Genomic DNA, 123,202 nt, shown 5'->3' with positions numbered 1-123,202 from the left:
AGTAAAATGTGAGTGTTTGTGAGTTCTGAATGGCTCTCTTTATTATAAATTTATATTATATATATGTGAGAATGTGTGTGTGTTTGTTACATGCATATATTGTAATCATGTTATAATAATTTTTTTGTTATGAAACTAGTGATTCAAGAAAAAAATAGTAAAGCCAGATTGTTAAATGTATTATTTATGTATAGATGAGTGTAATTATGCAGGTCAATAATTTATAATAAAAAAAACAAATATATAATGACAATTGCATAATAATAAAAATGTTAGACAAACTTAACAAAATAAAATGGTCACATCTACATTAACAATAGATAATGACAATTGATAATAAACTATCATGTGACGATTTCAAAATATAAAAACTTGTAGAAAGAAATTGTAAAATTTTATGTATTTATGTTTTTTTTTTTTCAATAACACAATATATTCAAATTCTCTTTTTATTAAAATTTGTTTAATTTAAGTTTTTTAACGAACCCCCTTAAGAAAATTACTAGAGCCACCACTGTCCTACCTTATATGAGTCATTTTCAACATCAATGTTAGTGGCAATGCTATTGCTTAGTATTTACTTTCAGGCTTTCACCATCATTGCACACAAGGCTCACATGCAACTCCGAGTAGATTAAATAAGATATCCATATCACTATCCCCATCACTCTCCTCTCTCTCTCTCTGGTAGGAATTCTCAGTTTCTCACTCAAGGCATATACACAAAATGGCTTATGTTAAAAGACAAATTTATAAATTACACATAAAAGACAAACAATTCAAACTACTTTGCCCAAATCATACAAACCAACAATGGCTGGCGCATTGCGGCATAAATTGCGGTGACATTGTGACAACATTTGTTAGCATAATCTTAGGAGCTAAAAAAACACGGTTCGGCTGGTTTTGATTACACGTTATCTAAAGCCGCGTGATAATTGATAGCATTTTTTTAATTATTAAAGATTATGAGCTTTTTTATTCATGTTTTTAGAATCAAAGATTTGAAGATAATTGATAACATTAAACAAAGTAAACAAACATACTTTGCAAGCTCAACAAACCATAATTAGTGGGCTCGAGACTCAAGTTAAGTTTTTCACCTACACAATCAAAAGACGAGATCTAATGTACTCTATTACTACTGGTGCTATTTTTAGTTTTTTACTGTTAGTGAATCATTTTAGAAAGTTTTTATAAAAAAAAGAAAAAATAATTAATATTTTAAAGGTTTTTTCAATTTTCTATAAAAGTAGATAAATTTTTTTATAAAATAGTTTATTAACAATTGTTCTAAAGGAACAGATTAATATAATCATTTTTAAAAAATATCCCTTAGCTAAGCCCTAAGAAAAGGGATGTGTTTAGGTGCGGAAGCCATTTCAGATATTTCTTAATTGGTTTTAACATAATTTGCATTTGGAATTTATTACAAGATCAAACCTGGTCCTTTTGTTATATTATTATTATTATAAACTAGGATCTAAGGGTTTCTTGATTCAAGGAAGAATTTGGGTACAACCGTAGCAGAGAAGGAGAGTTCTAGGATTTTAAATTGTGAAATGTGTTTTTATTGTCACTTTTTGAACCATTCAAACAAAGAGTATTCGTAGTAATATTTTATCCTCACACCTTTTTTCTTTTTTTTAGGGCCTTCGGCTGGCCCTGGCAATTACAGTGAGCCTTCATTAATTATAGTTTGACTAATCATTTTAGGGTTAACTCAAATGTAGATATCAAATTTGGTGGGTTGGCTTTTCTTTTTCTTTTTCTTTTTTTGGGTGGGGCGTCGGTGGGGCGTTCTAAATTGACCAAATATGGCCATTTTGGGTTTCCTTTTTCAACCCTAAAAAACAATATTTGTAGGGCACACAATTTTTTTACAATTGTCAATATAATATATTGTGATTAATATATAATAAAAGCTATTTTTACAGTTTTATTTGATATTTGATCACACATGCCAAGTGTTGGAGAGAAAGAGAAAGATAACATTTTTTAATTAACTATCCTCCTTTTAAATAAATAAACTACGAAAATTGCCACGTTGAACAGGAGTGTTAAGAATTGTTTAGATACTTGAGTGTTAGAGAATTAAGTATAAGGTCTGATGAGTATCAAGATAAGATCATCTAGGTAAAAGACAATCTTAGCCACAATCAAGTCAAGGACGAGAGTAAGTGTAAAACCCAGTCATCGTACGTCGTCCTTTTAGGCGAGCTAGGCCAGCGTTCATTAAAGGCGTAAATAAATGCTATCAAGACAGCTGATAAGCAATGATTGAGCTAGAATGGTTACAAGAGCTATGATAGTCCAACGGTCATCCGTTACGCCTTAAATGGAGTCATCATTGTCAATTAATGCTGTGTTCCTCTTACGAGAAAAAATGCTTAGAACAGTATTAATAGACATGACTACACCAACTTGAAGCAAACTATAAAAAAGGGAAATGGAACTCAAGTAAAGGGACATGAAAAAACTGGAAAGACATTGATGGGAAACTTTTTTGAGAACTGATAAGCTGACTTTAGCATTGGAGCATTCTCAACTGGCATCATGCCAGTGAAAACCTTCTTTGCCTTTTCTTTTCTTGATAGCAAGTACCGAAGATCGTTCATCGATACTAACGAGGAGCATATTGACAAGGTCAAGTTTTGGCTTCATCAGTTTGGCGCCGTCTGTGGGGAACACAAATTGATCCTTACTCAAACCATCATGCTCCTACCGATAAAGCTGCTATCGCTTGATGGACTCCACATCCACACCACCCCCAGATCCTGTGGTAATGGCTCAACAAATCCAGGCTCTATTAGCAAATGTACAAGAGCTGATGAAACAAAATGAAGAGTTGAAGCGTCGGGCCCATCCAGAAGGCAGTAATGCATCACATCACCAACGTAGCCATAGCACACATGACAAGGAAGCTAGTAGCCTTGAAAATAGTAAAAGAAAAGATGCAACCAAATACACAGGGCAATCTATGCATGACAACGATTACATGATGAAGAGCTTACGAAGGGAACTGAATGAAGTAAAGAATGCTATGAAAGGGAAGATAGCAAGGAACCTTGATGGCATGCTCAAACGAACAGATTCACCTTTCACAGCCAGCGTTTTGGAGTGCCCCCTACCTCCGAAGTTTTGTTTTCCATAACTGGAGTTCTATGATGGCACGAAGGACCCTCTTGACTACATTGGGGCCTTCAAGACCATTTTGAAACTTCAGCAGATCCTAAACGAAGTCATCTACAGATCTTTCCTTGCCACCCTAAAAGGGGCTACTAGGGTGTGGTTTAGTAAGTTGCCAGTCTCCTCAATAACGAATTTTGAATAGCTCAGTGACTCATTTGTTTGCCATTTCATTCGGGGCCAACGTCATAAAAAGCCAATCTCTTACTTGCTCACAGTAAAGCAGCAGGAAGGGGAAAGCCTACGGGAGTATGTGAAACGTTTCAACAAGGTCGTGCTAGAAATTGATGAAGTTGATGACTAGGTAATAATGATGATCTTTCAGGCTGGGCTTAACAACCCCAACTTTATCTTTTTGCTGGAAAAGACGCCACCAACCTCCATGATAGATCTCTTAGAAGTATATGAACGTGGAGGATGCTCTTACATCAAAGGGGCTAGTAGGAAAGTGGAAGAAGGACGAGTCTAATGATTCCCAAGGAAAGAAGAAGGATGATCATAAATACCCATATTCAGAGAATAAGGCCAACAAAAGCAGTCCTGACACCTTGAAGAAGAAGATGAACTTCATCCCATTGGTGGTGCCAGTGGATAAAATCCTGATATAGATTAAGGATGAATTAGGCCTAAAATGGCCCAAGCCGCTGAACACCTTTTTTAAGAAAAGGGACCCGAAGAAATTTTGTCGTTTCCACAAAGATCATGACCATTACACTAACAAATATCATGATCTAAAAGAGCAAATAGAAGAATTTATTCAACGAGGAAAGCTCCAAAACTTCATCAAGAGGGACCACCATCCTCAGACAATAACTGGCAACAAGTCTCATGATGATGCCAAGGATAATGGTCGGGATCATCCAAAGCAGACCGTGGGGGAAATACGAATGATAACCGGAAGACCCATATCAGGAGGATCGTACAAGTCTTTGAGGAAGACTCACCATAGGCAAATCAACAATGTTCACATCAAACATCCATCTCCAAAGTATCGACAATCAGAGAGTGACGATATCACGTTCTCTGAGCGGGATGTAAATGGGATTAAGCAACCCCATGATGATCCATCCGTCATTGTACTGGAAATTGAAGGTTTCAACACTAGAAGTGTATTGGTTGATAACGGCAGCTCTGCGGATATAATGTACATAATGGCCTACCAATAGTTAAGGTTGGATCTGAAGAAGCTTAGACCTTTCAAATCCCCATTGGTTAGCTTTAGTGGAGATTGAATTTATCCAAAAGCGATCATCTCATTGTTAGTCACAACTAGAACACATCTAGCCCAGGTAACAAAACAGGTCAATTTTTTGATCATCGATTGCCCATCGTCCTATAATGTCATCCTGGGACAACCTACACTAAATTGGCTTAAGGCTATAACTTCGACTTATTGCCTTAAAGTGAAGTTTCCAACCCCAAACGGGATAAGGCAAATATGTGGGGATCAGCTTTTGGCTAAGAATATTACTAAGCGGTACTAGCTTCAAGAGAAAACCATGCATGGATGGTAGAAGAAGAATCAAAGAAGCCTGCACAAGAGTTGGAAGATGTGAACCTGGTAGAAGAAGACGCTAACAAAATTATAAAGGTAGGAGCAAGACTTGACTCAATCTTGAAGGAAAAGATAATGGAGTTCCTGAAGCAAAATTTGGATATCTTCACTTGGACTCACAAAGATATGCCAAGCATAGACAACAAAGTAATAGAACACAGGTTAAATGTTGATCCCACCAGAAAGCCTGTCCAGCAGAAAAGACGAGTTTTTGCCCCTAAGAGGAACAAAGCTATTGTGGAAAAGGTAGAGAAGCTTTTGACTACTGGGTTCATTAGAGAAATCTATTACCTCGAATGGTTAGCCAACGTCATCATGGTGAAGAAGTTCAACGAGAAATGGAGCATGTGCATTGACTTTACAGATCTCAACCACGCCTTCCCAAAAGACAGTTTTTCGCTTCCCAGGATCGATCAGTTGGTGGATTCAATAGCCGACCATGAGCTGTTAACCTTTATGGATGCATTTTCAGGTTATAACCAAATCCACATGAACGAAGAGGACCAGGAGAAAACAACTTTTGTCACTAGCCAGGGGTCATACTTATCAGAGGTTGGTAAATCAGATGTTTAGCGAGCAGATTGGACGGAATATAGAAGTCTATGAGGACGACATGCTTGTGAAGAGCAGGAAATCAGAATTACACTTAGACAACCTTAAAGAAACTTTCGATACATTGAGAAAGTATCAGATGAGGTTAAACCTAAAGAAGTGTGTATTTAGGGTCTCATTGGGCAAGTTTTAGGCTTCATGGTCTTACAACAAGGCATAGAGGATAATCTTGAGAAAATCAAAGCCATATTGGATATGACATCCCCAAGGAGTGTAAAGGAGGTTTAGAGACTGACGGGATGTATAGCAACTTTGAACAGGTTCATCTCTATAGCTACAAATAAATGCCTTCTGCTCTTTAAAACATTAAAGTAGGCTTTCCAATGGACAGATGAGTGCGAAGAAGCCTTTCAAGCACTCAAGGATTACCTATCCAAGCCCCCACTATTGAGTCCATCCATCAAAAGAGAAGATTTATTCCTATACTTAGTTGTCTCCTAAACGGCTGTAAGCTCGACATTGATCCGTAAAGAGCTCAAGATTCAAAAGCCAGTTTATTACACAAGCCAGGCCTTCCAGGGCGCGGAAGCAAGATACCCAAGGATAGAAAAATTAGCCCTCGCTTTAATCGTGGTGTCAAGAAAGCTCTGTCCCTACTTTCAAGCACTCACGATATTAGTGATGACGGCCCAGCCTCTGTGAAAGGCAATGGGTAGGCCGAACGCAACAAGAAGAATGGTCTAATGGGCAGTGGAATTAAGTCAATTCAATGTCGATTACAAGCCTAGAATAGAAATCAAAGCCCAGGCACTGGCAGATTTTGTGGCTGAATTCAATGTGGCAGATCAAGATCTAGAATAGGATTACTGGACAGTGTATACAGACAGCTCGTCAGCTTCAGGCATGGGTGGAGTAGGTGTGATTCTCTTGTCCCTTGGAAAATACATCTTTAAGTACAGAGTCTGGCTTCAGTTCCCAACAACGAATAATGAAGCAGTGTACAAAGCTAGCCTGACGGGCTTGAGGGTTACCAAGGCCCTGGGTGTGAGAAACTTGAAACTAAACTCTGATTCAAAGCTCATGACAGGGCAGATGAACAATGAATAAGAGGCCAAATAGGACAGGATGAAGAGGTACCTAGCATTAACTAGTCAGTTAATTTCTAACTTTGATGATGTCAAGATTACTCAGGTACCCTGGGAAGAAAATTCTGAAGCAGACGAGGTTGCTAGATTGGCATCATCGGAGACCAATGAATGACGACCTGGATTGTACATGGAGGTACAATACCTTCCGAGCATTAAGGGTTTTGACATGAACTACATCCAGTCAGGAGAAAGTTGGATGGATCCAATAATAACGTACATCAAGGATAGTAACCATCCTGCAGATCCCTCGGAAGCCAGAAAAGTTAAAGTTATGTTGTCCAAATTTACAATTCTGAACGACAAACTTTACAAGAAGGGATTCTCACAACCCTACTTGAAGTTCCTCAACCCAGAAGATGTTGAGTACGTACTAAGAGAAATCCACGATGGGGTGTGCGAAAATCACTCTAGACCACGGTCACTTGTTGGGCAAATTGTTCGTGCAAGATATTTTTGGCCAACTATGCAAAAAGATGTAGCTCAGGTTGTTTAGAGGTGCGACAAGTGCCAACAGTTTGGAAACGTGCAGCATGTCCCAACTAAGCACTTGACTAACATCACCTCACCATGGCCATTCTCCATATGGGGAATCGACATAATGGGCCTTCTACCCCCAGGTAAGAAATAAGTAAAATTCCTAGTCGTCGCTATTGATTATTTCACGAAATGGGTGGAAGCAGAGCCTTTGGCAATTATAACGGAGGCCAAGATACAACACTTTATATGGAAAAACCTCGTTTTTCGATTTGGAATTCCATGGGTCATCATCTCCAACAATGGATGATAATTTGACAACCACAAGTTTAGGGATTTTTGCAAGGAGCTGGAGATAAAGAATCACTATTCTTCACCCGAACATCCACAAGCAAATGGCTAGACAGAAGTCAAAAATCCAACTGTGCTCAAATTGATCAAAACTCAACTTTAGGGGGCAAAAAGGGCATAGCCTGACGATCTCCCAAGAGTGTTGTGGGCTTACCAAATGATGATGAGGACACCAACAGGCGAGACACCCTTCAAGATGGCATTTGGAACTGAGGCAGTAGTTTTTGTGGAAGTTGGAGTGTCAAGCCTCAGAAGGATATGTTATGATGAACAAAGTAATGATGAGCACCTCAAGCTAGCTCTAGATTGTTTACCCGATATTAGAGATGATGCAGCCCAAAGGATGGCCTTGTATCAGGAGAGGATGACGAGGTACTATAATCAGAAGGTAAAGTTGAAACATTTTAATCCTAGAGATATGGTTTTGCAGAAGGTTTCACAAGCTACCAAGGATCCAGACGAAGGGAAGCTAGGCCCCAACTGGGAAGGCCCATACAAGTTCATCTGTTATTCAAGGAGAGGAAGCTAATATTTAGAGGACACAATGGGAAACCTTTACTTCGTCCATGGAATGCAGAGCACCTTAAAAATTATTATCAATGAGGGAGCATATTCTCAACCCTAATAAGTTTTAGGGTTTGGAGCATTTCGTTTATTCATCCACAGATAAGCAGGACATCAATTTCATTGTTTTTATGCATTTATCTTTTTTCTTTCTGTACTTTATTTTCAGCACCTTTTGTGTTTCCATGAAGTAGTATCCTTGTAACCCCTCTTTATAAACAAGGATGAAATAAAACAGACAAAACGTCTGCAGAAGCTATTTCTTTTGATGACAAACACTCCAAGGAGAAGATACGCCTCATGCAAAAAGGAAAGTCCAAAGAACAACGGTCATGATGGAAACCCTGATGAGTTTAAATCACAAGGATAAAAACCTTGTCAATATAAATGATGAGGTCAAAATCCAAGTTAAGTGATAAAAACATTAAGTTTAAATCACAAGGATAAAAGCCTCGTCAATATAAATGACGTGGTCAAAATCCAAGTTAAGTGATAAAAACATTAAGTTTAAATCACAAGGATAAAAGCTTCATCAATATAACTGACAAAGTTAAAAGTCCAACTTACGTGATAAAAACAAAAAGTTTAAATCACAAGGATAAAAACTTTGTCAATGTAAATGACAAGGTCAAAATCCAGGTTAAGTGATAACAACATCGAGTTTAAATCACAAGGATAAAAGTTTCGTCAATACAAACGATGAAATTAAAAATCCAACTTATGAAAGACTCCGTCAATATGAAAGACGAAGTTAAAAAGCTGAATCATGAGAACAAAAGATTCAGCCAAGTCCAGCTTATAAGCTAAGCGATAAAAGTTAGATTCGTGAAGATAAGCAACAAAGTTATAGCATGAGCAAAGTAATAAGTTAAAAAAGAGTTGTCCAAGGTAAAAGCCTCAAAACAAGGAGGCAACCAATGTTTGTTAAAAAACCCCAAAACAAAAGAGGAACCCATTGTCCTCAAAACAAAATAAAAATTTTAAAAAAAAATGGGGAAAAGAAATCATGAAGGAGGACCGGTAGATTTGTTAACAGCTTTTCCATCGGTAGCCTTGTTCACAGCATGGTCTTTCTCCATGGAACTAGATTCAATCTCTTCTTGCTCTTTTGCTTCGTCTTCAAGAATCTCAGCGTCAATCGTCTCAAAATCCAAACTAGAAAAGTCCACGGCCAAGCTGTGGTGCTTCATTGTCCATCAGCGTAGAAGTTCGAACCTTTTAAAGTAATGCATGAACTAAAGATCTGAAAATTCCTCTGATTGCTTCAACTTCTAGATAATCTTGTCTCTTTCTTCGTTAGTCTTTAGGATAGCAGCTTGAATCTCTTCGTCCTTCTGAACGACAAAAGCCTTTTCTACACGTAGGGCCTCAATAAGCTCCTTTATTTTCTGGTTCCCATCATTCCTCTCATTCATGATAGTAATCAAATCTTTCTTCAACTTGGAGCATTCAACCTTGATGAATTTTGCCTTCGAAGTAGCCACTATGACCTTCTCCTCCACATCCAAGTAATCAGTTGTGATACGCAATAATTCCCCAAGGACCTAATGAAAACAAATAAATAAGGGAGGAAATCACACATACCCACTCGTACAGACAAATCCAAAAGAGATGCATAGAAGAATAGAACTACATACCTGCACCAACTTATGGATATATTGACTGACAAGCTCATGGGAGGGAATGGACAATAAGCCCTTCAGTTCATCGTTGGTAATCACGTTGTGTTCGTAGCCCAGAGCTGTAGTAGGGTTGTCCCATATGCTCATCCCAATTTTGACTTTACCTTTTGCATGGGTATTAGAGGCGTAATAGCACTCACTTCCAAAGACAGGGTTGGCGAGGAAAGGGCAACATGAATAGATGGAAGAGTAGCGATTTTAGCTTTCTTGTCGCTTAGCTTTCTTTTCTTCGAATCAGAAGTTAAGTTGGCTAGAGGTTTGTTTTTCAAGTTTTTAATGTGGGCATATTTATCTTTGCTATATCTGGTGGCCATTTCTGCTATTAAAAAAAAAAAAAAAAAAGAGAGAGAGAAAGAAAGAGAATGAAAAAGGCAATTCCCAATTAGATACTTAGACGGAATTGAGAAAGACAAAGTGAGAGGTAGACGATCTTACTTTTCTCTTCTTGGAGAACTTTCTCTAAAACATACTTTAAAGGTTCAGGGCCTAAGCAACAGTTAAACAAGTGACGAGGATCAACGAGGTTGTCGAAATCCTCTATTTCACGAGCGTAGGCAATGGCAACACGAACCCAGTGACGGTGTTTATCCTCCAGGTTAGGATGATCAAGAGCTATGAAGGATGAAAAGAAGAACTTTGTTAGACAAGTAATCAAGATATGAAAGAAAGACAAAAGAGGATAATGGAAATACGCACCAAGTGTTGGGACTTCCCATTTTTGTAGTAATCTTGGAACTTTCCCCCAAAAATCATCGGACAAGGTTTCCCAACCCGTTCCAGAAATGAAAAAATATCATGATTTCCAATCACGAAAAGATGAGGGAAAACCCCTAACAATCCTAGATTTCCTATCCCAGGGCAAAAGTTCAAAATCCCTGTAGTGGGTAGAAGCCTTCAAATGGTACAAAAACAAAAATTCGTTTAAAGTGATCATCTCTCCATCACAAGTAGACACCCAGATAGACATGCAACTTATTATCATCCTCCAAGTGTTAGGGACGAGCTGACCAGGGGCGATCTGAAATTCATTTAGGAGATGCAAGATAACCGAGTGAACAAGGAAGCAAAGGCTACACAGAAAGTTAGCCTCATAAAAACACCCCTCTCCAAGAGCAAAGTTGCAAGCTTTCTCACCCAGGCGAGGTAGTCTAACAGAGATCCTTTGGGAAATTGAAACCTTTTCCTAAAACCGGTTAGATGTTTTTCTTTCAAGGAGCAAGACTCTAAAAGAGCATGTAAGGGGGGTAAAGACGAAGATGAAGGCAATTTTGAATCAGTGGTGTCCACTACTTAACTCTAAGAGTCCGCGTTGGAAGACAACCCAGTCTCCAACACGCTAGATCGAACATCATCTACCCTATACTCGATGGTGGCCATCTTCGAATGGTGTTTTATCAGAGATTGGCGGATTAAAGGATAAAGAAAAAGTAAAACGGGCCTAAGGGCAAAGAAACGAGGAACAAAAAAGCCTACTTGGGGACGTTGCCCTGAGGAATATTCTAAGAAAACTCCCAACCGAGCAAAGAAAAAGGAGACCGAGGGGCACTCGTAGCTAAGGAATTCAAAACCAACCATCAAAGCATAGAGAAAAGAGGCCTTACCAGGAAGTTGTGAAGAATGAAGATTTCTTAGGTGCCCTGAAGTTCAGACCAAATAAGGCGGAGGAAGAGGAATAGTTTATTTTTATTTTATTTTTTTTCTAAAAGGAAAACAAGGAATTAAGGTGCGCCAAAATCAAGGAAACTTCACATGTGTCACGAATTGAAAACCAACACATGTTCACCTCCTGAAAAGTAGTCATTTTGCATTTAAAACAAGAGCCAAATTTCAGGAATTGAGAAGATATGAAGCATCACAACCAATCATATTCCTAAGATCATCCAACTTCTTGACGACCTAGGAATGGGGGGCAACCAACAAGTATCAAGATAAGATCGTCTAGGTAAAAGACAATCTTAGCCACACTCAAGTCAAGGATGAGAGTAAGTGTAAAACCACGTCATCGTATGTCATCCTTTTAGGCGGGCCAGGCCAGCATTCATTGAAGGCACAAATAAATGCCATCAGGATAGCTGACAAGCAATGATTACGCCGAAACGGTTACAAGAGCAATGATAGCCCAATGGTCATCCGTTACACCTTAAATGGAGTCATCATTGTCAATTAATGCCGCGTTCCTCTCAGGAGAAAAACACTTAAAACAACATTAATAGACATAATCGTACCAACTCGAAGCAAACTATAAAAAAGGAAATGAAACTCAGGTAAAGGGACATGAAAAATTGGCGAGACATTGGGCAGAAACTTTCTTGAGAACTGATAAGCTGGCTTTAGCATCGAAGCATTCTCAATTGGCATCACGCCGGTGAAAACCTCCTTTACCTTTTCCTTTCTTGATAGCAGGTATCGGAGATCCTCCATCGATACTGACGAGGAGTATACTGACGAGGTCAAGTTTTGGCTTCATCAAGGTCGCCATTCCAACTTCTCTCCTTATTATCCAAGCACTCAATAAGCCAAAATGCAAGAGGCCTTTAATTCAATCCATTTGTAAACAACAGGGAAACCCTTATCAAAACCACCAGAATGATTGGATCCAGACCTTTTTGGGCAAAGGACATTTCTCATAGGCATCAGAGACTAACTTGTTTGTGGCCAATCATGTGTAAAGGACATTTCTCATAGGCAAAGGACATTTCTCATATATCTAGCTAAATATGAATTTCCTTAATCAGAAATACGGCTCTGCGTACCTGAACATCAAAACCATCAAAGAGACATTCACTCCATTAAATGGCTTTTTGGCTCAAGCTAAAGCCCTATGCATGCTTGTACCAATCAAGCTCCTAGGGACATAGCCCCCCCCCCCCCCCCCAAAAAAAAAAACCTGAAAGATCAAATAAATCTTAAAAATAAAGTATGGGGGCAAAGAATTCTAAAAAGTATTAATTTTTTTTTTTTAACACCAAACTATAAATAAATAGTTAAAAAAAAAAAAAATTGTATGGAAAAGGGTGTGGGAAACCTACGAGTTTTATTTTATTCTAAACCTATCTGTCGGTTTTATCTTGGAAAATTATTATCAAAATAAGCATGTGTAAAATAAAAAAAATAATAATGAAAACTGTAGGGGCTCGATTCGTGACGATCTCAAGATAATATTGGGCTCGTACGAAAAGAGGGCCCAGAAAATATCATTTGTAGAGCGTGGGTTTGAAAGACTATGCCAGGCCTTGGTCACCGAACGGTGGCTTAGTTCGGTTCAGTCAATGGATCTCATCCAAGGAGTTTAGGGAGCTTCTGCTCTGATTATTCTCCTTCTCTTGAGAACACCATGGTTGGGAGGACTGACTGTCCTCCCCCCTAGATTGCTTATTTTTCCTTTTATACTAGCCTGTATCCCTCCTCTAGCGCCCACGTGTAGGTTCGACTTTCCAGGACTGATATTTGTCCCATCAGCCCATACCCAAAGTGGTTGGGAGTGGTTGTAAAAGTTGAGAGCATGGTTCTATCAGGTGCAGAGTACTGAATGATAGTAATGGCAGCTTTCCCTTTGTCCTTGGTCGTTATACTATCCAGCGTTTCCTTCTTTATCGACATAGATGTTTTAGATTTTTTCCCGAACTATTCCTATATCTTTTTTGCCCTTCCTTCCAGGGGGACATCGAAGATGCCGAGGACAGAATCATCCTCGGCGGTGTCTCCAGGCTATTTGGACTTTTATTACCTATCCTCGGCCATACCCTTCCTCGGCTAGAGCCTTGGACCTTAATGCAAAAATGGGCCGGGGTCACAAATTATTGGGCCCCACAATAGCCCCTCAAAATCCTGTTGTCCGACCTCTTGGTCGAAGATGAGGGTTTTGGTGACGCCAAGCCTTTATTACGGTTCGTTCAACTCTATCCCTCATTAATGCTGGCATCTCTTCATCTGCTTAGGAAATGTGCCAGGCTACGAAACTTTCCTCTAGATTTACGCACAAGGCGCTCCCGTCATTTCAGTGAACGAGGCGCGTCTTTAATGAATTTCCTTTACGAGGCCAATCAATACTGACAGTTACAAATGACGTTGGGAAGTTGAACAGACGCCACCTTGCTCGCAGAGCTTCTTGGATATATGTACAGGTTAAATGCCACTGAGTTCACCTTCCATATAAGAAGCCAAACGAGAAGGTATTCCCCCCACGTAAAGATTCTTAACCTCCCTAAAGCCTCAACCCTTAAGTTGTGCTCTGAGTTTTCCTTCTCAATATAACCACAGTTTGTAGTGCGACACTTTTGAAAATAGAAGTGGGGATGAAAAGATCATACTCTTTCCAGAAGCGTTTTCTTCCTCCAAAGCTTAAGATAGCTCGGTCAGGACAGGAATGGCGGAGACTCAAGATACCTCTTATCTTCCCTTCAGCCAAAATCCGAAGCAGGGGCTCGTCACGTTAAACTTTTGGCGTGACTGAGCTGGGGTCACCCACCATCAGTACCAGCCGTTCTCTCATGAGCATAGTTAATACGGCACCAGTGTGTTAGGGGTCAAGACTGACGCAGGGACAAAGTATCCTTACTTCTTCCTCTCTTCCTTTACTGGTGCCTTCTTTTGCCTCTCCTTCCTCTTCTCTTCCATCACCAGATCCATCCTGGTGCTTTTCCTTCTTCCTCTTCTTCTCCTCCTTCTTTTCTTCTTCTCCTCCTTCTTTCTCTTCTTCTCTTATTTTCTTCTCCCACCAAGGAAGGTCCTCCTCTCAATATGGGCGCTTCTGGGGTAGAGTTTGGAAGAACTTCGGAGACGAGTTTCAAAGGACCTCTGACTGTTTATTTGTCTTGTTGTTGTTTTTTTTTTTTTTTTTTTGTTTTTGTAATTCGCCTTCTGTATAGGCTTGTTTAAGCCCCTCTTTGTACGTTGTAATACCTCTTTATATTAATAAAAGTCGTTATTACTTTATTTCATATGTTCTATCTCTTTATTTTTGAAATGGTTATGCCGTGAATAGACATACTATCCTATGAATTCGTTTTATATTTTTATACTTTGAACGATGCCTAGGACCGAAACCCCAACTAATAAAAAGAGCTTGCTCTGTGCTTATTGAAACTAGTCGGCATAAGAATGCCGACTTAAACAAATGACACTTAAGGCAGAAATCCTTACTAGGAAAAAAGAAAAGTATATTATGATGGGTTTATTAGAGTTATCTGGCGTAATAATGCCGACCCAAGAAAACGATACTTAGGGCCGAAAATCCTTGCTAAAGGCAAAAGATACTATTATGAACGTATTGCAGGTATTGTGTACAAAAAGACCGACCTGAAAATGGGTTGTATGCCCCAAACTTAAACGAGGTGATGATGGGATGCTCGATGCCGTGTAGGAAATAATCATCGAGAATACCCAAAATGAACAGCACCTGCAGGTTGCTGAATAATAAGGCGTTTTGCCATCTTCCTAATGGCTTTCATAGCCTTAACCTTTTTCTGGTGTCTGGTCCGAGGACTGAGTAACTTAAAATTTTCCTTAAGTGGTTGGTTTTCCCATAGGTTTGAGTCCGAGGACCATGCAATACATTGGTTTTGTCCAAAACTTGATTTTTATAAGTAGTTGGTTTCTCCATAAATTTGAGTCCGAGGACCATGCAATACCTTGGTTCTGTCCAAAACTTGATTTGATAAGTAGTTGGTTTCTCCATAGGTTTGAGTCCGAGGACCATGCAATACCTTGGTTCTGTCCAAAACTTAATTTGATAAGTAGTTGGTTTCCCCATAGGCTTGAGTCTGAGGACCATGCAATACCTTGGTTCTGTCCAAAACTTGATTTGATAAGTAGTTGGTTTCCCCATAGGCTTGAGTCTGAGGACCATGCAATACCTAGGTTCTGTCCAAAACTTGATTTGATAAGTAGTTGGTTTCTCCATAGGTTTGAGTTCGAGGACTATGCAATACCTTAGTTCTGTCCAAAACTTGATTTGATAAGTAGTTGGTTTCCCCATAGGTTTGAGTCCGAGGACCATGCAATACCTTAGTTCTGTCCAAAATTTGATTTGATAAGTAGTTGGTTTCCCCATATGTTTGAGTTCGAGGACCATGCAATACCTTGGTTCTGTCCAAAACTTGATTTGATAAGTAGTTGGTTTCCCCATAGGCTTGAGTCCGAGGACTATGCAATACCTTGGTTCTGTCTAAACCTTTAATCTGATAAGTAGTTGGTTTCCCCATAGGTTCAAGTTCGAGGACCATGCAATACCTTGGTTCTGTCCAAAACTTGATTTGATAAGTAGTTGGTTTCCTCATAGGCTTGAGTCCGAGGACCATGCAATACCTTGGTTCTGTCCAAAACTTGATTTGATAAGTAGTTGGTTTCCCCATAGGCTTGAGTCCGAGGACCATGCAATACCTTGGTTCTGTCCAAAACTTGATTTGATAAGGAGTTGGTTTCCCCATAGGTTCGAGTCCGAGGACCATGCAATACCTTGGTTCAATCCAAAACTTGATTTGATAAGTAGTTGGTTTCCTCATAGGTTTGAGTCCGAGGACCATGCAATACCTTGGTTCTGTCCAAAACTTGATTTGATAAATAGTTGGTTTCCCCATAGGCTTGAGTCCAAGGACCATGCAATACCTTGGTTCTGTCCAAAACTTGATTTGATAAGTAGTTGGTTTCCCCATAGGCTTGAGTCCAAGGACCATGCAATACCTTGGTTATGTCCAAACCTTTAATCTGATAAGTAGTTGGTTTCCCTATAGGTTCGAGTCCGAGGACCATGCAATACCTTAGTTCTGTCCGAAACTTGATTTGATAAGTAGTTGGTTTCCCCATAGGTTTGAGTCCGAGGACCATGCAATAACTTGGTTCTGTCCAAAACTTGATTGATAAGTAGTTGGTTTCCCCATAGGCTTAAGTCCGAGGACCATGCAATACCTTGGTTCTGTCCAAAACTTGATTTGATAAGTAGTTGGTTTCCCCATAGGCATGAGTCCGAGGACCATGCAATACCTTGATTCTGTCCAAAACTTGATTTGATAAGTAGTTGGTTTCCCCATAAGTTTGAGTTCGAGGACCATGCAATACCTTGGTTCTGTCCAAAACTTGATTTGATAAGTAGTTGGGGGAATTATCCCCTCGGCTACGGCGTGGGCCCTTAGTTTAAGAGAATTAGCTCCTCGGCCAAGTCCCTAGAACCATCTGTGTTGCTGATGCTACAAAGCACAGCCCCGCGTGAAGAAACGTAGCCCCTAGTGGGACTTTACGCTAAAACACTACACCTGGCTATTGGAAATGATGTAAGTGACTTTCTCGACCCACCACCAGTGCCAAGACACAAGCCTTCCCACAGACGGCGCCAATTGTAGGGGCTCGATTCGTGACGATCCCAAGATAATATTGGGCTCGTACGAAAAGAGGGCCTAGACAACATCATTTGTAGAGCGTGAGTTTGAAAGGTTAGGCCTTGGTCACCGGATGGTGGCTTAGTTCGGTTCAGTCAATGGATCTCATCCGAGGAGTTTAGAAAGCTTTTTGCTCTGATTATTCTCCTTCTCTTGAGAACACCATGGTTGGGAGGACTGACTATCCTCCCCCCCTAGATTGCTTATTTTTCCTTTTATACTAGCCTGTATCCCTTCTCCAAAGCCCACGTGTAGGTTCGACTTTTCAGGACTAATATTTGTCCCATCAGCCCATACCCAAAGTGGTTGGGGGTGGTTGTAAAAGTTGAGAGCATGGTTCTGTCAGGTGCAGAGTACTGAATGGCAGTAATGACAGCTTCCCCTTTGTCCTTGGTCGTTATACTATCCAGCGTTTCCTTCTTTATCGACATAGATATTTTAGATTTTTTCTCGAATTGTTTCTATATCTTTTTTGCCCTTCTTTCCAAGGGGACATCGAAGATGCCGAGGACAGAATCATCCTCGGCTGTTTCTCCAGGCTATTTGGACTTTTATTACCTATCCTCGACCATACCCTTCCTCGGCTAGAGCCTTGGACCTTAATGCAAAAATGGGCCGGGGTCACAAATTATTGGGCCCCACAAAAACTTAGATAGAAACCTATCAGTTTTATTTTATTCTAAACTTTAATGATTTAAATGTAATAATTGAAACTTTGTGCAATTAAAAGTTGTAATCTATAGCTTTAGCTCTTGCTAACACTGCAAAAGAGAATGAGGAAGCTATTGTTTAGTTTAAAGAATGTTACATTTTTCCCTTTCTCATAGTACATAGCGTGAATGAATAAAGTTTATTATCGTTTCTTTTCAAAAAAAAAAAAATTGTAAAAGAGATTAGCACAATGGGTAAATTGTTAGAAATAGTGCTACACACGTAACATTTTCTTAATAAATTTCATAACTATTGAGTTGATATGTTATTATTGATTCTCAATTGAACTCATACTTAACATCTCTTTATTATCCATTATTTATAACTTGACATATCAATAAAAATTGTGAAATTTATTATACCTCAATACTTATTGAATTCAAAGAGTCCAACTTGGTGGCCTTTAATTTGACAGCCCTTAGTTTTTCCTCTCAAAATTTCTTTATTTATTCAAAGGCAAAAAAAAAAAAAATTCATAATTTTAACTTAATATTTAGTAGTATTGTTTAACAGAGGGCGTGTAATAACCATTATTCAAAACTAAATATTTTTACCGCAAATTTCCGAGCAAAATAAGTAATTAAAAAAAAAAAAAAACTCGCATGGATACAAGAGTACAACCACCAACTGAAAAGCCTGAGTTGGAATATTACCCGACCGAACGCGTACCCACTTTACTGCCCAAGTTGAAGTTTTCACACCAAAAAAACCAGGTTTGAAAATTGAAGTATAAGACTAACTCGTAACCAAAGTAGATAGAAACAAAGCCAAAGACTTGCACACACAGTAACACCCACACCAGAAAACCAGAAAATCTGTCTCTTTTTTTTCTTTCTTTTTCTTCTCCAATACTTATTTCAAGGAGACCTGTTTAAAGCAGAGTTCCATTTCTCTACTTTTCCACCGACCCTTTTATTTGATTACTTTTTTACTCTCTTGGGTAGTGCTGATTCTTGTTGGAATTCTTCAATTTTGGTCACTATTATTTTATCTTATTTTTTTGTAGACTTTTTCCTCAGTTTGTTTTATTGATGACTGGCTCTTTGATCCAATAATCTAAAGGGGTTTTTCTTCTTTCCACTATTATACTTTTTACTTGATTTTATACTTGATCAAAGAAGGCTTTGAATGCATTTGGGTATCCTTATTTGATTTTATTTTGTTCAACTAATCTCACTTTTGGACTATCTTTGGTGCAATTATTGTCATCTCTGTATTGACAGGAATCAGCAACTGATGGATTTGGTGAGCACTTCTTCTATCTGTTGATTTGTGTTTGTTTCTCTTTTGGTATCTATTCATAGTTCATATGATATGATATAGTTGAAGTTTTGATTTTGTTATTTCTGTCAAGGTTAGAGCAAAATAGGAAGATGAGGGGTTGACTTGAATTTATTACTCAGCTTGTGAGGATCAGATCTACTATGTTTTGTGCTAACATATTAGGAAAGATTGGATCTTGGTGTTGAAAGTAGAGGAAGTTTCAGAAAGAAATTGGTGCAGGGCACAATGGGAAATACTTGTGTTGGACCTAGCATTACTAAAAATAGTTTCTTCCAATCGGTTTCTGCTGCAATGTGGCGGACCCAAATGCCTGAAGACTCAGGTTCTACTCATACTAATGTAGAAAGTGGCAATGAGGGTACACCTAGTGAACCTGAATCACCTATGCCTGTCCAAAGCAAACCCCCGGAACAAGTTACAATACCAAAATCGGAAACTAAACCGGAAACTAAACCAGAAACTAAACCAGAACCAGCACAAGTCACAAAAGCCAAGAAACAGCCTCACTTGAAGAGGGTGTCTAGTGCAGGGCTCCGTACCCAAGTTTTACAAACAAGGACTGGTAATTTTAAGGAATTTTTCACTTTGGGGAAGAAATTAGGACAAGGCCAATTTGGGACCACATATCTATGTGTGGAGAAGGCTACAGGGAAAGAGTATGCGTGCAAAACTATTGCAAAGAGGAAGTTGATAACACATGAGGATGTGGAGGATGTGAGAAGGGAAATTCAGATCATGCACCATTTGAAGGGACATCCTAATGTTATATCTATCAAGGAAGCTTTTGAAGATCCGATGGCAGTTCATGTTGTGATGGAGATATGTGCAGGTGGTGAGCTTTTTGATAGGATCATTAAGCGTGGGCATTACACAGAAAGAAAGGCAGCTGAGCTTACTAGGACTATAGTTGGGGTTGTGGAAACTTGTCATTCACTTGGAGTGATGCATCGAGACCTTAAGCCTGAGAATTTTCTCTTTGTCAATAACCAAGAGGATTCACTTCTCAAAACTATCGACTTTGGCCTATCGATATTCTTCAAACCAGGTATTTTCTTATGGTTGCTTGTGCTTTTGGAAATTATTTGAATTGCTACGCTGATGTTGTTCTGAAATTGTTGTTTTGGTAAGATTTTACAAATTGATGATGTGATAATGCTGTATTATGTAACAAGGTGTACTACATGCTTTCTGTATAGGACGCTCTGCCTGAAGTTCTAATCTTCTATATAGAGCAGGCTGCATTTGATGTCTGCAAATTATTTTGAATCACCAATACTTGTTCAAACCTATCTTGGCAAATCCCTTCAATCTGATAATTGGTCCTCTTTATGCAATATATGGTTTTAGTTTGAATTTTGGTTAAGGACTTAGTCACAGTTTAAACTTTAGGTACAATCAGATGTTAATCTTCTTAAATAAAATTATGAACTTATTAGTGATGTAATCCATGGTCACAGAAAGTACTGATAAGAATAACGATCATACGTCCCTAAATAAAGGAAAAGGTTAAATAACTTATAAAGGAATCCTTCAGCTATTAATCTAGTTTTGTATCTCTACCGAGCCATCTAGCTAGCCCTGGGCCCAGGTCAGCATAGAATGAAAGCAATGGCCCTAATATTTTGTTGGGAGAGCCAGCTTCTTTGGTTGTGGAAGGAGAAGAGCAGACGTGGTGACTTGTTGCTAGTTCAAGAAACCTACCCTGGTCCATAGAAATATAACACCACTTGTCAGCCTGAAATAGCTGGCTACTGATCTCAGTCTCTCAGGATAATAATGAACATCTATACTTTGTTATTCTTGATGTTTAAAGCACATAAGGTCATTTTTACCTTCCATCTCAGTTCTTTGGTTTGCAACAATATTTATAAATTGTCAATTATTAGCTTCAAACTTCCAAATAAAATTGATACTCTAACACCATACATAGGTCTGATTTGAATCTTATTGAGCTTTAAGTAGACAATTTTCAAGTGGTTTATGTTGTAGTTGCATCTGAGTGCCATGAATTTTCCATTTCTCATTGATTGATTAGCAGACTGGGATGACTGTCAAACCATTGAAATTCCCATTCTCCTAGTTCTGTCTTCTGAGTATTGAGACTATCAACTGAGACTTACAACAAATAAAAAAGACTACCATTTCTGAGTCTGATGATACTTTGTTTAATCATTAATTTGCTGAACTATATATTTGAATGTCTGATATTTCAAGTAATTACATCCCAGCGCACTATAACCCCCCACCCCACCCTTCATTCTTTGTTTTTGTGTGTAGTTTGGTTAACTCAAGAACAATCCTTGTGAACTGTCCACTTGTACAGTTAGAGTAAATTTCTATGTTAAGAGAATAGAGCCTGCATCTATGCTTCTATCATTTACAATATTTCTATATTCTTCTCTCTTTTTTCCCTTACTATCAATTTTTTAAATATCAGCTTAAGGTTAAAGATTGGTCATTCTAGATGGAATTGAAGGAAACCTTTTTTTTTTCCTGAGAAACTAACTAATAAACACTCACTCACACACACAGAGAGGAGAGGGGAAGGGGTTCTAACTTCTAACACAATGCACACCACAAATTCCACTCAAAAGCCATTGTAACTAAGGGAGGATTTTACATTCTAGATTTAGTTTCCTTTTTGAGTTAAGCATTTATCACCCAAAAAGCAGATTCTAAGATGGAATTCAAAAATTGTCACAATACTTTTATTTACATGAAGATGCATTAAAATATGATGCAATGATACTGCTTTACTTTCAGGCATAAACATGTAATCAACCCATTTTTTATGTAAATTGTGGGCAGCTGCATTTTGACTTCATGGTTCCACCACTCTGCTTCTTTGACACTAAATAGAACTAGAAGCAGTAGGTTTGATTTTCTAATTTCTAAAAATCAATGGTTTCTCCGTCCAGGCGAAAGATTTTCTGATGTGGTTGGCAGCCCATATTATGTTGCACCAGAAGTTCTACGAAAGCTTTATGGTCCAGAAGCAGATGTTTGGAGTGCTGGAGTGATTCTATACATTCTATTAAGTGGAGTGCCTCCCTTTTGGGCTGGTAAGAAGTTTGGAATCTACTAGTTCTTGAAATTTCATTACTTCCTTGCCTGTATTTGTCTAAATATGTTCCAAATTTTGCTTATTGTTTTCCTTTTTCCCCATTTTTTCTTTTCATCCATGTTATGATTATGTAGAATCCGAGCAAGGGATATTTGAACAGGTCCTGCATGGTGATCTTGACTTCACTTCTGACCCTTGGCCTAGTATATCCGAAAGTGCAAAAGATTTAGTGAGGAAAATGCTTGTTCGAGATCCTAGGAGACGACTAACTGCACATGACGTTTTGTGTGAGTCCTCTATTGTTTTGTTTTGTTTTGTTTTTGATCAATTAATGCAGATGTGGGAATTATGTGATTAGGGAATGGGGTTGAGTAGAATCTATTTCTATTGTAATACATATAAGATTTTATAAAATTTTCCTTTAAGGTTTTTCTTGTGACTTTATGAGCCCTGATGCATTCTTACATAGATTAGATTGGAGGAAATATGAGAGTAGCTTCTATTTAATAGTAATGTTGGCTTTTGTATTCCAAATGATGAAAGAAGTAATGTTGGCTGTGTTTTGAATCATTAAATTGCCGAAACCTTGAAATGCCATTGAATTCATTCAGCCCAAGTTTGACATATTATCCACAGCGTCAATGGAAATTTCATATCCAACAAAGAATCTTGTCCTTATTTTTCTATTTTTCCCTTTTTGAATTTCAGACTTGTTCAGAATGACCAGGTCTTCTGCTTCTGCTGTTTGTCTTGAATCATCGTCATTATTAATGTGCATAAATCCTATAATATTTATATTAGGTTTCACACGGGATTTTCTTTTCCTAGCTAATAAAAAGTTTATATTCCTGTCAGGTCATCCCTGGGTGCAAATCGATGGAGTTGCTCCTGACAAGCCTCTTGATTCTGCAGTTTTAAGTCGCTTGAAGCAGTTTTCTGCTATGAACAAGCTCAAGAAAATGGCTCTTAAAGTAAGTGTCTGGATGTGAAGGCTGATTACATTTGAATATAAAATCACTGAAAAGCTCAATAGATAGAGTTGCTACATAATCTGTGTATTCAGATTCAGGTTGAAACTATTGTTTGGATTTCTATTAGATAGAATGACTAGTCCATTTCTCACTCTCTTTTGTTTTTTTGCAGGTCATTGCAGAGAGCTTATCTGAAGAAGAGATAGCTGGCCTAAAAGAAATGTTCAAAATGATAGACACGGACAATAGTGGTCAAATCACTTATGAAGAACTCAAGGCTGGTTTGAAAAGAGTAGGAGCTAATCTTAAGGAGTCTGAAATTTATGATCTGATGCATGCAGTAAGTATTAGTGTGAATTTTGGTCCAAGTCTTTTGCTAAACACTTCAATCAGTTTCTCGCAATTGATATACGCTATTAGTTGGGAAAAAAAAGGTTTCTGAATATCAAACCTTAGCAGAAGACTAATACATGTATTAAAAAAAAATGAGAAGGAGAGAGAAAAAGAAAGGCGGGAGGCAGAGACAGAGAGAGTCCCAACTTTAAACTTTAGTCTGTCGAAAATTTGAAAGCCAGTGGAACAAAAAAGAACAGACTATATAACTTTTCTCTTTCTTTCCTACAAAATAAAAGTTTAGCTATTACTCCATGGTAGTATGTATTATATAGGTGTAGAAGATAATAACAGCATGTCAATTTAACAGATCTTTAAAGCTACTTACTTTTAGTATGTGTTACTTTGAACTAAGGGACTCATTAGCTTGTTCAGTCATTCAATATTGACTCTCCTAGAACATTTGTAATATTGGTGAGATATTAATTGGGATAGAAGATTATAAAAGGATAGCAATCAATATTTTTGTAATTTAATTGTTTGTCAGATCAATTGCACACAGAACAATTTTATAATGTTTGGCTAGCCAACCACTCCATGATATAGATTTGGAATCTGGAGTCTTAATTAGAGGGCCCTTGCTGGTAGAGGTTTTGAGAGGAGGTTATGAATTTATAGCTTCAAGCCATAAAGAATCGTTAATGAGTATGGCATATGAGAAACCATGCCTATAAAATAATTGTAAACTTGTTCCAATTTTTATTTTTATTTTTAATGGATGTGAAATTTCATTAATTACAACAACAGAGATACAAAGAAGCAGCTGAGCTGCAGAACACCAGAAAACACGACCTACATCATCAAAACCTGAAAAACTCAGCTAACATAACACATATAACAGAAACCAACACCAACTAGAATCAAGGCTCAAAAACAGGAAAGGGATCCTCCACTGACAGCAAAAGGGATCTTGTTGTTATCATTGAGTTAATAAAAGTTAAATACAAGATACGGAAGTTCTCATTATTTCGTTTCTTTTCTTCTACTGTTTATTTTTTGTTTTTGGGGACTAAAGGAGTTTTCAACAAGGAAGGTGTTTTCTTCTTCATATCACTAACAACATGATGGACAGTGTTTTGAAAATGAAAGTAAAAAAATAATCCCTCCTTAATGTTATGTTATTTTTTATAACAGGGATTAGCCACATGGATGATTGGGATGCGTGCTATTACTTCGCGCAGTATAAATTTTCTATTTCTCCGAATTATTTTGATATATGAGAACATCAATGCATTCTATTATATCCTAAAAAATTGGAGTGACTAGAACTGCTTTCTGAGAGAGATCACTTGGGAAACTGAATGTGCTATAGGCAAGAATATTTAAAAGGGCTATAATGTTTCAGAGAATTTCGTTAGCTGCCATAAGACTATGAAATAATGTTGTATTACTGAATTATATTTTAAATCTGATGTTTTACTAAATTGCAGGCAGATATTGATAACAGTGGAACCATTGATTATGGAGAATTCATTGCTGCTACATTGCATCTGAACAAAATTGAGAGAGAGGATCATCTATTTGCAGCTTTTTCCTACTTCGATAAGGATGGAAGTGGTTATATTACTGCTGATGAGATTCAAAAAGCTTGTGAGGAGTTTGGCATAGAAGATGTTCGCCTGGAAGATTTGATCCAAGAAGTAGATCAGGACAACGTGAGTGTTTTCTTTTATCATATCTTCTCCATAGTACTATGGTAAAGGATTGAAGGAACAATCTTTTTGGCCTTCCCCCAGAACCCAACCCTTCTTCACTACTTGCTTCTGAGACCTTGACAACTCAGTAAAACCTGATTACGGTAGCACTTTGGTCAAGCTATATGTCCATCCAAGAGAACTTGAAATTCAATTTAAGTTGGATTTGACTAACGGTTTTTTCTGATGAAAATTAAGTACAATTTAAAAAGCAAAACTATCATACCATGGTGATTAGGCATTTGGAGCGGGGGAAGGGGGGGGGGGTTGAGATATGGATTTTTATTGTTGATCTTCCTAAATAATAAGATGATACAGTTTTTGCAACTATGTAGTTTTTTGCCTGAAGGCCATTTCTGTGCAATGGTTGATGGCTGCATTTGATGCAAAAGAGCCTAAACATTAGGTTCCAGACCACATTGACATGACTGGCACAGCATATCGTTCTTTCCATTCACATAGTGTAGAGAAGTAAGTTTCATTCAGCCAGCCCATGAGTCTTGACACCAAGTGGTAAAATGGTTGGTGGAATTAGGTCAGGTATTAGGTGCAAGTCCTGTCAAGGAGAAGAAATACACTATTCAGCAATTTGCTCATTCCTTTCATGTGTGATGCCTATAATCATTTATTTCTATCAATTTTGCAGGATGGAACAATAGATTACAATGAGTTTGTGGCGATGATGCGAAAAGGAGACCCTGTAGGTGTTGGTAAGAAGGGTCTAGAAAATAGTTTCAGCATTGGATTTAGAGAGGCTCTACGACTGTAATCACAAAGGCAGCAGGTAGATTCTTGATTCTTTCTTCTTTGTTCTAACCTTTCGAGAAATCAAAGATTGTATAGTAGGAGCCTTGGTGCTCATCTAAGAAGCAGAAAGGCTTTTTTAGAGTATAATTGTTGGATTTATTCAGATTTCAGTGAGTTTGGAAACAGCAATCAGCCCTTCAATTGTATTGCATCATACTATGCAAAGGAAAAACTTGTATGGTTTTAGTGTTGCCCTTTTCCTGTATTCAATTTGGTTATGGCAGAAACATTCGGACATTCTTGGAAGTGCAACAATGTGTTCTCTTTGTTGGTAAATTATACATGCATCTAGGGGGTTTTGGATCCACAATCTCACATTAATTGCAACCTATTTTTAAGGAATGGAGGCAAAAATATGTGTTTGTTATAGTTTTTTTTGGTTCATAATACAGGAACAACAACCAAGTTGCTACTACTAGTGGAGGATAAGAATGCATGCACCCAACCCGGATTACTTTGTTGAGAAATAGTCAATCCTATTAAATTTGGGACTAAGGCTTTGTTATTTTTATTGTTGTATTTATGTTTAAGTGATAAGATGTGTAAAAGTAAAACAATACTTAAAAAAGAAAAGGTAAGATTTTAAGAGGTTATAGCTTTGGTGTAGAAATTTGTGATTCATTACCATATTGGAATGGTTAAACTTAGATACAAGTCTCTAGGTTTTGTACATTAGGTTCCTAAGTTCAACAGTATGATTCTATGAACCAATGCAGTACAAACAGTGAATTTTTTTCCAAAAACAATTAAATTCACTTATATGTTTTTTTTAGAGAGAAAATTCGCCTACATGATTTATTGGCCAATACAACTATATGGTTGAATTTAATTTGGATTTTTTTTCCTTTAAAAAAAATTTTCAATAGTAGTTATAATAAGTGGGGAATGTGGCATTCGAATCTTTCTCTTAATGAAGAATACCAATTCACTTATCCCAAAAAAAAAAAGAACACCAATTAATGCGACAAACCTCTTGGACTTGACTTTTACCCATTATGAAAAGCAAGTAAACTATAAGTTAGAATATGCAACATACGAAGTTGAAGTGAAGACATGCTTGACCATGGTCGTAGTATAAAATGTTCATGCTTGGAGGGGGATTAGTGATTAGTCTCTTACAAAATTCAAATAGCAACTATCGCACCTTAACTCTTTTTAAGGATTTTTTGGATCTTAGAAAAGAAAATATACAATCCATTCATCCCAAAATAATTCTGACTTAAAAGAAAATGTCATGTCATGTCTTGGCGGACAAAAAGCCTTATGGTTAAGTGGGATTGTATAGTAATTACCAATAAAGAGTCTATGCTGGTGAGTATCGAAAAACTTGCGGTCGATCTGGATATGAATATATTGACTAGCAATACAAGAAATGCATTTTACAATGAAAGATAAGGGCCTCACCAATATCAGACTTTTTACATCGGTCACTGGATGATTATTAACATACCGCCAACACAAATAAATAAATCACTTGAATTGGATCATTTATTTCAAAAAATATAAATCCTAACAAGATCTTAACCCAGATACTGCTGTTAATCCTCTAAAGTTCAAGATGCAATTTTTCAATACCATGTAACGTCCTGGTCCGTGTCAATCCCAATCAGTCAAGATCACACACCGAGAATCTACATAAGAAAGCGAAGCCATTGCCAAAGGGTATTTCTCCTCAAAAGGCAAACAAGAAAGACTCACAAAACATTGTATACATCACGCACACACTTCAGCAATAACCACCCACCCAGCTTTATTAAAGATGAACTATACTAAAGCTCAAGCGGTAACCAGTAACCTTTTTTAAAATCAGATTACCCTCAATGAAGCTCAAATAATGGTTGATACACGTTGAAGAACAACTTAAACCTGCAAATATACTGCGAATGACACCTTGTGTCAAGAACTTAAACAAAAACAGAACACTCAACTCACACAAACCTGATATTCATTTGAAAGTAAGAGCAAAATCCATATCCATTATTATTACTCTTCATCTCACTACTGCACAAATTAAAAAGATATGAGGTACACATATCCTTCTTTTGAACTGTTGTCCTATTTATTTCGAGCCTTAGCGCATGAATTACATCTTTTTTGGGATCAGATTAATGTGTCTGTTATGCTCCCATTTTTAAAGGAATCAAAGAAACATTGTCTTCCCCCCTCCTTTTCTCTCTTCAAAGAGAATGAGAATTTTAGTAAACTTGAGGAACAACTAAACTACTTTTTTGTGATAAATAACTTAATTTATTGAAAGAAAAAAAAAATGTTTACAGGACATATACTAGAGACACCATCAATCATGGTGTAGAGTACAGTGATCACTGAAATCTAAAAGAGAGGAAAAACAATAAAAACCCCAAGAAGGAAGCCAAGCAAAAAGAGATGTAAGAAAAAACATCTTTAGTTCTAGAATAGTTCTTTCTTGATCCTCAAAGCTTCTGGAATTTCTTTCACGTCATAGGCAACACATAATGCAATGAGGGACCGCTTCCCATATACTTCTGTTTCGAAGACACAAGGAACAATTAAACTACGAAACAGATGATAATCTTAACATCAATTATATGCCTCGCCATTTCAGTAACAAAACAACAATTTGACTGATCAAATAACAAATGACCAACACACGCATAACAAACCCCTCTAATTATGTAAATGGGATGCTAAGTAAATTAGTCTCAACATCTTGTCCCACACAACCAGGCCATCATATTTAAGCAAAAGCACATACAAAATAACACAAGCTACCAATAACCTACTAGCCCTTTCAAATTCACAAACCATTCACCATATTAAAGATCCATAACCATTCAATATCACATTATACACAACATTATTCACTTCCACGGTGTACCAAAGTCCACCATTCATCCCAATTCTTATTCATTACCCAACAATTCAAAAGATTACATTCAACAAAAAAAAAATGATAACACAACACAAATAGCACCAGAGCATGTCTCTCTCCCATGTCTCAACCATTCATTAACCAATGGAATTCCAAAAATTGTCACAAAACATAAACTATCAAACATTTTAATCTTTAAAGTACAAAGAAGCACAACACCAGGTATGAATAACACACCACCCATGAAAAATTTACAAATCATTAGCCAAATTACCAACCTATAACCATTCCATTCACACAAAACAATCCAAATTATTTACTCTCCACATTATACCCAAGTCTTTTTCATAACCCTACAATTCAACAGATTACATTATGAAAAACTAAGATAAAAACATCAACAAAGTATACCATTAAATCATAGCCTTCTCAACTATTATTTTTTTAATTATTGGTAAGTTTACACTCACAGCCAATGAGTTTTAAACCCACACAACCTTAAACTCCACCCATTTTCTTCTTTTTTGGGGGGGGGGGGGGCAGGAGGAGGAGGAGGTATTGTTTGAGCTAGAACTCACTGGCCTCAAGTTTCAACTATTTATTAATCAAATCAGATTCTATACTTGTCGTATACCAAAAACCATCAAATTTCCCAATCAATGAAATACAAAAACATATATAAAAAGTTACCCACAAAAGGATCGCACATCATTAGCTAAATTACCAACCCATTCCATTCGCATAAATGATAAAACACACAATCATTCACTTTCCACATTATATTTAAGTCCATAATTCATCCTGATTCTTATTAATTACCCAACAATATAAAAATTAAATAAATATATAACAAAAAAAATTTCAACAAAGCCAGTCTCTCTCCCACGTCTCAAACTAATAAATGAATCATATCCAATTCTACAGTAATTTCCACATACCAGATACTATAAAAATTTCAATATTTGAGGTACAAAAACATAAAACAAAAGCTACCCACCAAATATTCACACATCATTAACCATATGACCAACGGTTAACAAATCCATTCACATAAAAGCACAAAAATTATTCACTTTCAGTCCATTCATAAATTATCAAAATTTCAAATCTTAGACACATAAAACGTATAAGAAAAGCTGCACCGCAACAAATTCCGACATCTTTATCTAAATTACCAACCCACAACCATTCCATCCATGTAAAACACACTACACAGGCTCTTTCCCACACCTCTCAACCATTCATTACTCCAATCAAACACCACAATACTGTGGCCAATCACAAACTATAACATCTAATACATAATAAATTCACAAAATCATTAGCCAAATTACTAATCCAATGACATAAAACACACACAAAAACTATTCATTAGTCTAATCATTCCCCACTTTATACCCAAGTCCATCATTCATCCCAATTTATTCATAACCCAACAATTTTCACAAAATTATATTAAAAATCATAACAATAACAAAACACTACCACCACCATGGCATGGTCACTCTCCCATGCCTCTAAACTATTCATTAATCCAATCAAATTCCACAATATTTTGCTTGTCAACTATCAAAATTTCAAATCTTTGATAACCCCCAAAGACATTATCACATTATATTAAAAATTTTGATCAAAATATAAGACTCACATAACCATCATCAAGTTCCCATCTTTTTTCATTCATTCAAATGGGCACATATCGCTTCAAAGCCTGCTTCGCGGTCACGGCAGCTCCAACCAAAACTCCACCGAAGGCACCCGCCACCGCAGCCGACCTCACTCCACGCGCCGCCCTATACACGGCGCCGGTACCAAGCCCGGCCGCCACGCTATTCCACACATCGTCCACGTCCCTCAGCGCCATGGCCCCGCTCTCCATGCCGGCGTAAATGAGACCGATGATCCCCAGCCGGTTCCCCCACGCCCGACCCGCGTGGCCGGAAGAGTTGAGCACCCGACTAACCCGGAGCTTTGAGGTGTCGCCGGGCTCGAACGATTTGACTCCGGAAACGAGGCCGGAAGCTCCACCGCCAATAGCCCCGACGACGTAGCCGCAGCCGGTGTAGAAGGTGAGGCTGTCGCTGATATTACGGCGGCTCCGGCGAGCTTCTTCGTCGAAGAGGAATTGAGGGGCGGTGGGGAGTTGGTAGACGTTTCGAACCGGGATCGGGACTTGGATCCCTTGGTATGGGTCGTAGAATCGGGTATTCGGGTCGGACTTTCGTTTGCTATCATCCATTCGTGGATTTTTTTTGATTTGTTCTGGTTTTAGGGTTAGGGTTCACAGAGACACAGAGAGAGAGAGAGAGAGAGGTTTCTGGAGCGAGGTGAAACGGTGTCGTTTTAAGGGTTTAAAGCGGGTTTTGATGTTTTTCCAGAAAATTATGGAAGAAATAGAGTTTTGTTTTCCTGAGACTAGGGCTGGGGATGGGAATTCCTCTTTTTATGCTTAGCTGGAAAGTGTAAGAATGTCAAATGTGTGCTTGGACTACATACGTGGCCCTGTATAATTTTTTTTTTTTTTCTTTGAAGATATTTTTTTTTCTTTGAAGATATTTTTGTTAGAAGAATACTTCAATTAAATCATAAATTTCAATTAAATTCTCGTCTATTTTATTTATATCCATATAATTAGATTTTTTTTTTTTATGTCTACTTTTCATTATTTCATTCACCAAGAGTCTTTTACAGTTCTAACTCAATTCCTTTGACACTTTCAAGCGTTTTTAAATCCCACTATCTGGTTATAGTTATTGAATTATTAAAAAAAATAAATTATCCATATTAATTTTGTTCAAATTATTTTACTAAACAGTTAAAAGATAAATATTTTTAGAGAAGGTTAAAAGATAAATTGGGATAAAAAAAAAAAAAGGGTAAAAATGTAAAATAGTTAAACTAAAAAAACTATTTTGGAGATAACTAACTTCATTTCCAATTTTTTATCCAAAGTTATAACTTATAATATAAGTGTAAAGACAAAATTTCTCAAGTTTGAAAACCAAACAATTAAAAGTGCTTCACAAATGTAAATTTGTAGTAACTGAATAATGAGTAGAATAATCTCCTGATTCTATCTTCTTTGTAATTGTAAGGACACGATTCGTGACGAACCACAACAGTATTGGGTTCGTTACGTAAAAAGGCCCAAACAATATCATTTGTAGAGCGTGGGTTTGAAAGGTTAGGCCTTAGTCATCAGGCGGTGGGTTTTTCGTGGTGTTCATACATGGTTAAGTTGTCTTCACCCCTAGAGTCTTTCTCCTGGAGGTGGGCTGGAAGACTCTGGTTTCTTGGCCAATTGTAAGGACACGATTCGTGACGAACCACAACAGTGTTGGGTTCGTTACGTAAAAAGGCCCAAACAATATCATTTGTAGAGCGTGGGTTTGAAAGGCTAGGCCTTGATCACCAGGCGGTGGGTTTTTCGTGGTGTTCATACGTGGTTAAGTTGTCTTCACCCCTGGAGTCTTTCTCCTGGAGGTGGGCTAGAAGGCTCTAGTTTCTTGGCCATTTTTCCCAGCCCTTTATTGTAGGAGCTTAAAAATTCTTGCCTTTGGCTTTGACATTTTTGGCTTGATTGCCTAGCCTTGCCTTTGGCTTGAATTCTCTTATCCCACATTGGAAGAAAAGCTTTCCTCTTCATGCCTTATAAGGCATGAACCAATGGATGAAGAATACCACTAGTTTGGTTCCAGCCCCCCTGCAAGAGAAAGACTCCAGGGGTGAAGACAACTTAACCATGTATGAACACCACGAAAAACCCACCACCTGGTGACCAAGGCCTAACCTTTCAAACCCACGCTCTACAAATGATATTGTTTAGGCCTTTTTACGTAACGAACCCAACACTGTTGTGGTTCGTCACGAATCGTGTCCTTACAGTAATCTTACTTCGAACACCAAATATTCTTCACTTTGATTGGAAAATTGATCGAACAATCTTCACAACGAGTCTCTCACTTTAAGCTTGTTAGAGATTTGTTGTTCTTCCAGTTCTTCAAATGTTTTTCAAGTCCTTTAAATGTTCTTCAAGTTCTTCAAAAATTCTTTGAATTTAAAGGATTTTGAGTTGAAATTCTTCGGGGTTTTAGAGGCTTGATCCGTTGAACTTCAATGATTTAGAACTTTTTGAAGGGCTTGATTCTAATAAAACTTCAAATATTGGAAAAATAATTTAAATGAATTTCTTTGAATGTTCTTCAAGCATTCTTGAGGCAAAATTTCTCCAAAGCTTTGGCCTCTTGAAAATTTCCTCCAAAATGTATCCTCTATTTATGGTGGTTTCAAAAGATAAGTCCCACTTTAGATTGATCTCCTTGAAGATAAGTAATAGACTTTGATTGGTCCAAATTTTGCTTATAAATAATTATCTCTATTTATCTATTGCGATAAATATTCTATTTTGGTAAAGATAATATTCTATTTTATTTATTTTAAGATAATTATCCATTAATTATGAATAGGAAATTTATCTTTATTTTGTGAGGCAAATGACACGTGACAGATTTAATTTGCCAAAGTCATATTATTTTGGATGACACGTGTCATCATTTGATTTAATTAATTAGTGACACATAAATTTGAAATTTATCACTAAATTTTTGACGTGACATTTTGTAATTGGCTTGACAAATTTTGCCTCCTACAGTAACTACTACACTTTTAGAACTTTCATATTTTGAATAGTTAGTATCTATTTTGAACAAAAATAATATCATAAAGCACATGAAACTAGTATTAATTAATGACTAGTTATAATTAAACTCATTGCAATTATTTATGCAATTCTAATCAACATAATATATGTCTAAAATGGGACTCAATATGTGTTCAAGCAGTATCTCAATCTAAAGTAACACCCCAATCCATACAATCTTAGAATTTTAGGGGTTCTAATTTCGCTCTTATTTATATATATATATATATTGGGTTCAAGATTACACATAGTATAACTCTAAGCAATATACCATCCAATAATTTGTTATAAAATTCTTATTTTGAAATCCTACTGTTGAATTACATGTTCTATTTATTCTTAACATTAGTGTCAATTTTCATGTCAATTAGATGTTTACCATTCGATTCGTTAACTTATCTTTTATGCATTATTTTAAACTACAAAAACTTGAATTTAAAAAATTGATTGATGATATGATTATTAATCTTTGATCACCTTGAAATTTTGCAAGCATAGGGAATATATGAAGATAATGTAATCTAACAGTAGATTTGTCAAAATTCACATCTAATTAAAAAATATTAAGTAGTGTAACATTACTTACGCTCTGTTTGTTTTAGCATTAACATTTTCTAAAAAATGGTTCATTTTCTAGAAAGTATTTTCTGGAAAACTATCTCATTTTCTGATGTTTGGTAACAACCTTAAAAATGGGCTTGAGAACGTTTTCTGGTGTTTGGTATCCACAATTTTTATAACATTTCTTGTATAATTTAAAACATGTATAATATGTGTATTGTGAAAACCCACCTAATGTAATCAATATAAATAAATAATAATAAAAACCAAGAATGAATTTGGTTTTCAAACTAAAATTTTGACAACGGATACAATCAAAATTAGCTGTCCAATTTTCATGATCTTAAATACTCATCTTGTTCATGTATATGAACAGTATTTTTAATAAGTAACATAAGAAATTTTATTAGAAAAAAACCAACCAAGTACACTGGAAGTGTACTATAGTGGCACAAATCAAGAGCAAAATATATATATATATATTAACCATACTTCTCATAATTCAAAATAACCATTATACTCATAAGGTTTATTTTAAATAGTTCAAAATGTCACATAGGCCAAATATTTTGATAAATACCAAAAATTGTTATAGAACTGTTGACGAATCTATGAGGAAAAAAAAACCTTTATTAAAGAACGGTGTTATAAAGGGGAGAAGAAATAGGGAGAGCAAAAAGAGAAGAGAGGTATAAGGTTTTCCAGTAAAACAAACAGAGCGTTAGAGTTACATCAGGTGTAACTCTCTCTCTCTATATATATATAATTCAATAGTTGGGGTTAGAGTGTTTTGAACTTAAATGTCTCAATTAGAAATGTTATGAGGTACCAACCAACTAAATTATAAGGCTCTTAAATTTTCATCTATCAATTGATAATATAAAGCAAAAAACATTGATCAATTTATGTGATAAGGTCATAATCATTTAAATAGACAGCATTTTTTTTTTTTTAAAGTTTTTGTAACTATTATCCTTTTGGACTTTGATACAAGTGTGAAGTGTCATTACAGTCATTCGACTTTGAATTTGAACAATTAAGCCTTTCATTTTAGGTTCATAAATTTTTTTTTTTTTTAAATTGCTAATATTTTCAAATTCATATTAAGCCTAATCTAAAATCATCAATAAATTGAAATACCACTATTACCCTTTATTATGAAAGATGGGGAAAGAAATTTTTTTTCAAACTTAATAAGCAAAATTACATTATTGGCTCCTCAAGTTTACCCTACGAGCGTAATTGATCCTTTAAATTTCAAGTGAGCACTATTGGTCCTCAAGTTTCAAAAATAAGTAAGGTTAGTCATGTTCCCATTCTTCCTTCTTTTTTCTTTCTCCAGACCAAATTAAGGATTTAGAATATACCCAAACCCAAAGGCTCAGCCATAGAAGTTCAAAGAGCAGATGGTGGCCATGGAAGTTCAAATCGAGCCACCATTGATGGTGGCGATGATTGTCAGAGCCTTCGCTGTAGTCTAAACGAAGGGATCTAGGTTCGTGGGGTTGCAGATTTGGGTTTGTTGGTTTTTTGGGTTGTTGTCTTTAGTTTTCTGGTTTGCTTCTTGCTTCGTTCTGGTTGGAATAGAGGGATCTAGGTTTGTGGGGTTGCAGATTTGGGTTTGTTGTTTTTCTGGGTTGTTGTCTTTAGTTTTTTGGTTTGCTTCTTGCTTCATTCTGGTGTTTTGGGTTGTTGTCTTCAAGGAAATCAAGTCTCTTTGGCTCGAGTTCTAAGAGCTAACTAACAAAATTGCTTGGAGATTGGTGTTAGTTTACAATTTTTCCCCAAAACAAAAAAAAAAAAAAAAAAACCACAATAAGTTTTTATTTTAGGGTTTGAACCTACCACTTAAGAATCTAATCAAAACCCATGAAAATACCAAAAAAAAAAAAAAGCAAAATCCATACCAAATCAACAAAACCCATACCAATATAAACCGATTGATATCCAAAAAATTATCCCAAACCCATCAAAATCACGAAATCCAAAGTTTGGGGAAATAGAAAATCATAAAAGAACAAACCTTAGGTCCAATGTGGCGTCAGCTCCATAGACGACATGTGAGGCGGCATCAACGGCGGGTTGGAGCTCTAGTGCTCAGAGGAGAGGAGGAAATGGAATGGGTTTAGGCATTGGAGGAGCTGTTCTTTAAGTCTGAATCATGTATATGTGTTTGAGGATTTTGAGTTTAATTGAGATATAATTGTATGCGCTAGAGTGTATTGGTTTTTCAATACAAATCTAACGTGACATTCATTTATTGGTGGCGTAAATTAGCCCATTTACACCAGCTCAGGACTAAAGGTTTACTCAAATACCCAATAACCCATTTGTTCCTTATGTTGTTGGGGGTACATGAAGAGTCTTACTCTAGCTCCTTGTTTAATCTAAAAATTTTAAATAAAAAAAAAAAATTAAACCCACACCCAAAATGCAAATAAAAATGAAACATATATAATTAACAATCAACACTGACCATGGGAAACCAAAAATTCTCTCACGAGTGTGAGCCCTTCAACCTTTGGTTGTCTTCTTCTCTTACCCTGATAAGCTTTCTTTTCTCAAGTAACCTTTCACCTTCTCTACTTCCTTTAGTCAACACCCCTTTTACTCCTTATCAGTCTACGTTGGTAAGCAGTCTTTTCTTATTAAGTCCATTTATTTTTCGCACGTTTTGGCTGCTCTTTCCTTTTTTCAAAATCCTTTGCATGGTTGAGGCGTGGCCTTTTCTACTTGGGGTCAACTATTTCCTTAAACACTGAAGTTCCTTTTCAACTTTATTCCTTATACCTTTTGTTCTCTCATCCTTTTATGACCTATTTCTTCCCTTTGTCTTTTCCCCTCTCATCACTTTGTGCCCTCTTATTCTTGACTTTTCCACTCTTTTTCTCTCTCTTTTCCTTTGTTGGCGGTGTACTGCATTGGTTTCAATGTGCATGTCATTGCTGTTATCTTCTCTTGTCTATTATGGATGGCCACATTATTCCTAGGGAAATTGGTTAGACTGATAGTAGCAGTTCAGAAGTAAGTTCTGATCTTTTCGCTGAGGAAATGGAAGTAGACATTCTACCTAGTGAAGAAGAAGAGGTCCCTTTTGCTAGACATGGACTTGTCATTAAGCCTGATCTTGAAGATGTAGGTGCCCAAAGAACATTTTGGAATTGCTGTGCGATTGGCTACTTGCTTGACTATAGGAAATTCTCTGTTTCATGCCTCCAACGCTTGATCAACTCTACATGGAGGATCAGAGGTGCTATTTCTGTAGTTGGGAGGGAACCGTATTTTTATATTCTACATTTTGAGAGTTTGGACGACCTTGCCCACATTTGCTTAGAAGGACCATGGGCTGTTGATAGAGCCCTTTTAGTTCTAGAAAGGTGGCAACCTAATTTGGTAATTGGGAATTTACAGACTAATTTCATTTCTATATGGGTCCAAATTCACGGTTTGCCATTGGAATATCAATATCCTGAACTAGCTGAAAGAATGGGTCAGTTAATGGGAATTGTGGAAAGGGTTGATAGGGAAGACAGGATCCCAAGGAATGTACGATTCATGAGAGTGAAGGTCCGAATAGATCCTTGGGTGCCAGTGATAGCTAGTTTTATGCTCAGACTTGATGATGGAGCAAGAGTTTGGCTTCAATGTCATTATGAAAGGGTTTATAAGCTCTGTACTAGATGTGGTCTCATTGGTCACACATGTGGACAATGTACATATAGCATGGACAAGGTGGAAGTCATGTTGTTCAGATAAAGGCATCACATTCAAGAACTTCATCAAGTATAGTATAGGTTTGATGCTTTGCAACCCCAATTCACTAATGACCTTAGGGCTTTTCATAATCAGAGAAGGAGATGGACCACACAGGCCCGTTTTGGTTTTGTGGATCATAATCAAAACCAGGTACCTTTAAACTTTTCCCCCTTTGAGAACCCTGACCCTAGTACACCTAGCACCCCACATCCACCTCATACAACCCCTTTCTCAAACCCTAATCCTTCTAACTTAAATTCAGCTTCATTGCATTCAACAATACACCTTCTGAATCTTAATGTAGACACCTTGCATGCTTAAGAATCTAGGCCCAATTTAAACCATCCCCCTGTTCCCCCCACCCTTGTTAATTCTATTAGCTCAGATGACCTTGGTTTGTATCTAAATTTAAAGGGGAATGTTCAACAAACTTTGCATGGTGACCTTACTATCCCACCCCAGAAACCTACAAACTCCAGCAATCAAATTACCTCATTTTCTTCTAAACTGACCTAGGATTTACCTTCACAGTCAAACCTTCAGTGGACTTGGATTGAAGGCAATGGACCCTATATCACTAATAGACAAAGTACTAGACCTTAGTTTGAAGCTTCTGATGCCTCTAATACTGAAAGTGATACTATTGTGATCTTATTCAATCTTGACAGCTTAAACGAAGATAGACCTGAAGTTAAATGCCAAGGATGGGACATGGGTGGCATACCAGAATCTCCTGACTCATACGTAGAGGCACTGGTTCAGAGGGTTAATAGAGGGAGATTCAAATTTGAATTGGGTGACTCCAATAATGGGCCGAGTCTAGTAAGGCCTCAAGCAGATCTAAATGGGCCTGCCCCAACTAACCTAGAGGAAAATCCATTAGACTCTACCCAACTAATCAAAAATGGTCCTAATGAAGGAAACCTTGACCTTTTTGAACTCCTGACACTTGGACCTGGTCCATCTCTATCAGACACAGACTTACCTCCCTCTATTTTAATTTCTAGTTTGTGGTATAATGAAAGTGGGGAAAATCTAGCTGGGGATACTTTAAGACCAAGCTCTAGGAAAAGACTTCGAAAGGAAATAGGGAAATACGGGAGGAATGTAAAACATAAACTGCTTTGTGGCTTTTTTGTTAAGGAGGGTATTCATTTTCAAGATGAATCTGGGAGTGAACTTAGGACTTCCTCTGATGCAGAGAGAGCTAAAGGGCTTCGGGAAGCTAGCCTTCAACAGCTTCCCCAAGAGCCATGAGAATCCTGAGTTAGAACTGTAGAGGGCTGGGCACCCCCTCTGCAATTCTACAATGTCAAAAAAAAGGTCCAGAAGCACAGGCTAGACATTTTGTTTTTGATGGAGACAAAGTTAGTTAAAGATAGAGGAGCTACAATTTTGAAAAAATGTGGTTTTTGACATAGCCAGGAGGTTCCTCGTGAAGGCATGAGTGGTGGACTTCTATTGGGTTGGATGAAGGATATGACCTTGAATATCCTGTACAGTTCAAAGCACATTTTACATGCAGATCTAGTTGACAAGAAAGGTACACCTCTATCCATCTCTTTTGTTTATGGACATCCTAATCTTGCTAAGAGAGAGAGAGAGGAAGTTTGGACTGAATTAAGAAATCTTAAAAATCTTGCTCAAAAACATTGGGTTTGCATTGGGGATTTTAACCAAATCCTATCTCAAGAGGATAAGTTTAGTTTTAGTCACAGGAAAATAGAGGGTGCAGAAGCTTTTAATCAAACCTTGTTTGAGTTGGGTCTGTGTCAGCTCAAAGCAACTGGACAAAACTTCACATGGATGAATGGCCATGGTGATGAAACTTTTGTTATGGAAAGGCTTGATAGAGCCTTGGCCACTGTGGATTGGATCAATTCTAACCCACTTTATGTGCTTAGAAATCTTCCCATTATTAGATCTGACCATAGTCCTATTATCTTAGACTCTGAATTTCAACATCCCTTTAGGAAAATACCCTTTAGGTTCGAAAAAATGTGGTTAGCCCATGAAGGATGTAAAGCTTTGATACAAAACTCTTGGAGTCTTAATTCACATGGATCTAAAGCCTTTCAATTCCAACAAAAACTTAAGCATGTAAAAAATGAACTTTCTTCTTGGAATAGAAATGTGTTTGGGAAAGTGGACATACAGATTAGAGAAAAACAAAAAAAATTTCAAGAGCTCCAAGGATCAATTAAGATTGTCTCTGATCTCAAGGTGGAGGGAAAGCTTAAGGAGGATATTGAGAACTTAATGGAGAAGGAGGAAATTATGTGGGCACAAAAGGCTAGGAGCTCTTGGATTATACAGGGTGATAGGAATACATCATATTTTCAGACTTTGGTTAGGCATAGGAGAGTTAGAAACATAATTCTACAAGTTAGAACTCTTGAAGGACAGTTGTTGGAAGAGCTAGGAGACATTGAGAATCATTTTGTGGAATTTTTTTTTAAATCATTTTTGTGAATCTGGCACAAGTTCTGTCCAAAATCTTTTGCAAGAATTAGGTAGTATCCAAGTTCCTAAACTTGATGCTAATCAGAGACTCTACCTGGATAGGCCAGTGACAAATGAGGAGATTGAAATGGTTGTTTTTCAACTAGGACCCCTAAAATCTCCCGGTCTAGATGGGAATCCAGCCTTTTTTTATTAGGAGCTGTGGACAATTGTAAGGCAAGACATTTTCAATTTTGTCCATGCCTTCTTCCACTCAGGTAATCTCCTTAAAGCTTTTAATCAGACTTTCATTACCCTTATTCCAAAAATTAGAACTCTAGAAGAGGTAGCTCACTTCAAACCTATCAGTCTTTGTAATGTCTCTTACAAAATAATTTCCAAAATTTTTGTTTCTAGACTTAAACCCTTTATGGATTCTCTGATTACTCCTTACCAAAATGCTTTCGTCCAGGGCAGGAACATTACTGATAATGTCCTCCTTGCTCATGAGATTTTTGACATGTTAGGGAAAAAGAAAAAACATAAATTTGGGTTTGGTGCTTTAAAAGTTGACATGTCCAAAGCATATGATAGGGTTAACTGGAACTTTCTTAAAGCTGTGCTTATATCTATGAACTTTAGTGAGAAATGGGTTGGCTAGATTATGGAGTGTGTGACTTCTGTTCAATATTCCTTGCTCATTAATGGTTGTCCTTCTAAGCCCTTCACTCCTTCTAGAGGTCTAAGACAAGGAGACCCTATTTCTCCTTATCTTTTCCTCCTTTGTGCTAATATTCTTTCAATTGCTCTTTCCAAGGAGGAGAGTCTTAATAAGATCAAGGGATTCACAGTAGGGAGAAGTGGGATTTCATTCACTAACCTCCTTTTTGCTGATGATTCCCTCTTCTTTTTCAAAATTGATAAGACAACCCCTTTAAACCTTAAGAATACTATTCTTTGGTACTGTAAGTTGTCTGGTCAATGCATTAACTTCAGTAAATCTTATCTTTACTGCTCTCCTAATACTCCTCAAGAGATTAAGAACAGCCTTGCCCAATCCCTTCAAGTTATCCTGTTGCTCAGTCCCAGTAAATATCTTGGTACAAACTTTAAACTTAGAGATAAGAGAGTTGCTGATTTCCAGGATATTATAGATAAAGTTCAAGGGAAATTCCAAGGGTGGAAGGCCAAGCTTCTATCACAGGCTGGTAGGACTACCTTGATAGCTTCTGTGCTTCAAGCAATGCCACTGTATGTTTTTTCCTGCTTCAAAGTTCCAGAAGCTACTGGTAAAAAACTTGATTCCATTGCTAGGTCTTTTTGGTGGGGTCCTCCTTGCTAAGACTTATAAGGCCAAATACTTCCCTAGGACTACACTACAGGATTATAAGCCTAAATCCCATCACTCATGGATTTGGAGGAATCTGGCTAATCCAAGCCATAATCTTTTGAGAGAGGGTCGGTGGAAGATTGGTGATAGTCATAATATTCCCTTGACTCTGTCGGGGGGATAAACACCTTGGGGAGCTTTCTTAAGTAATTAATATAACATATAGAGACACACTTTAACCCAAAAGGCCTAAGCCCAATGGGTATGTGCTCAATTATGTTATATTAACCACTTATTCTTCTCATCTTTATTCAATGTGGGACTTCACTCACACGTGTAACCCAACAATCTCCCCCTCACGTGTGAGTCTCTGCCTCTCTGTGGGCTTCAAGACCTCTCTATGGGCCATGAACAAGTCCTACTTACTCCTCCTTGCAATGTGGGACTTCACTCACACGTGTAACCCAACAATCTCCCCCTCACGTGTGAGTCTCTACCTTTCTGTGGGCTTCAAGACCTCTTTATGGGTCATGAACAAGTCCTACTTACTCCTTCTTGCCTAATGGGCTTTTCACTTCATCAATGCATCATCCATGAGTCTTTCGTACGCCATCCATGGGAACCACGTGTCAACCCCGCACGCACATCCATGGGAACCCCGCACGTCCATATCCATGGGAACCTTGCATCACAAGCATTATTTAGCACCATTAGCAATATTCATTTGTTGGGCTCTTTTTTTTCCTTCTTCTCCAGGATCTTTATGTGTGGGCTATTTAGGCTTTCTCTATCCCCGCTGGATAGGGACCATGAACACCTCACCACCTTCGCCACACACCACCATGGGCTCTGATACCACTTGTTGGGGAGATAAACACCTTGGGGAGCTTCCTTGAGTAATTAATATAGCATATAGAGACACACTTTAACCCAAAAGGCCTAAGCCCAATGGGTATGTGTTCAATTATGTTATATTAACCACTCATTCTTCTCATCTTTATTCAATGTGGGACTTCACTCACACGTGTAACCCAACAATCTCCCCCTCACGTGTGAGTCTCTGCTTCTCTGTGGGCTTCAAGACCTCTCTATGGGTCATGAACAAGTCATACTCACTCCCCCTTGCCTAATGGGCTTTTCACTTCATCAATGCATCATCCATGAGTCTCTCGTACGCCATCCATGGGAACCACGTGTCAACTCCGCACGCACATCCATGGGAACCCCGCACGTTCATGTCCATGGGAACCTTGCATCACACCATTATTTAGCACCATTAGCAATATTCATTTGTTGGGCTTTTTTTCTTCTCCAAGATCTTTATGTGTGGGTCGTTAAGGCTTTCTTTGTCCCCGCTGGGTAGGGACCATGAACACCTCACCACCTTCGCCGCACACTACCATGGGCTCTGATACCACTTGTTGGGGAGATAAACACCTTGGGAAGCTTCCTTGAGTAATTAATATAACATATAGAGACACACTTTAACCCAAAAGGCCTAAGCCCCATGGGTATGTGCTCAATTATGTTATATTAACCACTCATTCTTCTCATCTTTATTCAATGTGGGACTTCACTCACACGTGTAACCCAACAGACTCATCCTAATTGGTTTAGGTGTTCAAATCATAACCTCATCCGAAACAATCTCCCTTAAGAAGCTGTATCATCCTAACATCTGCAATGAAATAATGCATATCCCTATCCCTAAATCCTCTGGATTGGAAGATAAACTTTTGTGGAAACATTCTACATCTGGGGAGTACAGAGTTAACAAAGCTTATTCTTTGATCCAACAAGATGGCCTCTCTGCAATGGGACATCACAGAGATTTACCTCACTGGGTTTGGAAGCTCCTCTGGAAAATTGATCTTCCTTATAAAATTTTGTCTTTTATATGCAAAATCCTTCATAGGACTCTACCTATGTTTGAGATTCTAAATAAGAGAGGCGTTAGAAACACTAACCTGTGTACTTTGTGTAATGAAGAGGAAGAATCTATAGATCATCTGTTCTTGCATTCCCCTTTTGCAAGGGCTGTCTGGCATGGCTCTAATCTGGAAGTTAGAACTTCAGAGTTAGTCCATAGTTCAGTGGATTACTGGCTTTCTGCTTCCATCATGCACAACATTAACAGGGGGCAAGACAGAATGTTTTTCCTTCAATCTCTTTGCACCATCCTTTGGATGATATGGAACCATAGACACAAGGTTCTCCATCAAGGTAAGCTCCCAAATCCTATGGAGGTTATTCTAACAGCTCAGTCCCTTGTATGCAGGTATCAGGAAGCTTTCCAGAACAAGCAATCTCAGCACCCCAGGCCAAATCATTCCCCTCGGATGTTTATTAGCCCAGGATGGCAGGTCATAATCAAGGGAGCAGCTTGGAGGAATAGGAAAACTAAAAGAAGTGGATGGGCTTATGAAGTTAAAGCTACGGATGGTTCTGTTTTACTTAAAGCAGGGGAGAGCAATGGAAGGAAGTCTGCATATCAATCAACTCAGGAAGCTCTTATAGAAGCAATTTGCAAGACTAAGGAGCTAGGATTCTCAAAGATGTTGATTCTATGCAATTCCAAGATGCTGACTCAAGTTTGCAGTAAAAGACGAAGACCAGCTTGGCATGAGCAGACCTTTATCTCGGATTTGGATCAACTGAACCTTCAGGGCGTTTCTGTGTCTTTCCTTTTTGTTCCAAAGGAAATTATTGCAGATGTTTTGTATATGGCCCATATCACAACTGTATTCCCAGTCCACTTTTGTAGGTTTGGCCTGACTTAACTTTTTAGTTTGTCCTGTAGACTGCTTTTTTTTAATGAATGAATGTTGTTTATTTGGAATAAAAAAAAAAACACTTACCATGGATTTGGGAGGGAGGTTGGACTTGAACTTGGCACGATCATTGCCATGAGGCCTAGTCACCTTGCCCCAAATGCACCAATAGACAATAGTGGATACCTTAAAATGTTTATCAGTTCAAGAACAAGAAACATTTTTTTTTTTTTATGAACAAGAACATAGAAACATAAAAACCACCAGGCATGTCTTAAATATAGAGTAATTACTTGCAGAAAAGAATATGAAATCGGATGTTAAAGAACACATATTTTGTTCAAAATGTGAAACAATAAAGAAAATATCTCATTCTTTTCGACATTATTTTCGAAGTAACTTGGGCACTAACGATCTAGAATCCTATTTGAATTAGACTTGAGTTGAGATATACAGAAGGAGAAGAAACATGTGAAGAAAAAAAAAGGTACAATATAGAAGGAAAAGAAGCATTTTTACCACGAACATGAGAAGAACTGAAGAAGGAGAGGCAAAATATGGAATGAAAAGAAGCAGTTTTTTTTTTTTTTTTTTTTAATTTTTATAAAACTTAATTTACCTTTGTGGATAATAAATATTTATTTAATTTATTAAAAAAAAAAAAGAAACATAATGCATAAAAAGGACAAAAATATGAAAGAGAAGAAGTATTTTTACTCTTGTTTTAATATTTGATACCAGTATTAAAGCACGCGCAAAATCTCAAGCTCTCCATTTTCATTCTCTAGCTTCTTCTTTTTTTTCCCTTCATTCTCTAGCTTAAATTTTTTTTTTTTTTTTTTTTTATGAACAGCTTTTTAAATTTTTCTTAGTTTTTGACCGAAGAATGAAGAGATGGTGATGAGGACTTTAATTTTCAAGTCAAACTATCTAGAAGGTTTTATTTTAATTGATGAGTCAATTATCAACAATTTGGTCACAATCTAGTTTTGTTTTTGCTTGGTATTTCCCAGTTAATGCGCCAGGGAAACCATTATTTCCTTAATATGCAAGGGCAACAGTGAGGCATATTCACCAAACTGCGCAACCGCACCAAAAACTGCCCGTAAAATGAAGTAATCGCACTACATTGTGTGGTGCGGAGTGTAGTTTAATGATAAGAAAATTGAACAAAACCGTACCGCATTGCACCCACATATATATTTTTTATGTTAAATATATATTAATAATTTAATATTATATGAAGTAAATGACCAGCTTAGTTTTAGTGCATTCTAGTTTCATGTCAAAACGACTTTGTTTTGGTTAAATACAAAATTAAAAGTTCAAAACATTATTCACTTCTCCATCTCACACTCTCACAAGATCAAAAGTTCAAAAGTTTAATATTTTGTTTTGTTTTGTATACACTATATATTAGTGATACTTTTAGTTTACTGTCAATTGTCATGAATTTTTTTTTGTCTTGTATATATTTGTGTTACATTTTTTATTACACAAGTTATATATATATATATATATATATTTTTAAATACTATCATATTGTCATAATTATTAATAGTAAATTAGAAATTGGTCATGATATTTTGAAAAATATACCATCTAAAAACCAATCAAATCGCACCTTGTACACCGCACTAAAACTCACCACATTGCACATGTAACCACAAAATTGAGGTGCAATTTAGTGCTTAAGATGACCCAAAATCGTACCAAACTCCACCACGAATACCCCTAGCAACACCTAATCTGAAAGTTGGTCTGTCCAGCAAAAATTATGAAAGGAGGTCATGTTAATCGAATTTCTAATTTATTATTATTCTAATTTGGGTTTATGTTTGTATTTTGAATTGTACAAAAAATATTGTTATCTTAGAAGACTATTACTTTAATCGAGCCAAGAAAAAAAGAAAGTACATTATTCTATTTTCCAAAATTGAGTTTATTTTGTTTTGAGTAAATTTATCATCTCATTAAAATATGTGATCTCACTGCTTTTTCTTATATTTTAATGAGACGATAAATTCATTTGGTACACAATTGCTTTCATAAGGCTTCATTACAAATACTTTTTTATAACCACTCAAAAATGCGGGATTGAAACTTTGTGTAATTGACTTATTGAATTTTTTGTTTTCCAAATTGAAAAAGGTCATTTTTATCAACGAAAAATGCAATTGGCTTTTTATTTTTTTATTTTTTTATGTGTGAAAAGTTAATTAATTAATTTGTTAAAGATTGACAAAAGTATAATTATATTTAGTCTAAAATGTAAATTGCATTTTCTAAGTTTAATTGAAAATCATTTAGGTTTCTAATTTTACTTTCGTTCAATTAAATTATTTAAGTTTTAAATTTATTCAATTCATGCATTCCGTAAAATAAAAAATAAAAAAAAAAAAATCGATTAATAAAATTAAGTAATCAATTTTTTTTTTAAATTTTAAATTAGTTTTATAGTTTTATTTATCATGTGAGAAATTTTATTTTTGAATTACTATTATTATTTATTTGCTTTCTTAACAAAAATTTTTAACAAAATTATATGGAAAATCTAAATTGAATAAATTTGAATTTTATAGAATTCAATTGAACAAAAGTAAAGTTAGAAGTATTAAATGAATTTCAGACAAATTTAGTGGGTGCAATTTGTATTTTAGCCTTAAAAACCTCATAGACAATTTAATTGAAATACTAAATAAGAAAATTAATCTAAATTTACCTTAAAAGAAAACACAAGATTTTATTTATTTATTTAAAGTTTCGAATTGTTTAATTTCAGCTCTTTAGGTTTTAAAGTTTGCATTTTGGTCATTTATGCTTGATTTTATTTTCATATTGGTCATTTCCATTTCTATTAGTATTTTGGTGACACTTAACGTTATATGAGTAATGTGTTTTAATGGTTGTTTTGTATTTATCACTTAACATTGACAATAAATAAATATAAAACAATCAAACTCAAATATCCAAATTAAATATAAATAAAAATGAAGCATAATTAACAATCAACACTTACCATGGACTTATTAAAAAAAAAAACTTACCATGGATTTGGGAGGTAGGTTGGACTTGTAACTTGGGCACTAATGATCTAGAAAAAAAAATTGGACGTTTGATGATAAGAAACAATATTTAACTAAAAATTATTTCAAAAATCATGGAGTATGTCATTCTTCCAAATCTTAAATTTACCCTAACTTTTATAACCAATCCTAGTAATATTTCTCCTATTTCTATCCGAAATTTTGAGTTAGCAAAAGAAAGTAAGAATTTTTTTTTTAATAAATAAAACAAAGTAAGAAATCTACTCTACTATCAAGGAGTAGGATTTCTTATAAGTGTTTAACTTTTTGCCTTCTATCAGAATTCATAAATGTGGAACCTGAAGGCTTGTCCGTTATGGTGTGATGTCCTCGTTCAACTGATTGAGAATTTTGCCTTAATGGCGTATATTTCAGAGGCACCAAGTCACCAACCGTACGTGTAGGGGAAAAATAGAGGTTCTGGACCTCTGGTACCATGTGAATTGTGAAAATGGCATTAATATTATTACTAGGGTTATCAACACGAGAAATTATTAGGTACTTTTAGAGTATCATAAATGCGTACTCCTCTCTCTCACATGAATGATGGGTCCCACCATGAATTTAATTAGTGAGACCTACTATTCATATAAGAGAAGAAAATACGCATTTATGGTATTCCGGGAGTACACAATAATTTTCCTATCAACACTTATATACAATGAACAGCTACAATCTATCAACAATAGACCTAAAATTTAATGGCCTAATTAAGCCTATAATTATAAAGAAGTGTATTATTATAATTATAAACTATAATCTAAAACTTTAAACATTTATTAAACCTAACCTAACCCAACCCAGTTGAATTGTCGTGCTATTTTCTGAATTTGGAGGGTGATGAAAGCAAGAAATTTTATAATGAAGTTAGTGCTTGACTTTTCAATAAAGATTGAATTTCAAGTTTTGGCTTAGAAGCTGAGAAGCTCGATCAAATCATCAACGTCCATCCGTTCACGACTAGGGACGGACGGCCTAACCAAGATCGTCCTGGAAGAAATGGCCGTCGTTCAAGGACGAGTAAATCCACCTCCACTCCTCGAGGAACCGTTATAAAACATCAATTAACTTCCAGACCGTTGGGAGGGGCAGCTCACCATTAACACCCCGCAGGGGCGTTACCAGGAAAGAATAAAGTCTCCATCAAGTCTCCACCAATGGCTAAAAGAAACCACCTGTGAGTGCATGCATATAAATACATAACCCCAAAAGGGGAGGAGAAAAGGCAAAAACTCTAGCATATTATTTTCACAGTTCTCTTTGGTCAATCTTTCTGACTTTGGCATCGGAGACTTTTTGGCAGGCACCACGCCAGCGAATTACATCCATTCTTCCCTTCACTCGTTCTTGAGGATTGGGTTGGTTGAGGACAACATCAATCTGGACAATCATCCTTGGCTGACGATCTGAGCATCATCAGAAGGTAATCTAGGAGATTAAAGTAATTAGTGAAATATGCAATATGCATAAAATATACAATTTAATAATATTCTTTATTTTATATTAGGTGGCTTGTTTTAAAAACTTAAATTTAAAACATATACAAGTTTTGGCATCCCATTTTTAAAATTTTCATATTTATTTTACTACTCAAACTTATTTTTACATTTATTTAAATCCATTTAACAATGCGATTCAATTGGTGGTCGGTCCATACTGGCTCACGTCTGGTCTAAATTAATAACTATTCTTTCAAGTTTCAAGTGTCGTGGTTGGCGAATGGGAAATGCACTGGAAGGGACAAGAAATCGAGGCTGTATGGGCCACAGGATTCTCAAGCTGCATGTGTTTTTAATTATTAGAGCATCCACGGTAGTAGAGTTAAAAATTTAGCTATTTAGCTCCATCAAAAATTACTTTTATTTATTTTACTCACACACATACTGCAGCAGTAAATCTATTTTAACTTTTAACATAATAAAATAATATAAACATTACAATAAAATAATATATCTACTACAATAAAATAATATATCCCACTACCCCAAAAAACATCCACAATACCAACCACAACCACCTCTACCATCAGCCACAACCATAACCACAACCACCACCACCACCACCAATCCATAGCAAAAAAAAAAAAAAAAAAAAAAACTACCATCCCAAATCTCCAATCTTTTTCCTCAATCTAGACCAAACAAAATCACCAATCATAAATAAAATAAAAAATCACCAATCACAAAGCTGGGCTTTGGTGAGGAGGACAGTGTCGGCATGGGTCTGATCGGCGGAAGAGAAGTTGATCGGCGGTGTGGGTCTGACACGTGCGGCAGCGGAAGAGGCAGCGCTGCCGAGGAAGGAGAGGAATCCGGAATTCGCTGGCTCTTGATCGTCGAGGAAGAGATCCTTTTGAACTCTAAACGCACCATTCGCGTACATGATCGCGAAGCTGAGCATCAACACCAAGATGAGGAACGATCTGATGGTGGTGAGGAAAACGACAACGACAGTTAAGAGCGAGAGACCGATCACGCAATCGGAGAACCTGCGGCCGAGAATGATGAGAGGCTAATCGTAAAGTCTAGGCAGCGAGGAGAGAGAGAAATAGGCTGAGAGGGAAGAGAGAAAGTGAGAGACGATTTTGAGGGAATATTATTTTAATCGGGGCCGGGAGTAAAATAATATTTTTTTTTGTTTAGCTCTCATGAATAGTGCACATCTATCTATAGATGTGCAATGTAGCAATAAAGCTAAAAAAATAGATTTAGCTCCACTGTTGAAACATGCTTTTTGATTTTTTTTTTTTTTTTTTTTGGAGGAATGCTTTTGGATTTTTGAGAAGCTAAAAAATATCAATATACCAATATAGCACCACTGATATGAGTGCTCTAAATAAAGTTCCCATCTTTAATTAAAAATGAAAAAAAGTTTACATGGTTAGATCATGCATGATTGCATCAATATGTTGATCTTCGGTACGATTGAAAGATATATACTAGAGAAATAACATATAACATTTTTCCCCCAGAACATAAAACGAAACGATACAGGGAATAATGAAGTGCGTATATTTCTATAGGTGTTATGTTTTTAATCAAAAGCTAGATTGGGCAGAGAATATATATATATATATATATATATATAGTTTTAGAGAATTAGGGTCCGTTTGTTATTATTTTTTAAACAACCGTTTTCAGTGTTTAAACATTTTTATACGTATTTTCACACATCTTTTTACCAGCATGTATTTTAATTCAAAAACTAAAAATAACATTACTAAAAGTCTTGTCTTTTACCGAGTAGCCCGTTAAGCAACATTAATTACAGCAACAAGTTTTTTTGAACACCAACTCAGCTCATCAAGGGTTGCAAATAGCATTCATGGCCCATGTGTGATAGGATTGGCCTCAGAAGGTCGGACTGGACCTTTCTGATCAAGTGAGACATATTTACCACCATGATCCCTCTGTCCAGCAGTACTCATCTCATCTCCGATGTGGGAAGGAGGGGAATACATAGCTGGAATCTCTCCTTTATTGGCTACATCTTGCTCTTTGACCGGTTCCTCAAAAGTTGAACTGGATAAGGATTGCTTTTTCTTCCCCTCCACCTCCATGCTTGGATTCAGAGGCCGAGCATCAGATCTAAAAAAAAAAAGTTAAATAGAGAGAGATAGTTTGCTCTATATATATATATATATATAAGACCTTTAGAAAAAATTTTAACTAAATCTGTGATAAGTTCATTGTTAATGCTTTAACATGATCTGGACTCGTTGGGTATAGTGGAAAGATATAATACAAACGTCTTTTTTTTTTTTTTTTTTTTTTTTTTTTTTTTGAGGTAATTAACTTTTGTTGAATAGGTCAATTATGATAGATTAAAAAAGACATAATAACTATGAACTGTTGTTCCATCTTACCGTATTATAAAATATTCTTTTATTTAGATAAAAGTAATTCTAGAAGAGTTTAAATTCAGTCAAGACTTGACATAAACCCTAGTATTTATGCCCTCCAATGAGATAGTGCCATGTCAGCACTTTACCAAAATATAAATATTAAGCACCCGCATACAAGAACAACTTATAATATCAAATTCAAAACACAATCCTCCTCCTCACGTTCAAACCAAACCTCCACAGCTCCACCCCCACCCCAACACACATGCCACCACGAAAGCCAATGGAGTCACTTCCGAAGCAAATTAAAAAAAAAACAAAAAAAAACACACACACCAGAGCCACCAAACCACTTTTAAGGGGAAAATTCAAGAAAATGAAACATGGCTGAGAAATCCAAGCACCGTCACTCCAATGAGTCTAATTTACAAACAAAAATTAAGATCCATCTCATTTCTAGTGCTCTTCTCAAAGAAGTAATCAAACCCAAAATCTATAGAAACACCAATATCAATAACAAAACAAAAACCCATAAGCTTGTTTCAAAAACTAGACAAAACCCAAATGAGAAAATACATAAGTTAAAACAAAAATGATAAGGAAGATGGTCATGGTTGGTGCTGGGTCCTTTGTTGGACATCCGATGGATGCAGCGTTTTTTTTCAAGCCACCCTATAGACCCTCACTTGGCCTCTGATGAGTGAGAGTTTGAGGTTATGGGTTTGATCACATTGAATGAGAGGGATAAGATGATTTTGGGTTTGAGAGTCAACGTTTGTGGCTCAGGTGATGGCGGAGTAATAAAGCTCCACCATGAATTCCGATCCATGGTGATTCCAATAGTTTGTGATTTTCTTTGATTTTTTTTTTTTTCGTAAAATACAAATTATTAATGATTGTATTTGGTAGCTGAGTAAATCATTAGGAAAAAGCCACATAAATTTTCTCCACTTTGTATTTGGTAGCCTAGAAATTTCATCTTCATTCAATGTTTGGTAGCCAAGAAAACCAAAAGGAAAATCCTCATGTTCTTCACAAAGAAACCCAAAAAACGCCAAATGGCCTTGATTCAACCATATCGGCCAAGGACCTAATTGCCATCAACCATCACATCAAACTCCAAGTGAACACTTCAGCCACACCCAAAATCCAATCAACCCAATTGCCATTGTAAAAGGATAAAGAAAAATACTGAAAGAAGAGAGAGATTCAAACGTTATACTAGATCCAAGAAAAAGGAAAAAGAAAAAGAAAAGAGAGACATATTGTTAGCAGCTCATGTGTAACAGAGGTGTAACAAATTTGGGATTAAATAAGATATTATATTCACTTAACTGACGTGGAGATCTATTACTAGTGGGCGTAAAACCCATGTTTTACGCTCCATCCGGACAGAACATTCACTCATTCTAGAAATACACTCCCTGCGTGTGTTCACACAGCATTCAAGAGTTATCGGCTTTTGTATGTTGTGAGTTGTGTGATATTAAACCCAGGTTCCTACTCCCTGTGTGTGTGTGTGTGTGTGTGTGTCTTTTTCCAAAAAAAAAAAAAAAGTAATTCTAGAAATACATAAAATAGTACATCTTTAATAGGTCACTAATCATATTATAAAAGATTATTTTATCTAAATAAGAGTAATATTTTGAATTCATAAAATAAAACAATTTTGTGTCACAACTCACCTTAGTTATGAGTGATAGAGGTGTGATGGTGAATTCATGTGAAGACTTACTTTTATCACTCAAAAAACTCGCCACATAGTTGTAGCACAAATTTTACCATTTTATGTGTTCCAAACATTATTTTTTAGGTAAAGAAAAGCTAATATTTCTCATGTGCCGACATGTATCTCATATTGGATAGTGTATTCTTTTTCTCACAATGGATCCATGCAGCTGTGAAAACAGTTCATTATGAGAGAGAGAGAGAGAGAGAGAGAGAGAGAGAGAGAGAGGATTGCTTATATATTGAAATTATGATTGAATGAAGGATGTGAAGTTATGCTTGATTAAAAGACCTTTTGGATGCTAAAATATAAGGCTCTTTCAATGGGGGATAACACGTTGAAGATACAAAATTTTAAATCCACCAATTAGAACTTTGTTTGTAGCTGATGTAACTTGTAGTTCCTTCGCACTGATGAGCTTGTTTCTTTTGTTTTAGAACTTGGGTTTGGTCTGTTATAGTCGTACGTTGAGTTTGGAGTTGTGTACTGGTCCATGTTTTAACAAAAATCGTTCGTTCATATAAAAAATAAGTAAAGACAAAATAGAAGGGTATTGAATAAACTTACAGAAGATGAGGGACAAGTACAACCAAAAGGACGAGGGACATGCATTGAAGGCGTAGCTCAGACTGATACATTTTTCTCTGTAATTAAGAAGAACTTGGACATCAATAGCTTTCTTTGTGCCATAAAGATAAATAAGAATAATTGTTTCATAAAATTATCAAATATTCACGGTGCATATAAGCAAAGACATTCAAGAAAACAATGAAAATTCATAAAAAGCATTGATTCTAAGCTCCCCTAGCGAACTGTGATCTCGAAAATCCTAACAATTTATAAAAAAATGTGGCGGTAGAATAGTATTACTCAATTCCAATTGACCACGTTGCACGAGCTCATGAGGTGCAACCCCAAGAATAGGGTCAAAGAATATTATGGATTCACGTGACTTATCAATTTAGAGGAATGATATATCTACAACATTTTTACAACAAATCCTAAGTGACAGGTTGTTACTGGTTGTTATTGTTGGGGCAAAAAAGTAATCTTAATGTTAAGTTCAAATTTGAACCAATAACAACTAACCACCTATGATTTGTTGTAAAAATGTTGTAAGCGTAACACTTCTCATCAATTTAAATACAGTATATTATTATTGCCTCTTAGATACTATTATTATTATTATTTAATACAAATTCTTTGTATATCGATTATATATTTGTTACGTGTATATATATATATATATTAATGTTTTTTAAATAAAATAATTGAAGTTTGAAATTAAAAAAAAAGAAACTTAGCAAATTATAATCAATAGTGAATAAAATAGAACACAAAAATAATAACTTGTTTTACAACATTTATTGACTTCGAATATGCTTTTCATAAATTATTGATTTCAAATATGCTTATTGACTTTACGGCAACATTTATTTACTTAAAAAGGAATCTTATCCAATTTTTTCTAGAGTAATGTTTTATATTTTTTTCATTAATTTTATTTTATTTTTAAAAAAGTATGATAAGAGCTAGTGACTTATGGCTTGTTTGGATGTTTAAAAAAAGAGGGAGAGTAGAAGGAGGGAGAGTAATTTAATTACCTTGTTTGGAAGTTTTTTAAGGAATGAAGGGGAGGGGTTTCAACTACCTGTAACCCCTCATTTTTAATTTCCCCAAATTGGAGAGATTTTGAGGGAGATTAGAGTAGATAAATTATTAACCAAATGAATTCCCTAACTTACCCTTTCTAAATTAACAAAATTACAAACTCTCTCATACAACTTCTTCAAGCATCAAACAGCATCAAACATGATCATCCAAAATATAATCCTAATATTTTCCTCCCAATTTTCTCAACAACCAAACAGATTATAAACCTCATATTACACTCATTCTTCAAGCATTAACAGTCAAAAAATTCATCACAATAAAATAACGTAACAAAATTGAAGCCAATCATAACAACACAACATTATGTTGGTTATAGCCAACATTTCCACATGCAATCACAGAGCTTAGTGGAGATTGAGAAAACGTACGTAATGGAGAAAAGAGTTTGGATCGTATGGATTTTCCGAGTTTGACTTTTTTATTGTGCTCAGCCAATCGAGATCGTATCGGACCAAAAAAAAAAAAAGAATAAAAAAAAAGGGATCATATCGGACCAAGTTCTGAATGAATGGGTCTATGCATGTTTTCTTTCTCCTTTTTGATGTCTTTTGCTGTAATGGGGGCTGAGGAGTATTTTATATAAAAATAATAATAATAAATCAAAGAAATATTCAAAATTTAATATTTTGTTGATTTTTTCAGTAAACAAACAAACAAAACATTTTAAAAAAAATTATTATCAATTAAGGATGGTTTTTTTTAGTATAATAAAAAAGAAAAAAAATATTTAATCATAGACCAATGTTGATTATTTAATTCACATTAGAAAAAAATTATTAAAAAAAATATTGCATGCTATAGTCATAATTATTTAATCTAACAAATTAATCATAGACCAATGTTGCAAGTCAATTTTCAAATAGGGGTAAATTTGTCTATTTAAATCATTTCCTCTCCTCTCCCTCCTCATTTTTAAAACATCTAAACAAGAGGAAGGGCTAATTACTCCCTTCCTCCATATTAATTTTAAAAACATCCAAATAAGGTAGAGGATAATCATTCTTCTCTACTCTCCTCCCCACTACTCTCCTCCCCTCTACTCCCTTCTACTCTCCTTCCTCTCTAAACTTCCAAACAAGTCATTAGTCCATGGTAGACTTAAGCATAATCTCCTACATCTAACTCTTATCTTAACAAAAAATAAGAATCCACTTATATTGAGCTAAACTTAAGCTATTGGTCGCACATTAACAAGATCTAATTTAGTATTCATATTTTTTTAAATATTATAAATAATTTTGTTTATTTATTTTGCCTATCTGGATTTTGGTGTGTCATTACACAATGTAATTAACCATCTTCTTTCTCATAATATATTTTTTCTAATTATACTTTTATTTATTTTTTATTATTAATAATTGAGATTTAAAGTGATCTTTATTTACATGGATTGAAATCAACTACAATATCTAACCCTATTTTGATACATTTTTGCTCGAATTGCATGTCGTCGGTTTAAATAAGGAATTAAATTAACAACGGCCGATGTTGTCAATTTGAATAAGGAATTAAATTGATTCGTTTTCATAAGTGGGCCTCGAGCATGCTTACTTATAGGGTGTTCGCGGTGCGGTGCGGTTTTAGGTCATTTTTAGCACCACACTTTGCAGTGCGGTTTAACTAAAACCATAATTACACCGTCGTACCTTATTTTTGCGATCAAATGTGCGATGCAGTGCGGTGTGGTGCGGTTTAGAGTTTAGTCAAAATCATAACCGCACCGTACCGCACCTTATTTCTGCAGTTACATGTGCTATACTATGTATAAGATGCGGTTTGAAGTCAGTATATTTTTCGAATTTTAGGCTTTTTCTACTCAGCCAAAAACTAATTTTTCCCTTTTTTGGACCATGTTTTAAATTATTAAGCTAGTTTTTCTTTATTTTGAGTTGACTTTTCTAGTTAACACTTGTTACGATTATTAAACTTTTTTTTTTTTTGAAAACTAGGGTTATTAAACTATTAATAATATATTTAATATTAAAAATAAATAAATATATTAATATATAGAGAGTGTGTGGTGCGGTGCGGTTTGTGTCGTTTTCTTATTATAAAACCGTAAACCGCATTGCACCATGCGGTGTGGTGCGGTGTACTATTAATTGCAGTGCAGTGGTTATGTCATTTTACAGGCGATTTTGGTGCAACTTTTACGGTTTGGTGCAACTTTTATGGTTTGTGCAGTTTGATGAATACCCTACCTGCGATTTTGGTGCAACTTTTATGATTTGTGCAGTTTAATGAACACCCTACTTACTAACATTAAAAAGTCTTGCTTTATCATTCAGAGTCAGCTATGGCCCTCTTCTCAAAAAAAAAAAAAAGAGTCAGCTATGGCCCTCTTCTCAAAAAAAATAAAAAGAGTCAGCTATGGCCCATGCTCTTCAGTCAACTTTGAAGTAACTTAGACGTGATAGTTGTGAAATGGGGGTCTTCGGATCTCCCCAGATATAGTAATTATTGGGCACTTATTGGCTTTATTGCTAAAAAAAGCGTATATGAGTATGATTATAATTATGAGTATGATTACAATATAATTAAGCCAACGGTTTATCCAAAAAAAAATCCATTGCTACCACTAATCATATTGGGGAATTTCCTTTATTTCCAGAAAAGTTAAAAGTTGTATTATTTAAAAAAAAAAATGCTAAGTTAAAAAGTTTAGGAATGACAAAAAATATATTCAGATAATAACTTTTGATGAATTATCAAAACCGAGTGTCTCAAAATATATTTCCATTAAAACACAGAGACCCATAAATCAATATATCAGATAATATCTCATAGTACAAAAATTATAATATATTACGTTCACAAATTATAAGATTTGAAGCAAAATTCAAAAGTAATTAAAAAAAAAAAAATCATCAAGTACAAACTTGACCCTAAACAAAACAATCAAACATAATCATAAGTGATACCGAAAACCCAACCATAATTAAAACACCAAAATCCCAGCTAAAATAAGAGACCAAAACCAAAATATTTTAATGATTTTTACAATCAGATCTAGAAGTTATCGAACAAAAAAAAAAAACATGGTATAAAGCTACTGTTTTAGAAGCTCAAGCCAAAGCCAAAGCCTTTCGATAGATACTTCACAGATCTGGAACAACAACAACAACAACAACAATATTAACAATCTAAACCATCCAAATAATTTTTTTAAAAGAAACTAATATCATAACCTATTAAGTTTAAAACATATATATTATAGAAGATTCAAAGAAATACAGACTGAATCTAATAACCGAAGAATCAGATAAAAGGCAGAGAGAGATCGAACCTTATGTGGGGTGGGGAGACTCAGAGAGTTGCGCCAAAAGCCTAGCCACCGAGAGAGAGCAAAATCAAAGGGACGACAGTTGTGTCAGGGTGTTTGTATTTATACCAAGTCTTTGCGTGCTGCTCAAGTTGGGGAGCGTGAATTGAGCGCGTGTTTTGTTTTAATACAAGAGTTGATGTTTGACATACACGCGCTATAAATTCGCGTTTAAAATTGTGTTTCCCGTAATTTGCGGATGCTGGTCGGCTTGGGTGAATGGAAAAGTCCACTAGACTGGATTCGGATCCTCTCCATTTCTATTTGAAATGGAGAGTGTCTAGTTAAGGATTAGGATTTGTTTAAAAAGAATCTAAGATTTATAAAGTGCCACTTCAATTAAAAGTTTTTAACTCAACTAAATAACAAATAATTATGATAATTAAAGTTAACTATAATTCAAAAGCAAAAAACGCACCAGATCCTTGTATTTGTTTTTTGGATCCCCTTCAAGACTCAATTCTTCAATCCCGACTGCCCATCAGCCACCGGCCACCATCTTCAGTATTATTGCGCTACTGTCGACCCATGAGTTGATTTTCCAAAACTGGGGCGTCGTTTCTCTCTCTCTTGTTCTTCGTTTGGCTTTTGTTACAGGCCCTGCGAGACGTGAATTTCGTGTTTATTTTATGTTCTGTGGTTGTGATTTATGGCTTGTTTTATATATTCAACTTTTGATGCTTCGTTAGTCTTTTGGCGTTTCTGAATATGATGAACTTGTGGTGAGAGAAGAAAAAGAAATGAAAAGAAAGTGAGAAACCAACAAAAGCTGGAAACTTCAAATTAGGAAAAAACTACCACATTGCCAAGCCGCCGACACCAACATTGTATATAAATACTCTCAGCTAAATTAATTCTTTTTTTTTTTTTTCCTTTTCTTTGCCTTTCCAGTAATTTCTTTATAACCAAATAAATCAAAATTCAAAACTTTAGATCAAATAATAATCAACATCCACCAACCAAAATCTAGAAATCAACATACACCCACCAAAATTCAAAACCCAAAAATCAACATACACCAACAATCAAACCTAGAAACAGGTATGCATATCCAGAAATTTGAACCCAACATAAACCCACTAAAATCAAAAGATTTGCATCATCTTTATTCACAAAATCAACACCAATCTCCAAGTTGTAAACGCACCAATCCATCAAAACACAAAATCAGATCCAAGTTGGAAACCCACCAATCTCCACCAAGCTTCCACACAGTGTGGTTCAGGTTCGCCATGGACGATGTGAGGGCAAGCTCAGCTTGGGTCGCCACCCACTCCTCCCATGTCGTCGTCAACTTCGCAAGTTTTAGGCGCATGGCTAAAAATTTGGTTTTTTGCTTGTGTGTTAGTTCTGTAACAGTGATATTAACAGTGCTGCATTTGGAGGCTGAGGAATTTTGGATTGAGAAAGTTGTGGACAATCCAAAATCCAATCTGTGCGTCTTTTGCTTTTGAACCATAGTTAACTTTGGTTACCATAGTTATTTGTTATTTGGTTAAGTTAAAAACTTTTAATTGAGGTGGCACTTTGTAGACCTTAGATTCTTTTTAAGCAAATCCTAACCCTTAACTAGACACTCTCCATTTCAAATAGAAATGGAGAGGATCCAGATCCCACTAGACTCCCAAGGCTGTTTGGATTTTAAAAAATAGTCACTCATCACTCAATTATTATTACTCATCACTCTATAACTCATTACTTATCACTAAAAATATCACAACTTTTTAAGGTGACATGTTTGACACTTGTTTCCAACTTTGATAACTCAAAAAATTTTACTTTTTGTGGGACTCACGAATTGACTTGGTGCAGCTTTTACCTCTTATTTCTGTTTCTTTTTTCTTCTTTCTTTCCTTCAACCCCCAATACCCAAACTCACCGAACCCATCGAAAAGGAATGGAAAAAGAAAAAAGAAACCAAACCCAGAAACCCAATGTGAAAAGGAAAGAAAAGAAGAAAAAAGAAGAAGAAGAAGAAGAAGAAAAGAATAGAGAAACCAAGCCCAGACCCAGCGTGAAAGAAAAGAGAAGAAGAAGAAGAAGACAACGCGTGTTGGAGATAGCAAAAGGTCTAACTGGATTTGACTACTCTCTGACCGTAAGTCCCTCAAATATGTGTGTATTTACCAAAATGTCATCATAACTTAGTTTCCATAACTTGAAAACACCCAAAAGTTGTTTTTAGTTTTGCTAACTCATCACTCAAAAACCAGAAAGTTGAGTGATAGAAACAAAAAATGAAAACAAATCCAAACACACCCTTCTGCCATGGGACCCACCAATTTTGAGTTATGGGTGATGAAAACGAAGTAATGGGTGATGGGTGATAGAAAATATGAAATCCAAACAGCCCCTAAACTTCTATAGGCTGGGGATTCTTTTTTTTTTTTTTTTTTCAAAATCATATGAAAATAAAATTTAAAAAATTAAAATTGAAAATAGTTTTTAGAAAATAATTTTTAAATTATATATGTTTGGCTTCCACTTTTAAAAAAAAATTTTCAAAATACTAAAAACAAAAAATGATGTTCGGGAGACTATTTCTATTTTTTTTTTTTTTAAAAAATTGTCAAAAAAGATAACATGTAGAATTTGCAGATTACTTTTTATTATTTTTTTATTTTTTATAATGATAAGGATAGAACTCATGTATTCTTTATTTTTATTTTTGGATAGTGATAAGATTTAAATTTGGAGCATGAGATTTTTTTTTTTTTTTTTGGTAATAAAGATAGGCTCCATTAAAATCGTTTTCTGTATTTTGAAAATGAGAAGTGTTACGTCCATAACATTTTTACAACAAATCATTAGTGGTTAGTTATTATTGGTTCAAATTTGAATTTAGCACTGAGATTACTTTTTTAACCCAATAATAACAACCAGTAACAACCTGTCACTTAAGATTTGTTGTAAAAATGTTGTGAATGTATCATTTTTCTTTGAAAATACCCTCTCAACTGTTTTCAAAATCTTGATTTGAACAAAGAAGATATGATATAATTTTCTGAAAACTATATTTAAAGAACATCAACCAAACAATATATTCAAGTGTGGGACCCACCATTTTATGATTTAAATTTTATTTAAATTCTCTTACCAAATAGGCCCCTAGTTTTTTTTTTCTTCTTCTTCTTCTTTTAGGTTTGAGAGGATAAAAAACTTCTAGTTTTATTTTGGTTTGTCATACCATAATGACAATCAACATCGAGTATGAAGGGACATGTTTTCTCTATTAAAAAAAAAAAAAAAGGAAAGAAAGTATGAAGGGTTTTGAAACATTAAATTTGGTAAATATAAAATGACTTATTTTCATATTTTGCAGCAAAGATAAATGAGGTTTGTTAGCAATTAGCACCACTTCTCATGAAGCTTCTGATGGTTCATTTGAATACTGTTTATTTTGTTAAAAATTGAAAACACTGTAACAAAATAATTTTTAAATATGTGAATAATATCATAGGACCCAAAAAATTTTGTGAGTCCCATAAATAATGCACAGAACTCACTAAAACTCAGTTAATGATCTTCTTAAAAAAAAAAAAAAAAAAGTGAAATGCTGGACGTGGAAAGCAGACGTGCGATCCAAACTGTTACTCAATAGGATTAGCCGTCTTTGCTGACTTTGAATTTTCAGCACACTTTAAGGATGGTCCAAAAACAAGTCCAAGTTTGTAGAAAAGTGGTTAGGAGTTGCTCAAATTCTCAAAAGCAACAATGTAGCAATGGTTTGTCACTAAGAAGTTCATGGGCGGATTTAAAAATTAAAGTTAGGTCATTGCTAGACGACATGAGGAAGCACTTGTACTAGGGTCGTCGCTGACACGCGCCCAGACACTCAACCCCGCACGCCGACCTCATTTCCTAATACGTCTACTTTCTGTAGTGCCGTGTTGCCGCTTGCCAACCAGTTATACTAACATGAGCTGTTGATCTAATCTAATGGTTATAAAAGTTGAGCCACGTCAGCGATCCGTGTGCCCATTTAATCTCTTTGCCAATTCAATTTGCTCTCTCAGTCCTCACCACACTCCGTGGGTTTGTTTCAGTAACGACATTTTCTAGGAAACGAGTCATTTTTCAAGAAGTATTTTCTATAAAATTATCTTATTTTCGAATGTTTGGTAGCAATTTTAAATGAGTTGAAAAATAACCTCCTAACTTCCCTTATTTAGCTTGCTATGAGATATAGTTGTTTTCCAAAAAAATTTAATGGAAAACAATCTCTAAAAATAAGCCTTACTTTTTATATTGACCAAAAATAGTTTTCCTTTGACTCATATTTTTTTATGCTACCAAACACTGAAAAATATGGAAAACTATCTTTATACAAGGTTTTCCATTGAAACAAACGGAGCGTTATTCTTTATTTTCTTTCTCTTTTATTTTTTTCAATTTTTATTTGACATTTAGACATGACCAAAACCCCTTTGACTCTCATTTTGTTTCGTTTTTGATTAGTTTGATGAATGGCATTTTGTTTCAGTTTTGATTAGCTTGATGAATGGGTTTTCTTGTTTGGATTTCTGGTATTATTGCCATTTTTAAAGCTGGTTTTTGGGTGGGCATTGAAGATGTTTGTTGAAATGCTCCATAGAGTTTTAGTTTATCTCTTTGTATTCTGCCTTTTTTTTTTTTTTGGATTTTAATGCTAAAACTGTAATGCTATGTGTATGGAAATTGGATTTTATTTTTATTTTTTATTATTAGCTTGATTAATGGGTTTTCTTGTTGAGTGTAAAGCTTGATGGTTTTGCTTGAGTTTGAAAATTGGGGTTTTGCAGTATGACCGAATCTGTTTTGATTGAATGGAAATGGGTTTTCTTGTAATTGTTGTGTGTATAGGTCTTTTGGCATTTTGGAAATGTTGATACCAAATGTATGATTTTTTTTTTTTTCTGACCCTGATTTCTTTGCCTAAGATTATCCATTTCTTATTCCTTAGTTTCTTTCACTGAAACAGAACTATGATTCTTAACTTGATAATAATTTCTCAGTTTGAAGTTTGTCACAATGGATCAGTTTTTTTCTCATTCCCTATGTTACTACAGTGGTTTGAGTTGTGAAATGCAATGAAGATGTTTGAGAAAATATATGTTACAAATTTGAAGTGATGTTAATCTGTTTTATTTGTATGTTGTGTAGTCTTGAGGGAGATTCATCATATTGAGAAATGCAGGAGACTCTTTAATTGGCTAATTCATTCAGGAGATTCATCTTGTGTAATGGGAAGAAAAAAAAAAAAAAAAAATTGAAGTTTCAAACGGATTTGTCTCGGCCATGGGATCATTATTTTTGCCTTCCATTGTTGTCATTGTATAATTGAAGTTCTAAGCAAGTTGTATCTTCATGTAGTGGCTGTTTTTTTTTTTTTTTTTTTTTTTTTTTTTTTTTGATGAATAAATGTAATGTAAACAAATTTGTTTTGCAAATACCATATTGTGACGAAGTTCTATTATTAGCTTTTTAGGTCTTAATGCATTCCAATTTTTTATCTAGTTTAAATAGAGTCATTCTTGCTGGGAAGACCCACAGTTCTGTGTGTTTAAATATGCTTGGAACAAAGTACTGAGTAGTAGGAAGCTTAGGAATGAGATTCACTTTTTAGACTAATGGCATCACGTCCAAACTGGTCACTATCAGTTTTATATATATTTGACTGTTGTCTGGTGATCATAAATTTATATCATAGGCGTAGATTGGGTCCATCCACTTACTTAAAAAAAAAAAAAAAAAACACGAAAGAAGAAGAAGAAGAAGAAGGGTTGAGTCCAATCAATTGTGTCATTATTGGAAGGACCATCCCATGACTCAATCCACTTGGATTAAATATAATATAAGACAATGCGACATTATTGAGTCTCTGGAAAGTGATTTTGAGTATAGGTTTATGGATATGGAATCTTTTTACCAATACCATTTCTCTTTCGTAAAAGTTTCTTTGGTATTTGGTTTTGTAGTTGCGCCTGTGATTTTCTTCTTTTCACCTCTCAACTTAAGTACGTGCAATGCAACTTTCAGTTCTTCCTATTTTTGAATTGGGCCTTGAAAAGTTGGGCTGTCCACATTACTTTAAATTGGGCCTTATCAAACTTGAAATTGAGGCTGTCAATTTTGCCTAATCAAACCATCAAACTTCTCAAATAGTATTCTGGAAGGGGATGCTGCAAATGTTCAGAGTCCTTGAAAGAGAATGAAGAAAAACCTTATGCGCCATCTCTTCATTGAATAACAATATTCGGTGTTTAAATGCGTTTAGTAAGAGTGTTTGAGTTATGATGCTCATTTTAGAGTGTATAAACACTAAATTTAGAAAAATCTTTCTACTAGTTTTTAATTTCAAACTACGGTGATTAATAACAATTTTGTAAATATTTAAAAACTATAGGTCCTACTTACATATCACTCTTTTAAAAAAAAAAAATACACGCATACCAAACACACAATTATATTTTTTCATTTTTGAAAATATGTTATTAGAAAGAGATAGGTTCAAGTTACACCTAGTGTAACTGTTTAGAGTTACACATTTTTTTAAACCATTGGATTTAAGTAGATCCAACGGTTGAAAAAATACTATAATTATTATAAATATTCTGATTAGAATCTAATTAATTACCCTCATGTATTATCTTCCAAACCTATCTCTAAACCCAAAAAAAGTTTCACTTCTGAGTCTCTCTCTAGTTTATGTTTCTCTCTCTCTCTACGTTTCTCTCTCTCTCTCTCTCTTTCTCCTCAACCACCTCCACGGGTTGCCGGCAGTTAAAAAAAAAAAAAAAAACCAAAAAAACCAAAATGGTGTACAAAAATGCTATTGCTGGCGTACAACCATATCCTCAGCCCATCTCAGAGCTGCCTACCACAATTGCTTCAACAGGTTCCAACTTCCAAATCCGAATCCATCCTTCTTCTTTTTTAATTTATTAGGGAAAAGGGGTTTTTTTATTATTATTTATTCTTCAACAAAAATTTAATGTACAGATAGTATTCAGAGAAGTTCGTGAAGGGTCAATGGAAGAAAGACAAATGTGTTTTTGAGAGGCAAAAATACAGAGCTTGCCTTGCTTTACCTTCCTTCATTTTGCTCCCTTTTCTTCAATTAATTATTTGAAATTTTTTATTCCATTCTTACATAATCGACTATTGTTCACAGGAACATTTGGATGTGTTAAATATGTTATTATTAACAACGCGATGTGTTATACCATGTTGTGTATGCTAGAGTGGATGCGGAAGGAGAAGTATAGAATAGGAACACCGAGAACACGAGAATTACGTGGTTCAGCCTTGTTGACCTACATCTACGGAGGAATCCATTGGCCTACATCTACGGAGGAATCTCTTAAGGACTACATCTTTATTATATATGAGTGTAGTACAATAACCTGTGTTACAATGAACCCTAACATAAGTATATATAGGCGACTACCCTAACATGAATATATATATAGGCGACTAAATCCTAGACTACTAGTATAAGCAGGACTGAGCTTGGGCCTATTACATTAGGCTAACATATCTAATATATATCTCTAACAGGATGATAAGCAAGGTTGGATCTTTTTTCCTCTCTTCATTGTGGTAAGATTCATATGGTTGTGTGTTTGAAATCTGAACATTTGGTTAAAATGGTTTTGCACTGGTTTGTGAGTGCTCTGTTTCATTTGCAAGTAGCCTTTTGTCGATGTTGTTGTAACCAAGTGCAAGCACTATTTCTGTGAGCATTGCACGTATCCCTTCTATTTCTATGAGGAAGCACTACTTCAGTCAACTATTTGTGGATTTTTATGATAAAATTTTTTAACATTTAAAAAAGAAAATCAGATCACACATTTAAAAAATTAACCCTTTTAAATTTTAAAAAAGAAGCTGGCAACGGATTAAATTGCAAACTTGAAATGAATGAAACATGGCAATGCAATAAATCAGATCACACATTTACTGCACATTTACAAGTCCAAGTTGCAAGTTATTCATTGGTTCAGTTTCGGCAATGTTGCAGACATAGTAAATGACAAGTAGTTTAGCTATAGTTTCTGTACCAATCTGTAGGTTGTATATGCATTGTATTTAATCAGTTAAGCTTTGGCATTTGTCATGTTTTCATTAGTGGATTAGGCCAGTCAGATATTATGTTAGTAATCGTTACTCCATCGTTATAGTTCTCTGTTTTAGTTCCTATTTCTTGTACACGAGCAGAGTAATTTAATGTTCATTCCCACAATGAGAAAGTTTATCATTTTTCTCATAAGACATATTTTGCCTAGGTGAGGAAGTGGGTTCTTATAATGGGCTTAAGGTTCATGCATGGATCAAACACATAAAGTTGTTATATGGGTGTAAATAACTTGATGATTATGGTTATAAAATTATTTCTCAGTGAAGTCTTTTAAAACATGTGTTTTCTGCATAACAGAAATATTGAAAGTGTAGATTAATAGTTATGATTTGAATTGATAGGAAACAAATTTTTTTTATCAAACAGGTCCTCCATATGATTTTCTTATTGATGATATTTTTTTCTTTTGATTCCTTTGATATCCATGTATCCATGTTGATCTCTTTGATGATTATGGTTAGTCTTTGATAGAATGATGTATCTTGAACGATTTTTGTATTGGGTATTTAGGAATTTATGTCCTGTTGATTTTGTAGGGAATTTAACCAAAAATTCCTAACCTGTGAGAAACAAAACAAATAGAGAAAACACACGTCAAAGAAAATAATCACACGCACAAGACAATATTTACGTGGTTCGGCAATTTGCCTACGTCCACGGAGTTGCAGGGATTTCACTATTATCAGGGAAAATACAATAGTGCACAAGAACACTCTCAAGAAACCCAAATCCCAATTACACCCTAGCACTCTCTCACAGAAAAATAAGAATAGAAACTGACTGCCTCTCTATTCTCTATTTTCTCTCATGTGACTGCTAACTAGGTTAATTGGAATAACACATTTTTTCTTTTCTCTGCAATGTAGCCGCCTATCTCATAAAGCAATATATATATGTTACTTTATGTAAGTCGGTCAAGTGGGATTCTTTTTCAACTTGTATTAGGTCACCTTTTTGGCCGGATTGGGCTTGGTTGGCCCTTATGGGCTTGTGGCATAATTCAAGCCACACTAACAAATCTCCACCTTGGCTTGAATTGATCAAGCTTCACGAGCAAACTCCTCCATCAGCTCCACCTTAACCCTTAAGGGCTCACAAGCTGCAAACATCAGCCACAATCCTCCATAACACAATCCCTCATCCCTGCAACTCATCCTCCTGTCCTCAAGCTAGAAGACCAATTGAAGCTGCGCACAGCTTCAACTTCTCAATAGTGACACCCTTAGTCAACATGTCTGCCGGGTTCTTAGATCCACAAATCTTCTCAAGCATTACCAGCTTATCTTCAACAAGGTAACGGATAAAGTGGTATTTTGTCTGTATGTGCTTCGACTTTGAATGAAAAGCCGAATTTTTGGCAAGGAAGATTGCACTCTGACTGTCACTGTGTAGAATGCCCATCTCCTGCTTCTTACCCAATTCATCTAAGAAACCATGTAGCCAAATCATCTCCTTTCCAGCTTCAGTTGCTGCAACATACTCAGCTTCTGTACTAGACAAAGTAACAATCTTCTGTAGATTTGAAGCCCATGATATAGTTGTACCACCCAGAGTAAAAACAAACCCAGTAGTACTTTTTCTACTATCAATATCACCAGCAAAATCAGCATCTACATAACCCTGCAGTTTCAAACTTGCACCTGTGAAGCAAAGACATGTATCTGATGAACCCTTCAGATATCTCAGAATCCACTTGACTGCCTCCCAATGCTGCTTTCCAGGCCTACTCATGAATCTGCTCACAACTCCCACTGCATGTGCAATGTCTGGCCTTGTACACACCATAGCATACATCAAGCTGCCAATAGCTGAGGCATAGGGTACCTTGCTCATATGGTCCCTTTCTACTTCTGTCTTCGGTGACTGTTCTTTGCTTAGTTTGAAATGACTACCCAAGGGTGTGCTCACTGGTTTAGCTTCATTCATATTGAACCTGCTGAGAACTTTCTTCACATACTCTGATTGTGAAAGCTTCAATGTACCATTAGCCTTGTCTCTAATGATTCTCATACCAAGGATTTGCTTTGCAGCTCCCAAATCCTTCATTGCAAACTGTTTGGACAATTGCTTCTTCAGATTATTGATCTCCTCAATGCTAGACCCTGCAATAAGCATATCATCCACATATAACAGTAATATGATGTAAGAATTGTCAAAAAACTTAACATAGCAACAGTGATCAGCTTCACATCTCTTGAACCCAATTCTGTGCATAAAACTGTCAAATTTCTTGTACCACTGTCTAGGAGCTTGTTTTAGGCCATACAAGCTCTTTCTCAGTTTGCAGACTAAATTCTCTTGTCCTTGAGCAATGAACCCTTCTGGCTGAATCATGTAAAGGTCTTCCTCCAAGTCACCATGAAGGAATGCTGTCTTCACATCTAACTGCTCAAGATGTAAGTTTTCTGCAGCCACCATTCCCAGTACTAGTCTGATTGTTGACATCTTCACAACTGGAGAAAATATCTCTGTGTAGTCAATTCCTTCCTTCTGCTGGAACCCTTTAACAACTAATCTGGCTTTGTAACGTTTGCTACCATCATGCTCATTCTTTATTCTGTATACCCACTTGTTGTGCAAAGCCTTCTTTCCTACTGGCAATTCAGTTAGTTCCCATGTTTGATTCCCCAACAAGGAATCCATCTCATCCTTCATGGCTAACTCCCACTTGCTTGAATTCTCATCTTGCAAGGCTTCATCATAACACTCTGGCTCACCACCATCAGTCAACAGGAGATAATTTAAAGTGGGTGAATAACGCTGTGGAGGTCTAATGTTCCTGGAAGATCTGCGGGCTTCAGCTACAGGTGTACTCAGATCTACCTGTGAATTTACATTCTCCTTATCTTCTTCACCCCTTTTCTGGACAGTACCTTCAGTCAATTCATCTAAGTTGACAAACTTAGATTTCTTTTGATCTATCTCTGTAACATCTGACACTACAGTTGACCTGTCCTTGTACATAACCTGTTCATTAAATATCACATTTCTACTTCTGATGATTTTCCTGTTTTGTTCATCCCAAAACCTATAGCCAAATTTCTCATCACCATAGCCAATGAAAAAACATATTTTAGACTTTGCATCAAGTTTACTACGAGCATCAGAATCAATATGAACATAAGAAACACAACCAAAAACTTTTAAGTGTGAAAACTTTACTTCTTTACCGCTCCAAACCTCCTCAGGAAGTCTGAACTCCATGGGAACTGAAGGTCCTCGGTTTATCAGGTAAGCTGCAGTACTAACAGCATCAGCCCAAAAAGTTTTTGGTAGTCCAGCATGCAACCTCATACTCCTAGCACGCTCATTGAGAGTTCTGTTCATGCGCTCAGCCACACCATTCTGCTGTGGTGTCCCAGGAATGGTCTTCTCCATCCTAATTCCCTATGCAGCACAATACTCACTGAACCCTCCATCTATGTACTCTCCTCCATTATCTGACCTCAAACATTTTACTTTCAAACCTGTTTCTGTCTCAACCATGGCCTTCCACTTCTTAAAAGTTTCAAATACATCAGATTTATTTTTCAGAAAATAAACCCATACCTTTCTGCTTGAGTCATCAATGAAAGTGATGTAGTACCTTGAACCTCCAAGAGATGCAACCGGAGAAGGCCCCCGTAAATCAGTGTGTACTAACTCCAATTTTTCAGCCTTCGGTGTCCTGCCAGTTTTCAAGAAGCTCACCTTTTTCTGCTTTCCTAAGATGCAACTTTCACACATGTCAAAATCAATGGACTTCAATTCTGGTAGTTTTCCTTTTGACAGCAGCATCTTCATCCCTTTCTCACTCATGTGACCAAGTCTGCGGTGCCATAGGCTTGTATCAGTACTTGCATCAGCAACTGCAATTGTGTCTCTTGGACTTGAGATCATGTACAGAGTACCAGTTTTCTTTCCACGAGCCAATACCCTAGCTCCCTTTGTAACCTTCCAAGTACCACCAACAAATAGTATTGCATGTCCTTCATCATCAAGTTGTCCAACAGAAATCAGATTCCTCCTCAGGTCAGGAATATGTCGAATCTTCTCCAGTAACCAAACAGACCCATTGGGCAACAATATTCGAACATCTCCCATACCCACAACATCCAAGGCTGAACCATCAGCCAAATACACCTTACCAAAATCACCTGCAACATAATTCTGTATGATTTCTCGGTGTGGAGTGGTATGAAACGAAGCTCCTGAATCCAAAACCCAATCATCAAGTGGACTGTCTACTGCAAGAAGTAATGCATCTTGTACCTCTTCTGTTACAACATTAGCAGAATCATCTTCATTCTTCTTCTTAGGACTTTTGCATTGATTCCTAAAGTGACCTGTTTTCCCACAATTCCAGCATTGTACTTGTTGGCCTGATCTAGATTTACTTCTGTTCCGATTAGAATTTCTGGATTTTGATCTGCCCCGATTTGAATTTCTGTTATTACCTCTGCCCCTTGTCTCAAGGTTTAGGGCAGAACCAGATCTTGAGGTTTCGCCTGCATCTCTTCGGCGAATCTACTCAGCTAGAATTAAATCTCGTATATCATTGTACTTGAGCTTTTCTTTTCCTGTAGAATTGCTTACTGCCATTCTCATTGCCTCCCAACTGTTTGGCAAAGAAGCCAAGACGATCAGAGCACGAATCTCATCATCAAAATCAATTTCTACAGACGACAATTGATTTGTGATAGTGTTAAATTCATTCAGATGTTGTGCTACTGATGCATTCTCTGCCATCTTCAGATTGAACAGTTTCTTCATCAAGTGCACTTTATTGTTTGCTGACGGCTTTTCATACATACCAGACAAAGCCTTCATCAGATCTGCTGTGGTCTTCTCCTTTACAACATTGTGTGCAACAGACCTAGATAGAGTTAACCTGATAACTCCCAATACCTGTCTGTCAAGAAGAGCCCATTCCTCAGCCTTCATAGCCTCAGGTTTTGTCCCCAAAAGAGGCATATGCAATTTCCTCCCATAGAGATAATCTTCAATCTGCATCCTCCAATATGCGAAGTCTGTGCCATCAAACTTTTCTATTCCAGACGCCTTTCCTGCTTCCTCTGCCATTGCTCCCACTCAAACCTAACCCTAGGCTCTGATACCAGTTGTTGGGGAGATAAACACCTTGGGGAGCTTCCTTGAGTAATTAATATAACATATAGAGACACACTTTATCCAAAAGGCCTAAGCCCCAATGGGTATGTGCTCAATTATGTTATATTAACCACTCATTCTTCTTATATTTATTCAATGTGGGACTTCACTCACACGTGTAACCCAACAATCTCCCCCTCACGTGTGAGTCTCTGCTTCTCTGTGGGCTTCAAGACCTCTCTATGGGCCATGAACAAGTCCTACTTACTCCCCCTTGCCTAATGGGCTTTTCACTTCATCAATGCATCATCCATGAGTCTCTCGTACGCCATCCATGGGAACCACGTGTCAACCCCGCACGCACATCCATGGGAACCCCGCACGTCCATGTCCATGGGAACCTTGCATCACACCATTATTTAGCACCATTAGCAATATTCATTTGTTGGGCTCTTTTTTTTTCTTCTTCTCTTTTTTTTTTTTTTTTCTCCAGGATCTTTATGTGTGGGCTATTTAGGCTTTCTCTGTCCCCGCTGGATAGGGACCATGAACACCTCACCACCTTCGCCGCACACCACCATGGGCTCTGATACCACTTGTTAGGGAGATAAACACCTTGGGGAGCTTCCTTGAGTAATTAATATAACATATAGAGACACACTTTAACCCAAAAGGCCTAAGCCCCGCACACCACCATGGGCTCTGATACCACTTGTTAGGGAGATAAACACCTTGGGGAGCTTCCTTGAGTAATTAATATAACATATAGAGACACACTTGAACCCAAAAGGCCTAAGCCCAATGGGTATGTGCTCAATTATGTTATATTAACCACTCATTCTTCTCATCTTTATTCAATGTGGGACTTCACTCACGCGTGTAACCCAACAAAACACACGTCAAAGAAAATAATCACACGCACAAGACAATATTTACGTGGTTCGGCAATTTGCCTACGTCCACGGAGTTGCAGGGATTTCACTATTATCAGGGAAAATACAATAGTGCACAAGAACACTCTCAAGAAACCCAAATCCCAATTACACCCTAGCACTCTCTCACAGAAAAATAAGAATAGAAACTGACTGCCTCTCTATTCTCTATTTTCTCTCATGTGACTGCTAACTAGGTTAATTGGAATAACACATTTTTTCTTTTCTCTGCAATGTAGCCGCCTATCTCATAAAGCAATATATATATGTTACTTTATGTAAGTCGGTCAAGTGGGATTCTTTTTCAACTTGTATTAGGTCACCTTTTTGGCCGGATTGGGCTTGGTTGGCCCTTATGGGCTTGTGGCATAATTCAAGCCACACTAACAGATTTTACAACTCGTGTTCATTCCTTATGCACTGTTCATTCCTTATGCACTCATCTGTTTGATAAAATGCATCAATGATTACTATCTTCGCACATTTCTTTTATTTGAATTTGGATCATTGAGTTTTCAAACATTATTTTGTAAAAGCAAAGTAATATTGTTATTCGAAGAAAGTTGAAATTTACCTAAACTTTAAGCAGTAGTATTTTCATTGGATCTTGAAGTGGTATTTTCTTTGGATCTTGTGAATACCTATATTGAGTATATTTGCAGTGAGTGAATAATTTAGTTTCAAAATTTTTGTCTTTATTGTCTAATTGCTTCGTATCTGTTTTTGTAAAATTCTTACATTTATTTTTGCCTTTGGAATTACAAAATATGTGTTGTAAATCTTTGGGTCCAAGTTGTAATAATGTGCTTCAAGTTGCCAAAAACAAACAAAAATGTGCTTTTCAATTGTTAACAAAAAGAAAGGTTGATATGGTTTCTTATTCTGGTGTACAAGGACGAAGTGGCCAAGTTTAAGCTACTTTTGCAATTTGTTGATGTGCAATCTTATAAAATTGGTAGAAGGGAATGGAGGTTGTTGAATGCCAAATGGCTGATTTGGCATTCAACAATGGCTGATTTGGTTGTCCAAGTTGTTGGTTTCCAATGGCTGATTTGTTCACTTGTCTAAGATCATTTGTGACCTTGAGAAGTAAATGATTATACATGTAAATCTTTGATTGTAATATTATTCTAGAGAAATCTAATTGAATTATAGTAAGCAATCGTTTTCTATAAGAATGATGTGTTTTTCCTCTCAATTGTTGCTCCCTTTGTTTCTGTTAACTATTTGCCACAATAAATATTTGGTCTTGGCCAAGTGATCCCTTAGAGTGCGTTTGGGAAGCGCGTTTTGCGCTTCCCAAACGCGTTTGCGTTTCTGGAAATTTTTTTTTTTTTTTTTTTTTCCAGCGAATGAACAGTAAAAATACTGTTCATGTACTGTGCGGGAGACAAATTTTACTGTTCATACACTGTTCACGCACTGTTCATGGGACCCGCAATCACTTTATTCAGAAAAAAATATTAAAAATGGGTCCCACGGTACTATTTACACATTTAAAAATTATTTTGCTACAGTGTTTTTCAGTTTTCAGTTTCAGTTTTCAGTTTTCAGCTGTATCCAAACGGACCCTTAGTCACTGTTTTGTTAAGGGATCTAGGTTTTCTTTATACTTTTTGAAGAAGTAATAAAAGTTGGGAGATTTCTTTGTACATGGTTTATGAGAAATATGATATGAAAGTTTGCAACAACTGTAAAATAACAAGCAATCATGCAACTTACTTGAATTACTAGCTAGTTTTAACACTAAAAGGAGCTGGTTTTAACACAAAAGAAATTAGGATTGCAACAAAAAATGTTTTATACCAGCAATTACAACATTTAAATTTGAAAAACAAGGAATCACAACCACTAAAATGAAGGAAATAAAATAGCTAAGAACTGACACACTAGGACTTGAAAACAAGAGACTCAATAAACACAATTGGTTAAATTGACTTAACTGAATTAGAAAACGACTCCACCTACATGATAGACATCACACTAAACTGACTTCCATAACTCTCAGAAATGGTTCATAACACGCAACAATAGAACAACTATGTAACACCAAAATGATAACAAGGGTCTATACAAAAGGAGCTCAAATCTTGTGTTTTAAATGGTTCATAGAAGTTGATAAACTAATCAAACATTATTTATTCCACGTGGCTGAATATAAATCAACATTACAAGCAATTGATAAGCATTTTATGAGAATCTACCCAACACTGTAAGATAGCTAAAGCTTATTAAACCCGATCTAAACTAATATTGAAATACATGGGACTTCAGCTTCATCTCCTTACCAAAGTGGATGTGTTTAACTTGATCCCTATCAATATGTCCCTCCAAAAATGTTGCATAATTTGGTCTTGCATGCTTGCCGTGATAAACATGTAACAAATCTGATAAATAACATATACAAGAGCATCATTGTTTCTTTCTTCTTCAGCAAACCCAACAGAATAGAAGCATCTCATGCCTGCACTACCAAAAAAAAAAAATTATTATTACAAAGAATGAACCAAAATCTGAAAATTCCAAGTAAGCTTGCAAACTTTAGTTGCATCTAAAAGAAAAAATATTTAAATTGTAGAGATGAAAACGAGCAATTCTTCCATGAAAAATAATTAATGGCTGAAAATCAAGGTTTAACATTTTAATTTATACTATGCAAACATCCTAAAACCGTTTCAAGTTGCACTTTTCAAACACCATTTATGCAAAATTATCAAACACATGTAAATAATAATTTTTTTAATAAAAAAAAGTTATGCTCTCACATAAACCTCATTCGTGCCAAAGCTTGATATAGTATATTTCCTTTTTCCCCTTCTAAACCCCCTTGCCTAGAATCTCCACACAGCTAAACAATACCACCACAAATGACATCACAACACCCATCCATGAAAATTGCCAGCAATAGCATCTTTGTACGCCATTTTCCTTTTTCTTTTTTCTTTTTCTTTTTTTTTGCTGGCAACCTGTGGAGGTGGTGGAGGAGAAAGAGAGAGAGAAACGTAATTGAGAGAACAGTCCAAGTCAAACTTTTTTTTTAAGTTTAAAGATAGGTTTGGAAGGTAATAAGTAGTCATTTGGATAAAGTTTATTTTACTGAAAACTGAAAACAATAAAAAAATAATTTTTTTTTTTGTTTATTACTGTTTAGCATTGTTCATTGGCCTAAAATCACTGTTCATGGCCAATGAACAATGCATAACGCGCTGGACTAAAAAAAAAAAAAAAAAAAAGCCCAAAATGCAGACGCAGCTGCACTACCCAAACGGACCTTAAATGAGAGTAATTAATTAAATTCTAATCAGAATATTTATAATAATTATAATATTTTTTTTTCAACTATTGGATTTATTTAAATCTAATAATTTAAAAAATATGTAACTCTTTAGAAGTGTAACTTGAACCTCTATATATATATAATTGTCAATGCAATGATATCACGTGAGTGTTGGGGAGTGCGTTTTTCTATATTTATAGTAGTGATTGGTAATTAGTGAAGCGGGGACCAATGCTTATACGTGTCCCCATTCAACACACGTCTGACAAAAATCCTAGAATGTGCATATTCTAGAGGACTAGAACTATTGTTAAAGACAAACTATGTATGATATCCCATCAAAAAAAAAAAAAACTATGTATGATATCGTTAACATACAATGCCATGTGCAACATTTTTTTTTAGGTTTTATTAAGTTACCTGAAGTTAGATATTTTTAAGGGTTTGTAGGAACATACATAGTTTGTTGTGGATGCAACATATATGTTTACAGATAGGATTGACAAGTTGTGGAGAGCAGATAGGATTAAGGCTCAAAAGAGCTAGACGAGCGGTAAACTATAATGGGTCTTACAGGTCATTGAGAATATTGATATATTTGATGTTTGTTGTTTTATTTTTTGAGAATCGATGTTTGTTGTTATGCTAAGCATTATTTTTATGTACATGAAACAACCGCAAAACATTGGATCATCGAATAATGGGCCACATATGCCGATGGTCGAAAGTCTCTCTCTCTCTCTCTCTCTATATATATATATATATATATATATATAGTGACAGACATGCCACAAAGTGTAACTCTTTAGTTTTTTACTTTTTTTTTTTTTAGTGTTTTTAATGTACCTATTAATTATGTTTTACATGCCACATATTTCTTCGTACAAGTGTAGTATTAACTCCTTTTTTTTTTTTTTTTTTTTAACTTCATTACTTTTGAATTATACAATCTTTTTTTTTTTTTTTTTTGATGATGTGAATACTGCACTTATATTAAACTTCAAACCAAAAAAGATACATCATGGATTAAAGTTTGCTCAAGAAAGCAAGGACTAGCTTCCATCCAAGTTTCATAATCAACAATACCTAAAGCATGTTTTGCTAACAAATGAGCTGGACTATTACCCTGTCTTTTAGTGTGAGAAAAATCAACCTTTTAGCAAGACCCACAAGCCATTAAAACCCCTCTGACTATAGATTCCACAGCAGCAAGTGAATTAGATAGACCACTTAAAGCATTAAACAGAACCAGTGAATCACCTTCCAACGTAAAGTCATAGACACCAACGGGCCTTCATCTCAGCTTCCAGTGGACCCAACGAAGCATCAATCTTCTTGCTTATTGCAGCTACCACCTGACCATGCGAGTCACGGATTAAAACCCCAACTCTAGCTGATTTCTGTGCCGCAAAAACCGCTCCATCCACATTGACCTTATACTGTGTAGCAAACGGAGGAACCCAGGCCACCACATGGTTACGATCAAGGCTTGGAAAACCCACATTAGCTTCATTAAATTCCTGAAGATACTGCATCGCCGAGTGGACTAACTCCTTCCCATTTTTCTTCCTGCCACCGTGTCTAACTTCATTCCGATTGTGCCAAATCGCCTAAGCAATCATCACCACCGCTTTGGCCGAATCCTCATTTGAGTTCTCAAACATCAGTAACAGCCACAACATATCCTGAAAAGACTGAATCCTGTGCTGCTCAAAGCTAAAATGGAGCTTCGAATTCTGCCACACTTCCTGAGCTCAACGACACAACCACAACAGGTGTCCTTCCGATTCAGCTTCTACATTGCACTCATCACACCGATCATCGCGTATCATTCCACACTTCACCAGGTTCACTTTCATTGGCAAAATTCCTTTGACAGCTCTCCATGCAAAATGACGGACTTTATGAGGAATTTCCAAGCGCCACAACTGCCTCCAAAACTTACGGATTTTGCCATTATCTGAAATTGATCCACTCTGTTCAGTCCTTACTTGATCCATCGCTAACCTGTAAGCACTGCGCACACTAAACACACCATTAGAAGTAAGAGCCCAAATCAGCTTATCCTCTGGTAGCTGTAAGCTTATGGGAATGCTTTTAATCAGCTCTACTTCATAAGGTAGAGACACTGCATCCAAAGCTCCACCCTTCCAACCAGCCACATCCAGATCAATAAACTCACTAACCCTTGTATCGTCATGTAGGAAAAGCTTTGGTGAGACCACTTTGTGTGTTGATGAGGATGGAAGCCACCTATCCCCTAAAACCCGAATAGATTCACCATTCCCCACTGACCACCTAAGACCTTGCTGCACAATGGATTGAGCCACCATAATACTCCTCCAAGCATATGAAGGATTATGAACAAAATTATATGTTCTCTTTCACTTTTAAGTTGTATTACCTTCAAGCAAGCTAAATATTTTTAATATGAAAAAAAATTATATCTATAATAATTTCACAACAAATCATCAATAGCAAATTGATATTAGAAGACAAAAAAAAATAAAAAATAAAAAATAAATAAATGTTATTTCGCTAGAACCTAAATTTAAACTAACATAAATTTGCCAGTTAAAGCAAGTGACTGCTATTTTTTTTTTTTTTTCTAAACTGGTGTAAGTAAGATTTGGCTGCTCAAGACCAAACATTCAGCAAGTGACTGCTAATTTTTTATTTATTTTATTCTAAACAGGTGTAACTTGTAAGTAAAGAATCTACAATAATTTTAGAATGATAATACCACATGCTTAAAAAAAACAAAAAAAAAAAAAAAAAAAAAAAAACAAAGAAAAACAAAACAAAATGATAACACCGCATGATAGGTCATACGTCAGCAAACTTGTTAAAAATTACTTTATATTCTATCTTCCTTGGAATTTCCAATGCAATTCGCATCATCCCCCAATTCATTAAAAATAAAAATAAAATAAAAAATAAAAAAGTAAAAACTTTGAACTCATTCTAAGTGCATCCACAGCAGTGAAGTTAAAAATTTAGTTTTTTAGCTCTACCAAAAGTTATTTTATCTATTTTACCTACATACATGCTGCAACAGTAGATTTATTTTAACTTTTAACACAATAAAATAATATAAATATCACAATAAAATAATATATCTATTACAATAAAATAATATATCAACTACAATAAACAAAAATCACAACCACCTACAACCGCCACCGTTACCGCCGCTGCCACCGCCGCCGCCCACACGATAGCAAATAATCCTCTAGTGTTAACAAGTGATTTTTTTAACCCCAAATTATACTCATACATTTTTTTTTACTAAAACAATTTCTTAATTATCATGATAGCCTATTATTATCTCAATTGTCCGGAAGCAATCTTGGAACAATGTGAACTATGAAATAGAGGAACTTTATAAGAAAACATATAAAATAGAACACATATTATAGCAGGAACAATGTAGTCCATAGATTTACTCACATACATAACTCAAACCAAATTACAATAAAACTCACACATTCGCACAAGTTCCTATGACTCATGCGTCTCAACATATAAAAAAGAAAGTTCCTATGACTCGCCTTGCAATTGCCATAAATGTTCAACAAGGTCCAACTGGAGTTGAAAATGAATTTATCGGTCTCTAATGCATCTGTGCCTCTCAATGTATGACAAAAATTCATCACTTTGTTCACGTAACACTTGCAGAGGAGGATTATCCACTCCATCATTTTGTTCATAATCCAAGTCTACTACTTCATTATCATCCCGTTCATCTTCAACAATCATGTTATAGAGAATTATGCACGCTTTCATGATCTTTTGGAGTGTTTCAAGATGGAAAAATCGTGTAGGTCCACGGACAATTGCGAAACGTGCTTGAAGCACTCCAAATGCACGCTCAACATCCTTCCTACACGCCTCTTGGGCTGCTACAAATAATTTATACTTCTGTTCTGGTGGAGCTGGGATTGTTTTCACAAATGTTGCCCACTTTGGATATATGTCATCAGCAAGGTAATATTCTATTATGTAGTTATGACTATTAATTGAGTAATGTACTGTAAGAGCACGTCCTTCAGCAAGTTCATTAAATACATGAGATTGCTCTAACACATTAATGTTATTATATGACTCAGGAAACCCAAAAAATGCATGCTATATCCAAAGACCATATGATGCTACTGCCTCCAAAATAATAGTAGGCTCACGAATATGACCACAATATTGACCTTTCCATACAGATGGATAATTTTTCCACTTCCAATGCATGCAATCAATTGAACCTAACATACCTGAAAAACCTCAGCGTTCGCCATGAGCTAATAGTCTAGCAATGTCTTCATTGTTTGGCTTTCTCAAGTATTCCTCAGAGAAAACATCAATTACCACAGTAACAAATTTTTTCAAACTTTCTAATACAGTAGTTTCTCCAATCCGCACATATTCATCTATCAAATCACCTGATACTCCATACACAAGCATTCTAAGTGTAGCAGTTATCTTTTGTAATGAAGATAAACCAAGTTTTTTGACACTATTTATTTTTTGGACAAAGTAAGAGTCATGAGCTTCTACCTTAGATTGAATACGGAGAAAAAGAGAACGCTTTATCCAAAATCTCCTACGAAATAAAGTGGGTGGATATATTGGTGTGGGAGCAAAATAATCAAGAAAAAGCCTTTCATGGCCTAACAAATGATTACGTCGGATAGAATGATAATGTTTAGGTTGTGATGTTTTCATAACAAGTTCTTCGATTATCTCATTTTCATCTAAGTCATCAAGAAGGAACTTGCGAAACAAATAGTGATTCATGGATGCAACTTTCAAGACAATTAGAAATCAATAATTACTATAGATGCAAGATTAAAATCAAGTGACATAAGCCACAACAAAATGAATATAACCAATTCACGCACAAGTCACAACACAAACACATACATCTAAAAAAAACAATTTGGAAATACTATGAATGCTCATTGTTCATAGATTTATTCTAAGACATTTCATCTCAAAACCAAGCATATGATACTAGGAATGTTCAATGAATATAAATAATTGGATCAAAGACACTCATAGTGGCTATAATAGCAAGATATATAATAGCAATGTATATAATAGGCACTCATAGTGGTTGTAACACTCATAGTGGATCAAATAATAATTTCATTGGATCAAAGAATTATATCAATGCCTATCACAAGACCGAATGGAACTTAACAAAAGATAAAAAAGATTGCACTTCAAAGTCTTTGTTAGATTGCACTTCAAGTACAACACAAATACATACATCTAGTTTAAGATTAAAGTCAATAAGCTACTACAAAATACATAAAAGCCTAAGCTACATCCAAAATACAATCAAACCCATTAATTACGTGAACTTTGTTTTCCCATAATTTCCTCTTGGAGTTGTTCATAAAAAACTTATTGTATTCCGGTCAAGCCACTTGTATCTATCATCATGATTCTCTCCTCCTCTAACTTTTCTGTCATCTCAAATTTTTCTTCTCAATCATGATTCTTTCCTTCTCAATCTTAAGTTTTTCTTCCCTGCTTTCCTTCTCAATCGGAAGTTTTTCCCTCTCAATAAACATTTTTTTCCTCTTCCAACCGAGTTACATTCTCAATCAATTTCAATTTCTTGTTCAAATATTCCCCTACATCTTTTCCGGTGGCTTTGTTATTTCGGATGGCCTTTTCGGCCTTCCTACCAATAGGTCTCTCGAAATTGGAAGTGTCACCAGGTCTGGACCCACAATCCCCTTCGCTAATAGATATTGACTCTAGAGTTGGAGGCATGGATGATCTCAATCTAGCATTGTTAGGATCGGCAAACTTTGGTTGGTTCTTTAACATGAGCTAACAATGGTCAAGAAGAAAGGGTTTCTTGTGCTTCTCTAAATACAAAGCCTTCGCATTGGTAATCTAAAAAAAATTTTAAAAAATATAACATGATTAATATCTTCAAACTATTGGTGAATGGACATGTTAACACTATTGCAATATAATTTATACATTATCTTCTTCGGTTATACCACTTTTATGAAGTGCGTTAACTTGAGCCATACACCCGGTAAACTTATTTGTCTTTTCACTAATCGTTCCCCAACAACTTAGCAAGGAGATAACAGTACGTGTGGTACCGGATGTATTGTACTACATGAAGTATTCCCAAACTTTTTGACGAAAGGTATTTTGTGTAAAGGTATTTTGTGTTTGTTCATTACTGTTTATGGCATCAACACTAGTATTGAGCGATGCTACCACTAGGAGTTTATCTTCCTTTATACTAAAGTTAGAGTCCCGTTTTCCTTTTGTAGAAGAGGCATTTTCAACTTGAGGTGGAGGTGGGGGTGGAGAATTAGAAACTGACACAGGAGTATTTTGAGACGTTCCCAAAAATTGTGAGTCAATTTCTATATCCCTGTTCATGATACCCGTGATAAATGTTAGGTCTCTACATAACTCTGGGTCCCTACATGACTCCATAAAATTAGAAAAAAAAAATATAAACTTCCCTGCACACAGAAAATTCCCAAACTAACATTTATATCAAAACTTAAAACACTTAGAATTATAACAATAGTACATGATTATGCATAAATACTTAATTTGACATGTAGCTTAATCTCATTAAAATGACCACAAGAAATCCTTTTTGTGTGTTTCTCTTTGTGGTTTTGTGCAACACAACAAATTACAGAGACAACAAAAAATGTAAACTTCCCTGCACAAATTACAAAGACTACAAGAACTTCTATTACAAGAAAACCACACAACAAATTCCTGCAAACAGAAAATTCTCAATACATTTCAATACAAATACATTCTGTCCATTCCAATACAAATACATTCTGTCCATTCAGATGTTATACCCAACAAAAACAGCAAAAAAATCTCATAGTGCCAAATCAAAAATCACATACCTCACACAGTTCAACATCATTGCAAACCATCCTACGTAGTGCCAACTGCCAACACACCATATCACATAGCTATATTTTTCACATAACACCAAGTGTATACAAAGGTTTTTTTTAATTTTGCCGACAACACACCATTTTTCACCACAAAATAACACCATAACATTGCATGATGACACAAACCCATAAAAATTAAGCCAAAACAACAAACACCCAAATGAAAAAAATCACTAATTCATAAAAAAAATATAAAATAAAATAAAAAAGAAGATGAAAAAATTCACTGACCTGAAGTGGATCAGCTGGGATGGTGAGGTCTGAGGCGATCTAAGAGAGATGGGCGGCTGAGACTGCGTCGGTCTAAGGCGATCATCGACTGGGACGGTTGGTGGGTCTAAGGCGATCGACGGTTGGGATGGCGGTGGGTCGAGCTTCGGCTAGGACGACATCGGTCTGAGAGCTTAAGCTTGAGAGCTTGAGAGCTTGAGTTTCAAATGAGATGGTGGGTCGGTCGGCGGTGGTAAACAGAGAGGTGAGAGTTTGAGAGAGTGAGCTTGAGAGATGAGAGCTTGAGCTTGAGTTTCAGGTGAGATGGTGGGAAGGGCCGGCCATGGATTGAGAGATGGTGAGAGTGAGCTGGAGAGTTTCAGAGAGGTGAGAGCTTGAGAGATGAGAGCTTAAGAGAAATTTCAGATGGGAGCTTAAGAGTGACACTGAGAGAGAGCACGGTGAGATGAGAATAAAAGAAATGAAAAAAATAAACAAAGTAGTATTATTTTAATCCAGGGGTGAATAAATTTTTTTTTTTTTTTTAGATGTCTACTACAGTGCACATTTTTTTTTAGATGTCTGCTACAATGCACATCTATAGATAGATGTGCACTATAGCAGTTCGGCTAAAAATTATACCTATGCCTCCACTGCTGCATGGCCGTTTTTGGTATTTTGGTGGAGCTAAAATAGCATTATAGTTATTTAGCTCCACTGCTGTAAATGCTCTAAGAGCATTCACATGGGCGATTCTAAAAATTTTAGTATTAATATTTTAAAAAATTATTTTATCTATTATACCATCTTATTCTAAAATATATCTAAAATCAATTTTTTTTTTTTTTTTACCATTTCGTTTAAAATAATATAAACTACTCATTAAAATAATAAAAAACAACCGCACAAACCACCTTCTCCACAACAAGCATTAAAATAATAATATTTTTTAAAGATTGGAGCTAAAGTGAGCTTTCAAAGATGAAAGCTCACTGTAGCTCAATTGCTATTTTTTTTTAAAATGAAATGTTTGTTGTAGCTTGCCTTTTGGTGCTTTAGAGACTAAAATAGGATTATAGCATTTATACACTCTTTGATACAATTGCTCTAAGTCCTTAACCAACAAAGCTCCCTGGAAATTGTTCTGGTAAATAATTGATGGGAAATGCTAACCGATACTCTTAGAACAATGGTTAATAATCCATTTAAAGAAAGTTTTATGGGAAAAGAAAAAAAACAATTAATATTTTGACAGTTTTTTCAATTTCCCATAAAAGTGGTGTCAAAATTTTCTTAAAATGGATTGTTAACCATTGCCCTAAGAACACTTATTAGCATGACCCATACTTCATTATAGGGTATTGAAAAAAAATAATTTTAATATTAGAGCATGTATCATTATGGTCTTCCAAATCATTTTACTTACACTTTGGTTGGTTGTAGTTAGGGGAAGGGAAGAGAAAGGAAAAGAAAGAGGGAAGGAAAGGAGAGAAGAAATTGTAGGGAAAGTTAGCTTCCTTAGGTGTGTTTCGATACCTGAAAGAAAGGAAAGAATTTCATTCATTTCCTTTGTTTGGTTTATAAAGGAGAATGAAATGAAGTCTGTAGATTTTTACCTTTATACCCTTATTTTTACCTTTATTTGTCTTGAGTAAGTAATGTTTCAATTTTGAACTTTGAAATTTGTTTTTAGAGACATAAAGGGTATTTCAGTTAAAAACTTTAAATCAAGCCCACTATATTTCATCCTACTCCGGCCAATTTTGGCAGACAAAAAGGAGTGGGCCCAACAGAAATACAATCCATCATTTTTATCAATTCTTTCCTTTCATCATTGTAACCAAACAGCGGAAATTTGATCATTTCCTATCTAATTCTTTCTCTTCTCCCCTCTTCCCCTGTATCCAAACAAAGTGTTAATCTATATTGCCAAAATTCAAGATCTCTCAAGAAGCACTAGGTTACAACAAGATGGTCTTTGTCACTCTACTTGGCACATGTCTGAATCAAATTTATCTATTGATGATTTTTTAACCTTTCATATTAAATGAGACCGCAGCCTAAATATTAACCCTTCATATTAAATGAGGCTGCCTACATCCCAAGATTTTTCCTGATGCTCTTATGGGTTTTTTTACATTAAAAAAAAAAAAAAAAAAACCCACAACCATGCACATATTACAATGCCTATATATATTACACCAATACACAATGTGTATTACAACCACACATACATCAAAAGACAAATATTATAAAGTCCACAATAGTTCCAAAATCCTAGCATGATAACGAATACATCAAAATAAAATAACAAAAGTCCACATATCGCCCAAAAAAAAAAAAAAAACTATTTCAATGATATCATCTACATACTTGCCTCAAGGTGCGAAGTAGTACCTGCCATAAAAGAAGGAAGGGGGAGGGGGGGGGGGGGGATGTCACAAATAATGATCATTTTCTTACTAAAGCACTATAAATGAAAGAAAAATTGAATCAAAGTAAAGTTTCACTTTCACATCTTTCTCAGCAAAGGTTTACAATGATGTTTTGCCTTCTCAATTAGTTTCATTAAAGACAACACATTTGCAATATCATAGAGTCACCTTAGTTTTGCTGCAAAGATCAAACACCAAGATGTTAGTAAAGAGTTTCAGCTCCATTTCAGTCAGCGGTAAGAACTCAATTTGGTCACAATCTAGTTTTGTTTTTGCTTGGTATTTCTCAGTTAATGCGCCAGCGAAACCATTATTTCCTTAATGTGCAAGGGCAACAGTTAGGCATATTCACCAAACTGCACAACCGCACCCAAACCCGTAAAATGAAGTAATTGCATCGCATTGTGTGGTGTGGAGTGTAGTTTAATAATAAGAAAACTGAACAAAACCGTACTGCATTGCACCTATATATATTTGTTTTATGTTAAATATATATATTAATAATTTAAAATTATATGAAGTAAATTACTAGCTTAATGTTAGTGCATTCCAGTTTCATGTCAAAACGACTTCGTTTTGGTTAAATACAAAATTAAAAGTTCAAAACATCATTCACTTCTCCATCTCACACTCTCACAAAATCAAAAGTTCAAAAGTTTAATATTTTGTTTTGTTTTGTATACCCTATATATTAGTGATACTTTTAGTTTACTGTCAATTTGTCATGGATTTTTTTTTTTTTTTTTTTTTGTCTTGTATATGTTTGTGTTACATTCTTTATTACACAAGTTATATATATATATATATTTTTTTTAAATACTATCATATTGTCATAATTATTAATAGTAAATTAGAAATTGGTCATGACATTTTGAAAATATACCATCTAAAAACTGATCAAATCGCACCTTGTACACCGCACTGAAACTCACTGCATTGTACATGTAACCACAAAATTGAGATGCAATTTAGTGCTTAAAATGACCCAAAATCGTACCAAACCACACTACGAACACCCCAAGCAACAACTAATCTAAAAGTTGGTCTATCTAGAAAAAATTATAAAAGGAGGTCATGTTAATCGAAATTCCGATTTATTATTATTCTAATTTGGGTTTATGTTTGTATATTGAATTGTTCAAAAAATATTGTTATCTTAGAAGACTATTACTTTAATCGAGCCAAGAAAAAAAGAGAGTACATTATTTTGTTTTCAAAAATTGAGTTTATTTTGTTTTGAGTAAATTTATTGTCTCATTAAAATATGTGATCTCACTACTTTTTCAGTTTTTCTTATATTTTAATGAGGTGATAAATTTATTTGGTACACAATTGCTTTCATAAGGCTTCATTACAAATACTTTTTTATAACCACTCAAAAATGTGGGATCAAAATTTTGTGTAATTGACTTAATGAATTTTTTGTTTTCCAAATTGAAAAAGGTAATTTTATCAACTAAAAATGCAATTGGCTTTTTATTTTTGAATTATTATTTATTTGCTTTCTTAACGACAATTTTTAACAAAATTATATGGAAAATCTAAATTGAATAAATTTGAATTTTATAGAATTCAATTGAACAAAAGTAAAGTTAGAAGTATTAAATGAATTTTAGACAAGTTTAGAGGGTGCAATTTGTATTTTAGCCTTAAAAACCTCATAGAAAATTAATCTAAATTTACTTTAAAAGAAAACACAATATTTTTTTTTTTGTTTAAAGTTTCGAATTGTTTAATTTTGGCTCTTTAGGTTTTAGAATTTGCATTTTGGTCATTTATGCTTGATTTTATTTTCATATTGGTCATGTCCATTTCTATTAGTATTCTGGTGACACTTAACGTTATATGAGTAATGAGTTTTAATGGTTGTTTTGTATTTATCACTTAACATTGACAATAAATAAATATAAAACAATCAAACTCAAATATCCTAATTAAATATAAATAAAAATGAAGCATAATTAACAATGAACACTTACCATGAACTTATTAAAAAAAAAAAAAAAATTACCATGGATTTGGGAGGTAGGTTGCACTTGAACTTGGCACGAACAATGCCCTGAGGCCTAGTCACTTTGCCCCTAAATGATAGTGGGTACTTTAATCATTTAGCAACAGGCATGTCTTAATCATTGACTAATTACTTGCAGAAAAGAATATGAAGTTATGGGACATATTTTTTGTTCTAGTTCATTAATATATCTACTAGTTCAAGAACTTAAAAACAACCTGGCATTCCTTAATCATTGACTAATTACTTGCAGCAAGGAATATGAAAGCAGATATTATAGAACATACTTTTTTCAAAATGTGAAACAATAAATTAAGAAAATATCTCTTTCTTTTTTACATTATTTTCGTTGTAACTTGGGCACTAATGATCTAGAAAAAACAAATTTGGACGTTTGATGATAAGAAACAATATTTAACTATAAATTATTTCAAAAATCATGGAGTATGTCATTCTTCCAAATCTTAAATTTACCCTAACTTTTATAACCAATCCCAGTAATAATATTTCTCCTATTTCTATCCGAAATTTGGAGTTAGCAAAAGAAAGTAAGAAATCTACTCTACTATCAAGGAGTAGGATTTCTTATAAGTGTTTAACTTTTTGCCTTCTATCAGAATTCATAAATGTTGAACCTGAAGGCTTGTCCGTTATGGCGTGATGTCCTTGTTCAACTGATTGAGAATTTTGGCTTAATGGCGTATAATTCAGAGGCACGAAGTCACCAACCGTGTAGGAAAAAAATAGAGGTTCTGGAACCATGTGAATTGTGAAAATGGCATTAATATTATTACTAGGGTTATCAACACTTATATACAATGAACAACTACAATCTATCAACAATAGACCTAAAATTTAAAGGCCTAATTAAGGCTACAATTATAAAGAAGTATATTATTATAATTATAAACTATAATCTAAAACTTTAAATAGTTATTAAACCTAACCTGACCCAACTCAGTTGAACCGATGACCTAGTGAATTGATACTTAAGTTAGTCTATAAGTTTAATTGGACTACCTACACAATTATAAATCCAGAAAATCTGATAAGTTTTTTTTTTTTTTTGGCAACTCATGTAACTTGGACGGGTTACCATGACCCCTTCCAAAGTTGTAGTTTTGAATAAATTTACTCTGTATGGCTTTATTGTCATGCTATATATTGAATTTAGTGGGCAATGAAAACAAGAAATTTTATAATTAAGTTAATGCTTGACTTTTCTATAAAGATAAAATTTCAAGTTTTGACTTAGAACATAATCTAGGAGATTAAAGTATTTAACCTGACCCAACTCAGTTGAACCGACGACCTAGTGAATTGATACTTAGGTTAGTCTATAAGTTTAATTGGACTACCTACACAATTATAAATCCAGTAAAATTTGATAGTTTTTTTTTTTTGGCAACTAATGTAACTGGGACGGGTTACTATGACCCCTTCCAAAGTTGTAGTTTTGAATAAATTTACTCTGTATGGCTTTATTGTCGTGCTATATATTGAATTTAGAGGGTATTGAAAACAAGAAATTTTATAATGAGGTTAATGCTTGACTTTTCTATAAAGATAAAATTTCAAGTTTTGGCTTAGAACATAATCTAGGAGATTAAAGTATTTAGTGAGATATGCAATTTGCATAAAATATACAATTTAATGACATTCTTTTATTTTATAATAGGTGGCTTGCTTTAAAAACTTAAATTTAATTAGTAATTTTGGCATCCCATTTTTTAAATATTCATATTTATTTTACTACTCAAACTTATTTTTACATTTATTTAAATCCACTAAACAATGCCACTCAATTGGTGATCCACACTGGTTGGACCAGTAATCAATGAGCCGACCATTATAACGGGTTAACGTCTAGTCTAAATTAATAACTATTCTTTCAAGTTTCAAGTGCAGTAGTTGGCCAATAGAATATATATTGGAAGGGACAGGAAATCGAGGCTGTGTGGGCCACAGAATATGGCGGCTGTCCTAATTATCATTGAAAGGATTCTCAAGCTGCATGTGTGTTCCCACCTATTATTAATTACTGAAAAAAGTTCCCATCGTTAATTAAAAAAGAAAAAAAAGTTTACACAGTTAGATCGTGCATGATTGGATCAATACGGTGATATTGATTAAAAAGTGTATTTTGTGAAAATATGTATACATAAATAGGTATGTAAAAATATATATAATATTATTTAAATACTAAAAACCCTATCCAACCTATAACATTTTTTTTCCACAACATTAAACAAAAAGATACAGGGAATAACGAAGTAAATACATTACTATAAAGCACCATGAACCCTCTGACCAGCACTAGTCATCTCAAAGTTGCAAATAGAATCATGGCCCGTGTGTGATTGGATTGGGGCCAGAAGGTGTGACTGGACCTCTATGAAGTGGAAGATATTCACCACCATGAACCCTCCTCTGACCAGCACTACTCATCTCATGGTTTCCAATGTGGGGAGGGGAATACATAGCTGGCGGACCTCCAGCGGGAATCTCGACCGGTGCCTCAAAAGTTGAATTGGATAAGGATTTATTCTTCTTCCCCTCCACCTCCATGCTTGGATTCAGAGGCCTAGCATCAGATCTAAAAAAAAAAAAAAAAAAACAATATTACTATAAAGCACACCAAAAAAAAAGTTAAATAAAGAGATAGTTGGATATATATATAGAGTTAGGTTCAAGTTATACCTGGTGTAACTCTAAGTAATGTTACACCATTCAAAATTTTGTAATTAGATATGAATATTGACAAATCTACCGCTAAATTATATTATCTTCATATATTCTTTATACTTACAAAATTTCAAGGTGATCAAATATTAATAGCCATGTAATCATTTAATTGTTAAAATTCAAGTTTTTGTAGTTTAAAATAATACATAAAATATGAGTTTATGGATCAAATGGTAAATAACACCCGATTGATATGAAAATTGACATGCATATTAAGAACATATAAAACATGTAATTCAACGGTTGGATTTTCAAAATATTAATTCAATAACAAGTTATTGGGTGGTGTAACATTACTTAGAGTTACACCTGGTGTAGCTCTTGTAAAGTTATACATTTTTACACCGTAGATTTCTAAAAGATCTAACGGTTAAAAAAGACATCATTAAATACTATTACTTTCCACCTTATTACCTAATTAATACTAGCATTCTCTCTCTGTCCTTATTTATTGCTTTCCACCAAATTATATTTTCTTCAACATAATCTAACAAATATACATATATATATATATATGCTTTCCACCAAATAATACATATACGCTATGTTAAAAAAAAATTTCCTCTCTCTTTCAAATCTCTTGAAATGTATTTAAAATTGTTCCAAATGGCAAAGCACAAACAAAACTCAGCCAAGTTTCCTTGCACGACTTGGCTAGCTTAAATAATAAATATAGTGAAAATGGGAAACCAATTTTCTTTTTTGTTTTTCCCCCAAACCCCACTATGAAGAAAGATAATCATTTCTTAAGATACCATATCCATATGCAACTCGGAACAGAATACATATGCTATGTTAAATATTTGAAACTTCCAGGTTCCAATTTGTTTCAAGTGATTGAGTTTTATGGAAAGTTCCAATTTGTGCTTTGCCATTTGGAACAATTTTAAATACATTTCAGGAGATTTGAAAGAGAGAGGGAAAAAAATAATAATAATAATAATTACCCGAAATTTCTAGCCTAATTTTATTGAAAAGTTTAATGAAATTTATTTACTTGAAACAGGTTGGAACTTTGGAAGTTTGAAAATGTTTAACGTAGCATATATATATTATATTTGGTGGAAAGCATATATATATATATTTATATATATTTTGTTAGATTGTGTTGAAGTCTTGAAGAAAATATTATTTGGTGGAAAGCATGCAACAAATAAGGAGAGAGAAAATGTTAGTATTAATTAGGTAATAAGATAGAAAGCTATAGCATTTAATGGTATTTTTTTTAACTATTAGATCTTTTAGAAATCTATTGTGTAAAAAATGTGTAATTTTACAAAAGTTACACTATGTGTAACTTGAACCCATCTTATATATATATATATATATATATATATATATATAGATAAAAGACCTTTAGAAATTTTTTTAACCAAATCTGTTATAAGTTCATTGTTAATGCTTTAACATGATGTGGACTCGTTGGGTATATGGAAAGATATAATACAAAAGATTTTTTTTTTTTTTTGAGGTAATTAACTTTTGTTGAATAGGTCAACTATGATAGATTAAGAAATGTCTAACTATGAACTGCTGTTTCTTCTTATTATGTTATAAAATATTCTTTTATTTAAATAAGAGTAATTTTAGAGATACATAAAATAGTACATCTTTAATAGGTCACTGATCTTATTATAAAAGATTATTTTATTTAGATAAGAGTAATATTATGAATTCATAAAATAGCACAATTTTGTGTCAAAACTCTCATAAATTATAAGTGATAGAGGCGTGATAATGGATCTATATGGAGACATATTTTTACCACTCAATGAGGGATAAAACGTTGAAGATACAAAATTTTAAATCCACCAATTAGAACCTTTTTTGTAGCTGATGTAACTTGTAGTTCCTGCGCACTGATGAGCTTGTTTCTTTTGTTTTAGAACTTGGGTTTGTTCTGTTGTAGTTGTACGTTGAGTTTGGAGTTGTATTATGGTCCATGTTTTAACAAAAATCGTTCATTCATATAAAAAATAAGAAAAGATAGCATAGAAGGGTATTGAATAAACTTACAGAAGATGAAGGAGAAATACAACCAAAAGGACGAGGGACAAGCATTGAAGCCGTAGCTCAGACCGATACATTTTTCTCTGTAATTAAGAAGAACTTGGACATCAATAGCTTTCTTTGTGCCATAAAGATAAATAAGAATAATTGTTTCATAAAATTATCAAATATTCACGGTGCATATAACCAAAGACATGCAAGAAAACAATGAAAATTCACAAAAAGAAGTGATTCTAAGCTCCCTAGCGAACTGTGATCTCGAAAATCCTAACAATTTACAAAAAATGGGGCGGTAGAATAGTATTGCTCAATTCCAATTGACCACGTTGCATGAGAGCATGAGGTGGGCAAGCGTCAGCTGTACGGTTGGTCTAAAGTATATTATTATTATACTTTAAATATAATATCAATTTAAATATATTATTGTAGCCCTCTTAGATACTATTATTATTGTGGCGCTGGACTGAAGGTTTATCTAATACAAATACAAATTCTTTGTATATCGATTATAATTTGTTACGCGTGTGTGTATATATATATATATTTATGTTTTTAAATAAAATAATTGAAGTTTGAAATTAAATAAAAAAAATGAACCTTATCAAATTATAATCAATAGTTAAAAAAATAGAACACAAAAAATATAACTTGTTTTACAACATTTATTGCCTTCAAACATGCTTTTCATAAATTATCGATTTCAAATATGCTTATTGACTTTAGGGCAACATTTATTTACTCAAAAAGGAATCTTATCCAATTTTTTTCTAGAGTAATGTATTTTTTTTTTCATTAATTTATTATTATTATTATTATTTTTAAAAAAAAAGTATGATAAGAGCTGGTGACTTAGTCCGTGGTAGACTTAGTACTTGCAAACCGCGAGGGGTTTAATGCTCTCATAAAATATTTTGTGCTCGTGCTCTAATTCAGAAAAATATATATATATATATTTATATCAAGCTTAATCTCCTACATCTAACTCTTATCTTTAAAAAAAATAAGAACCAATTGATATTGAGCTAAACTTTTTCACTTTTAAGAGCTATTGGCTGCATGTTAACAAGATCCAATTTAGTATTCATTTCTTAAAAAAATATTATAAATAATTTTGTTTATTTATTTTTCCTATCTGGATTTCGGTTTAACCCTCTTCTTCTTCACAATAATTTTTTTTCTAATTATAATTTTTTTTGTCAATAACTGAGATTTAAAGTTGTTTTTTTACAACTTTAAATTTTAGTTATTGACCAAAAATATATAAGCCACCAACACCACTTGTTTTGCTTCCCATCTCTATATACCTACTTTTTGCTGACATGTTTAATCGCATGTTGTCGGAAATGAAATTGATACTGCGGGTCTTGTCGGTTTGAATAAGGAATTAAATTGATTCGTTATCATAAGTGGGCCCCGAGCATGCATACATAAAAAAGTCTTTCTTTTTCTTTCAGAGTCAGCTATGGCCCAAGCTCTTCAGTCAAACTTTGAAAAAAATTGAAAAATGGTCTGATCAGATACTCTTACTAAAACGGTGGATAAAAGTAAAAAAGAGTTGAAATAATATAGTAGAATTATAAAGAGTAGTACTGTATAATTTTTAAATAATAATAAAAATAAATTAAATAGTAAAATAATTTTAATATTTTATTGGTATTCAAACATACAATAAATTTTTTTAAGATTTTGTTAATGTGTTTTAGGAGCACACAATAATTTTTATTTTTAAAAAAATTTCAGAAATTTAGAAAGTATTGATTTTTTTTTTAATTTTCAATAAAATATTTTTAAAAATAGATGGTTTAATGTGTGTCCTTAGAACACAAATTAAGAGGATTTTTTTTTCTAAGTCAAGTTCAGCTGTTTTGTGGGGTGTTCGGATCTACCCAGATGTATTAATTATTGGGCACTTATTGGCTTTATTGCTAAAAAAGCGTATATGAGTATGATTACAATATAATTAAGTCAACTGTTTATCCCCAGAAAAATCCATTGCCACCTTCGTATTAGGGAATCACCTTTACTTCCAGAAAAGTCAAAAGTTGCATTATTTAAAAAAAAAAAAAAAAAAAAAAAAAAAAAAACCTTTTCCCAAACAAAATAAAAAGTTTAGGATGACAAAAAATATATTCACATAATAACTTTTGATGAATTATTAAAACCAAGTGACTCAAAAAAAATATTTCCATTAAAACCCAGAGACCCATAAATTAATATATCAGATAATATCTCATAGTACAAAAATTATAATATCTTACATTCACAAATTATAAGATTTGAAGCAAAATTCAAAAGTAATTAAAAAAAATCATCGAGTACAAACTTGACCCAAAACAAAACAATCAAACATAATTATAAGTGATACCAAAAAACCCAACCAAGTTCGTCCCAAAATACGTAAACCACAATAATTAAAACACCAAAATCCCAGCTAAAATAAGAGACAAAACCAAAACCAAAATATTTTAATGATTTTTACAATCAGATTTAGAAGCTATCTAAAAAAAAAAAAAACATGGTATAAAGCTACAGTTTTAGAAGCTCAAACCAAATCCTTTCGATAGATACTTCACAGATCTGGAACAACAACAACAACAATATTAACAATCTAAACCATCCAAATAATTTTTTTAAAGGAAAATAATATCGTAACCTGTTAACGTTAAAACATATATATATATATATATATATATATAATATAGAAGATTCAAAGAAAAACAGACTGAATCTAATAACCGAAGAATCAGATAAAAGGCAGCGAGAGATCGAACCTGATGTGGGAGACTGAGAGAGCTGCGCCAAAACCCTAGCCGCCGAGAGAGAGCCAAGACAAAGAGACGAGAGCTGTGTAAAATAGCCAAGACAAAAAGACGAGGGCTACACACGGCAGGGTTCGTGTATTTATAGCAAGTCTGGATGTGTCGAGTTTACTATAATAGCCTCTGCGTGTTGCTCAAGTTTGGGAGCGTGATTTTATTGAAAAGCGCGTGTTTTGTTTTAATACAAGAGCTGACTGCTCTGTTGATTGTTGTGACTATGGCTATTAAGATTAGGTGTAATATTTAGAGGGTTGTATCTGATGAAATTTTTATAAAGGGTTGAGGTTGATAGTTGTAAAAAATAATTTTTAATCTCAATTATTAATTAAAAAAGTTAAGAAAAAAATTAAAATAGAATAAAAAGTAAAACTTATAAATGTAAAAAGTAAAATTATTTTGGAAGATATTATAAGGTGAATTACACCCGGTGCAATACCCTAGTATTGCAACGGATCCTAATCCATGTTGATGGTATTGGTGTTTGACATACACGTGCTAGAAATTTGCATTTAAAATTGTGGTTCCCGTTACTTGTGGTTGCTGGTCATGGGCTTGGGCTAATGGAAAAGCCCACTAGACTCTTGAACTTATAGAGGATTTTTGTTTTTTTTTTTAAATAATATAAAAAAATTTTAAAAATTGAATCGAAAATATTTTTTAGAAAATTATTTTTATATTATATTTTTTTTCTCCAACTTTTAAAAATAATTTTTAAAACACTGAAAGCAAAAAATGATGTTTGGGAGATCATTTTTATTTTTTATATATATATTTTTTAAAAGTTTACAAAAAAGGTAAGGGTAGAATTTGTAAATTACCCTTTTTTTTTTTATAATGATAAGGATAGAGCTCATGTGTTTTTTTTTTTTTTTTCGATAATAATAAGTTTTACATTTGGAGTATGAGATTTTTTTTAATAAAAATAAGTTCCATTAAAATCGTTTTCTGTATTTTAAAAATACCCTCTCATTTGATTTCAAAATCTTAATCTCAACAAAGGAAATAGAATACAATTTTCTAAAACAGTATTTAAACTTTAGCACCACTTCTCATGAAGCTTCAATAGGATTAATGTCATTCATAAAAAAAAATAAAAAGGATTAATGTCACTAACTTATTGAGCGTGGGATTTTTTTGGACTGAAAGTGATAGACTTGAGCATAGGATTTGAAGTTAGGTTTAACTTAAATGAGGTGGCAGTGTGGCACATATACGTGGATCCAGACACTCAACCCCACACGCCGGCCTCATCTGTCTACTTTCTGGAGTGCTGTGCCGCCAACCAGTTACATTATTTAAAAAACATATAGAGACAGACAAGACACACGTTCTTCCAAATAGTACTGATTAGTGATTACTGAAGTTTAAGAATGAGATTCAGCCAGGTGTCGTCGTTTAAATCCAAAGAATCGAAAAGTTACAAATTAATAATAAGTGATAATAAGGAATGATGATGATAATGATTGTTACCAAAAAAAAAAAAAAAAGATGATGATAATGATAATGAGTACAAAAAATGATAATGATAATGATAATAATATTAAAAAAAAAAAGATAATAATAATGATAATAATATAAAAAAAAGAGATAATGATAAATTGATAATGATAATTGTCCCTTTTTAAACCTGTAATATAGTGACTTCCATTCAAGCAGGCCTCACTAAAGCCGAGGTAGAGAAAGCAATTAGATTATTTAAGCCTTATAAAGTCGTTGACGCTGATGGTTTCCACCCAATCTTCTTCTTATAATTTTGGAATATAGTAGGAATCTTAGACTCTATTTGGATACTACTTATTTTACTGAAAATTGAAAGCACTGTACCGTGGGTCTGCGTTTTTACGAACAAAAAAAAAAATATTTTGACAGCATTTTTCATTTTCTATAAAAATAGTGTCAAAACTTTCTTAAAATAGATTGTTAACATTTACTTTAAGAGCACTTATTAGCATAACCCTTCAATTAAATATTAAGTTCTCATGAATTTGACTCTTAAAATTGTACTGCTAAGAGTAATAAGAATCATAAAGCGTGGCTTTGTATTGGGCAAGCCATATGTTTTTGCAACTTGTTTATAGACCCAATGTCAATCCCCATCAATCATAGCCTAAATAAATTTGCTTTTTCAAATTTGGTTCAAAGATATTTTCAGAGTGCTTGGTTTCACCCTTCTTAAAGAAAAAAAAGTGTTTGGTTTCATTCCTAAAAAAATACTATAGGGTTGTACCATTAATCGGTATTATAATTTCGAAAAATCAATTTTTTTCAAATCAAACGGACCTAATTAAGATGTACGTCACAAATGCTCTCTTATGGTTTAAGATTTTTTTTTTTTTTTTTGAAGAGCTCTTATGGTTTAAGATGAAGAGTTGTACACTAAATTGTTAATTTTGACACTAATTTAGATGTTAGGATGGACATTGAAAATTAGCATTCCTATCAGTACGTAGCTTTCAAAAGCAGCACTATGAATATGTGGCACGAGCCTGAGGAAAAAATCTTGTTGATTTGTTGGCTTTCAGATGGTACGTCGCTGCATGTCAAGGGGCCCAATTTTGACACTAATTTAGATGTTAGGATGGACGTTGAAAATTAGCATTACTATCAATACGTAGCTTTCAGAAGCAGCACTATGAATATGTGGCACGAGCCTGAGGAAAAATCTTGTTGATTTGTTGGGTTTCAGATGTCACGTCGCTTCATGTCAAGGGGCCCAATTTTGACACTAATTTAGCCCAATTGTATAGCCGAAAAGAAAATAAAGATTTGCGCGTGTCGGTGGAGTGTATGCCTAATTATGCAACATGGTTGGCCACAGCACTAGAGACTATAATCTCTTTTTTATTTACGTGTATGGTTGTAAACAAACGACTCTATTTCTCTCTCAGCATCCTTATTATCCATCTATTTTCACACATGCTAGAGCCTAGAACAAGAAATAATAGAGGGAGATGCGTAAGTGTGAGAAAAAGTGTTTAGACATTTAATGGAGGACAAAAGAGAGGCGTGTGTGTGAATTGTATATAATTTTATAGTAGTATATATTAATATATTTTTTTAGATTGTTACAGTATGTTGTTAATTAACTTTGCAATTCGAACCAATTTTCTCTTAGATTACAAGCATTTTATAAATGAAAATGTATCTCTTAAACTATAATGCTCTTGGCATGTATTAACAGATTAAAAAAAAGGGAGATTGGAACTCAATGGTTGATGGTTGGATGATTATTAGCCCGCGTGGGAAGCTATGAAATAGAATTGGAGGACAATGATGAAATTGGACTTGTACTGTTTGAATAGGGTAAGAATGAAATTAACATCACTAACATGGTGAAGGCAAATTCAAAGATCAATAAGGTTAAAAAAAAAAAAAGATGAGAGAATGGTTTTCACCCTTGAACTGGGTAGTGGGTAGTTTAAAGCAACTCAAAGTATAAAGAAAACACTCTTTCCACCCTTGAACTGGTTTTCAGTTTTCACACTCTTGACTTTGGATTCAACAAGAGAACAATGCTAGTCTGGAATTATGTCATAGCTACACTATTCCTTATGTCTTTTGGTAATGTCTCTTAAATCTTAATTCATGAACCTGACATTAGTGGTACGTACGGTAATTAATCAATATGTTGATCTTTAAATTCCTGATTCAAAAGTTGATCTTTATTTAAAACAGTCTGATTCAACCTAGCTAACAGATGGATGATTTTTTAATCCTTTAGATTTAACTAAACGAGGTCGCCTGGCTAAATATTGTCCATTCTAAAGTTTCTAATTAGTGAATAATTTAGGCACGATAATTAAAAAAAGAAGAAGATAAATAACTTGGGCACAGGCACAATAATCTAATTATCATTAGTTGATCTTGTCAAACTTAGCATGGTCCGCCTCATTCTTAAGCTAGCTTCAGTACTTGAAAGGATGTGTGTTTTAACTTTTAACTCTCAATCTTTTTAATAAAAAATATGGAAAGCAAATTGAATTATGGTGTTAATTGCAAATTGTACTAAAGGGCTGATTCTATATTAACTCGAAAACAGTACTAATCGCTAATAGTTGATTTTGTCAAACATATTAGCACAGTCTCTGCATCATTCTTAAGCTTTCGTAATATTTTGGAAGTTGAAAAAACTGAATTGATTTCTGCCTTGGCTATCAAATTGGTAATTAGAAATAGTATATACTAACTAAACAATTACTGGGCGTGTCCAATTTCTTCAAGGAGCGAAGTCGCCAATGCATTGATATCACGTGAGTGTATTGGAATGCCTTTTTTTTTTTTTTTTTTTTTTTTTTTTTTTTTTTTTTTTATTTATAGTAGTGGTTAGTGGCTAGTGATTAGTGATTAGTGAAAAGGGACTGATGCTTATACGTGTCCTCACTCCTCACGCCCGACACAAATCCTAGAATGTGCACATTCTAGAGGACTAGAACTATTGTCAAAGACAAACTATATACGATATATTGTTAAGATACAATGCCATGTGCAACATTTTTTGGTGTGTTTTTACTCTACCTATTAATTATGTTTTAACCCATTTATACATGTCACATATTCCTTCGTACAATTGTAGAGTACTAACCCATTTGTTTTATCTAATTCATTACTTTTAGATAAATTATATAACCTTTATTTTGAACAAAATTATAAGTTTTCTTTAACTTTTAGGTCCTATTAGCTTCAAGCAAACTAAATATTTTTAATATAAGAAATGCTACATTTATAATATTTTAGAAGACAACAAAAATTAAATTAAATGTAATTTTAGTAGTAGGCCTAGATTTGAACTAATAAAAATTTACCATATAAGATTTAATATAAAATTGTTGTGAAAATTTTGTAGACATAACTTTACTCTTTTAATATTTATTTTCGTATATTGTACAAGTTAGAGACTAGTTAGGTGGTTGTTCCCATCCATATTCTCAACCCACTTGCTTCATCTATTTGTCACTCTTTTACAACCTAAAATGGTTACTTTATCTTATTTTATTTATTATATATATAGAGAATCATTCACAACATTTAAAAAAACAAAAAATAAAGCCAAAACAAATAAACCTTCAGCCAACCTACTGAAACTTTGCTGAATTTGGAGTCTCCCTCTCACAAAATACTCAAAGAGATTGGAACTATGAAATTCCAAAGAAGAATTCTTCATTTTAGTTCAAAAACAAACATTCAATCTAAAAATGTCTAGCCAACCCACTAAAATCAACTAGATCCAACCCAACACGTCAGGTTAGGTCAATTTTTAGGAGTTGGTTGGTTGGGTTGGGTTGTGAATTTTTTTAAAAAAAATTTATTTATTTATTTTTTTACAGTAGGTCGGGTTAAATTCAAGTCATAAGATTCACAAATTTGTTTAAACTGACGCAACCCATCTATATTTAATATATATTTAAAAATATATTATACAATTTTGTTATATGCTTTCTTGCCCTTCTTCCTAAATAAAACTCAAATCCTAAGTTCTTCTCATTTCAATTTCCTCCTTACTCCTTATTTCACTTGTTGGCTTGAACTTGAAGCACTATTAAAATTTAAAATAAGTTGTTTTGGTGTTATTCTAGTACTCAATTTAATAATAATAATTGTCTAACCCGATCCATATAGGTTGAATTTTTTAACCCATCATAGCGGGTTAAGTTTAAAAAAAAAATCTCTTAACCCAATCTAACCAAATTCATGCACTCCTTGACTCCAACAATCAATCTCACTCAAAAAAATCAACCCATCCTATACTAGCATATTATTATATTGTCTCTAACTCTCTCCTAGAATTCAGGAGCAGAACCAGGTGGCTCATTGGAGGTAGTGTTTCCACTAGTGTACATAGAAAAAATAATTGAGTCATTCCATATCACTCCCATAGTCCCGTTCTCCCAAGACTTGCTTTAGTTAGGCATTTTTTATACACCAATCAAACAAAACCTGGTGAACCTTACATTTAAATACCCAAAGTTCAAACATTTTCCAACAAAATTTTATTTTATCAATCAATCTCAATTTCAAGAAATCTACAGAACACTTCTTTTTTAATTTAACTAATTATTTTCAATATTTAAACACTGAAAACTATCATTTAAGTTACGTTACCAAACAAATCTTAACTCTTGGCAGAAAATAATTCCAGAGGAACAGCATTACTCCAACTAGTTTTATATACCAATGGCATCAAGCGTGGTTGGAATCCAGCCCACATGGATTTCTAAAGCTCTTTAATGAGCTTGGCTTTACAAGCTTGCCACGTGGAGACATCTATATCAATTAGGAATAGAAAATAGTGGTGTACACTGAACACTACTCCTAATGTGCTTTGGAGGGTGTCAGGTGGCAAGAGGTTTTACAAAAGCCATTGTGTGCGTGTGGTTTCGAAGAAAGAGAGACTGACAAACATTGTTTAACCTTGACATTGCTCTATTGTCACATATATGTTGAGCATTGAATATAATTTGGAAAGAGCATATATTTTGAATGCATTTGGAATAGCCTTCATCTATATTATTCATTTTTTAAATTTGAAACCTATTAAAATCAGCTAAAAAATTCCAAAATACTAATTCTTTTAGGTTTGTCAAACGCATCCCTAATAGAAGTGGATGTGCCAAAGCACTCTATAACCCAATCAAATTGATTACTGTTTGGATAGTCCTTTATTCAAACCATAAAATAAAATAAAAAATTCAATATATATTAAAAAATTACTACCCTATTGCTTTCTTTTTCCTCCCCACTGTTGCTTTGAACTTTGTAATATGAGAAACAAATTAATTATTGAAGTGGTCTCATTTCTGGACGTGTAGCTTGATTTAAATCAAGGCAGCTTTTGACTTTGATGTTTCTACTTGAATGGGACCCACCTTTGTTTTAGCCCAACTGCCCACACATTGCAATGTTTACGGTCAAAGTTATAATTATTGCTTGGATACCACGTGCGGTTTGTCGATTTCGCTGCATGCTAGAGTTTAAGAGCTGTTTGGTAAGATATTGTTGTTAATATTTTGTGGAAATATAAGTGAAAAAAGTATATAGAAATATGTATAATATTAATTAAATATTAAAAATTATTGTTTAAATAATAGTATCAAACAGACCTTAAATAGTTCTCTACAAAAAAATTTATTGATGTTATTTTGATGAAAGGATTTTCACAATAATTAAGTTTTTATTTTTTTATTAGTTTTTATTTAAAATTATCACTAACATCAATTTTTACTTACATTATTAACCATCTAGAGGCATCACAAGTTTATCTTCCTCAAACTTAGCACAGTCCGAGTTTTCATTTCTTTGGATATATTAAACGAGGTTGCTTGCCTGAATGTCTCTCTATTATTCTTGAGGTCCTAATTAAAAGTAAAAAGCATGGGCATTTAATTGCATGACTAACCTAACCCCCCACTAGATGATTTTGTCAAACTAAGAATACTCCGTGTCTAGAACTATTTAGTGTGCTGTTAGTGTTATTATTTATGTTTTATTTCTCACTAATTTGCCACCATAAAGACCCGGCCTTTTTCACATTTTTCTCTCACTTCTTGCCGAGATGATCTCGCGGAATAGAAGCTCTTCCTAGTAAAATAAACCAAACCGATTTCTCAGCTCACACTTTTATTTACGCACACCCATTTCACCAAAACACAATTTCATTATTATTAATATTTTTATTTTCTTATGGATCTCAATGTTTTTCTCTTTCACATTAAAAACCACGAAATTCTATAACTTTCCCACCATTCGAATTGTTAATCTATTTAACTCATTCACATTGAACAGTTTATCAAATTTTGTTCATTTTTTTAAGAGGGTCAAATTTTTTAATTTAAAATTTTTATTTATTTTATATATATATATATATATATATATATATATTGGTGACACAGAACAAGACCAGGATATCAAGGTCTTGTTGCTCTTCTATCTCTCAGGTTTAGAGAAAATTTCCAGTATAAGTGAAAGTGGTAGCTTTGGGCTCAAGAGGTCGAGTTGGAAATGTTGTCGTTATGGTAGAGAAGAACAAGTTTTAAATGAGAGGCAGGTAAGAGAGAGGGGTAGAGATTTCTCTTCAATTTTGTAATATTTTAATTAAAAGAAATGTCACATCAGTGAAAAAGATGTCACATTATTATTTCGTTAGTCACCAAGACAATAACATTAACGGTAGTTAACCAAAGGATTAACAGTGCTCATCATTTAAAACTTGATGGACTAATTATACTTACTTGAAACTTGAAGGACCAATTGTGCTTATAGGGTAAACTTTAGAAACCAATAGTGTAGTTTTACCAACTTAATACAAGCAGATGTTGATGACATTTCATCACCATCCAAAGACATCTAAGAAGTTCCAAGAAAAAAAAAAGTTCCAAGAAGGAAAGTAACCCTTTTAAGCCATTTAATCCTAAGTTATCGTGTTAGTTCTATAAACTAATAAAAGAGATGCCTTAATTATCATTTTTAAAAAAAAAAGATAAGGACGATGTGAAAGGTAGGGGAGCCCTACCAAACATATTTTTCAAACATTATATTTTTCTCCTCAAGCCATAATACAAAAATTAATCAATAAAATTACTACACATCATTGCACATAGCACACAGACTTAAATCTCACACATGCTTTTACAGTTTTACTTGTTAAAAATGAAGAGAGATATTTGGCAATCATGTTGAACTTTCATTATTTTTGTTTGGATTGGCATCTGCGTGCTTAAAGTTCAAAACTCAAAATCTTAAGATTTAATTATTTTGCTCCGTCTAAGTGAAACTCATTTAATAAAGTCCTTAGGCACATTAATTTGATAAGTTTTAAAGAAACACAAAGCACACCTAGACATGTTTTTTTTTTATTTTTGCTAAAAAAAATGTATGAATCATTAGAATAACTACTTGATATTAAAAGAAATAACATATACATTGATTTTATGAATTATTAAATAGATACTTTTTTTTTTTTTTGGGAGAAGAACAAATGCTATTCTTAATGTGTTATGTTGCAAAAATAATTATTTGTTAACATATCAAAATACAGGACTAGGAATAATTTAATATTCTTCTACGTTTTAGAGTCTTTGCCTTTTGGATATATTTTGATTAAATTATATACTTCATTTAATCATGGCTATAAATAATTATGCATTTTTAAAAAGCACAAGAAACATTCTATTTAAATTTTGTATCACTAGATTATTATCATATTTTCCATTAATTTTTGTTTCAATTTTACTAGAAATATCATAAAATATTACAATAGCTCATGTAAATTTTGTACTTACAAACTTTGTGCAATTGCACTATCCATTTAATAGACAAAATATATTACCCATCCATGTTATAGCCTTATAGGTTTAATTCACGCCTTTCATGTGTTTTGAAAATTAGTTGGAGAGCTAGAGCTACTTACACAGATGACCAACAACTTTCAACATGTTATTCAAAAAAAAAAAAAAAAAAATCTTCAACATGCTTTTGGTATGTGTCTGTGCATGCAAAAACTGCATGACTATGACTCATATATAGCCCTGATCATTTTAACTCTATAAAACGTGACTCTCACAACAGTCACATCCCCACAAACCCATAAAACAGCCCCAACCTTTTCATTTTAGATAAAATGTTATTTGCTGTGTCAAAAATTTTCACTTTATACTTCAAAGCTTCCTTCCTTCTAGTGGGAGAACTTTATAGTTGTCTTCACTTATTTCTCTATCAAGTGAAGTTTATTTCTGCCTAAATGGTTTTTTAGTCCAAATCAAAGCTATCAAAATCAAGGGAAGTACCATATTATCCTACTTTTACAATCTTTCCCAAATACTAAATTGAGTGGCTCGAATCCCATGCCGTGGAAAGTGTGCCTTACACATTTTCTAATGCATGGTTTTGAGCCATTAATCTTGTATTTGGCATGGATTGGATGAGCAAGACGGTATAGTAACTTTTATTTCTTTTTCTATGGTTTTGATAACTTTAATTTTGGACTATTAAACTATTCCATTTCTTTTAAATTTCCCTTCTATTGACCTTCAAATTTTGAGATTAAAAGTGTGTTTGGATAGAACTTATTTTGCTGAAATTGAAAACTGAAAACTGAAAACACTGTAACAAAATAATTTTTAAATATGTGAATAGTACCGTGGGACCCATTTTTAATGAAAAAGTGGCTGAAAAGTGCAATTTGTGGGTCCGTAAATAATGCACATGTACACTGTTCACAGTCAAAAGTTGCGGCTACTGTTCATAACAGTGATGAACAGTAGCGTTTTAGCGTTAAAAAAAAAAAAAAAAAAAAAAAACACTGAAACGTAAACGTAAACGCAGCACTTCTCAGTGGATCCAAACACACACTAAGTGTGCGTTTGTTTAGCAACGCGTCTGCATTTTTTAGCTGGTCCTATGGCACTGTTTATAGACCAGCCAAAGTACAAAAATGCGTGAACAATAGCAATGAACAGTGTTTTGTCTTTTAAAAATTATTTTGCTACAGTATTTTCAATAATAAATTTTCAATTTTTAGCAAATAAACGATATCTAAACAGACACTAAGATTTGATTGCTATGGTAACATATCATGTGTGCAGTTTAAAGGACATTATTTTGATGTGAGAATTATGAGATGTGAACTGTTTGTTGATTTAGATGGTTATGTGAAGGTTTTTTTTTTTTTTTTTTTATTATATGTTGTTTTGTGATAATTTGGCTAACATCATTCGGTATTTGGGGACTGGATATTGCTACCTTGGTTTGTGATTTCCTGGAAATTTTAAAGGCACATAGTTTTTGTTGTTTAGTTGCATCTGAGTGCTATGAATTTTCCATTTCTCATTGGTTAATTAGCAGACTGGGATGACTGTCAAACTATTGAAATTTCCGATTCTCATAGTTCTGATTTCTGAGCCTTGAGACTATCAACTGAGACTTAGAATAAATAAAAAAGACTACCATTTCTGAGTCTGATGATACTTTGTTTAATCATTAATTTGCTGAACTATATATTTGAACGTCTGATATTTCAAGTAATTACATCCCAGTGCCCTGTGCTTCTATCATTTGCAATTTTGCTATATTGCTTGAACTCTAGTGGATATAATGACTGCAAAGCATACCTTTAATGGGCATTGGATGAAGATGTCCATTGCTTTTGTGCTTTTCTATTTGATTTTCCTTTTTTGTTGATTTCAAACTGACAATGTCATTTATGTTAGTTATGTAGTCAATACTTTTTTTGTGCAAGTTGCAATCATTACTCGTTCACTGCTTCATATTTAATGACCAAAAACATCTTCTAGGTTTTCCCTGTTTGTATCTATGACTTGATGCTTTTCATTCAAACTTGTTTTGCTTGTAACTTTCTAATGGTGGGTTACCCTTCTGAATTCTACTCAGAATCTTTATGGTTTTATGTCAGATACCAAAGGGGCTTGAAAAATAATACCATGAGAGGTCTTCTGGGGCTAATCTTTTTTAGTAAAGCTGCCTAGTTTCCTAAATCATTAGAAAATTGTGTGTTTTAGTGCTTATCTGTGACTGAGAGTTTGACTGTTTCATTTGAAACACATTATTTAATCATTCAATGTAACTTCAGAGTGCTTTGATCATTATTGTTTTTGGAAAATTATTAAGTACTTTGGGAATATCATAAATGTATACTCTTCCTCTTACATGAATAGTGAGTCCCACCATAAATTTAATTAGTGGAACTAGGGGTGTTCACCAAACCGTATAAACCGCAAAAACCGCACTAAAACCGCCCGTAAAATGGCATAATCGTACCGCACCGCAAGTAATAGTGCATCGTACCACAGTACACCGCATGGTGCAATGCGGTTTGCGGCTTTATAATAAGAAAACCGCACAAATTGCACCCTCTCTATATATTAATATATTTATTTATTTTTAATATTAAATATATTATTAATAGCTTAATAACCCTAGTTTTAAAAAAAAAAAAAGTTTAATAACCCTAGCAAGTGTTGACTAGAAAAGCCAACCCAAAATAAAGAAAAATTAGCTCAATAATTAAAAACTTGGCCTAAAAAATGGGAAAAATTAGTTTTGGACTGAGTAGGAAAAGCCCAAAATTTAAAAAATATACTGACTTCAAACCGCATCTTATACATAGTGTGGGGCCCAAATAATTTATGGGCCAGACCCATTTACCCGTGAGGAGACCAAAAGCCCAAGCCAAGGAGGGCTATGGCCCAAGCTCGACAAGATAGCCTCGAGATACAGCCGAGGACAGTTCAGTCCTTGGCAGACCCAAAATCCCACCGGAAAGAAGGGTAAAAACGGTATAGGACTAAAACTTGGAAGAAAAATCTAAAATATCCAGGGAAAGCTGCCCTTACTGCCATTCAATACTCTGAACCTGACAGAGCCGTATTCTTTGGCTTTTACAACCACCCCCAACGACTTTGGGTATGGGCTGATGGGACAAGTATCAGTCTTGGAAAGGTTAACCCCATACGTGGACGAAGGACAATGAACGCAGGCGGATATAAAAGGGAAAATAAGTAACCTAGAGAAGGGGCTGGGAAAAATGGCCAAAAACCAGAGCCTCCCAGCCCCCCTCTAGGAGAAAGACTCCAGGGGCGAAGAAAATTTAACCATGCATGAACACCATGAAAAACCCACCGCCCGGTGACCAAGGCCTAGCCTTTCAAACCCACGCTCTACAAATGATATTGTTTGGGCCTTTTTACGTGCGAGCCCTACACCGCTACGGTTCGTCACGAATCGAGTCCTTACAATTGGCGCCATTTTTGGGAAAGACTTGTGTGTTGGCATAGACGGTAGGTTGTGAGAGTTCCGTTGCCGTTTCTAACCGTTGGTTATAGAGTTCTAGTGTAAAGTTCCGCTAAGGGCTATGATTCTTGACTAGGGGCTACGTTTGTTAGCGTCAATCGCTTAGATAACTCTAGGGGCTTGGCTGAGAAAATAACTCCCCTAAAGCCAAGGTCCCACGCCAAAAACTAGGTTTTGGACAGAACCAAGGCATTGCACAGTCCTCGGACTCAAGCCTATGGGGAAACCAACTACTTGGATGATGAAAACTAGGTTTTGCACAGAACCAAGGCATTGCATGGTCCTCGGACTCAAGCCTATGGGGAAACCAACTACTTGGATGAGGAAAACTAGGTTTTGGACAGAACCAAGGCATTGCATGGTCCTCGGACTCAAGCCTATAGGGAAACCAACTACTTGGATGAGGAGAACTAGGTTTTGGACAGAACCAAGGCATGGCATGGTCCTCGGACTCAAGCCTATGGGGAAACCAACTACTTGGATGAACTAGGTTTTAGACAGAACCAAGGCATTGCATGGTCCTCGGACTCAAGCCTATGGGGAAACCAACTACTTGGATGAGGAAAACTAGGTTTTGGACAGAACCAAGGCATTGCATGGTCCTCGGACTCAAGCCTATGAGGAAACCAACTACTTGGATGAGGAAAACTAGGTTTTGGACAGAACCAAGGCATTGCATGGTCCTCGGACTCAAGCCTATGGGGAAACCAACTACTCGGATGAGAAAAAGATTGAGTTTTGTAAGGTTGGCTACTTAATAACAATTCTAAGTTACTCAATCCTCGGCTCAAAAACTATAAAAGGTGAATGCCAATAGAAGTGTTAAGAAAATGTTGAATCGCGTCATTATTCAATAGCCTTGGGGGGCTGTTCTTTTTGCGAGTGATATGTCCTCGGATGGTTACTTCCTACACCGCATCGAGCATTGAGCTATCATCTCGGCCAGTTTTGGGGTAAGTATCGTTTTTCACAGGTCGGCATTGTTGTGCCAAAAAATTCTATTAAGGTTATGTTGATATCTCTTTCTTAGCAAGCATTTTGGCCCTAAGTGTCATTGATTCAGATGCTATATTACTATGCCGAACAGCACTTATAAATACATAATAGCGCCTTTTCTCTAAGATGAGGGATTATGGCCCCAAGTATTGTACTCTAAGGTCGGCGGTATGGTGCCAGGCCGACTCAATAGACCCATCCTAATGTCCTTTCTTCTCCTGCCTAATGGGAGCTTCAGCCCTAAATATCATTTGTTTGATTCAATATTATTAAGCCGGATTGTTTTTATAAGCACAGAGTAAGGTCTTTCTATTAACTGGGACTTTGGTCCAAGACGCCTGCCACAGTTTAAAAATAGATAAAAAATTCACAAAATTGTATGTCTATTCATTGCGTTATCATTTCGGAAATATAGAGATAGAGTATGTAAAATAAAGTGATAACAACTTTCATTAATATAAAGATGTATTACAACGTACAAAGAGGGGCTTAAACAAGCCTATACAAAAGGTAGATTGCCAAAAAAAAAAAAAAACAATACATTAAGTAAACAGTCAGGTCTCTTTTTAAACTCGTCTCCGAAGTCCTTCCAAACTCTGCTTCAATAGCGCCCATATCGAGAGAAGGACCTTCTTCAGAAGAAGATGGAGGAGATGAATGAAGAAGATGGAGGAGATGAATGAAAAGAAGGAGGAGAAGAAGAGAGAAGATATGAAAAGAAAGAAAAAGGAGCAAAAGAGGGAGAAGGAAAAGCACCAGGATGGATCTGGTGGTGGAAAGAAGAAGAAAGAGAGGCAAAATGAGGCACCAGTGAACGAAGAGAGGAAGAAGCAGGGGCATTTGGTCCCTGCCTCAGTCCTGACTCCTAACACACTGGTGCCATGTTAGGTATGCTCATGAGAGAGCGGTTGGTACCGATGATGGGTGTCCTGGACTCAGTCACGCCGAAAGTTTGACGTGACGAGTCCCTGCTTCGGATTTTGGCTAAAAGGAAGGTGAGATAGATTTTGAGTCTTCGCCATCCCTGTCCTGACCGTGCCATTACGAGCTTTATTGGAACGTGGTGTTTACGGGGAGGGTATGGCTCCGGCATTACTCGCTGTTATGGTAAAACGTATCACGATTTAGTGTATAAACTAGTGGGTAAAATAAACTTTAGGGGAGGCCAAGTATTTCAGATCTCAGAAGGATGAAAAGGGACTCTTTACAAAAACAATAAACCTCTTACCTTCCTTCTTATACGAAGGGTGAAGCGGAAGGCATTTAATAGATACAGATCTCCAAAGGAATCTGCAAACATAAATATGCCGGTTCCACTTCTCCACCTCATCAAAACAAACCGTCGAATTAAAGTAATTTCGTAAATAGAGGTCATTAAAAGCGCGTTTTGGATAACCAAACGGTAAGAACGCATCAGGAGTAAAATCAAAAGACTGTCTCGTAGACCGGTGCATTTCCTGGGCAGATGGAGAACCGCCAGCATTAGTGAAAGGCCGAATTGAATGAGCCGTTATAAAGGCTCGGTGTTACCAAAACCCCCCTTTCCAACCAAGAGGTTGGATAGCAGGGTTTTGAGGGGCTATTGTGGGGCCCAAATAATTTATGGGCCAGACCCATTTACCCGTGAGGAGACCAAAAGCCCAAGCCGAGGAGGGCTATGGCCCAAGCTCGACAAGATAGCCTCGGGATACAGTCGAGGACAGTTCAGTCCTCGGCAGACCCAAAATCCCACCGGAAAGAGGGGTAAAAACGGTATAGGACTAAAACTTGGAAGAAAAATCTAAAATATCCAGGGAAAGCTGCCCTTACTGCCATTCAATACTCTGAACCTGATAGAGCCGTATTTTTTGGCTTTTACAACTACCCCCAACCACTTTGGGTATGGGCTGATGGGACAAGTATCAGTCTTGAAAAGGTTGACCCCATACGTGGACGAAGGACAATGAACGCAAGCGGATATAAAAGGGAAAATAAGTAACCTAGAGAAGGGGCTGGGAAAAATGGCCAAAAACCATAGCCTCCCAGCCCCCCTCCAGAAGAAAGATTCCAGGGGCGAAGAAAACTTAACCATACATGAACACCATGAAAAACCCACCGCCCGGTGACCAAGGCCTAGCCTTTCAAACCCACGCTCTACAAATGATATTGTTTAGGCCTTTTTACGTGCGAGCCCTACACCGCTACGGTTCGTCACGAATCGAGTCCTTACACATAGTATCGCACATGTGACTGTCAAAATGAAGTGTGATGCGGTTATGGTTTTGGTTAAACTCTAAACCGCACCACACAGCACCGCACTGCACATGTGACCACAAAAACAAAGTGCGGTACAGTTATGGTTTTAGCTAAACCGCACCGCAAAGTGTAGTGCTAAAAATGGCCTAAAACCGCACCGCACCACACCGCGAACACCCCTAAGTGGAACCCACCATTCATGTGAGAAGAAGAAATATGCATTTATGGTACTTCAGAAGTTCGCAATAATTTCTCATTGTTTTTTTGATCTCTGGAGTTATGCTTAACTTCTAATTTGAAAAAGATGCCAACCTTAAAATTTTGGGTCACAAGTGTCTCTTGAGTGGAATAATACTTGAAGCTAAGTTTTGACTCTACGAAAATATCTTATTTTCCCAAATATTTTTTACCAAAGAGTGGTTTTCCAAACAATTCTTTAGATTCATATACCGTGGGATAAGACAGTTCGAAAAAAATTGGACAGTTCTCTCTTCTTCTTCTTCTTCTTTTTTTTCCCTACCATCAAGTTTTTAAATATCAGCTTGTGGTTAAAGATTGGTCACTCTAGATGGAATTGAAGGAGCAAATAAGTTCTAGGAAAGCTTTATGGTCCAGAAGCAGATGTTTGGAGTGCTGGAGTGACTCTATACATTCTATTAAATGGAGTGCCTCCCTTTTGGGCTGGTAAGAAGTTTAGAATCTACTAGTTCTTGAAATTTCATTACTTTTTTGTCTGTATTTGTCTAAATATGTTCCAAATTTTGCTTATTGTTTTCCTTTTTCCCCATTTTCTCTTTTCATCCATGTAATGATTATGTGGAATCCGAGCAAGGGGTATTCAAACAGGTCCTGCTTGACTTCACTGCTGAACGTTGGCCTAGTATATCCAAAAGTGCAAAAGATTTAGTGAGGAAAATGCTTGTTCGAGATCCTAGGAGGCAGCCAACAGCACATGACGTTTTGTGTGAGTCCTCCATTGTTTTGTTTTATTTTTTGATCAGTTAATTCCGATATGTGGGAATTACGTGATTAGGGAATGGGGTTGAGTAGAATCTATTTCTACTGTAATTCATATAAGATTTTATAATATTTTCCATTCAGGTTTTCCTTGTGACTTTATGAGCCCTGATGCATGTATACATAAATTAGATTGAAGTAAATATAAGAGTATCTTCAATGTAATAGTAATGTTAGCCTTTGTATTCCAAATGATGAAAGAAGGAATATTTGTCTTCAAAGGTTTGTTGAGAACTACTACTGAAGCAGTTTTATAGTCTTGTTGGCTGTGTTTTGAATCATTAAATTGCTGAAACCTTGAAATGCCATTGAATTCATTCAATCCAGGTTTGCCATATTATCCACAACGTCAATGGAAATTTCATATGCAACAAAGAATCTTGTCCTTATTTTTCTATTTTTCCCTTTTCAAATTTCAGACTTGTTCAGAATGACCAGGTCTTCGGCTTCTGCTGTTTGTCTTGAATCATCGTCATTATTTATGTATATAAATCCTATAATACTTATATTAGGTTTCAAGAAAAGCTCTCCATTCTGCAGTTTTAAGAAAAGCTCAATAGATAGAGTTGCTACATAATTTGTGTATTCAGATTCAGGTTGAAACTATTGTTTGGATTTCTATTAGATAGAATAACTAGTCCATTTCTCTCTCTTCTTCTTTTTTTTTCAAGTCATTGCAAAGTGCTTATCTAAAGATGAGACAGCTGGCCTAAAAGAAATGTTCAAAACGATAGACACGGACAATAGCGGTCAAATTACTTATGAAGAACTCAAGGCTGGTTTGAAAAGAGTAGGAGCTAATCTTAAGAGTCTGAAATTTTAGCTATTACTCCATGGTAATATTTATTATATAGGTGTAGAAGTTAATAAAGTAAGTCAGTTTAACAGATCTTTAAAGCTACTAACTTAAAATTTTAAGTGTGTGTTACTTTCAACTAAGGGACTCATGAGCTTGTTCAGTCATTCGATATTGACTCGCCTAGAACATTTGCAATATTAGTGAGATATTAATTGGGATAGAAGATTATAAAAGGATAGCAATCAAGATTTTTGTAATTTAATTGTTTGTTGGGGCAATTGCACATAGAACAATTTTATATTGTTTGGCTAGTCAACCACTCCATGATATGTACTTGGAATCTGGAGTCCTAATTAGAGTGCCTGTGCTGGTAGAGGTTTTGAGAGGAGGTTATGAATTTATAGCTGCTGAGCTTCATGCCATAAAGAATTGTTAACGAGTATTGGCATATGAGAAACCATGCCTATACAATAATTGTAAACTTGACCCAATTTTTATTTTTGGGCTTCATGCCATAAAGAATAAAGGCTTGGGCGCTCGGCTTTCTCTTCATTTTATTTGTTATCCATATTTTGGGCCTGTTTTGTGTTTTGTTTATAATGAAGAGTTTAGTTATGGCTGGCTCATGGCTGGACGTTTCACGTTTGGTTTGGGCCTTCAAGGTTTTTTTTTTTTTTTTTAGCCTGCGTTTTTGGCTGCCTCATCACTGTATCATTTATTTTATTTTTTTAAGCCTGCGTGTTTTGTTTATATTTTGTTTATTTGTGTTTTTTTAGTTAGTGGTAATATATTAAATAAGTCTTTATTTATGTTGGCTGGAATTGCTAAAAACTTATTATTGTTCGGTAAAATTACAACAATATTTTTTATATAAATCAAATTCTATTTCTTATTTACTCTACACTTGAAAGTTATTTTTTATTTTAGTCTTTATAAATATATTGTTTGATTAGAAATGTGTACTAGAAAATATGCATATGGATATAAAAAACTTTTTTAAAAAATAAAAATTTAATTAGTAAATCTGCATCTCAAAAGGCAAGAAGAATAAGTTTTAAATGAAATATATTATAATATAAAAATATTAAATAAACATTAATTTAATTAATATATAAGTATAAAAAAAAAAGTTTCATTTTTAATTCTCACTTTAGACCCCAAAATGTCTATGGCCAGCTCTGTCCTTAAAGAAGCAGCTGAGCTATAGAACACCAGAAAACACGACCTACGCCATCAAAACCTGAAAAACTCAGCTAACATAACACGTATAACAGAAACAAAGACCAACTAGAATCAGGGCTCAAAAACAGGAAAGGGATCTTGTTGTTATCATTGAGTTTATTAAGTTAAATACTAGGGGTAAAAAAAAAGGAAGGTGTTTTCTTCTTCATATCACTAACAACATGATGGATAGTGTTTTGAAAATGAAAATCAAACAATAATCCCTCCTTAATGTTATGTTATTTTTGATAAGAGGGATTAGCCACATGGATGATTGGGATGCATGCTATATTACTTCGAGCAGTATATATTTTCTATTTCTCCAAATTATTTTGATATATGAGAACAACAATGCATTCTATTATATCTTTAAAAAATGATGTGACTAGAACTGCTTTCTGAGAGAGCTCGCTTGAAAAACTGCTCTCGTCTCATTGCATGAATGTGCCATAGGCAAGAATATTTAAAAAGGGCTATCATGTTTCAGAGAATTTCGTTAGCTCCCATAAGACTATGGAATAATGTTGCATTACTGAATTATATTTTAAATCTGATGTTTTAGTAAATTGCAGGCAGATATTAATACCAGTGGAACCATTGATTATGGTGAATTCATGGCTGCAACATTGCATCTGAACAAAATTGAGAGAGAGGGTCATCTATTTGCAGTTTTTTCCTACTTCGATAAGGATGGAAGTGGTTTTATTACTGCTGATGAGATTCAAAAAGCTTGTGAGGAGTTTGGCATAGAAGATGTTCGCTTGGAAGATTTGATCCAAGAAGTTGATCAGGACAACGTGTGTGTTTTCTTTTATCATATCTTCTCAATAGTACTATGGTGAAGGATTGAAAGAACAATCTTTATGGCCTTCCAACCCTTCTTCGCTACTTGCTTCTGAGACCTTGACAACTCAGTAAAACCTGATTAGGGTAGCACTTCGGTCAAGCTATATGTCCATCCAAGAGAACTTGAAATTCATTTTAAGTTGGATTTGACTAAAGGTTTTTTCTGATGAAAATTAAGTACAATTTAATAAGCTAAAACTATCATACCATGGTGATTAGGCATTTGAAGCAGGGAGGGGGGGTTGAGATATGGATTTTTTCTTGTTGATCTTCCTAAATAATAAGATGATACAGTTTTTGCAACTATTTAGTTTTTTGCCTGAAGGCCATTTCTGTGCAATGGTTGATGGCTGCATTTGATGCAAAAGAGCCTAAATATTAGGTTCCAGACCACATTGACATGACTGGCACTGCATATTGTTCTTTCCATTCACATAGTGTAGAGTAGTAAGTTTCATTCAGCCAGCCCATGAGTCTTGACACCAAGTGGTAAAAAGGTAGGTGGAATTAGATCAGGTATTAGGTGCAAGTCCTGCCAAGGAGAAGAAATTCACCATTCAGCAATTTGCTCATTCCTTTCATGTGTGATGCCTATAATCATTTATTTCTATCAATTTTGCAGGATGGAACAATAGATTACAATGAGTTTGTGGCGATGATGCGAAAAGGAGACCCTGTAGGTGTTGGTAAGAAGGGTCTAGAAAATAGTTTCAGCATTGGATTTAGAGAGGCTCTACGACTGTAATCGCAAAGGCAGCAGGTAGATTCTTGATTCTTTCTTCTTTGTTCTAACCTTTTGAGAAATCAAAGATTGTATAGTAGGAGCCTTGGTGCTCATCTAAGAAGCAGAAAGGCTTTTTTAGAGTATAATTGTTGGATTTATTCAGATTTCAGTGAGTTTGGAAACAGCAATCAGCCCTTCAATTGTATTGCATCATACTATGCAAAGGAAAAACTTGTATGGTTTTAGTGTTGCCCTTTTCCTGTATTCAAATTGGTTATGGCAGAAACATTCGGACATTCTTGGAAGTGCAACAATGTGTTCTCTTTGTTGGTAAATTATACATGCATCTAGGGGGTTTTGGATCCACAATCTCACATTAATTGCAGCCTGTTTTTAAGGAATGGAGGCAAAAATATGTGTTAGTTATAGTTTTTTTTTGGTTCATAATGCAGCAACAACAACCAAGTTGCTACTACTAGTGGAGGATAAGAATGCATGTGCCCAACCCGGATTAAATGTTGAGAAATAGTCGATCCTATAAAATTTGGGACTAAGGCTTTGTTATTTTTATTGTTGTATTTATGTTTAAGTGATAAGATGTGTAAAAGTAAAACAATACTTAAAAAATAAAAGGTAAGATTTTAAGAGGTTATAGCTTTGGTGTAGAAATTTGTGATTCATTACCATATTGGAATGGTTAAACTCAGATACAAGTCTCTAGGTTTTGTACATTAGATTCCTAAGTTCAACAATATGATTCTATGAACCAATGCAGTACAAACAGTGAAATTTTTTCCAAAAACAATTAAATTCACCTATATGTTTTTATTAGAGAAATTCGCCTACATGATTTATTGGCCAATACAACTATATGGTTGAATTTAATTAGGATTTTTTTGCCTTTAAAAAATAATTTTCAATAGTAGTTATAATAAGTGGGGAATGTGGCATTCGAATCTTTCTCTTAATGAAGAACACCAATTAATGCAACAACCCTCTTGGACTTGACTTTTACCCATTATGAAAAGCAAGTAAATTATAAGTTAGAATATGCAACATACGAAGTTGAAGTGAAGAAATGCTTGACCATGGTCGTAGTTAGGGATGACAATTTTTCCCCGTCTTGTTTAACCCGCCCTTCCCCGCTTCGTCCCGCGCGAGTTTTCCCCGCCCCGCAAAGGCAGTGGGGCGGGGATGGGGCAACATTTTAGCCCCGCATCACGGGGCGGGGTGGGGATGGGTTTAGACTTTTTAGACCCGCCCCGCCCCACCCCGCCCCTCCCCGTCCCCGTCCCGTCCCGCGTTACTAAGGGTTATAATTGTAAATTTTTCATACCCTAAAACCCTACTATTTAAACAAACATATTAATATTAGCATATTTTATTCTACCCAATGTGATTCTCTGTCTTTATTTTGTTATGTGTTATAATATGAGATTTTTATTTTATTTTTATAATTGTCTTGTTAAACACTTGGATATATTATTCAATTTTTTTCTAAAAATTGATTTGATTTGATGGGATAAATTTGTAATTTCAAGTATATTTTTATTAATGAAATAAGTTTCATTAAAAAAATTGTACTAATTGTAAGGCAAATTAACAAAAAGTAGAGTTTTACGGGGCGGGACGGGGCTTCGCGGGGCCCCAAGGGGCGGGGATGAGGTGAGAAAGTATTCCTCGTCATGCGGGGCGGGGCGGGGATGGAGTAAGATAAAACCATGCGGGGCGGGGACGAAGACCCCATCCTTCGAAATTTTAATCCTCACCGTTAGAAAATAGGAGAAAACAATCTGATTGTCACGCCTATGCCTTGTTTTTTTTTTTTTTTTTTCCCTTTTGTTCTCAATTCACGCCTCCATAGTGTCACACCCGACGTCTCTCCTTAGAAACAATCTCCTCAGACCTCGTCCGCTTGTCGTGACGCCGCAAACTCCACTAGCCCGCTGACTTGTTCATCACCTCTCAAGCCCTCATCTCAATCTCAATTCCTCAAGGTATCTCATTCTCATCTCACTTCTCTCTTTTTTTCTCTACAACTAAAGTCTAAGTAGCATAATAGAAATATCAAATATGTGTATGTGAATATGTGAATATCCCTTTGCCAGCAAAGCGATTTATGCTTATTTGACTTTGTTTTTTTGTGTTTATTGTTATTGTATTCTTTATTCTTGACCCATTGACTCCACTGCCTCTATGACTTTTGGCTTTTGTGTTGTTTATCTTTTCAGTTGGGGTAGGGTGGGGCTTGCATTGTGTAATTGGGTAGTAAAGTAAGTAAATAATAAATGAAAAAAAAAAAAAAAATCTATGGAAGGCAATTGGGGTGAGGGCCGTGAGTCTGTGTATTTTGTTTATGTTGTTTGTTTATACTTTTGATTGATTTGTTTATTTAATTTTTTTTTATCCTAAAAGGTCATTACTTAACTAAAGGTGTATTTATATTATAATTCATGTAAGAAGGAATTTTATATGATAATTTATTATATCTCTCTCACAAGTTAGTTATGAAGCTGTTAAAAACAAGACTTCGCAATAGAAGGGAGGAAGAGCTTTTGGCAAATAATATGATAGTTTATATAGAGAAGGAAATTGCAGGGAATTTCACTGTAGAGATGATAATGGATGAATTTTATTCCATGAAAAATCATCGCCAGGCATGATTTGATGTGAATATTCTTTTTTGTATGTCTACATTGAACTATACAGTTTTTCATGTTCATTAATGTACAAAAATATGATGATATATGAAAGTTGATAATTTTGTATTCAATAGACTTATGAATTATATTTAGCATATCACTACTACAACCCGGCCCCCCTAAGTAATTATTTCTGGCTACGCCCCTGGAGACCCTGTAGGTGTTGGTAAGAAGGGTCTAGAAAATAGTTTCAGCATTGGATTTAGAGAGGTTCTAGGACCATATTCTCAAAGGAAGCAGGTGGATTCTTGATTCTTTCTTCTTTGTTTTAACCTTTTGAGGGATCAAAGATTGCATAGTAGGAGCCTCGGTGCTTATCTAAGAAGCAACAATGCTTTTTTAGAGTGGAACTGTTGGATTTATTTAGATTTCATGTACTGTGAGTTTGGAAACAGCAATCAGCCCTTCAATTGTATTGCATCATACTTTGCAAAGGAAAAAACTTGTATGGTATTTTTAGTGTTGCCCTTTTCCTATATTCAAATTGGTTATGGCAGAAACATTCGGACATTCTTGGAAGTGCAACAATATGTTCTTTTTTATTGGTATATACATGCATCTAGGGGGTTTTGGATCCACAATCTCACATTAATTCAACCTGTTTTTAAGGAATGGAGGCAAAAATATGCACTAGGTATAGTTTTTTTTTTTTTTTTTTTTTTTTTTTTTTTTTTTTTTAATACAGCAACAACAACCAAGTTGCTACTACAACCTGTTTTTTAAGGAATGGAGGCAAAAATATGCACTAGGTATAGTTTTTTTTTTTTTTTTTTTTTTTTTTTTTTTTTTTTTAATACAACAACAACAACCAAGTTGCTACTATTAGTGGAGGATAAGAATACATGTGCTCGGACCCTGAGAATTCATAGTCAACCCTAGAAAATTTAGGACTAAGGCTCTGTTATTGTTATTGTTGTATTTTTGTATAAATAATAAGATGTGTAAAAGCAAAACAATTCTTTAAAAAAAGGGGTAAGATTTTAAAAAGTTATAGAAACCGAATTTAAAATTAAGAAGAAATAAAAAGGAAAAAAGCTGCAAAATTTGTCTAGCCCAAACAAATATGTTGGTTTTTACCATTTTTCTGTTTCTTCTATTTTCTCATAATTGGTAAAGTTAACCCACTCATAATCACAAGTGGTAATTTGGTGCCCCCATAAGCTCTCTCCCGTATGCTTTTTGAGCACCTACTTATTCCCCTAGGTTTGCCCCACATGTACAGAGAGTATAAAACTTTCTCATATTGGGCACCACCCACCAATAAACCCCAAACCTAGGGTCGACCATGGGTCGGGTCAAATCAGGTTTGGGGTTAACCCACAATCGACCCAATTGAATCAGGTGTTCAAAAAATGGACCTGCAACCGATCGAATATTCAGGTCGGACTAGGTAGCTCAAGTCATCGGTTAAGCAAGTTGGAGGTGTTAGGTGATTTCGAGTTTGAAGAACATAGAAGAAATCAAACTCAAACTCAAACCCAAAGAACATAGCTTACAACCACAATCCAAAGCTAGGGAAATCAAATAACACCAAAAATACCACAAACCCAAATATGAAATTGAAACCAAATAGCACAAAAAACACCTCAAACCCAAATCTGAGATTGTAAGAAAAAGAGAGAAAGAGGATAAATAAGACTCAACGGGAACCACCACCACTCTGTCCTCCCACCATCACCGCAACCATCACAACATTAGTACATCCACCATCAAATTGCACAAGATCAAAGCCATTTCAAGCAGATCAAGAGAGTGGGGTTTGAGCGAAACTCAACCTAGGACGGTGGTATTAGGGGGAATTTGTTGACGACGACAATAAGACAGAGGCTAGGGTTAGGGATTTGAGAGAGAGAGAGAGAGAGAGAGAGAGAATGGATCTACTTCAGTCTTCAGGCCTTAAGCATGAAAATGGGTAATACTCAAAATGTTTTCCTTTTAAATTTATGAATGATCGAGTCAGTTTCTACGGGATTCAAATTGTGATGCCCCAATTTGATTGATTGTATGATGTGTGTGGGTGTGTGATGAGTCTCACATCGGGTATTTACTGGGTTGAACTGGGTTTTATTAATAACTACAAGGAGCCTCAATTGTGACTAGTCATTTTGAGGTATAGCGCAGATGTGGCTAGCGCTTTTCCTTGGGTCGTTACGTATGGTATCAGAGCTGGCCCGGTAACCCCGTGTGGGCTCAGAGACACTACCCCACAAAATGGGCCTTAACAAGGATGTTAGGGATTTAAGTAGAGGAGATTGTGATGCCCCAATTTGATTGATTGTGTGATGTGTATGGGTGTGTGATGAGTCCCACATCAGGTATTTACTGGGTTGAACTGAGCTTTATTAACAATTACAAAGAGCCTCAATTGTAACTAGTCCTTTTGAGGTATAGCGCAGATATGGCTAACGCTTTTCCTTGGGTCGTTACACAAATTCCTTAACCCACCACCCAAACCGAATTTTTGGTTTTTAACAGCAAAGGATCTAAATTTGACTAACCATACTATTTAGGCCTACCTGTTGGGCTTCAAGTAGGGCGGATCCAGTCAGTTTGGTAAGGGCACCTGACTCACTAGACAGCCTTAACCAAACCAATACCATTCAAAATTTGGGGTAGAGAGGATTTGTGAATCATCACCATGTTGGAATGGTTAAACAAATGTTAAAATTAGGTTTTTTACATTAGGTTCCCTTATTAAGTTCAACCAGATGGTTGTATCGACCAATGTAGCACAAATAGTGATACTTTTTCCCTTGGAAAAAAAAAAAAATTCATCTACTATTTTACTTTGAAAAAGTTTAGTTTCAAAATAGGATAACAAAATGATCACTTAATAATAAAATTACTTTATAACCTCAACCTACCCAAGTAAAGGCAAATTAAATACATACTTAATTTTTATAAAAAAATACATACTTAATTAATTAATACTAATCAAACTAAGACTAATTTCATATGAATAATCAAATTTCATAGTTCAAGTGTAAATTCAACTAAAAGATATGAAAAATTATGATTTTCTTAAGAATTGAGTTTTACTCTAAAAGCTTAAATCTAATTTGATTTTGGTGTTAGAGAGAAAGAAAGGGATTGTTTGGTGTTTGATTTTGTGGGAGATTAAGTGACTAATGTTGACAATATATTGTACATGTTAGAGACAGGTTTAGCACAATTAAAACCTTGAGCTATTAGAGAAAATTGATTGTCAATGATGATTTTGACACACTCACACCACTTTTTTTTTAATTTTTTTTTTAATTTTTTCTAATTTTTTTATGTGTGTAAAACAGTTTAAGATTTTCAATTAGGTGGTATTTTTACTGGTTTACAATTTTAGGGACTTGCTTGAAGGCATGGGAGAATGCGCACACCCACCTAAATTTTTCTTTGGGCAAAACTTAAGTATAGTATCTTTATCTTAACTACTTTTTGTTAGGTATCCCATTTAAAATTTAGCCACCTGTCTATTTACTTAACAGAGCAAATGTACGTTAATAGTTAACATCCTTTTCCTTTTATTTTATTTTTTTGCCCGTCTCTTTCAGATGTGTGAAAACCAAAGTTCATGACCTAGAATTCTCCTTCTTTCTCTCCTTCTTTTTTCTGGGAAAAATTATCCTTAACCCATGTAGTAATTATTTAGAAATCACAACTCCAATATGAAATTAAGATCAGTATCTTTTTTAGCCACCAAAGCCAGGCACCCATCGAGCCCAACCAGCCATTCAAATTGCAAACAAAAGTTCAAATCTTTGAGATCAAAAGCCAGCCACATTGACCTTCTAATTGTTTTAAGGGTTATATCAAAAAAAAGAATTATCAAGAGAGAGATCAGAAAAGAGAGGAACAAAGAAAGAAATAAAGACTGGTATCCAACAAAATTTTCAATTGACAATGCAAAACACATGTGAGCCAGCCCTTTCCTCTTGAAATATTGATTTCTTCAAAATTTAGAAGTCTTAGAGTGTGAGTTGAGGGATGTTGGAGTTCCAGACTTCCAAGGGTTTTTAAGGTTTGAGCCTTTTGATGCATCAAAAGAAAATGAAAGGAGAAAAAGAAAACAGAAAAAGAGACGTCTGTTTGCTCTGTTAAGTGAATAGACAAGTGGCTAAATTTAATTTAAATGGGGTACCTAACGAACAATAGCTAAGGCAGTGTACCTAAGTTCTACCCTTTTTCTTTTTAGTAAAACTAATTATCCTCTAAATTTGGGACATATTTTGAATGAGGTCCTAAAGTTGGCACTGGGAGGAGTTATTTTAGTTATGGTAAGAATCTATATACACTTTCCCTTAATATGGGACAACTCATTAATTGCGAATGTACTCATCCAATAAACTTGCTTAATCAATAAGCTTGTTAATTCGGCAGACGACTTAGTTAAACGATTTTATTCCTCCCCACATACTAAGATTCCCTATTAAAAAAAGAACATAAAAACTAAAAAAAAAAAAAAAAAAAAGTAATAAAAAGGAGTCAAACAACTAGTATAGAACTGGATTAATGAAACAAGTGTAGGGTTTAGATAAGTTCTCTAGTTACCTCACATTCATCGTGTGCATGAAACAGTTGGTAACTCTAACGATTGACTAATTCTAGTACTACAACTATTTTATGTGACATATTGTAACTGACTTCCTATCACGTTTGTATAAATCCGTTATTTTTTCTCCACTACTTCTAATTTGCCCTATTAAAATGATGCCAAAGTTGTATCACATACAATTATAGTAATGGTAGGAAGATGCCTTTAAAAACTTAAGGAGCCAAACCTTAGTCTGACACATTGACAATGGGGGATGCACTGACACTGTGGAAGTGGGATGTCCAGTTTTTATGAGCACTCTCTAGTTTTGTTTATTTCTCCACAGCTTATGCTTCAATTCAGCTTGTGTACTTGTCACTTTCTGGGCGCCCTTCTTTGACCTTTTTGGAGCCTATATGGAATCAGACACTCTCAGCATATCCTACTTTTTGGGCCATTTACAAGTCACTTTTATTTTCTAAGGACAATACACAGGTGATTTTAGAAAAAAGTCCACCAAATATCCCCCAAATGATTTTTTTTTTTTTTTGTTTTGAGAAACCCCAAATGAATTTATGAATACAATAATTACCTTTCATAAATAACAACATATAGAATTACCAACCAACCTGTCTATACATAAATAATCACATTAATAACAAAAAAAAAAAAAAACCCAAATCATCACACATTCAAATCAAAAACATCAATCTTATGATTCAATCATAAAATTTTCCCACAATAATAAGTGTCATTCTGAATTATAACAATTCACTTGAAAGTAATGGTTTACCAATCATCGCATTCAAATCAAAACCATCGATTTATGATTCTATCACAAATTTTTCATACAGTCC

At 34.9% G+C, this 123,202-nt stretch overlaps 7 protein-coding genes, 1 long non-coding RNA gene and 1 pseudogene across 12 annotated transcripts; 4 read left to right on the top strand and 5 right to left on the bottom strand.

The window, feature by feature from the left end:
• The first annotated feature begins 18,264 nt into the window (after positions 1-18,264).
• Positions 18,265-26,292, top strand: LOC115987034 (calcium-dependent protein kinase 1-like). 4 transcript variants are annotated; one of them, XM_031110477.1, is made up of 9 exons: positions 18,265-18,844; positions 18,954-19,928; positions 21,802-21,945; positions 22,082-22,234; positions 22,803-22,918; positions 23,091-23,258; positions 24,742-24,966; positions 25,652-25,789; positions 26,205-26,292. In XM_031110477.1, exons 2-8 carry the CDS (start codon positions 19,109-19,111, stop codon positions 25,772-25,774), a joined length of 1,749 nt encoding a protein of 582 aa, XP_030966337.1. In that variant the 5' UTR covers positions 18,265-18,844; positions 18,954-19,108; the 3' UTR covers positions 25,775-25,789; positions 26,205-26,292. The 4 variants fall into 4 exon arrangements, with proteins under 4 accessions (XP_030966337.1, XP_030966336.1, XP_030966338.1 ...); XM_031110476.1 differs by lacking the exon at positions 26,205-26,292 and adding an exon at positions 25,917-26,135; XM_031110478.1 differs by lacking the exon at positions 26,205-26,292 and having other exon boundaries at positions 18,959-19,928; positions 25,652-26,135.
• Positions 26,293-28,050: 1,758 nt separating this feature from the next.
• On the bottom strand, positions 28,051-31,115 carry LOC115987033 (mitochondrial import inner membrane translocase subunit TIM23-1-like). Of its 2 annotated transcripts, none has more exons than XM_031110473.1 (2): positions 30,312-31,115; positions 28,051-28,316 (listed from the first exon to the last, which is right to left on the bottom strand). In XM_031110473.1, exon 1 carries the CDS (start codon positions 30,900-30,902, stop codon positions 30,348-30,350), a length of 555 nt encoding a protein of 184 aa, XP_030966333.1. In that variant the 5' UTR covers positions 30,903-31,115; the 3' UTR covers positions 28,051-28,316; positions 30,312-30,347. The 2 variants fall into 2 exon arrangements, with proteins under 2 accessions (XP_030966333.1, XP_030966334.1); XM_031110474.1 differs by having other exon boundaries at positions 28,051-28,313.
• Positions 31,116-39,122: 8,007 nt separating this feature from the next.
• On the top strand, positions 39,123-40,151 carry LOC115985381. Its single transcript, XM_031108323.1, has one exon. The coding sequence runs from the start codon at positions 39,123-39,125 to the stop codon at positions 40,149-40,151; it is 1,029 nt and encodes a 342-aa protein (XP_030964183.1).
• A 2,991-nt stretch (positions 40,152-43,142) lies between these two features.
• LOC115985380 lies at positions 43,143-44,231 on the top strand. Its single transcript, XM_031108322.1, has one exon. The coding sequence runs from the start codon at positions 43,143-43,145 to the stop codon at positions 44,229-44,231; it is 1,089 nt and encodes a 362-aa protein (XP_030964182.1).
• Positions 44,232-50,546: 6,315 nt separating this feature from the next.
• LOC115987032 lies at positions 50,547-53,533 on the bottom strand. Its single transcript, XM_031110472.1, has 2 exons — positions 53,449-53,533; positions 50,547-50,895 (listed from the first exon to the last, which is right to left on the bottom strand). Exons 1-2 carry the CDS (start codon positions 53,517-53,519, stop codon positions 50,631-50,633), a joined length of 336 nt encoding a protein of 111 aa, XP_030966332.1. The 5' UTR covers positions 53,520-53,533; the 3' UTR covers positions 50,547-50,630.
• A 20,552-nt stretch (positions 53,534-74,085) lies between these two features.
• On the bottom strand, positions 74,086-74,911 carry LOC115987031. Its single transcript, XR_004090955.1, has 2 exons — positions 74,782-74,911; positions 74,086-74,480 (listed from the first exon to the last, which is right to left on the bottom strand). It is a non-coding gene; the product is annotated as an uncharacterized LOC115987031 (long non-coding RNA).
• Positions 74,912-78,896: 3,985 nt separating this feature from the next.
• Positions 78,897-79,582, bottom strand: LOC115985379. Its single transcript, XM_031108321.1, has 2 exons — positions 79,559-79,582; positions 78,897-79,421 (listed from the first exon to the last, which is right to left on the bottom strand). The coding sequence occupies exons 1-2, from the start codon at positions 79,580-79,582 to the stop codon at positions 78,897-78,899; spliced, it is 549 nt and encodes a 182-aa protein (XP_030964181.1).
• A 9,633-nt stretch (positions 79,583-89,215) lies between these two features.
• LOC115987030 lies at positions 89,216-91,787 on the bottom strand. Its single transcript, XM_031110470.1, has 2 exons — positions 91,667-91,787; positions 89,216-89,501 (listed from the first exon to the last, which is right to left on the bottom strand). Exons 1-2 carry the CDS (start codon positions 91,735-91,737, stop codon positions 89,249-89,251), a joined length of 324 nt encoding a protein of 107 aa, XP_030966330.1. The 5' UTR covers positions 91,738-91,787; the 3' UTR covers positions 89,216-89,248.
• An 18,655-nt stretch (positions 91,788-110,442) lies between these two features.
• On the top strand, positions 110,443-115,500 carry LOC115987029 (annotated as a pseudogene).
• Positions 115,501-123,202: the final 7,702 nt, after the last annotated feature.

Source organism: Quercus lobata, chromosome 4 (genome assembly GCF_001633185.2).
Source record: "Quercus lobata isolate SW786 chromosome 4, ValleyOak3.0 Primary Assembly, whole genome shotgun sequence".
NCBI lineage: Eukaryota > Viridiplantae > Streptophyta > Magnoliopsida > Fagales > Fagaceae > Quercus > Quercus lobata.
This window is presented reverse-complemented; position numbering and strand designations above follow the sequence as displayed.

What these genes read in the sequence shown, in the direction of transcription:
- LOC115987034 (XM_031110477.1), top strand. Translation starts at nt 19,109, where the DNA reads ATGGGAAATACTTGTGTTGGACCTAGCATTACTAAAAATAGTTTCTTC. An exon ending in AACTGCACATGACGTTTTGT is followed by an intron (nt 22,235 to 22,802) that starts GTGAGTCCTCTA and finishes TATTCCTGTCAG; the next exon opens with GTCATCCCTGGGTGCAAATC. An exon ending in TCAAGAAAATGGCTCTTAAA is followed by an intron (nt 22,919 to 23,090) that starts GTAAGTGTCTGG and finishes GTTTTTTTGCAG; the next exon opens with GTCATTGCAGAGAGCTTATC.
- LOC115985381 (XM_031108323.1), top strand. Translation starts at nt 39,123, where the DNA reads ATGAGTGGTGGACTTCTATTGGGTTGGATGAAGGATATGACCTTGAAT.
- LOC115985380 (XM_031108322.1), top strand. Translation starts at nt 43,143, where the DNA reads ATGCATATCCCTATCCCTAAATCCTCTGGATTGGAAGATAAACTTTTG.
- LOC115987030 (XM_031110470.1), bottom strand. Translation starts at nt 91,737, where the DNA reads ATGTATCGGTCTGAGCTACGGCTTCAATGCTTGTCCCTCGTCCTTTTG. An exon ending in GTATTTCTCCTTCATCTTCT is followed by an intron (nt 89,502 to 91,666) that starts GTAAGTTTATTC and finishes TTTTTTTTTTAG; the next exon opens with ATCTGATGCTAGGCCTCTGA.
- LOC115987032 (XM_031110472.1), bottom strand. Translation starts at nt 53,519, where the DNA reads ATGTATCAGTCTGAGCTACGCCTTCAATGCATGTCCCTCGTCCTTTTG. An exon ending in GTACTTGTCCCTCATCTTCT is followed by an intron (nt 50,896 to 53,448) that starts GTAAGTTTATTC and finishes TTTTTTTTTTAG; the next exon opens with ATCTGATGCTCGGCCTCTGA.
- LOC115987033 (XM_031110473.1), bottom strand. Translation starts at nt 30,902, where the DNA reads ATGGATGATAGCAAACGAAAGTCCGACCCGAATACCCGATTCTACGAC.
- LOC115985379 (XM_031108321.1), bottom strand. Translation starts at nt 79,582, where the DNA reads ATGGCGAACGCTGAGGTTTTTCAG. An exon ending in CGAACGCTGAGGTTTTTCAG is followed by an intron (nt 79,422 to 79,558) that starts GTATGTTAGGTT and finishes CTTTGGATATAG; the next exon opens with CATGCATTTTTTGGGTTTCC.